This window comes from Mobula hypostoma, chromosome 20 (assembly GCF_963921235.1).
Source record: "Mobula hypostoma chromosome 20, sMobHyp1.1, whole genome shotgun sequence".
Classification (NCBI taxonomy): domain Eukaryota; kingdom Metazoa; phylum Chordata; class Chondrichthyes; order Myliobatiformes; family Myliobatidae; genus Mobula; species Mobula hypostoma.
In genome coordinates this window covers 51,258,500-51,380,395 of record NC_086116.1, presented here as the reverse complement: position 1 = coordinate 51,380,395, position 121,896 = coordinate 51,258,500, and the positions used below count along the sequence as shown (strand labels likewise).

Genomic DNA, 121,896 nt, shown 5'->3' with positions numbered 1-121,896 from the left:
CCTCCACAAAGAACTCTATCAGGCTTGTTAGACGTGATCTGATTGAACAAAAGGGTATAGCTACACTCATTTAAGGTCGCTGAAATATTTTTATTTCATACTTGTTATTTATTGCTATTTATTTATATCTGCAGTTTGTTTACAGTTAACAGTTCCTGATGTTTACAGTTTACAGTTACCGTTCTGTAGATTTGCTAAGTATGCCCGCAGAAAAAAGAATCTCAGGGTTGTATGTGGTGACATGTATGTACTCTGGTAATAAATTTTACTTTGAACTTTGAACTTTCAATTATTCAATCCAGACTTCTGGATACGTCTAAAGCAACTTCACACTTTTTTGCTGTTCATGGGGCTTCAGTGTAATGGATTCATGCTGAAAATCCCCTTTTGGAATTCTCTGTGTCACTTACGGCCCGTTACACTGCTGGCCCTCAATCTGGCCTCTACACTTTGACCTGTTTGGCATGGGTTATAGAGCCATGGGGTTATATGGTTCAAGAGCACAAGGCCCTGACTACAGCAAACATAGCTCTCTGGGTCATCGAGGCACGCAAGCCTCCAAACCCTACAACAAGGTTGTGGTCCTCTTGGAGAATTCATCGTGTCAAAGGTTGGTTTATTGGGTTTTTTGATTTGGGATCCACCATTGATCTCCCTGAATTGTTGTTCACCATTTTGGTCTCACTGTCAGAGTCTTGGTACATTGTTAGATCTCTGATTCACTGTATTGGTGTTCACAATCAGGAACCATGGATTGCGATTCCCTGTATTATGTTCTCTGTTAAGGATTCATAATTATGGTCTCTGAATTCCAAGTCACTACCTTAGGATATTTTTACCGGGATTCAATTATTGGGATTTATTAATGTAGTCTCTGAATTGTGATTCATTGTACTGGTTCTCTGCACTGGAGTTCATTATTGGCGTTTCTGAACTGTGGTTCACTTATATAGTAGTTCACTATCAGAATCTCTAAATTGATTCACTGCCGTAAGTTTGCTCTTTATTGGTAAACTTGTATGATCTCTGTGTACTTATGCATCACATCTTTTGTTTCAGTCTGTGAATGACCTCATCAACACTTACTGCTCGCTACACAGTGATCTGAGAAATAATCAACACTACAACAACCTGGCAGCCATGTTCCTGGGGCTAGTTACACCGGAGATGGATATTGATCAAATGGGTAATTCCATCTGTCTCACACTCTGGTAATCTCTCAATGTTATTCTCTTATCCTCTGAAAACAAATGCTAACATTGCTTTTGCCTTCTTTACTATCAACTCAACCGGCAACTTAACCTTAAAGGTGTCCTGAACCAGGACTCCCAAGTTCCTTTGCCACCTCCGATTTCTGAAAAAATAAGCCACAATTGGAGATGGTGATTCTGAAGTGGCTATTCTGAGGGTGAAAGGTTGTTTACTGTAGGAATGCCATTGAAAACTGTGTTGGGCTCCATCTGTTACAGTCTTTGTCAATGATTTGGATAAGAGGACCAAATGTAATAAATCCAATTTGCTGGGATGGCAGCATGTGTTGTGAGGTCTGGGCTGCTAAGTGAAAAGCAGGGAGCATGACTAATAGAATAAAATGTGGAATAAGTTCAGTAGTCCTCTAAAATATTTAAAGTGAATGAAAGGTATTAGTGAGAAGAGAATTTTTGTATAACGGTAGAAGTATCCTGTTGAATTTATAGATTTCCCATATTAAATTCCATGTGCAATATTGTATATTGGTCTCCCTGAGGATTCACCACATTGATCCTAAGGATGAGGCAATTATCCTAAGAGGAGGAGAGATTAGGCATCCTGGGGAAGACTGAGTTTAGAAGAATGAGTGACCTCATTGGAAAACAAAATTCTTGGGGCATGACAGGAAATGGTTCAGACGTGTACCTTAGCAACCTTTAAGACAGCCAGCAAATGTATGGATTGGAAAGGATCAGAAGGTTCTGAGCCAAATACTTACGAATGGGACAGGCTTGGATGGGGCTTCTTTTTCGGTAGGGACCAGATGGACTGAAGGCTGTATTTTCCATTACTCTGTGTGGTCTGCTTAAGGTGGCTAGGGTGTCTAGAACTAGGAATCATGATCCCGAGTATGGGACTGGCCATTAAGGACTGAGATGAGAAGAATTTTCTTCACTGATGGGCTAGTGAATCTTTGGAGTGTTCCATCCAATATGATTGTGCTTGCACAGACATCGGATATATTTAATATAGTAAGGTAAACAGAATACCTGGGTTTAATGGTGCTGAGGTAAAAGGACATCCATACTCCTATTGATGATTCAGGAATCACGAGGGGCCAAGTGGCCTAACCTTCTGTCTCTTTTGCTGTTCTTATTGGAGATAAGTTCCAAATGTTCAGAATCTGTAGTAGATTTGTCATGGAAAGGGGACTGGGATTATGGCAGGGAAAACTCGGAAATAGAGAATAGACTCTGGCGGTTGTCCGCACTGATGGGAGAAGCTGCTCACACATTGTCTAAACACGTGACTGTATCTGACAGGACAAGCTTGGGGATCTGCTGCTGTTGCAGTCCACGACAGGATGGATGATGGATTGGTGATGGACATGTCCTGCGAGGTTAGAGGAGATACAATCATTTCCGGTGAAATAACTGCAACTCGCGATAACTTACAATTGTCACAGGTGAGCCAGCTGAGCTTGGATTCTATGCAAATCTGAATCTTGCTCCCTCATCTGGGCCCAGTTTCTGGAAAGCACAGGCTCCCTCACACAAACCCACCGCAGTCTGTGCTTCATGAAGGGAGTCTTATCCAGTGCCTTCTCGCTAAATCTGATCTTGCCCTCTCACAGAGGGCAGATCATTTTCATACTCCTCCACTTTAAGTATTCTGGGTTCCATACCAGGGAACATTTCCAGTGGCTGCCTCCCAAAATTTCCAGGCTACAAGTTCCAACAGTGTGTGGATAATTCCCCAATCCCACATGCACACATGTTCCAAACAGAGCTTGCAAGTCCTGAGTTCGTGGACATACGTTCGGATGACTTTGAGTTCCTATTAAGATCCCCAGGAACCATACTGGGGAAAAAAAATGTTGTTTTACACAGTGAGTTACCAGGGATAATAGTGGGGGTGGATTTAGTTCTACCATTCAAAAGGCAGCTAGACAAGGATCTGAAAGAAAATTAGCTAGATAGTGGAGAGAGGCTTGGAAAACAGGATTAGCTGGATTTTCCTTACTTGATGGGCCAAATGGTCTCCTCCCATGTTCCTACGAGTAACCATCCTGTAAAGTTTGCTAAATCACCAGAGATTCTAGGTCATTCTCAGAGAGTTCATGGGACTGCTGACTGAATGTTATCTCATCCAAGCAAGGATTTTTTTTTCCCTTTTCTCCTTCTGCAAGTGATTATTCTCTGTTCCCTGAGGTGTTTTCTCTCTAATCCTTGCAGGATGAATTGACATCTGGGACTCCCCAGCAAGTCAGACGGATGGATGACATCCAGGAATTGCAAAATGAAGGGGGTGCTGCTTCAAGTGACACGATCAAAACAGCCAGAGTCACGGGAAGATCAAACAATGGCTTATCCGAGCTGCAGCCGAGAGGCACTCAGAGCCATGGTAACAGCAGCCAGGTTGAAATCTCACCAGACATGACGTCTAAGGTGAGTGTTCATGTATCACGCCAGGGAATGATTCTCATTCACCTGGAAATGAACGCAGCAACAGGGAACGGGTAGGAGGCAGTACCTTTGTCTTCAGAGGAGGGGATAGAGAGTCAGCGCCTTCAGGGGAGGGAGCAGAGCTGTTTCTGCTTGTTGTAGTCATTGCTGCCTGGCCATTTTTTCAGAATATTCCATTTAGTCAGACCACTTTGTTCCCTCCACATGAAATTGGACAATGTGTGTATCTGTGTGTGAGAAGTTCAGTGGAGACAGTCTGAACAGATGTGGAGGGAAAGGGTCTGATTGGTTGATTTTCTCAGGGAAAGACATTGTGAAATTTCAAAATACTAAGTGAATGACGACCAAGATAAGATTCGCGAGCTTTCCATATATGTATCTGTTTCTTAAAAGGAAGCAGTTTTAGAAGTCCAGAAAGTAGAGGAAGAAGAAAGCCAGGAAGAAATTGGTCTGGTAATTCCAAATGACGATGTTTCAACAAATGTCAAGTGTGAGGTATGTGATGCACAAGGAGGCTTGGTGAGAGATCAACCGCGCCTAGAGGAGGAGGCAGATCCAGAGCCTAGAGAACTGGTAGGAACAAATATCTGTATTGTGAGGCTTTTAACCCACAAAATGGAACTGTTACATGGTGACATCTGTTACATGAAGCATCCATCTGTTGAACCCTGCCTCCCACCCAGCTCTGCTGATTCATTGCTCAGTCCATATCATGTATTTCTCGACCATGTTCAGCTTCCTAAACTGGCACAGTGAAGAGAGGTAGAAGTAAGATTAACATAAAACAGATAAAGAGGTTGTGCCTCAGTATCTCTCCCTAAGATATTTGAAAACTGTCAACAGTTTAAACTAACAGCAGTGCTTTATGGAATAAAAGAAAGGCCTACAACTTAATGAAGCATTTCCTTACTGTGGGCCTCCATACAGCACAGGCCAAGTCCCTAACAAGTTCCATGCAAAACAGTGTAGCAACAATTCAGATACCAAAGCCATGTTTAATACCAGTTCGGCTTGAGTGCAGCGTTCAGTTCTGATCAATGCATTACAGGAAATGTGAATTTGCACTAGGGATGATGCAGGAACTTACAAGGATGTCCTCACTGACCAATCTTTGCATTGTGTGCAGACTTTTTTATTATCCCTCTAACACTTACTCTAAGCTTTTTACAAATAAGCAATAACAAATCAAAAAGCAAGGGACTGAGGAAAACTGTGACAACAGGCCAGAATTGCTCCCTGGCAAAGAGGTGGCTAAGAGGAGACTTGGTTGTTGTGCATTAAATGTTGAGGGAACCACAGCAGGTTAAAAAGGATGAACCTATTTCTCTTAGCAAGGGGTTCAGAAACCAAGGGTCATAGATGTCAAGTAATTGGTGGAAAATTAAAGAGAAGGTGTGGAAGAAAAATCACCAGAGGGTTATAGGGGCCTGATATTTACTGCTCAGAAGGTTGGTAGAGGTAGAAGCTCTCATCATATATAAACTTAATGTGGATATGCTGTTAAAGCGATGCGACCTGCACTGCTGGGTGATGGAGAGAGGCTGGAGAACTCTTTATTTCAAGCACCAGGTTATTTTATGTGATTCTGTGATCCTCCCCCATCATAACGTTGCACTATCCAGTAGGGATGAATTCAGCACTGCTGCCACGTCTGAGGTGAGCTTCACCCAGTCTGTCTGAAGCTCTTATTGTTGGCTGGTCTTTGGCACATTCATTGTTGCTGTGAGACACTTCTAGTTCTTGCAGTCTTTCTGGTGTCAGGACTAATGTTCAAGTTGGCTTATTTGGAATTACCCGTGCAGAGGTGTTCTTCATCCCTTGTGGAAGGTGAGGATTGCTCAAATAGGGGTTGGAAAGTGCTGATACAACCATCCTCAACTTTCCTCTGCCAACTTCACAGCGGAAAATGTGATGATGTTGTTTGGTAAATAAACATAGAAACATAGAAACATAGAAAATAGGTGCAGGAGTAGGCCATTCGGCCCTTCGAGCCTGCACCGCCATTCAGTATGATCATGGCTGATCATCCAACTCAGAACCCTGTACCAGCCTTCCCTCCATACCCCCCAATCCCTTTAGCCACAAGGGCCATATCTAACTCCCTCTTAAATATAGCCAATGAACTGGCCTCAACTGTTTCCTGTGGCAGAGAATTCCACAGATTCACCATTGCGAACACGAGAGACCTGGAGCAAAGAACAGGTTTCTGGAGGGACTCAGCAGGTTAGGTCACGTGGTCGGGCCTGATGCAGAGTCTCTACCCAAAATGGATGCCACTTCACCCACTAAGTCCTCCAACTGTTTGGTCTTTGCTCCAGTCCTCACTGGGGCATCCATAGACTCTGTTGCATTGCTACTTACCAAGACGAACAATGAGTATGATCTACTAAACAACATACTTTATTGGAAGCTGACAGCATTGAACTAGTAGCTGTGGCTGGTACAATACTTCAGAAGTTATACCAAATAGGCTATATAATTCTTAAAGATAAAGATAAACACACATTCAATATAATTTCCCTTCCAAAAATAAATTACAAACACATACTAACAATATAGTCATAGTCATACTTTATTGATCCCGAGGGAAATTGGGTTTCGTTACAGTTGCACCAACCAAGAATAGAGTATAAATATAGCAATATAAAACCATAAATAATTAAATAATAATATGTAAATTATGCCAGATGGAAATAAGTCCAGGACCAGCCTATTGGCTCAGGGTGTCTGACCCTCCAAGGGAGGAGTTGTAAAGTTTGATGGCCACAGGCAGGAATGACTTCCTGTGACGCTCTGTGTTGCATCTCGGTGGAATGAGTCTCTGGCTGAATGTACTCCTGTGCCCACCCAGTACATTATGTAGTGGATGGGAGACATTGTCCAAGATGGCATGCAACTTGGATAGCATCCTCTTTTCAGACACCACTGTCAGGGAGTCGGTGTATTAATAATATTAATTTATTTACTCAATTAACTATTTATAAACATATGAAATTGTATTCCCTATGTTGTACCCACCCTTTCATGCCGTCTTCTCCTACTGAAAACTAACTTGTTTCTCTCTCTCCCACCCCCAGTTCTAACAAAAGGATCCCAGACCTCGGTTAATTACTTCTCTTTCCATTGCCTGACCTGCCAAGTGTTTCCAGCATTTTTGTTTTTTTATCACCACTGTCCATCCATTTCATAGATACAAAGAAAGTATGGGGAGACCTTAAAGAGCTGTTCAAAATGATAATTCATTTTGTAACTCAAGAGAAATTATTTCCTCAGCAGTAACCAACAGCCACAAAACTTAAAATAAAAAGGATGATAAAAACACGGTTCCATTGACATTTTCAAAAGGCTATTTAGTATTTATTGAAAAGGATTCACTTATATGGTTATTCGGTAAAAAACTGGGATGTGTGACTACATAAGACAGTTATTTCAAAGAGCCAGTGGAGACACAAGGAAGCGAAGGGCTTTTTGTGCTTTATCAGTTTGTGGCAATGGTTTTATTCGCATAGGGTTGTTGGGAGAAATCCAGTCTGCTTCATAATGCATAATGATGATATTGTAAGAAAATAAGGAAATGGGATCAGTGATGAACTATCTTTGTACAAGTATTCAAAATGGCCAGATGTAATTGGTTGGGGTCGACAACTTTTGATTATAATGACCAATGATTGTGACAACTGGAAAATTAACAATTTATAATGAGAGGCTAATAACTGAACAGAAAATTTGTGGCAAAGGAATCATTCATTTAACTTTTCTAAATTATCCATGATTAAAACTGGTAAAAACACTGGACAACAAAGATTTTGCTTCCTGAATACCTTTAGGTGTATCTTATGAATTTTGGACTACTGATCATGAAAATCACCATGAAATTTCCCTGTCATGCACCATTTTTTGAAATCACTTTCAATTCATAATTCAAGTCAATTAAAATGTTGCCTACAATGTAAGCTGGAAAGTTTCCTATCTTGTCTAGGCATGCTTCAGCACGCTTAGGCGACGCGGCTGCTGCATGGCAGGACAGGTTTTAGTAATAGTTATTGGGTACAGGACCGTAAGGATGGAATTTGCTATTACCAGTCACAAGAATTTTTATGAAGGATTTTGATATTTGAGATGGATGCTTCCCAGAATAACTGATGCCAAGATTAAGGAAAGCACTTTTGTTGGTCCACAAATCAAACAGGTCATCAATGACAGGCAATTTGAAGAATTTCTAGTGGGACCAGAGAAAAATCACATGGAAAGCATTCAAGGAATTTGTTGGAATTTTTCTCGGCATCTACAGAGCACCAAACTACATGCAGCTGGTTGAAAGCATGCTTCAAGAATATAAAACCATGAAATGCAATATGTCACTAAAGATTCAATTTCTGCATTCCCATTTAGACTTCTTTCCTGCAAATCTTGGTGCTGTTAGTGACGAGCATGGTGAAAGGTTTCACCACGACATTGCGGTCATGGAGAAAAGATACCAGGGCAACTGGAATCCATCAATGCTGGTGAATTATTGTTGGACACTTAAGTGAGAAGCCTCAGACACTGAGTACAAATGAAAATCATTAACAAAATATTTTTAACAGTTGATCTATCGCAAAGCATCAGCACCATTATGCAATTGAACATATTATATTCAATAAAAGTTAATTTGTTGTTTCTCCAAATTCCTACATGATACAAGTAGTCTGAAATGATATTTGTGTTCATCTTCAAGCAATCTATCATAAACAAAAAAAATTCTGAGGAAGCAACACTTGAAAAAATTTGTTGTCCAGTGATATCTAAAGAGATTCAAGATTACATTTCTCATTATAATTTCACTGACAGGCTATTCGGTGCCATCTTTAAGCATGTGGGCACAAAAGTTACAAAACAGCCACATCTGTCATTCCCACATGACGAGCAGCCTCGAATACCAAACCCTGTGAAGACATTGGAGTTGGTGTAGTGCAAATTAAGCTTTCACTCAACCTCAGGGAATAGATTATAAAACAGGGGAGGAGAGGCATCACTGAGTGCTGATTGGTCGCCTCAGAGAACGTCTTGCAGTGTCTAAAGGCTGGGTATGGAGGCAGGAGTGGTTGGTATACATGCTTCTGTGATCGTTGAGCTTGTAGTGGTCTGCATTTCTTCTCTTGAAAGGATCCCATTTCTGTGGCCCAGAACGGAGAACAAATGTTACAGATTTCTTCTAACCAATCACAGCAGGAGGAAATTGGACTGAATTTTCTACTGGACCAAGTCTCAGTGAAAGCCAAGTATAAAGAGGAGCAAGATCTGATGCAAGAGCAGCAAAATATAGGAGAGGAGACTGATTCAAAGCCCAGAGACCTGGTGAGAGTTAATATCTTCACCATCTTAGTCCTATGTCATGGAGTACACAGATAATATTTTGTGTTGATATCTGTGTCTCTCCACAACATTATTCACAATAATCTCTTTTTATGGAGATCTAGGTTCCACCAAGCACATTTATGGATGCAGCTAATATCATACTATATGTCACCCAGTTACAAATCGACTAAACTGCATCCTATTATAGACTGTGCAGGGAAATGCACGACTAACCGGTCTCCTGTTCACTTCCACAGGAAATGGAAAACTTGTCTTTCCCACAATCCAGACACCCAAATAGTCTTTCCAGGTGAAACAGTGATTCGCTCGTATTTCTTCCAATTTAGTGCACTGCATTCAAGAGCACTAACAGGCACATTTGTTCATGTCAGCACAGTGCAGCCTTTTGCACTCCAACTCGCTTTTCTGCCTTCATCACAACTGATCGTGGTTGCTGAAAATTATTTACCTTTAAACTTGGCTCAGCTTTGCTCTCTCCAGGAGTACAGACTGTCCTATTGGGCATATCCTCAGTCACAGACAACACAGACAAAGAAGCATAGTCAACCTCAAATTGTCATATTAATCCATTTGAACTGGAGTCACCCTGTCACGTATTGTCTTTACTTAATCCTTCCTCCCTTTCTTTGAAACCTAAGCATTTATTTATTTTAAACAAGAGAAAGTCTGCAGATGCTAGAAATCCAAATCAACACAAACTGCTGAAGGAGCCCAACAGGTCAGGCAGCATCTTTGGAAATGAGTAAACAGTCAACGTTTCGGGCCAAGACCCTTCTTTAGGACTGGAAAGGAAGGGGGAAGACACCGGAATAAAAAAAATTGTTTTCCTTTCTTGGTTCTGACAAAGGGTCTCCAACCTGGAACTGTTTCTATTTCTCGCAGATTCTACATGATCTGCTTAATCCTTACAGCATTTTCTGTTCTGCTTTGCCCCCATTAATTCTTATTTAGTAGTGCCCAGATTATATTAGAGAAACACCAGTCCAAACCAAACACGAGGAAATCTGCAGATGCTGGAAATTCAAGCAACACACACAAAAAATGCTGGTGAATGCAGCAGGCCAGGCAGCATCTCTAGGAAGAGGTACAGTCGACATTTCGGGGCGAGACCCTTCGTCAGGACTAAATGAAAGAAGAGAGCATCTCACTCTTGAACTTTCACTCAATACCATTTTGAATGCTCAGTTTCGAATGGCCTACTCCTGCACCTATTTTCTATGTTTCTATGTTTCTGTTATTCAGATCTACTGGCCATTGCAAACTGTTTATTGGGGACACACTTTCACATCTGGGTTGAATGGTTTTTAGCAAAGTTGAGGCAAACGCAGTGCAGAAAGGTGATTCTGGGTGGGCTGACATGAACAACCTCTTCCAGCATAGGACTCGAAACCCAGTGTGAAATTCCTTAGCCATGTGATGTTTGCTGTGACTAAGGTCCGCAAATTTAGCATTAATATTTTGCTTTGAATTTCAACCCACTATTTCTCAAGGTGCTGATTCTCGTCCATTAACCCAGGTCTCACTTGGTAATCATTAATCTTATACCATATTATGGCCTTTAGTAGCACATTCACTTAACTTCTTGGAAATGTTGATCAGTGCTGGTGTTTCCATGGTCACGGCATTTTTAACCACAGCCATTAAATTTTTAAAAAATAAACCGCCCCCACACAGAATGCAGGGAATTGTGCAAAGCATATCCATCTACTGAACATCTCTCGCTAGTGATATTTTCTGGGAGTGTGACATTTTTACAAACTGTTTCTTTTGCTGGTTGTGACTCTATCCACCATAAATCTCAGTCCACTTTAGTGTTTAGTCCAGCGGTTGTGGGAGGAACATGAACAAAGCAGAGAATGTAACATAGAAATGCAAGCTGAGGATGTGAGAATAGGCAGAGACTGTTTATAATATGAGGCTCTTGCAGTGGAGAGGGAGCAGATTGCATACCCTCTGTGTTGACATTGGGCCTCATTATAAGAAGGATGTAGAAACTTTTGAGAAGGTGCAGAGGAGATCTACCAGGATGCTGCATGGATTTAAGAACAGGTTGAGCGAGCCAGTGCTTTTCTATTTGGAGCTACGGAGGATAAAAGGCGACTCGATAGAGCTGTACATGGTGATAAGGGGCATATATCAAGTGGATCGCCAGACATTTTCCCAAGGTGGAATGGCTAGTACCAGGGGATATAATTTTGAGGTGATTAAGGAAAAGTATAGGAGGTGTGGTGGTAGAAGAGTTAGAGGCATTTAAAATCTCTTGGATGAATGAAAGATGGAGGGTTAAGTAGGAGGGAAGGGTTAGATTGATCTTAGAGCAGGTTAAAAGGTCAGCACAACATTGTGGACCAAAAGGCCTACACTGTACTGGAGTATTCTATGTACCCTGCCATAACTTAGTCGTCCTCTGGTCGTTTGCGTTGAGGGTTTGAGGGATGACTGTTATCTCTGCAGCCTCGCATAGCTGGCCCTCGCAATGAGTTGAACATGATATTACTATCAGATGAGGAGAAGATGAACGTCCTGAGGAGCCTGGCGCATGTTCAGAGGAAAGCTGAAGAGAAGCGAAGGAGAGACAAGGAGAGGCAAGCACTGCGGGTAAGTGGCTCCGAACTGGGACACAGATTAAATAAGCAATCACCAGAACACAGCAGCCAGACTCGTGGACCATTCCCAGCATTGCTCCCTCAGAAGTATCTGAGATGAAGAATTTGTCACCCTTGCACACTTCCAAGGTATAAAAGTTAGGGCAGAAATTCTCTGCCTCAGGACCCAGAGTATTTCACACAAAGAAGCAGAATAGAGGGTATGGGCTAATTATCAAGAGCTAGGCCCTGGAGCATGCCAGTTGGAAGGGTCACAGGGTGCTGTTTGTGTTAAATTATTTTTGTTGCCTTGCTCCTTATACTATGAGCTTTGCGCCTTCTCAAAGGGTCCTGGACTCCTTCCATCCCAGCTTTACAAACTACAGCTGGCTTTAAAACTAGGGCATAAACCAATATCTCAGGCAACTCCATCTGACCTCATGACCTATGATCTCCAGGGCTGAGGTTAGGGTCAGGCACATCCTGGCATTTCTTCAACTCAGCCAGCGAAGGGAATCAATATTCACACCTGATGCGCAGATCTGAAGCACAGAAAAAAATTGGCTATTCATTTAAATCATTCATGTGTATCCCTCCACTATCAGTGGAGTCAGTATGCTCTCCAGTACATGATTCCAGAAACAGAAGTGTGTAGCCCAGCTCCCCAGTGTTCAGATTACATTGCTACTCAAGGCCCTTTGCCTCCTGTTCTCCCTTGTTTGGCTGAGAACCCATGCTCATTGTTCAATGTTCTTGTTATTTTACGCCCTGTAAATTTAGCTATTCAATATCAATCTCTGACTCACTGCCCCCTAATCATTATCTCTCGCCTTCTCCCATCCAGGTACAGGAGGGTCTTTCCATTGCCCAAAGCAGAGCATCTGCTCTTGACAGACCACTCCCTCAGACCTGTGGACAAGTCGTTCACAATACCTATTTGCACGAGGTGAGATATCATGAACTACAAAGAGAAAACAGTTCACGGTACCCAGCAATTGTGCGACTGCACAGCCCCTCCAATACATCTGGAATGCAGAGAGAGGTGCCCATAGGCTGTTAGGTGGCACAGAGGAAAGGGCGTGAATGGGACAAGAACAGGTCAGGCAGGATCATCTTTGATGACAATATTTGGGTTTTGTTGCTTGAAATAAGGGTTCTGAAGAGGTGGGATTTTGTTTGAGATTAGGAGGAGTATTGTATTGTATATGTTTTCTACCCTCCCAAAAATCCTTGATTTCCTCAATGCCCAGAAGTCACTGATCAGTGTTCTTATACGGTCAATGACTAAACATGCACAATCCCTTGAAGCAGACAATTCAACTTTGTAAGTAAGTGGGGAAATTCATCATCCCAACGACTACATCAAAGCCCACCCATCCAATTCTCTTAATCACCCATTAAAGTCCATCCATTTTTATTTCCCAATTCTCTCGTTGCAGTCTCAACCTCATTCACTAACCTCATTGTTTTAGGTCACTTGTCCCACATCCCATATCAAGTTGATGCCTCCTTTTAAGGCTCTCGACACTTACCCAGTCAAGTCCTCTTTAAAGATATAAATTTCAATTAGTATCTCTCATTCTTATAAACTGCAGGGAACATACGCCCAACATTCAGTCTTACTAACTGGAAAACCCACTCATCTTGAGAAGGGATCCAACAATTCTTAATTCCTTCCTTTCTTGGATTAAAAAAAAACAAAACTATGCACTCTAATTGTGGATTTTCACCAGACTTGCCTCTCTTATTCACCAATCTCTGTACTAAAGACAAAAACACTGTTCTTGTCTACATGTTCATTGATTGCAACCTCATGTACATAGACACTCTAGACTCTTTGAATAATAACACACAAAACTCTTGCATTTCATTAAAGCACCCTGGTTTCCTATGATTCCTATAAATAGACATTTTTTTTGCATTTTCCTATATTATACTTCATCTGCCAACTGGCCCAATCCTTCAAGGGAGGGAGAGTTAGCCTTAATCTTCAACCATAGCAGTCCATGAGCTGAACACACTCCATTGTGCTGGTTGGAATGGACAATTCAGAGGGGAGAAGATGGGACAGAGGAGTTCTAATGCCCTTCCAACTAACCCGGGTGCAAGAGTGGATTACTCTAAGCACTGGGCCAATTTGGAGAGGTTGAGAACGGCTTCTTCAGCAGTGAAACCCAGCTCCAAAATGAATCGCTGGGCACCATGTTCTAAATCATCACGGCGATACCTGGGTCCTAATGCAAAGTACAATATGTTGCTTGGACAATCTAAACACCGGCCCAGATAGACTGGAAAGTGTTGGATGAGGTTGTTTGCTCGGGTGCGAGGGTGGATCACTCTAAGCGCCGAGCCGATTTGAACAGGTCAAGAATGGCTTCTCCAGCAGTGAAATCTAAGCCCAGAGCGATTCGTCACAGTTGGGCCCTGTTCCTAGTACAAGGTTCAGATAATTTCAACGCTGGCCCAGATATCTTGGGGTTCCTCTCTCTACAACCATAAGGCTGTGAGACTGCCTTGGCTGCTGTGCTTCATGTCTGCAGACTTTGCAGTGATTTCCCTGCTAGTATGATGGACTGAATACTGAGGCTTTGGGCCTACTCTGAGCTGCTCCAGGGATTTGGATTTAAGGACTCAATTTTGGTTCGGAATGCTCTTGTTGTCGCTCACTTCTGTTGTTTGCATGATTTGTTTTGATTTCTTCTCCTCTTTCTCTGTGGGCACTGGGGGTTGGCCTTATTTTTATTTAACAGTTAATCTGATTCCTTGCTTTGCAACTGCCTGTTACGCAAACAAATCTTGAGGCTGTATAATTTATACATTCTTTGATAATAAGTGCACATTGACTTTGATTATGAACTACATTAGACTGTGAATTTGTAAGTTTTCAACCATTATGAAAAGGGACAAGTTAGGATGGTGAGTGACAGATGGTAGTCTTTTGCGATATCTGTCCTTCCAGGTTGTAGAGGTCACAGTTTTTGGAGATATAGTCAAAAAAAAGTCCTTGACAAATAATTCTATTACATTGAAACATTGCAGCCACCTGCAAATGGAATGGATATGGTGAATCTTTAGGATGATAGTCAATCAAGCAGGCTCACCTTTACTGGAAGACATTGAACTTTCAAGAGATGCATTCATCCAAACAAGAGAAAATATTCCATCACACTTTTTTTTCTTGTAGAAGGCTTTGGACATCTTATAACTATAATGCACGTGTGACTGGTTGATCTTATTAGGCTTTTGGTCAAGGTGTTGGTGGTCAATGATTTGGCCATTGTATGGCTGATGGTTAGACACTCTCGCTGCAGGTGGCTATTCACTGCCTGGCAATTTTATGGCACTATTGTAACTTGTCACTTATGAATGTAGCCCAAGTTGGACTGTACACAGGCCTTATTGACTAAGGAATTGCAAATGGATCTGAACATTGCATGATTCACAAATATCCTCACCTTTGCAGGAAGCATAATATTGAGTAAGCAGCTAATGATAGTTTGGTCTTGGACACTTCCCTGGAGAACTCCACATGGATTTCTTGGGGATGAAAAGGCTTCCAAAAGCCAGAACCATTTTGTTTCATTTTTCCCTGACACCAGTTCCCTTCAGTCTTGCATGGGCTCACTGTTGCCATTTTCAGTCAAATGTTGCCTTGATATTAGTCCCACCTTACCTTGGAAAGTGCAGACCAGGAGTTGGAGGAACAAAGGAATCTCCCAGTACAGATACATGAGCCAGTAAAAATTGTAAAACAGGCTTTAAAGATTTAAAGAAAACAAGCATTAGAATTCACTTCTAAAGGGACAGAACAGAAAAATAGGGAAGTTACACTATAATTTATGGTAACTTGACTAAGCCATACTTGTACTATATAGTTCTGGGCTATGTATTATAAAATAATATAGAGACAATGGAGGAATACAAAAGGATTCACTTCAGGAAAGGATGAACAGACTGGATCTCATTCTCAAGAAGAGAAGGTAAAAGGAATGACCTGATAGAGATTTCTAAAATTATTAAAGTTTTGATGGAGTGAATACTGAGATAATATTTCACACAGGAAAGGGCAGAATTGGAGTCAATCAACACAAGACGAATTTGAAATAACTTCCTAACAGAGCAGTGAGAATGTGGAACTCTATCGCAGGGTGTCGCTGAAGCAATTGGAAAAGATACATTTAAGAGCAGGCAGAACATGTACACAAGGGAAAAGATAAGAAAGGGTGCGTTGATAGATTTAGATGGGGAAAGACTTGATGAGGCTTTGGTGGAGCCTTACTGCTGAAGTTTCCGTACAATATGTCCTCTAACTCTTTGTATGATGGGAACTCAGCCTTTTTATCTATCTTTATACCAAAGACGTAATAAGTTCTGAAGCAAATTGAGCAAAAGTGAGCAGGTTGTTGGTAGGTGTTGTTGATAGCACTGCCATTACTTTGGAGAAGATTTAGATTGATGACTGGATTGGATTTGCCTGTGATTTTGTAGAGATTTTGTGTTGGGCACGTGGCCAAGTGGTTAAGGCATTCGTCTAGTGATCTGAAGGTTGCTAGTTTGAGCCTCAGCTGTAGCAGCGTGTTTGTGTCCTTGAGCAAGGTACTTAACCACACATTGCTCTAGTGTCTGTGCGAGGAGTGGCGTCCCACACAGACTTCCAATCTGCACCTTGTAAGGCATGAAAATGCCTGACGCAGGCCTCTCATGGTCTAAGTCGACGTTCCCTCCCTCCCCTTGTAGAGAAAACATACCGGATTACTCGGGTGCTCTTGTGCGCTCTCCACTCCATTTTTCAAAGCTATGTTCCTTGATCTTGTTGTTAACATTAGAGTGAGGATCTTTTGATCCAATTAGGTTACATTGTGATGGAATAAAATTCTGCTGCTGATGGCCATAGTTCTCATGCACGGTAACTATGTCTGTTTGATTGTATCCTACTGAGCAGAGTGTTGCAATGGTGTGTATGGTATGAAAAGCCATAACATACTTGAGGACTGAGTGATGTTCATTCCTACCTTTCATATATGGACAATTATATCCGTAACATAATAATTTTCAAGTAAATATTTTTCCATATAGATTCTCTCACAATCTCCCTCTGCCCTATTCTGACAAATATGTCCTTCAGTACTTGGCAAAATTTGTAAATGTTGGTACTCCAAGTGATCCATGTAGGTTCTCCAAGTGATCCATGTTAATGGACATCGAAGTCATTTTTTACCTCATAATACTTCTTCCATGTGTTGTTCAACAACAAAGAGCACCAAGGCATCAGCTAAGGGAAAACATTATATATCCACAGAGATGTCCTCTGTCATGTTTGGCATTGTTCTCCTCAATGGGTCACAGACCCAAACGTGGAATATTTCTGGGTCACAAGCTGCCAACTGCATACCCCTGGGAGCACAAGATGTGTCCAAGAATCATGATAGAGGTTGAATGCCAGGCGTGACAAGTCTCTGGGACAATTCTCAGTTCTGGGACATTCTAAGCGTTAGGGAGCTAGAGCTTACCTGATTACCTGATGCCTTTGAGCATCTTAAAGCAGATGCTTAGGTCAATGCCAGCTGGTCCACTTTGTATCTTTGCTGCAAGTAAGTTGTTTGTTCAGTGTTTAATATGACAGTTAAACGTCAACCAAATCGGCTAGTATGTAAGTTTGACAGAATTTCTTCTCTGAAGAACACTTGTGAACTGAATGGGTCTTTATAATAATGTGGTAGATTTATCTTCATTATCACTAATACTGGCAATTTATTTCAGATTTACTTAATTTAAATTCCTAGCTACTTGGATGAAATGTGAGCATATTGCTGGACTGTTAGTCCAATCACCACCCCCCCTCTACAAAAGTAGCCCTAGAGTCAAAAAACTAGAGGGTTGGACTGACTGACTGGTGTCTCTAAACAGTCATACCTGGGTCTCTCAGTCTCCTAAATCCCTCACATTTCTCTGGATCAATTACCGTATCTGACAACCTCACTTCTCCAGCCCCCACACTCTCCCAGTCCCCTTCTATTCCCTCATTCCTGATTCACCTAATCCAGGACATCTCTTCACTCCTTGACTCCCTTTACCGCTCCCAGTAGATCTCATTCAACCCTTCAGTATGACTCCATGTTCTGGGAATTACAGTGTCTTTTTGTGTCCCATGTTAGGAATCTGAACATTGGAGGACTAGAGTCAGAGAAACATTGGAGCAACTTCGACAAGAACGTACCTTCATTCTAAGATCAAAAGGTGAACGGTAAGAAATCATCCATTTAATTGGAAAGTGAGGAACTGGAGTTGAGTGGACATGAAGGGTGAAGCAAAGGATGGAGTTGAAACAGCAGTGATGTTGAGGGACATTGAGGAGTGAGGAGGGACTGATGGAGGTATAGGGGATGGAGTCTGGGAATGAGAAAGGGTGGAAATTTACAATGGTGGTAGTGGGGGCAATAATGGGATAAATTAGTGAGGGGTTTAGAGTGAGTTTAATGACAGATGAGGTATAAAAGTAACAGTGGGAGTTGTGTTGATGGGTAAGAATGAGTGGCTTATTTAGAGATACACCACGGTACAGGCTCTTCTGGGCCAATGAGCCGCACCACCCAGCAACCCACCTATTCAACACCAGCCTAATCATGGGACAACTTACAGTAACTGATGAGCTTACCAACTGGTATATCTTTGGACTGTGGAATGAAACTGGAACACTAGCAGAAACACACATGCTTCATGTGCGGAGAACGTATCAACTCCGTACAGATGGTGCCAGAGTTGAACTCCGAACTCCAGAATGGCCCGAGCTGTAACCTGTTGTTTTGAGGGATGAGAAATGGTTATGTGGGGACTGAAGATTTGAGCTGATGTTGGGAGATCAGAGGTAGAGCTTCGGAGTTGAGGCTGAGGGAGGGGCTGTGAGATATATTTGAATGGTTGAGTGTGAGGGCTTAGGGATGAAAAGCATGATGTGTGAGGTTGGAGAGCATGAGCTGAGTTTTAAAGGGTTTGTAGCTGTTACTCTTTCACCTCTTCACAGAAACAGGGCCAGTTTTAAGGAACTCTTGGACCCTGTGGAAACCAAGGACCTTACTGATGGGAAGAATCGGAGTGAACATTCACAGGAGGTCGGACCCACAGAAATTCACATGACACATTTCCACAACCCACTGTGCTGAATGGTCTGTTTCAAGTAGGATTTAGTTGGGGTCTGTGGTCAAAAGATAGCAAGGATGTTTCAGCATCACCAGGACACTAGATGACCCCAAATACTCAACTACAGACTGAGGAATGGAGTCGCAGGCCAAGCCACTTTCCACTGATAAGGAAATGTGTGCAGGTAGCCAGTCAGCAGAGCTTTTGACCCGCTATCATCCAAAACACCCAGCTCATTTTCTGCCTCCTCCTCTCTTCATGTCCTTCAATTTCCCTGTGCCCACAACCCTATCAATGTCAGCCTTGAGTTTACTCACTGACTGTGCATGTGGAACTCTCCTTGTTTAGATGATTCCAAGGAATATTTGAATGGAAAAAAAATTTCATTATCTCATTCCTAAGTGGCCAGTCAGTTATTTGCAATCCCTAGTTCTGCACTTCACCCAAGCATTTAACCAGTTATCCTTTCATCCAGTAAAACTGTAATGGGTTTCACTGTAATATCTCTCACTTTTAATTCCAGGGGCTCAAATCATTTTTCAGAGGGTGCACTCTTTTCTTCCAGGAATCAATCAAGTAAAGTTTAACTTCACCCTGTGTGGATAAAGTCCACACACTGATTCTGACATCAGCCACGAGACTCAGTGACCCCCGCAGTGAAGTGTGATGTGCTCCTCATTCTACTCAGGATCAGGCTGTGCTTTATTTCTGTGGACAAGTTGATAAAACAGACTCCAGTTGTTTCTGATGCATTTGTTACCAAAACCTCCTTTGCTGAAACCACAAACACAGTTCTTGTTTACCTCATTTTCCAGATCGCTGCAGGAGGAGGGAGAAGGTAGCTGTGGCCAGGGTACACCAGATCAAGCCAGTGAAACTCAAACACCTTTGATCCTCTGCACACATAAAGCCCCCCTCATAGAGAACAGTATCCATGAACTGAATGGAATCACCCTCCTTCTTACAGCCTCTACTTTGGGCCCAACAAAAGAAAGTTGCTCATCTCATTATCCAATAATACTCACCAATCACAGATTTAACTTTGGGCCTTGAATGAAGTTTACTGTTGGGGATCTTCACTCAGAGGGTTGTGCAAGTATGGACGAAAGTGCAGCAGAAATGGTAAATGCAGGCTCAGTTGTAACATTTAAGAGAAGTTTGGAGAGGTAGATGGATCAAAGAGGCTATGATCTGGGTGCAGGTCGATAGGAGTAGGTAGAGTAACAGCCTGGCTTGAATTAGATTTGCTGAAGGACCTGCTTTTGTGGTGTACTGCTCATTGAACATCTTGGAACAATTACAGTACTGTGCAAAACACTTATATATGTATGCACTAGGGTGCCTAAAACCTTTGCACAGTACTGTAGTAATTTTATACATTGCACTGTACTGCTGCCGCAAAATAAAAACAAATTTCATGACATGAGTGATGATAAACCTGATTCTTACAAAGGACTCTATTGTAGAATGAGTGTGGGAAGGGGGCAGGGAGAGGGGAATCATGTTGGGAAAAGCAGAAGGAAGAGGAGAGGGAGCGGCAAGCACCAGAGAGACATTCCGTAATGATCAGTAAACCAATTGTTTTGAATCAAATGACCCCTTGCCTGGTATCTCAGAGCTGGGTGTTACTGCATCTGGGCCACCACCCCCCCACCCCCACCACTGGCATTCCCTCTCTGCCATCTGTCCCACACCCCTTCGGTGGTGCTCCACTCTCGCCATTCCCAACATCCTTTGCTCCTGCTAGATTTACAAACTCAATCTCTGCTCTGTGTTGACAGATATAGTACTGTGCAAGAGTTTTAGATGCCCTAGCCATATATATGTGCCTAAGACTTTTGCACAGTGCTATAACTATGGAGCATCCACTGTCTCTGTCATGCAACAAATTTATTAAAGAATGCTGCTTGCTCTATAACCCTCTTACGAAATGTGACTTGCTGAGAATGTGAATCAAGAACAAATCTCCACCTCTCATATTTGACTTTTGCTCAGAATGTGTTCATGCCCTTTGGGGGTAATGACTCCCTTTCAAAGCTGAAGAATGGGGTTTCAGCAGTAGCGAATACAACTCTCTAACAAAGATTGCAATTTCCTTGGGTCTGCCAAAGAAAGTGAACGCTTCCTCTAAAAATACCATTCTTTGGAGTGGAATTTATCTCCAGAGAATGCAATTCTCTGTTGGACAGTGTGACTCCTCAGAATACCCGTGTCTAAAAAGTGATTCTCAGAGAATGTAACTATGGAATATGACTATCAGAGGCTTCCTTTCCTTGACAATGCACATCTACCTCAGAGACGATAACAGTCTCTCAGAGGAATTAACTTTCCTTCACATAATGTGACTCCTATGTTCAGATCTTAGAGAGTTCAACTATCCCGCCAAGAATGCAACTCTTTTTCCGTGAATGGAGAGCTGACATTCTTTGTACGACCCCAAAATAAAAACCATGCCCCTGTAATTTTTTTTGATGTTTTATTAGACTGTTTATCTCAGGATCTGTGAAGATTCAAGGTAATTTGAATTATTGATTGACTCACACATCTCTTGGACCAATGGAACAGCCCAAAGTTCTTGTCTTATATCATAACAGTAACCTGGAGCCGAATTCCATCTGACGATATGCCCTGTAAGCCATCTTGATTTCAGAACTTGCACAGTCCATCAATTCATGACATCACTTGCTTCTGGTTCACTGAAGATCCCATTTCTTCGGTAGAAAGTAGTTTCCACCAAGGCTGATCGCCCAAAGCCTGGTTTCTTGTACTCAGCGTTATCCTCTGTTAGGAAAGAAGCACAGCAATTGATTGAACCACTCATCCCATTGCTGCAGGTGCTCACTCCTTCCTGATACAGGTTGCACAATAATATACACTTGGATGAGCACTGGCCTCAGGGTTGAGATACACAGCACAGGTCAGAGCATGGCTCACTCTCCAAGTCCTGTGGTTCCCAATACAACACCAGTTGGCACAAGTATAATCACTTCAGCTCCAGGGCATGAGTTTTGTTGCTCTGAGATTGAAAACAAAAATCTAGTTAAAGCTGCACAAAAGCACGCCCTTCCACCAACATGTCCTAGGCAACAAACAAGTGAATTTCTATACTAATCCATTTAGCAGACTTGGTCTGTAGCCTTTTATTCTTTGGTAATTCAAGTAGTCAAAGTATTTCTTAACATTGTGTGGGTGTCTGAATCCACTAATCCCTAGGGCTGTGTGTGTTCCTGATTCCAACCACCCTCCGGTTGAAAAGATTCCTTCACTAATCCCCTATACACCGCAAACCCTTTAACCTAAGTCTATACCCCCCTGAACGTTGTTATAGCTGGGGTAGTGGTGATAAGCACAACTATCTATTAAATGCTCCTAACAGTGCACGCCTCAGAAAGCTTGTGACAACCAAGTCCAGCTCCTGGCCTTCACACGTGACTTAGCCTGGCAAAACTGCTTCTACTAACAGAAGCGGCAAAGGCAGATGGGGTCCCAGACAACTGTGGCTAGCAGCTCATCTATTATTTCATTCTCCTTTACAGGTGTGGGCAGAAAATGATATTGAATAATCCTGAATCTTGAATATAGGAGAAGGAAAACTCTGATCTCAAACTTCCGCAGCCTTGCAGCTATACCCACTCGTGGGGAAGGCTTCAGGAGTAAACCCCACAGAAAATTCTGGAGCTGATGTCCCTAAGGCAGTCCTCGTTTGAGTTCTATGATAACAGGCAACTCCTGTGACACCGTTGGTATGGGTCACTGCTGTTCCAGCATGGAGAGGGAGAGCCTGATGCAGGGGCAACAGCTTGCTCTCCATATCGCACTGCACTGGCCTGTGTGTCATGTAGACAGCTGGGACACAACATCTAAAATCAACCCCAACCAACAAGAGGCCCCAATACCCTCTAGTTTCAGACACCCGCTATGGGAAAAAAATTTCCATTGTCTCTCCTATGTAACCCTCATAGTTTTGTATACCTTTATGAAGTACCCCCTCTCCCCCCAAAACCCTTCACCACCTTTGCTCCAAGGAAATCAAACCCAGAAGATCAAGCTTCTGCCCATAAATGAAGCACTCAATATCTTGATGAACCACCTCTGCACCCTCCAGCAGTCATGATTCTCCTATAGTGTGATAACCAAAACTATACACAAGGTACTCCAGATATGACCTAGCCAATGTTTTATAAAGTTACAAAATAACCTCCATGCTCATATTCTATGCCCCACCATCAGAGATTATTGAACTTGTAAACCAAGATTCTTGTGTTTCCTAATACTCCCAGGACCCTACATGATTTATTGTGCTTGTCCCACTCTTATTAGTCCTCGAAAGTACATAAACCAGACACTGCTCCATCTTACCAATATATCAGTATTGTCGTATTGCCCAAGGCTATCCTCCTCAGCAGCACCACTAAGTTTTGTCTTGCCTGCGTATTTACAAATTATTCATCCTGCAATCATATCTAAATCATTATTACATCTATAGATGTGTAGTGGAGAGTGTGCTGACTGGCTCCCTCTCAGCCTAGCATGGGAACACCAATGCCTCTGAACGGAAAATCCTACAAAGGGTAGTGGATTCGGCCCAGTACATCACGGGTAAGGCCCTCACAACCACTGCGCACATCTACTTGAAACAGTGTCATAGGAAAGCAGCATCCATCATCAAAGATCCTCACCACCCAGGCCATGCTCTTTTCTCACTGCTGTCATCAGGTAGAAGGTACAAGAGCCTCAGGACTTGCACTGCCAGGTTCAAGAGCTGTTACTAACCCTCAACCATCAGACTGTTGAACAAAAGGGGGTAACCACACTCACTTGTCCATCTGTTAAGATGTTTCCACAACCAATGATCTCACTTTAAGGACTGGATCTCATTATCACATATTCTCATTATTTATTTATATTTGCATTTGCACAGTTTGTCTTTTGCACTCTGGTTAATCCTGTTATAGTTACTATTCTATGGATATGCTGAGTTTAATGTCTACAATAAATGTCAAGGGTTCAAACACTGATCACAGGCTTCCAATCACAAAAATAACCTTCTAACCTGACTCTTATTGTTAAACCTATTTTATGAGAACGTGTCAAATGCTTTTCTGAACTTTATGTATAGCGTGCCAACTGCACTGCCGATATCAATTCATTTTATTAAGTCTTCAAATTGGTCAAACATGCTCTTCCATTAATAAAATCATGATGATTTTATTGCCTCCCGTAACAACTTGGAATACATTTCTTCAGGCCTTGGGCGCTTATGCACCTTTAAGCCCTCTAACTCACCTAATACCTTTGGAATGATAACACATTCCAGAATTTCACTCTCTGCCTTCTTGTGAATATGGATGGGGATTATTTATGACTTCAGCTACTTCATCTGATTTAAAAACAAAGATTAACACTCCAGTCCCTCACATACTGTACTTCTGAAATGCTTTTGGATTTTCTTAATCTTGCTTACCTTCTTTGCCTTCCTGAACACTTTCTACACTCCTGAAAGGCCTCCACTGTTTTTGATTCTTAATACCACCTATTTTCCTTTATCCAAGCCTCGATATCATTTGATATCAAGGTGTTACCTTTCACTCTATGGGAATGTATTAAAACATAGAATGTTACAGCACAGTACAGGCCCTTCAGACCATGATGTTTTACCGCCCTTTTAACCTTCTCTAAGTATTGGTGCTGAACTGTCACTATTTCACTTGTAAATCATTCCCATGTATTGGATGTAAATTTACTTGCAAGTAGTGCTTCCAGTCTATTTTTGTCAGGTCCCCTCTTATATTGAAGTGAGCCTCCCCCCTAATTCAAAATTTTAATTTCTGGCTCATCATTATAATTTTCTGTAATTATCTTCAATCTCACAGAGGGTCAATACTGAAAGGACTTTACGTGGTTCTTAGTCCATGCAGTACCTGCTTTAGAAGTATTTGATGGAAGTGCTCCAATGTTTGAGAGTAACCAAATTAAAAATAAAATTTTATTAGGAGTGTGGAATTAAACTATAATGAAGGCAGACAGACCATATTCAACTCAAAATAGATGAAACTTTGTTCCTATCTCAAATGAAGAGAATAGCAATGCTCCAAAAAAGAATGTTGTGTACCTGGATTGGAATGAAGTCCAGGCCCGTGGTGCTTTGGACAATGCTAGATTGATGGCTTCACAGAGAAGTTCATCTGCTGTCTGTGATAAATCTTGTTACCAGTGGGATCAGCAGCCCTTCTGGTGTTTTAACACTGCCATTAACTTCTCCCTGTGTAAAAGATCTTGACCCCCATCTCCTCTCAAGCAGTTCTGACCAATGAGTATCAATTTGGAAACCTATTCCTGTCCTTCATCTAATCCTGTAAGGAAACAAATTACCTTTGCCCAGCAAAATAGATCTCATCTCTGCTAATTAGCCTGGCCAACAGACTCTCACCTATTTTCCAGCCATAGTTCCAGGAAGTAGTGAGAGGGTACTCATATTTCTCACTGGGCCCTTTCTTCTTTCGGGCTTTAAGGTATTGGTATCTGCCTTTATCCTCCTTTGAGAACCCGTCATACAGCAGGGCCCGAACCTCAGGGGTGACTGGCCTCATATCGCTCATGGACACAGTTGGAGCTTGTTCCTTAGCTCTTAACTTCTTCTGTTTTACCTCCTTGGATGGGCCCCCCTCTTTTCCCTGCACTGCTGCATCCTGTATCTGGAAGCCTCCATGCGGCAGTGTGGGTACCTTCTTGCGTTCAGTCACTCTTGCTGGTGGCTTGCTGAGGTCTCCTTTGAAATGTCTCAACCAACAAAATCTCAGCAGATCTTCTTTTGTCATACTTTCCTTCCAGAAGTTTTGCAGCTGGGTGTCCATGTTGAGTTTTCGCTCCATTCTCATGGATTTTCAGTAAGTCTTATTCACAAGTTTTGTAAAATGTAGACAAAAATATGAAGAGAACAAGAAAAGGGTATCAAAACCCCAGGCTCCCTGCATTCTGGTGAGGTGTCCATACTGGTATCTAAGCAATTAATGTTATGCTAATAACTGTAATGAACAACAGGAAATGACATGGACAATGACACAGGTATAGGAGAGAGTAAATTTTAAAAGGCAGGCTGAGGTTTAAACTTGTTTGGTAGAATGATGTTCCAGTATGTCTGATGTAAAAAAATTGAACAAACAAAATTAAAGAATTGTGGCCATATGGAATTCACTCCCTCAAAGAGTAGATGATTTATGGCTACATTGAATGAAAAGCTTGATAAACCACCAAGAGATTTTTTAAAAAACAGTGAAAGGATACATTGATGAGCTTGGTTAATGGGTGGGAAGAGCTTCCAGTTAAGATTGCACCACCAAACATGTGCGACAGCTTCTAGTAGTCAAAAAGGTAAGGAATCTAATTTTTTTTAAATTCACTAAAACTACCTTTTCTGGGGTAAATTGTGTTATATTATTGCCACAAACAGTGAAGTGGTGAGCAATGGTGAGGCGAGATGGTGTGTTACAGAATCATTGCAAATGCAGTTCTGATGCCCATACGGCTGGCCCAGGAGCGAGGTTGTTCACACTGAGAGCCAAAAGAAGTCGGGGTGCAGGCAGAGAAGATTCAGAGCTCGTTCCACTTGTTCAGGTGCGAGGTCAGATTGCTCTGGGCACCGAGCTGATTTGAAAAGCTTGAGTGGCTTTAGGCTGGGTGATGAAATCTGGGCCCGGAGTCCTTCGCTGCAGCTGCGTCCTAGGGCGAGGTAAATTTCGCTGTTTAGACAATTTAAACACTGAGCCAGATGGGAGGCAAGAGCCAATTTAGCTCGCTCTCCATGATCTTCATTCCTCACTCCAAGTCACCAAAGCCTTTCGCTGTTCCATTGTTGAGTCAATTTAAACGCTGGCCCAGAAAGTCTGAAAAGACAGGGTGCCAAGATTTGAAGTGAGAGCCAATTTCATTCATTCTCTGTGATGGTCATCACCATGGTGCTGAGGCCAAGCAGACTGCCCCGGCTGTTGTGCTCCGTGCTGCTGACATGATGAACTGTGATAAGCGAGGCTTTGGACCTACTCCAGGGTTCGGATCTGAGGACTCTGTTTTGGTTCGGAATATTGTTGTTCAAATATTGTTGTTCACTTCAATTGTTTGCTTGATTTGTTAAAATATTTTTTCTTCCTCTTGCGCATCAAGTGTTGCTCTTTTATTTTTATTCTTTTCTTCTTTAATTGGGTTCTTTGGGGTTTCTTGCTTTGTGGCTACCCATGAGCAAGCAAATCTCAAGGTTGTATAATTTACACACGCTTTGATAATAAAACTTGAATCTTGAGTTTAGAGTTGAAATGGTTCAATTTCACATCAGAGAATGTATGCAGTAAATAACCTGAAATTCTTACTCCTCAGAGACATCCACGAAACAAGAACCCCAAAGAATGAATGATAGTAATATCAGAACTCCAAAGCCTCCCTCCCCTTCCCACGCACAAGCATCGACCCTCCCCCTCCCCTCACTTGCACCAGAAGCACCGACCCCCAACCACCCCACCATGCAAGCAATAGCAAAAGCCCCCAGACACCTTGACCGACTATATCAAAATCTACAGTACATATCTCAGCACTTCGGTATCTCATACAGGCTCTCTGTCTCTCGCCAGCGAGGGAGAGAGATTGCTCCTGCAACAATGAGAGTGGGAGACCAGCAGCTCACTGTTCCCTTTTTACAATCCCCCCTCCCACTTTCAAATCTCTTACTAGCTCTTCTTTCAGTTAGTCCTGACGAAGGGTCTTGGCCCGAAACATCGACTGTACCTCTTCCTAGAGATGCTGCCTGGTCTGCTGCATTCACCAGCAACTTTGATATGTGTAGCTTACAATCTTCTGTGTCGCTTCTCCAAGACCCCCGACCTGGGGACCGACAGGCTCCCCCACTTCATCAAGAGAGAGAGAGACAGAAAGGGATTGCTCGAGTACAGGGGCCTTCTTCCATCAGCTGCACACACCGTCTGCTGTCCCGATGTTTCACGCCCCCATGAGTTGAGTATAAACAGTCAAATATAAATCTGTTGGGTAGAAATTGCCTGCTTTGCTATAGATTCCATTGCCTAGAAATTCATTCTCATTTGAGTAATGGAGTAGCAGCTAGGTATTCAGTTCCATTTTCAACTAGTGGCTGCTTTTCCCACAGGAAATAAATCTATCCCTGCCAGAAACACAGTTCAAGAGTTGATGCAGACAAGTAAGTTCCTGTGGCTTTCCTTTTGTGTTAAGGAAATAACACTTTTGGGAAGATGATGGAATTATTCTGGGGGTCTGGAAGGTGGTGCTTATCCTGAGGCTTCAGTATGAAGAAGGGAATGAATGAGGATCTGGTGCTGAGTGGAGATTGCCCTGGGTTTGGTGGTAGATAAATGCAAGAGCTTTCCAAAGCATCCTATCCTGAAAGTCAGGTAATGAAGGGATGAAGGGTGGCCTGCCCTGGTGCAGATTTGCTTTCAATAAGAAAGGCATGGAGGGAATGTTTCTACTTGTAGTGTTAACTAAATCAAACTCCATAAATTCCAGTAAGGAATTCATGAGAACCATCTTTACCCAAAGTTATAATATGGAACAACCTTCCACAAGCAACACTGATGAATAGTATTAATACATTCAATTGCCACATTTATGTACCTCCTGTACCTAATAAAGTAGCTACTGAATGTATGTTTGTGATCTTCTGCTGCTGTAGCCTATCCACTTCAAGGTTCAACATGTTGTGCATTCAGAGATACTCTTCTGCACACCACTGTTGTAACACATGGTTATTTGAGTTACTGTCACCTTCCTGTCAGCTTGAATCTGCCTTGACCATTCTCCTCTGACCTCTCTCATTAGAAGTCATTTTCACCCACAGACTGCCACTCACTGGATTTTTTGTTTTTTTTTGCACTATTCTCTGTAATCTCCAGAGACCGTTGTGTGTGAAAATCGGAGATACCCAAACCACCCCATCTGGCACCAACAATTATTCCAGACACAGTCACTAGATCACATTTCTTCCCCATTTTGATGTTTGGTTTGAACGATAACTGAAACTCTTGACCATGTCCCGCATGGGAGGTTAGTTAGGAAAATTCAGTCGCTAGGTATACATGGAGAGGTGGTAAATTGGATTAGACATTGGCTCGATGGAAGAAGCCAGAGAGTGGTGGTAGAGAATTGCTTCTCCGAGTGGAGGCCTGTGACTAGTGGTGTGCCACAGGGATCAGTGCTGGGTCCATTGTTATTTGTCATCTATATCAATGATCTGGATGGTAATGTGGTAAATTGGATCAGCAAATTTGCTGATGATACAAAGATTGGAGGTGTAGCAGACAGTGAGGAAGGTTTTCAGAGCCTGCAGAGGGACTTAGACCAGCTGGAAAAATGGGCTGAAAAATAGCAGATGGAGTTTAATACAGACAAGTGTGAGGTATTGCACGTTGGAAGGACAAACCAAGTTAGAACATACAGGGTTAATGGTAAGGCACTGAGGAGTGCAGTGGAACAGAGGGATCTGGGAATACAGATACAAAATTCCCTAAAAGTGGTGTCACAGGTAGATAGGGTGGTAAAGAGAGATTTCGGTACGTTGGCCTTTATTAATCAAGGTATTGAGTATAAGAGCTGGAATGTTATGATGAGGTTGTATAAGGCATCGGTGAGGCCGAATCTGGAGTATTGTGTTCAGTTTTGGTCACCAAATTACAGGAAGGATATTAATAAGGTTGAAAGAGTGCACAGAAGGTTTACAAGGATGTTGCTGGAACTTGAGAAACTCAGTTACAGAGAAAGGTTGAATAGGTTAGGACTTTATTCCCTGGAGCGTAGAAGAATGAGGGGAGATTTGATAGAGGTATATAAAATTATGATGGGTATAGATAGAGTGAATGCAAGCAGGCTTTTTCCACTGAGGCAAGGGGAGAAAAAAACCAGAGGACATGGGTTAAGGATGAGGAGGGAAAAGTTTAAAGGCAACATTAGGGGGGGCTTCTTCACGCAGAGAGTGGTGAGAGTATGGAATGAGCTGCCAGACGAGGTGGTAAATGCAGGTTCTTTTTTAACATTTAGGAATAAATTGGACAGATACATGGATGGGAGGTGTATGGAGGGATATGGTCCGTGTGCAGGTCAGTGGGACTGGGCAGAAAATGGTTCGGCACAGCCAAGAAGGGCCAAAGGGCCTGTTTCTGTGCTGGTTTCTATGGTTCTATGTATGTTTGTTTTTATGCATTGAGTTGCTGACTGGCTGATTAGATCTTTGCATTAACAATTTGCGTGAAGTTAATAAAGTGGCCACTGAGTGTATGTTTACAGAGAAGCAAGATAAATTAAGGATAGAAAAAAGAAGATAATTAGAGTAGGAGTGAGTTCTGAGGCCCCAATCGATTCTACATCAAATCATTTGGACATTGTAGCGGGCGACAGAGTAGTGGGAGAGAGAGTAGGAAGGCTTTGGCTCAAGAGGCTTCGGTGAGCAGAGGCTGAAGGATGAGCTTCACTCCAAGTGAGGTAAGGCCAGGTAAGTTCCTTTAATTAATTTAATTACCTTAGGAGTAGGTAATGGAGGCAGCAGTCAGGGCAGTTGAATGCTCCGTTTGCAGTATGTAGGAAGTCAGGGCAAGCACAATCATCCCTGACGACTACACCCGTAAAAGCTGCATCCAGCTGCAGCTCCTGACAAGCTGAGTTAGGGAACAGGAGCTGGAGCTGGATAAACTTCGGATCATTCGTGAGGCAGTGGCAGAAATAGAGAAGAGTTACAGAGAGATAGTCACCCCTAAGAGTCAGGAGACAGGTAGCTGGGTGACTGTCAGGAGGGGGAAGGGGAATAGACAGAATGAGCAGAGCACCCCTGTGGCCGTTCCCACCAATAATAAGTACATGGTTTTGGATACTGTTGATGGGGATGACCTACCAGAGACAAGTTGCAGTGGTTGCGTCTCTGGTCGGTCTCTGAGACGGGACCCTCAGCTCAGAAGGGAAGGAGGGAAAAGAGGAGAGCAGTAGTGATACGGGATTCAATAGCTAGGAGGACAGATAACAGGTTCTATGGAAGAGATCAGGAATTCCGGATGGTCTGTTGCCTCCCTGGTGCCAAGGTCCGCGATATCTCGGATCGAGTTCTCAGTATTCTCAAGAGGGAGAGTGAGCAGCCGGATGTGGTGGTCCATGTAGGGACCAATGACGTGGGTAGGAAGAGTGAGGAGGTCTGAAAGATGAGTTTAGGGAGTTAGGCGCCAAGTTAAAGGACAGGACCTCCATGATAGCAATCTCAGGATTGCTACCAGTGCCAAGTGCAGGCCGGTTTAGAAATAGTAAGATAGCACAAATCAACACGTAGCCGAAGGCATGGTGCAGGAGGGAGGGCTTCAGATTTATAGATAATTGGGCAGTTTTCCAGGGAAGGTGGGGCCTGTTCCGGCAGGATGGCTTACATCGGAACTGGACTTGCAGGTAGGTTTGCTAGAGAGGCTCCAGTGGATTTAAACTAGATACAAGGGGGGAGGGGAACCAGAGTGTAGGAACAGATGTAGGGGAGAAGGAAGTAAAAGGAAATAGTAAAGTTGTTTGCACCGTTAGTGATAAACAGAGAGTAAGAGGTGGGAAGTATCTTAAATGCATTTATTTTAATGCCAGGAGCATTATAAGAAAGATGGATGAGCTTAAAGCATGGATTGATACCTGGAAGTATGATGTGGTAGCTATTAGTGAAACATGGTTGCAGGAGGGGTGTGATTGGCAACTAAATATTCCTGGATTTTGTTGCTTCAGGTGTGACAGAATCGGAAGGACAGGAGGGAGAGGTGTTGCATTGCTTGTCAGAGAAAATATTACAGCGGTGCTCTGACAGGATAGATTAGAGGGCTCGTCTAGGGAGGCTATTTGGGTGGAATTGAGGAATGGGAAAGGTGTAATATCACTTATAGGGGTGTATTATAGACCACCTAATGGGGAGCGATAATTGGAGGAGCAAATTTGTAAGGAGATAGCAGGTATTTGTAGTAAGCACAAGGTTGTCATTGTGGGAGATTTTAATTTTCCACACATCGACTGGGAAGCCCATACTGTAAAAGGGCTGGATGGTTTGGAGTTTGTAAAATGTGTACAGGATAGTTTTTTGCAGCAATACATAGAGGTACCAACTAAAGAAGGGGCAGTGTTGGATCTCCTGTTAGGGAATGAGAGAGGTCAGGTGACAGAGGTGTGTGTTGGGGAGCACTTCGGGTCCAGTGATCACAATGCCATTAGTTTCAATATAATTATGGAGAAGGATAGGTCTGGGCCCAGGGTTAAGATTTTTGATTGGAGAAAGGCTAACTTTGAGGAGATGCGAAAGGATTCAGGAGGAGTGGATTGGGACAATTTGTTTCATGGGAAGGATGTAATAGAGAAATGGAGGTCACTTAAAGGTGAAATTTTGAGGGTACAGAATCTTTATGTTCCTGTTAGGTTGAAAGGAAAGATTAAAAGTTTGAGCGTGCCATGGTTTTCAAGGGATATTGGAAACTTGGTTGGGAAATAGATTAGATTAGATTATGAGGACATGCATGCATTAAGAAATGATACAATATTCCTCCGCTGTGATATCACAAAAACACAGGACAGACGAAGACAGAAAAACTAACAAAAACCACATAATTATAACATATAGTTACAACAGTGCAACAATACCATAACTTGATGAAGAACAGGCCATGGCACAGTAAAAAAGTTCAAAGTCTCTCAAATGTCCCACATCTCACGCAGACGGGAGAAGGAAGAAAACTCTCCCTGCCATGCCCGACCACAGTCCGACTCTGAGTCGTCCGAAAACTTCGAGCCTCCGATCAGCCCTCCAACACCAAGTACCGAGCACCATCTCTATCCGAACGATTCGGCCTCAGCTTCGGTCGCCAGCAGCAGGCAAAGCCGGGGATTTTGAGGCCTTCCCTCCGGAAGATTCTCAATCCTGCAGTAACAGCAGTAGCAAACCGGCGTTTCAGAAATTTCTCCAGATGTTCCTCTGTGCTTTCACATCTGTCTCCATCAAATCAGAATTGTCCACAGCCCCTTTTTAACAGAAACTATATCATTTCACCAGAGAGCTGCGTGCGCTGCGTCGCGCTGCCATCTGCTCCTCCTGCCTTATTGTAGAGATATCTACAATAAATGTAGGCAGCATGGAGTAAATGAGGTGCTCGAGGAATATAAAGAATGTAAAAAGAATCTTAAGAAACAAATTAGAAAGGCTAAAAGAAGATATGAGATTGCTTTGGCAAGTAAGGTGAAAATAAATCCAAAGCGTTTCTACAATTATATTAATAGCAAAAGGATAGTGAGGGATAAAATTAGTCCTTTAGAGAATCAGAGTGGACAGCTATGTGTGGAACCAAAAGAGATGCAGGAGATTTTGAACAATTTCTTTTCTTCGGTATTCACTAAGGAAAAGGATATTGAATTGTGTAAGGTGAGGGAAACAGATAGGGAAGTTATGGAAACTATGATGATTAAAGAAGAGGAAGTACTGGCGCTTTTAAGGAATATAAAAGTAGATAAGTCTCTGGGTCCTGACAGGATATTCCCTAGGACCTTGAGGGAAGTTAGTGTAGAAATAGCAGGGGCTCTGACAGAAATATTTCAAATGTCATTAGAAACGGGGATGGTGCCAAATGATTGGCGTATTGCTCATGTTGTTCCATTGTTTTAAAAGGGTTCTCAGAGTAAACCTAGCAATTATCGGCCTGTGAGTTTGACATCAGTGGTGGATAAATTGATGGAAAATATTCTTAGAGATGGTATATACAATTATCTGGATAGACAGGGTCTGATTAGGAACAGTCAACATGGATTTGTGCGTGGAAGGTCATGTATGACAAATCTTATTGAATTTTTTGAAGAGGTTACTAGGAAAGTTGACGAGGGTAAAGCGGTGGATGTTGTCTATATAGACTTCAGTAAGGCCTTTGACAAGGTTCCACACGGAAGGTTCGTTAGGAAGGTTCAATCATTAGGTATCAATATTGAAGTAGTAAAATGGATTCAGCAGCAGCTGGATGGGAGATGCCAGACAGTAGTGGTGGATAACTATTTGTCAGATTGGAGGCCGGTGACTAGTGGTGTGCCTCGGATCTGTACTGGGTCCAAGGTTGTTTGTCATATACATTAATGATCTGGATGATGGGGTGGTGGATCAGTAAGTATGCAGATGATACCAAGATAGATGGCCTTGTGGATAACGAAGTAAGTTTTCAAAGCTTGCAGAGAGATTTAGGCCAGTTAGAAGAGTGGGCGGAAAGATGGCAGATGGAGTTTAATGCTGAAAAATGTGAGGTGCTACATTTTGGTAGGACTAATCAAAATAGGACAGACATGGTAAATGGTAGGGCTTTGAAGAATGCTGTAGAACAGAGGGATCTAGGAATAATGGTGCATAGTTCCCTGAAGGTGGAATCTCATGTGGACAGGGTGGTGAAGAAAGCACAAAATAATCTGCAGATGCTGGGGTCAAAGCGACACTCACAACTCGCTGGAGGAACTCAGCAGGTCAGGCAGCATCCGTGGAAAAGATCGGTCGATGTTTCGGTCCTGACGAAGGGGTCTGGCCCGAAACGTCAACCGATCTTTTCCACGGATGCTGCCCGACCTGCTGAGTCCTTCCAGCGTGATGTGGGTGGTGAAGAAAGCTTTTGGTATGCTGGCCTTTATAAATCAGAGCATTGAGTATAGGAGTTGGGATATAATGTTAAAATTGTACAAGGCACTGGTAAGGCCAAATTTGAAGTATTGTGCACAGTTCTGGTCACTGAATTATAGGAAAGTTGTCAACAAAATAGAGAGAGTACAGAGAAGATTTACTAGAATGTTACCTGGGTTTCAGCTCCTAAGTTACAGAGAAAGGTTGAACAAGTTGGGTCTTTAATCTTTGGAGCATAGAAGGTTGAGGGGGGACTTGATAGAAGTATTTAAAATTATGAGGGGGATAAATAGAGTTGACATGGATAGGCTTTTTCCATTGAGAGTAGGGGAGATTCAAACAAGAGGACATGAGTTGAGAGTCAGGGGGCAAAAGTTTTGGGGTAACATGAAGGGGAACTTCTTTACTCAGAGAGTGGTAGCTGTGTGGAACGAGCTTCCAGCAGAAGTGGTAGAGGCAGGTTCAATATTGTCATTTAAAGTAAAATTGGATAGCTATATGGACAGGAAAGGAATGGAGGGTTATGGGCTGAGTGCAGATCGGCAGGACTAGGTGAGAGTATGTGTTCAGCGCGGACTAGAAGGGCTGAGATGGCCTGTTTCCGTGCAGTAATTGTTATACGGTTATGTGGTTATATTTCTCTCTCAAACATTTCAAAATTCATTTGGCCTTTCTATGTGATGATATGACAATAAAAAAGATAGTGGTAATTTTTACCAAGGATGCAAATTTACAAACAATTACAGAATGCTGACAGTGCCTGTAGTTTTAAGAATAAGTAGTTTTAAGACTCATTAATCTAGAACAGATGTGGACAAAATGCATGGGCATAATAGAAGCTAGTGAACCCGAACACATTAGTTTAATAAATTATAGCTTGGCAACCAGCATGTGCAGAGATGGGATTGGTGCTGTTTGCACGTTGGTGACGGGAGTTGGCCAGCACTCAGAATTCTTAAGAATGCTGCTTACAAAGCAAACATGATTCCTCTGCAGACATCTCTAGCAGTATGGAATTTCAATTCCGATTCATCCCAGTCAAATTCTGTCAGCACCGCGGACTGGGTTTTAGTTTACTTTTGATGAACTTTTTTGGAAAAAAGAAAGGGGGAACCTGAGCCAATGACTGTTCCATTCTTGCAATGCAAACACACATGCACAGAACGTGCAATACTGGGCAATGGCCAGAAGCTACATGTGGTGAGTCGCTTTCCTATTCAGAAGTTATTAGGAAAAATAAATACTTGTATTACAACAGCCGCAAGTGTTACAGGCAGCTTTTGGTGAACTTTCCCTCAAGTTTCAAATTTCCTGTTCCGTTTGTTTAGCAGACCCTTGTGTTCTCTACATTTATAAAGGAACACTAAAACATATGCAGCATGGGGGAGTGTGCAAGCCTTCAATAAAAACTTGCTGGATTATGATCAAAATTATCTCCCATTCCCATAGTCCATCTTAAGTTTGTGTAATTGGATGACAGATTAGTACTGGATCCGGAAATTTTTTCAACAAATTAACACTGTGAATATTACTTCAGTGTTACAGGAGGCACGTTCAAATAAGGGCTTCAAATATCCCATTAATGTACTTCAACTCTCATATCGTGGATAAGACAGGATATGATGTTGTTTTCTCTAGATCTATAACAGTTTCAAGGTTTGAAAATCTATTTTCTCACTAATTTTTTAATCACACAGGACTTAATCAAAATCCACAACCTTCAATAGCCAGCCGGTGGTATAGGGCAGTGGTTCCCAACCACCGGGCCGCGAGGAAACAATATGATTTGGCAATATGAAACAATACGAGTCAGTTGCACCTTTCCTTCATTCCCTGTCACGCACTGTTGAACTTGAACAAACCACCCCCCCACCCCCACAATCGGCCGGTCCGCAAGAACATCGTCAATATTAAATCAGTCTGCGGTGCGCAAAAGGTTGGGGACCCCTGGTATAGGGAACTTCAAGGTGAGTGGTCCCGGCTTCGAATTCTGCCGGCTCCTTGCACGGTTTCTATCCGTGCTGGGTTCAGCATCAAGCTAGCAACTTGGCTTCATAAAAACAAAAGACAAAAATGCTAAAGAAATGGCAAATGTTGCCACCCAATGCGTCTCAAGGCACGAAAATGATTTAAGACAACAACATTCAATAGTCTGTCACCTGGTGACACCCTCCAATATAGTAAAACATTAGATTTTCAATAGCAGCCCCTCTTTAATGAGTCTGGGCTCCTAGAGATTTTATAAAGGCAGTTCTTACTGATAGGTGGCATAGAAGTTACAATTAGTCCACCACAAAGATGAATGACAGAATGAGGAATGTAAAGCATCCCCAACCTGAAATTGAAACCAGATGTACAGACCACAACAAGAACATAATAGACAAACACAATATTGAGGAAAATAAAGGGGTGCTAGAGAAAGCAGGCAGAAAAACAGGTTTTAAAAATCTATGCAACAGGTTTACAGAGGGAATTCCACAGATGAGGTCTTTGACTATGAAAGACAAAGCCACCACCTGCCTTGCAGTTAAAACTTGGGCTGTGCATGATGACAGATTTGTACCATTAGAGATCTCAGATGCATGAGACTGTGGAAAGATTTGAAATCCAGCATTGCCGGACCATGGGCTGATAAACAAATGGATACACAGATTTTATTTTATTTTAAATCAAGATTTGTGATTTCTTGTCACTCTCTCTTAAGAAAATTTGTTAAGCTGTCTATCTGAACCACAGTTTAGTAAAGATATCAACTAAATAAACCAATTTTTAAAAATATCTAATTTAGATGAAAAATCTGTAAACTATTTCCAGGCTAAGTTAGTGTGTGACTTAGAGAGAAGCACAAGTGATCTCTCTGTACCTACAGCTCCTTCATCTAAAAGGGAAAGACTACAGGCATGGCGAGTTCACAGCTACAGTGAGGGAGAAGGGGAGGGTGAACATTTAAGGATGTTAGATTGCATATCAATTAAGTCTCCCATTTTGTCTTGGCTGATGTCAAACTTCATGGGTGTTCTGAGTTTTGTACTGAGCTTGTGTAAAGTATTTGATCAAAGATGGTGTAAACCACAAGATGAAGCACTTCCTATACGTCACCTAGTCTTTGCCCTGCTCTAATCATAGTGACATTTGTGTGACTAGGCTGGTTAAGATTATAGAAACATAGAAAATAGGTGCAGGAGTAGGCCATTCGGCCCTTCGAGCCTGCACCGCCATTTATTATGATCATGGCTGATCATCCAACTCAGAACCCAGCCTTCCCTCCATACTCCCTGACCCCTGTAGCCACAAGGGCCATATCTAACTCCCTCTTAAACATAGCCAATGAACTGGCCTCAACAGTTTGCTGTGGCAGAGAATTCCACAGATTCACCACTCTCTGTGTGAAGAAGTTTTTCCTAATCTCGGTCCTAAAAGGCTTCCCCTCTATCCTCAAACTGTGACCCCTTGTTCTGGACCTCCCCAACATCGGGAACAATCTTCCCGCATCTAGCCTGTCCAATCCCTTTAGGATCTTATACGTTTCAATCAGATCCCCCCTCAATCTTCTAAATTCCAACGAGTACAAGCCCAGTTCATCCAGTCTTTCTTCATATGAAAGACCTGCCATCCCAGGAATCAATCTGGTGAACCTTCTTTGTACTCCCTCTATGGCAAAGATGTCTTTCCTCAGATTAGGGGACCAAAACTGCACACAATACTCCAGGTGTGGTCTCACCAAGGCCTTGTACAACTGCAGTAGTACCTCCCTGCTCCTGTACTCGAATCCTCTCGCTATAAATGCCAGCATACCATTCGCCTTTTTCACCGCCTGCTGTACCTGCATGCCCACTTTCAATGACTGGTGTATAATGACACCCAGGTCTCGTTGCACCTCCCCTTTTCCTAATCGGCCACCATTCAGATAATAATCTGTTTTCCTATAATTAATAGTGACTGCCCTACAATACTCTACTGTTGATAGAGAAACTTAATGTCCATTGGCAGTTCCATTGTCAAAAGGGTAATATATAGATTCTCTCTTGCTGGAAACAGAATTCACCTGGAACTTGTGGCAGTAATGTAACTTGTCATTTTTTACCACATACATGAATGATATTCTGGCACTGTTTCCTGCAGAAATCAGCTTTGGATAAGCTGCTATTTACAAGGTGAAGACGAGCATGTCAATGTTGTTTAGGAGAGCACTGTAAGCATAATCTAGCTAGGTACAGTAAATGCAAAGGCAGGAGAAAGAGTAAGCTGAAAAGTTTAAAAAGGATGTTGTGTCCTGTATAAAATCAGAAACCAAAGATTTAAGTGAACCTGTGATGTTGGTTTATTTATTGACATAATGATCAGGGACAAGTAACATCATAAATATACAATCTGAAGACTTGATAGGACCAGATCAGAACCACATTCAGCTTCTGTCAACTAGCACAAATCAGTGCCTCACCGTACTAATTCAGACCAACCATCCTGTTTAGTGACGCATAATCCAAGTGAGAACTTGGAGCTTGTACCCACCCTTTCAGCTCGAGTCTCAGTCCTTTCCGCACAAATCCCTCACAGCAGCCAATTACTATCAGCTTCACTGTTGAAAATGTTTTCCTTCTTCTCCACTCACTCTGTTCAGCACAACTCAGAGCAATCTCAAATTTCAACAGTTAGCACAAGATTAATTTCTTCTAAGGGCAGGCACAGTACTTGTTATAGACTAGAGCTCCACTTTAAACAGTCCCATCAAATACTTCCAGGGCTGGCACAGAATTGAATGGAAATTAAATCACATTCAAAAGTGCTTCAGTTATGATTCCATTACTCAGGTTTGTAGTGGGTAAAAGGTCACTAAACGGTGGGTTGGGATCACCAATCCACAGTGGGAGTGGGGATTGCTTGCTGCAAAGTCTGGCTAGGATTTGACAGCAGAGGAATCAGCACTCTGCACGTTGGACCAGACAAATCAACGCCCTGTACAACACATAATACGACAACACAGCGCCAGGAGACAGCGGCGATGCACAGCTGGCATTGCAGAGTCCATCTACCGGAAGTCATCCGTACTGAACATTCCCTTGGCACGCCGGAGGATGGAGTCTTTGGAGGCATCGTACGGGTGCTCCTTTGATGGGATCTCCAGCACAGCAGGAATGGACAACGTATGTGCATCAATGACGTGCCGAATCATTTCCGCAATGTACTGATTGATCAGAATGATCCCAATGTCATCACGGCTCAAGAAACTTCTGCAGAGTAAACGGGAAACTGTAAGGTTAATTCTGAGCTGCTGGCAAAAATGTAGGGTCATGATCAATTCACAGGATCGAGATGCAACCCCAAACACCCAGAAGCTAGCTCCATTGCTCAAATAAATTTGACAGAACAGACAGTTCCTGCTGCTGGAGACACTCCCCCCTTAAGCAAGGCCATTATTGCAAAATTCAGGACCACTAATATGGGATTATTTCTGGGAACAGGAAGCGAGCTGGTAGAGAAGAGGAAGCAAATTAAGTGGAGACAAGGCTGGGGAAGATTGAAAAGACATGCACAGTAAAGGAGTAGATGAGCTAACCCAAGCCGAGGACCGGGCTGCTAATTTAGTGAAGTACAGGGAAGCACTGAATCACACTTCCCCAAAGTCAGGAGGAATCCACTTCCCCAAATAAATCAGCAGTCTCACTTTCAGATTTCCTCAGCTCCTGCTAAAAGATTTCACAATCTATCTCAAGCCTTTAGCACAGGCTGTGCCGAGACTGTGACCAGTTGTACAAAATCCAAGTTGGGGAAAAGGGGGAAGCAGAGAGAACACAGCAGAGGGTTACAGAAGTCTCCCTAGTTTGTCAACAGTAACTCACACCCTTGTCATTCCAGGACACTTATCTAAAATCCCCAGGAGGGAAATCAGGATCAGCCCAAAAGTTCCACCCAACATCATCTCTCCTTTCAGCACTACACCCATGGCTCTTCAACACATAGACAAGTACTTTTTTAAATATCATAAGGCTTTGTTTCCACCCTGCTTCTGGATGGTGAGTTTCAGACCCCTTCCAACCTCCAACTTTAAAAAAAATTCTTCATCATCTCTAACCCTTCTAGCATTTTGAATCAATACCCTCCACTATTTTTTAACTTCTCCACTAAAGGAAATCAGTCCTACTTACTCTATACATAGAGCCCTCAATTAAATCTTTCATCACTTCCAAAGCTCTGTAAATCTCTGAAACCACTCAATATGTTTTGGCCAGAACTGTATATAGTACCCAAGCTGCTGGCTAAAGTGTTTATATAATACTCTTACACTAATGTTCTATGTCTCAGCAAATAAGTTGTTTTTTTTCTGCACACTATTCAATTATGGCAAATTATCCCCCACCCAAAAAAAAATCCTCATTTCTCTGGATAAAATTCCTCTTGCCAACCTTCTACTCAACCAAGCTGCAGTATAGATGGTCTGAAGATATTCTTCTTCACTCTTAATTACATGCCCATTTTTACTGCCAGCTATTCTAGCAAGCACTAGGTGTGAACCATTAATGTATGTACCAGTGCACTGGGTGCCAGACAGTAAGGACCTTAACAGATCACAAAACACCCATCAATCCTCGGTTTCTGCCTATGAGCCAATTTTGGATATGGGAAATCACATGTCATCACTGCCTCTCCTCACCCAAAAATCCACAACTTCCTGATCAGGCTAAAGCCCTTCAGTTCCAGCCCACAGGCAAATGCCCAGCACTTGCGAACTCAAAAACTGGATTGTATGCACATAGTAAACTCCCACAAACTGAAATGTGATAATGACAATCAGAACGAAAGAAAACATAGATAATATGTGGAGTGGGGATAAGCAGAAAACTGGGATGAATGCTTCCAATTCTGATTTAACATAAACAATGCAAACAGCTCCTCCCATCAGGGGTGCAGTCTTCCCTCCCCAGCCTCCAACCAGACCACCCCCGGGTGCCGGGAACCGATCCCGACACTCCCTGTCGTTCGGAGGCGAGGAGTCGAGCCCCGGGCCGAGTCCCTCTCCCTGACTACCGCAGGCCGGGAGGCCGGGAGCTGAAACCCGCACCACCAGGCGCAACCACTCTCACTTGAAAGTCTCTTCGATTTCCGCCACGCTCGTCTCCTTCTCCACCACCAGAAAGTTGGGCCTCCGGTTCTTGTTGAGCTCGCCGATACCACCGAGCAGGAAACCGGTGCAGGTGTCCTCATCCCCCAACACCGCGATCAACTTGCCCCGAACCGCCATGTCTGTAGGTGTCGGCCACCACTGGACTGCACTCTCTGACTGCACACATGCGCAATTCTCCTCCACATGCCCCTTAATGACGTCACCCATAATGGCAACAAATACAATAATGAGCATGCGTGATGTGTGAGCAACTTATTACGGCAGGAGCTTTAGTATCGAACACCGCGTAGTGGAACATAGTGACCGAGCAAGCGCAAACCGAGGGATAATTCTCGACGTCCTCACTAAGAATATAAAAATATTGGAAGTTGGGTGGTTATCAAAGGATTCAACAGGTTATGGATTATTTGTAAATGTGGGCAGTGCAGATGGAGTTTAAACCGGGCAAGTGTGAAGTGACGCATTTTGACAGGTCAAATATAGAGCAGAACCAAAGGAGGTTTGATGTGCAGAGAAGAGCGTAGGGTGCAAGTCCATTGCTCCCTGAAAATGGCAAAACAAGTAGATAGGACGGCTTTTTTCATTAGCCAGCATCAAAGTCGGGAAAATCATGTTCAAAGTAAAATTTATTATCAGAGTACATACATGTCACCACATACAACCCTGTGATTCTTTTTCTGCAGGCATACTTAGCAAATCTATAGAATACTAACTATAAACATCAGGAACTGTTAACTATAAACAAACTGCAAATGCAGATTTTTTCAATAAAAAAACAATAAATAATGAGCATGAAATGACAATGTCCTTAAATGAGTGTAATCATCCCCTTTTGTTCAAGAGCCTGATGGTTGAGGGGTAGTAACTTCTCGAACCTGGTGGTGCAAGTCCTGAGGCTCCTATGCCTTCTACCTGAAGGCCGCAGCAAGGGAAGAGCGTGGCCTGGGTGGTGAGGATCTTTGATGATGGATGCTCCTTTCCTAAGAGAGCGTTTCATGTAGATGTGCTCATGGTTGGGTGGGCTTTACCTGTGATGTGCTGGGCCAAATCCAGTATCTTTTGTAGGATTTTCCGCTCAAAGACATTGGTGTTTCCATACCAGGCTGTAATGCAGCCAGTCAGCACACTTTCCACTACATATCTATGGAAGTTTGTCAAGATTTTTGATGTCATGCCAAATCTCCACGGACTCCTCGGAGGAAGTAGAGGCATTGGTGTGCTTTCATTGCAATTACATTTATATGATGCGTCCAGGACAGGTCCTCCGAGATAGTGACTCTCAGGAATTTAAAGTTACCAACCCTCTCCATCTCTGATCCTCCGATGAGTACTGGCTCATGACCTTCTGGTTTCCCTTTCCTGAAGTTTACAATCAGTTCCTTGGCAACTGTATAAAACTTTGATTAGGCCATAAAGGCAGTATTATGTGCCATTCTAGTTGCCCCTTTAGAGGAGGAATGTAGGGGCTTTGGAGAAGATGCTGCATGGGTTGGAGAGGGATGAGTACAAAGAGAGGTTGGACTTTCTTTTGAATGTCGAAGACCGACAGTATATAAAATGATGAGAGGTATAGAGAGTGTAAGTGGAGTGTTTTTCCCCAGGGCAGAAAAACTAGCTTTGTGGTGAGAGGGCAAATGTTTAAAAGAGATCTATGAGACAAGTTTTTTTTACACACAGAGAGCTGTACGTGTCTGGAATGTTCTGCTGGAGGAAAGGAGGAGGAGGAGAAGATGGTGGCGTGATGCAGCGCGCGCGGCCTCTCGGGTGATGAATATCTGTTATCTGTCAAGTAGGATGCCGTGCACAATTCTGATTTGATGAAGGCAGATGTGAGCGCACGGAAGATCATCTGGTGAAACTTCTGAAATCCCTGTTTCGCTGCCGCTGTTACTGTGTGATCCGAAATCTCCGGAGGGGAAGGCCCCAAATCCTCAGCTTTGCTTGTTGCTGGGTGGCTGGGGGCAGGGTCGAAACGCTGGGCAGAGATGGTGTTCGGTGCTCGGTGCCAGAGGGCTGGTCGGAGGCTCGAAGTTTTCAGGGACTCAGAGTCGGGCTGTGGTCGGGTGCTTCCAGGATGCTGCATCGGCAAGTTTGCGGCGCTGGAGGTTCATGGCAGGGAGAGTTTTTCTTCCTTCTACCATCTGTGTGAGATGATGGGGCTGTCGGGACTTTGAGACTTTTTTTTTACTGTGCCCATGGTCTACTCTTATCAAATTACGGTATTGCTTTGCTCTGTTGTAACTATATGTTATAATGATGTGGTTTTTGTCAGTTTTAGTCTTGGTCTGTCTTGCGTTTCTGTGATATCATACTGGAGGAACATTGTATCATTTTTTAATGCATGCATTTCTAAATGACAATAAACGAGGACTGAGTGTCCCCATAATCTAATGGAAGTAGATATGATGGTATTTAGACAAGCACATGAAGAGGCAGAGATTTCAGGGATATTGACCATGTGCAGGCAGATAGGATTAGTTTAAATTGCTGTCATGGTTGATGTGGACATGGTGAGCCAAAGGGCCTGTTTCTGTGTTCTAAATGCATTTTACTTGGGTCCATCTGTCTCGAGCCTTATTATAATTAGGCCCCACATGTGCTTGAGGAACTACACCTCATCTTCTATATGTGGACCCAGCAAAGTTTTAGATTCATTGACTTACAATGTTTCTAACAGAGCCAGCATCATCTGCTGTAAGTCATCTAATTGGCTCACTTTATTTCTACGACTGAAGTGTGGGGATTGAGGGTTATGGGGATCTGGCGCAAACGAGGGACTGGGCAAGTGTGAATCAGACACGATCATATTGAATAATGGGGCAGGCTTGAGGGGCCTGGTGGCCCTCTCCTGCTCTAACAGACCTACATTTCACAAATTTCACACTCCTTTTATTACACTCTCCAACTGTTGCCATTAACTACCTAGCATTATCTTATCACAGATATTCCCTCTCCATACTTCCCTTTGCTGTATTTGCAACTTAAAATGAACTTCTTCCTCATTTTTTTCCCACAATTCTGACAAAGGGTCTTTGACCTGAAACAGTAACTCCTCTTCTCTTTCCACAGGTGCTGCCTGATTTGTTGAGTATTACCAGCAATTTCTGTTTTGATTTCCATGTACAAGAGGAACATGTATCCTTGTCAGGTCAGTATGCATGACGCATTCTAAATGCCAAGATGGTACTGGTACACCTTCTTTGGTAAAACACTGTAAAGGTGAACTTACACTCAACGGAGATGATAGGAAGGAGATGCGTCCTTAGCCATGAAGAAACTTCAATGCACTTGCTGGTTAGTAGGCGGGTGATTTAGAGTGCAGCTGTCAGGTGTTGTCATGCAGTCACTACTCACGTCCTTCCGTTAGTGGAGGGGTTGAAGGAGCCCCCTCAAATGCATCAAGTTCGTACAGATGCATTTTTGTAGACGGTACACACAGTAACCAAGTACATTTTTAGGATGGATTGGGTGCCAAAAGATATAAAGTTAGAAATGCTAGGAAAATGGAGACACCTCCTTCTTCCTTATTAGGGAGAGAGAGAGCCTGTGGTATGTCGAATACTGGGTGAAACGCAAAGTCTTTGGGGTAACTGCAAGTCTGCGTCTTTGCTATCGCTTTGCTCACGCTTGAGTGCTTGGTGGCGGGTGCCGATGCTTTCTTTGCCAGTGGGGGGAGGGGGATCGTTGCCTGCTGTCACTTACGGACGGGAGGGAGGGGAGCTGGGGGGAACTTTGGGGTTCTAACATTTAACTGTCATTCATTCTTTGGGGACACTTCTGTTTCCATGGATGGTTGTGAAGAAAAAGCATTTCATGATGTATATTGTATACATTTCTCTGACATTAAATTGAACCTTTGAAATACCCAGGAAGCCTCTGTGCAGACAGAAACAAACTTAATGTTACTGGCCAATGACTTACTTCATCAAAATTAGTAAAAGGAAGAAATAAAACAAGTCTAAAGGTGTAGGGACTGAGAGAGCAAAAGGACAGGTGTGTACTATAATGAAGACCAGGACAAATTGACTTGTGCAAACAGTGGTGATGCTGCTGAATGCAAGTAATAAAGGAAGAGTGAACAGGAGGGAAGGAATGAAATTTTTTTTAAAAGGGGAGAAAAATATTGAATACTGAAAATGTGAGGTACAGGATTATTTGAGATATTAGTAATTTACTATAGATTCATCATTAATCCTGATGGATGTAATATACTTACTGAAAACAGAGGTGATATTCCTCAACCTTCTATTAACTACTAAGGAAAACAATCAGGCACGCTGAGCCTGCTCTGTCATTCATCTTGATTCTGGCCAATCTAAAGCCTTATCTCCCCTTTCCAGCACTATTCCTTTCTCTATTGATTCCCTAAATGTTCCAAAAGGTCGCCCCTCAGTTTTGAGGCTGTACCCTCTAGATCTGGATACTCCCACTGGAGGGAACATCCTCTCCACATCCACCTTTATCTAGTCCTTTCAACATTTGGTAGTTTTCAATGAGATCCCCACGCATTCTTCTAAATTCCAGTGAGAATGGTCCCAGAGCTGCCAAACGCTCCTCATATGTTAACCCCTTCATTCCCAGAATCATCCCCATGAACCTCATCTGGACTCTCTCCAATGACAATACATCCTTTCTGAGATAAAACTGTTGACAATCCTCCAAGTGTGGCCTGACTAGTACCTTATAAAGCCTCATTATTATCTCCTTGCTTTTATATTCTATACCCCTTGAAATAAATGCCAACATTGCTTTTGTCTTTTTAACCACATTATAGCATTAACCCTTTCATTCTCATGAAATTTCTCTGGATCCTCTCCATTGACAGCACATGTTTTTAGATAAGGGGCCCAAAGCTGCTCATAATACCCCAAGTGTGGTCCAACCAATGTTTTCTAAAGACTCAGCATTGCATCTTTGCTCTTGTGTTCTAGTCCTTACCACCAATTCAACCTGCAAGTTAACCTTTCAGGAATCCTGCACAGGGACTTCCAAGTCCCTTTGCAACTCTAATTTTTGAATTTTCTCTCCATTTGGAAAATAGTTTACACCTTTATGCCTTCTACCAAAGTGCATGATCATACACTTCCCTACACTATATTCCTTTCTTTCTTTTTAAATCTTTTTATTGAATTAGTACACAAAAGGTAAACCATATAGGCACTAATACACTGTTGCAATATAACATTACAAGAAATTTAATACACAAAAAAAATTAGTACAAACAGTGCAGTTTAGATATAAAATAACAAGGTAATATAATAGTATACTAATTTTCATACATATCACTAAGGAAAGGAAAAAAAACCCAAAAAAAAACCCATCATGCAACTAATCTTAAAAAAAGCAAAGCAAAGCAATGGGCTAACTAGGAATCAAGTAGAGTTAAACAACTTAAAACAATCACGTCCTCAAACCCGACCTCCATTAAAAACAGTTAAAAAGCAAGAAGGGAATGTAAATATGAACCGAGAGAGAGAAAAAAAAAGTCCAAAGATAAATTAGCTCGTTTTTATTCTCATATTAATCCTCTTTGTGACAGATGTCATGGGGAGATAGCCTCCTTAACTCATATGTTTTGGTCCTGTCCTACTCTGGAAACTTTTTGGAGAGACATTTTTAATATTATTTCAAAGGTATTGAATATAGATATCCCTCCCCATCCTATTACTGCTATCTTTGGATTACCTAAAATTTCCAGTAATCTTTCTCCTTCAGCCCGTAGAATGATTGCATTTCTTACTTTAATGGCGAAAAGATGTATTTTACAACATTGGAAGGAGACTAATGTTCCAACTACGTTCTTTTGGTTATCCCAGACGATACTATGTTTAAATTTGGAGAAAATTAGAAGTAATCTTTATGATTCTTCAGCTAAATTTGAGCAGACCTGGAGATCTTTTATTCAACATTTTCATTTAATGTAATTTTTTTTCCCTACACTATATTCCATCTGCCACTTCTTCGCCCACTCTCCCAATCTGTCCGATTCCTTCTGCAGACTCCCTGCCTCTGCTTCCTCAATTCTACCTTCCCCTCAATCTTTCATATCGTCTACATACTCGGCCACAAAACCATCAACTCTGTCATCCAAGTCATTCACATATAATGTGAAAATAAGTGGTCCAAGCACTTGCCCCTGCAGAATACCACTAGTCACTGGCAACCAACCAGAAAAGCGCCCCCCCTTATTCCCACTCTATGCCTCCACCAGTCTTCTGTCTATGCTGGTATCTTTCCTGCAATACAATGGGCTCATATCTTGTTAAGCAGTTTCATGTGCAGCACCTTGTCAAAAGCCTTCTGAAAATCCAAGTGAACAACATCCACCAACTCTCCTTTGTCTATTCTGCTTGCTACTTCCTCAAAGAATTCCAACAGATTTGTCAGGCAAGATTTCCCACTGAGAAAACCATGCTGACTTTGGCCTATTGTGCACTCTTCTGCCTCCCAGTACCGCAAAAGCTCATCCTTAATAATTGGACTCCAACATTTTCCCATCACTGAAGTCAGGAAAACCGGCCTATAATTTCCTTTCTTCTGCCTCCCTCTTTTAAAGAGTAGAGTGATATTTGCAATTTTCCAATCCTCCAGAACCATTCCAGGATCTATTGATTCTTGAAAAATTATTACTAATGTCTCCATAATCTCTTCAGTTACCTCTTACAGAACCCTGCAGTGCAGTCCATTTGGTCCAGGTGACTCATCTACCTTCAGACTTTTCATATTCTCAGGCACCCTCTCCTTAGTAACAGCAACAACACTTACTTCTACCCCCAATGCACTCAAATTTCTGGCATATTGCTGGTGTCTTCCAGAGTGAAGACTGATGCAAAATACTTGATTTCTCTCCATTTCTTTGTCCCCTATTACTACCTCTCCAGCATTATTTTCCAAGGGTCCAATATCCACTCTCACCTCTCTTTTATATATTTTGACTAGTTTCCCTTTCATTTTTCATCTTTACACTTTATATCTTTTTAGTTGCCTTCTGTTGATTTTTTTTTTAAAGCTTCCCAATCCTCTAACTTCCCACTAATATATGCTGTATTGTATGCACTGCCTTTTGCTTTTATGCTGTCTTTGGTATCTCTTGTCACCCATGGTTGCCTTATCCTCCCTTTAGAATACTTCTTCATTCTTGAGATGCAGGAAGGCTACCGAACTGCTCTCAGAATCTCCAGCCATTTCTGTTCTGCCAGAGTCCCCTTCCAATCAATTTTGGCAGCTCCTCTCTCATGCCTGTGTAATTCCCGTTACTGTGATACTGACAAATCCGACTTTAGCTTCTCTGTCTCAAGCTGCAGGGTGAACTCTATCATATTATAATCTCTGCTTCCAAAGGGTTCCTTTACCTTAAGCTTTCTAATCAAATTTGGTTCATTACACAACACCCAATCCAGAATTGCCTTTCCCAAAATGGGATCAACCACAAGCTGCTCTGAAAAGCCATCTCATAGGCATTCTACAAATTCCCCCTCCTGAGATCCAGCACCAACCTGATTTTCCCCCAATCTACTTGCACATTGAAATTCACCATTTCTATCATAGCATTGCTCTTTTCAAGGCATGTAAGAAGAGATAAACCGTGGAATACAATTGGTAAGTTTGAAGATAAAATTGATAGTGGATAGCAAGGATATAGATCAGAGGGAAAGGTGGACAAAATATTGGGGATGGAATCTAATCCCAGCATGCAGTTTGATTCATTTTAGAGGAGCTTTGATGAATGAGATTTGGGATTTGAAACCATAATCCTTTAAAGGCAGCCGGGGTGCTGAAAGTGGCATGACGTGCTTGTCTTCAATAAGAGAGTGAATAAAATGACAGCTGAGAGAAAATGCACAAGATTGAGAGGTTTATTTTATTTATAGATACAGCATGGTATCAGGCCCTTCAAGCCCGAGCCCATTGCCCAATTACACCCATGTTACCACGAGAGGTGTAAGTGCTTAGAACCTCTCCCCCTTGGGACGGGTATCAAAAAACAAGTGTGCAACAGTTTAAAGAGAGAGGACAATTTTAAGGAGGAACCTGAAGAGAAAAGGTGCCATTTACACACGGTAGTCAAGAACTTGGGGCACTCTACCTGCAGTAGCAATGGACTCAGATGCATTTACTCTATTTGAAACATTTGATGAAGGACACCATGCAGATAGTACAGCAGGCAACAGAAGTCATGGCTGAAAGGATTCCTTCAAACTGAGATGGTTGAAGTCAAACTATAAGAATCAAATCAGCGTTTGGACTAATAATCTTCCTGGATACCCCATTGAATTTAAGATTCAGATTAGTTTGTCTTCTCCACCAGGGTGCGGTGCAATGAAATAGTTTGCTTCTGTGAAGCTCAGAGTAAACAGTATACGGGAATAATAAATAACATGAGAAGAAGGTGACAATAGCATTTTAGCAGGTGTATTTTATTATTCTTGCCAGACATGGGTAAATGTACCAAACACAAAGCCCGTCATTTTCATACAAACAGTTCTCTTAAAACAGACTGGGTAACAACTCCAGACACTGTAACCCACAAGTCCAAGGGCATATCATGTGCTGTTGAGCTCAGTTCCACGAGTACAGCAGAAATCACCACTTGCTCCAAACTGTCAGTGCAATATCTGGTCAAGGCAACAAGTGAATGGAGAAATTGGAGAGCTGATAGATAGTGAAAGGGAGCAGGAGGGACACGGGACAGGTGGGAGAAGATGAGCAAGCAGAAAGTGAATTATTACTGAACCAACTCAAGTATATTGGGACAATTTAATAACCCATTTCCACCCCACTGTCAACCTTTCCCAATCACAGCACTGGGTCAAATCAGCCAAGGAGGGTGGCAATATACTTCTTGAAATCAGAAGTTTGTGGGTGTCTTGCTTTGGGAAGAGCAGAAGGTTGATGTGAAAGTGAAGCAGTCAGGCATGCAGCCAATATTGGTTCATTTCAACACTCTCCAAAACAGTTTCTTTCAGTGTTATTTGAGAAACGCTTGACCAAGGAGGAATGGCGGATTGTCTTGGTAAATTCAGGCAGCTTCTAAAAATCAGTTGTCTAGAGTGTTTGCCCAGAGAAACCCTCCCCACCACCCACCTCCCCAAATAACCCACCCGAATGGGCAACTTTGGTTTTTAAGTTAGTTTTTTTTTTGTTTTTTCTACAAAACATTGACAGTTCAGATCCTCTGAGATGCAACGAAGGTTCCTCTAGACGACCAATCAGTCATTCAGGGGACAGTAGCATGAAACGGGCTGCCGGGCACACACTCATCTCCCCACTTCACGATCAGAATGTAGTCACCCTTCTCCTTCACAGTGTATGTGACGTTGTAAACCCGGTTGCCCATGTGCTTCACGTAAACCTCCTCACAGGGAGCCTTCGGGCCATGCACTCCCACCATCAACATGTTGGTTCCTGCAATGAACAAGAGTGGGTTACGTCACCACAGAGCAAGTGGTTCATGGCAAGATCACAGAAAGTGCATAAACTTATAGGTTCACTGTGTCACTGTACAGGCCAGTGACTGGGATTTCTCTCACCCAGCACAACTTAACCCAGGTTGTGCTTATGGCTTCATTTCTTCCAACATCCCCGTCCCTGTGCCATACCCATGTTCCTCCCCAAATCCCAGACACCCACCTGCTTTGCTGCAATCCACAGTGAAGTTGTTCTTCTGCCCAATAAAAGCCTTGGTCAGGCCAGGCCCTCGAGCTACCACTTTGCTGGCATCAGATGCAAACTTGGGCATTGGTCCATACCCAGCAACTGTGGACGACTTGGTAACAGTTTCAACTAGGACAGTGGACGTCTCATGTAAACTATGGCCCCCAGACAGACGGACACCTGCGGTTGAACAAAGGTGAACATTATGGTTGCCCTGCAGTGTAGGCCTCAGACCTGAACTCCCAGCTCCACCATCCTCCTATCTGTACTGCTCTAGCTCTTCAAGTCCACAGGCTCATCCATATTCCCAGTCTCTAATGCAGAGTCAGAATTAGATGTTGGTCATTAACCCGGAGAAATGACAGCACCACACTTCTGTGAAGTACAGTACCAGTGGAGATTAATATGTATCAAATAAGCTGAGAACAGAGGTCCAGGAATACAATTGCCTCAGATCTTAAAGGCAAAGATTTAAAGCAATTAGTAGAAAAATTAGAGTTCGGAGTCAGAGCAAAAGTGTCTTCACCCAAATGGTGGATGGCAAGAAACCATTGCTGATTGGATGGTGAAGAAACACACATGAAGAGAGGGTAGTTAGGTGTCAACAATTTTGATTAGACCATAAGACCTCGGAGCAAAATTAGGCAATTCAGCCCATCGCGTCTGTTCCACCATTCCATCATGGCTGATTCATTATCCCTCTCAACCCCATTCTCCTGCCCTCTCCCCGTAACATTTAACACCCTGATCAATCAAGAACCTCTCTACCTCTACCTTAAATATACCAATGACTTGCCCGGAACAGCCATCTGTGGCAAAGAATTCCGCAGATTCACCACCTTCCGGCCAAAGAAAACTTTCCTCATTTGTTCTGAATGGACATCCCTCAATCCTACATAATCTGGTTTGTCTCCCCCACCATAGGAAACATCCTCCCCCACATCCACTCTATACAGATCCTTCAATATTCGATAGGTCTCAATGAGATTCCCCCACCTCCCCAACTCTTCCAAACTCCAGCGAGAATGGACTATGGATTGAGAGCTGAGGAGTGAGGTTAACCTGGTTAGCTCTATCATTTGTATTCCTTTTTAAAGATTTTATACTTACAGATTGGATTCCAGTCATTTGGGCCATCAGTTAAAATGATGCAGCTGCTTATTTGGGACAGGACGCTTCTTAACTGGGACAGGAGACTCTGCGGAACAGTTTCTAACTAGCGCCAGTCACTTTAACTTGTGTGGCTGTTAGACACTACACCATGCTTCGGATGAACAGTTTTTAAATAGCATCAGTTGCGTGCGTTTGTGTTCAAAAAGCAGTGATTTTGTCAATGATGTGGTTCTTGACAAGAAATAGCAGCAAGACAATTAAGAACTGTTTTGCTGACTGTGATTTCAAGCATTCAGGCTTGAAGACACCAGAAGTGGCTGGGAATGAAAAATGAAACAATTTCACTACTTCTAATTAGGAGCCAAGAAGAATTTGAAGGTGTCAACAATTATGCTGAATGTTACAATAAAAATGAAGATATGAAGAATGCAATTGTCAAAAGCATTGCATGAAGGCAGTCCATTATCTGCACTGGATGCCTGCATGCATTCTGTTCATTTACAGTCAATCAAAAGAACATGGCAGCATGTGGTTGTCGGTCGTATCTGACTGACAGTGAAGCCAATGCGGCAGAGTTTTTAAAGTGGAAAACCCACTGCACTGGGACAGTTCCACTCTCTCAACCTCGAAAGTCCAGGACCAGTGGTATGAGTAGTTGTCGCAAACTGGGCTCTTCATTGGTAGTGAATAAGCACAACTACATCTGTGCCTTATCATGCCCTTCGCTCTCCACGAAGTGTTACAGAGCTGCCTTCCCGGCCGTTGTAAATCACTGTTCATCTCATCCACCCAGTGCGCTGGAGCTGATGTCACATGCTAGGACGGACACGTCTCTGTTTCACTGGGATATGAAGTCCGCCAGCTACTCTCAGTGTTTAACCTGCCTGTCGAAGCAGCCACACCCCAGTACGCCGTTGTCACATGCCATGGTACCACAAGTGAGAGCAGAGTGTCCAGTGGGGATCAAAAGGTGAGTGAGTTGGCTCAGAATGGACAGGACAAACTCCTTCACCAGAGGTGCTAACCCTCCATGGACACCCCCTACACAGCATGAATTCCTCCATCGATAACCATTAGGAACAAATACAACAGTTTTATAGTTCTGTAGTAGTGCTGGTGTGTAATAATTCGTTCTGAAATTCATTTAAGTTCATAGTTTGTTACTCAGTTAAATGGTAGTTTGTCCTTTTCAACTATTTTCACAAAACTTCAGCTAATTAGGGCAGCTATTTAATTGAGCAAAAAGATTGTATATTTTAAATATCTATGATCCAATGAACCTGCACTCACCTGTGACCTTGGCCTTGAATGGACTGCCAACAATATGTTGAGGTCCACCGTATTTGATGGAGATCAGATAGTTCCCGGGGGCCATTGGGGTGTAGATTACCTTATAACCTTCAGGACCCTCTTGGCAGTCCATCTTCACTTTGGACGGGCCATCGATGGTTACAGAAAGAGCACCAGCCCCAGCATTACATGTATTGACAATAAACTCTGAGGGCACTCCTGCACAAAAAAACAAAATACAAAGGCCATCACTGAACAATCTCCTGTAACATAGATGAATCCAGTAACATAGCCCCCAAACCAAGATATGTTATACACACAATTCCCCTAAGATTACTTCCAACCTGCAAGTCACATCCATTGATCTGAATACATATCTCCAGGGAGGCATTTCTGAATTCAAGCTTGCAACATTCCCATTTTCTCATTGCCTGACCTATATATTTCCCACATTTTCTGTTGTTATCCCAGATATTACATCGTAAAACACATCCCATGCCCTTCCTGCAGATTCCAGCCTGTGTTTTGCACCAATAAGTTGTTTTATATAAACAAATCACATCCGCTCAATTACATTCGGGGTCTATCTTCTGTCAGCTATCCAGTTAATGTGAAACACACAAAATGTACTGAGGCATTATACCTGTGACACCTCCCTCCAGTCCTGGGCCGTAGGCAGATACCAAGCCAGGGTCCCCAGTCTGCCCCGGCTCTCCCACTCGGATCCTGAAGGGGCTGCCTGGGATATGGCAGGAGTTGAACTTGACATCGATTGAGTGGACGCCGTTTTCACGTGGTATGAAGCGGATTGCCAAATTATCTGAGAACAGAAATAGTCTGGCGTTATCCCCAGGAACTGTATTGTCTTGTAAAGACCCGTCTCGTGCTCCAAGGCATAGTGATGGCAAAACAGTGTGGTATAGCCTGGATTATACAATCAGCAGCCATTTGCACCTTGTTATTGTTGCTTTAATTCACATCCCGGCAAGGGTGACTGTCACCAAGGACTTTGGAGGGAGAGGGAAGGTGTCCACTGCAAGGCTCTTGCCAGCAGGAGCAACACCAAGCCCTCAGCGTGTCCCCCCCCCCCGCTTGCTTCCCTCCCCCCAGTGAAAAAAAATACAGCACCTATTGGAGTGATAGCCAAATCAGGAAAAAAGGCAAGAGTTTAGTAACAACAATAAAGTCCAACCACTCCCCACCTACCAACAAGGCTGGGTGACAAGTGGAGAGACAACACTTCACTCTCCCATCCCGTTAATACTCCTGTCATTCCGATGCCAAGCTCCTGCTCAAAGCCTTCAATATTCCATTTCACTCTGCCTGCTCCCTGGACTAACATCCAACAGTACTGAAGTAGTTCTGATCTGGGAAGATCAGGAGATTGCAATTGGTAGAATACATGTTGAAAAGATTAGTGGTGGAAATTAGAGTTGGGGAGGGGCCAAGCTATAGGGGGTTGTAAAATGAGGTCAGTTTCTAAAGGCAGAGCTGTTAAGCCAGGAAGTGATGTGGGTTAACAAGGCTAGAGGTGACCCATATAAGAGGACAATGGTAGTATTTTGGAAGGTAGAATGAGGAAGGTGGCCAGTTCAGTAGAACTGAGTTATCAGGTCTGTCTGTTGCACTACATTGTAGCTATTATAAAAACTCATGAGCCAATAAACCATTCATTCAGAACCTGCTGGATAATCTGTAAAAAAATGTTTTAAAAATATCATACTACAAAAGGCATGGATAGGGGAATCAGATGCAGCTGTGTAGTTCACCTGTAGAGCAGAATTGGGTAATGTTTAAAGAGGTGTTGTTGACAAATAAGATTGAAAGTTTTTCCTCTGGGGGGCAGATACAGTTTCAGTTTCTAGTGTCGTTGTCATGGTCACTGAAGGATTGGGGAGCAGATTGCCAGTACACTGCAGCTGATCCCTCACTCAATCTTCCTGCTACCAGTAGGTGGCAGCGAGAGAGTGAAGCACCAGAACAGCAGGAGGAGAAGACAGCTCTGCACAAGTTAAATGACCTTGCATTGTCCTTCCAGAAGTTTGAGTTACTGAAGGCTACAGGGGCCTGGATCTCATGTTACAACTTTAAGCCTCAGGCAGCTGCTGTGCGAGAGGCCATGGCACATGGTGTGGGAATAATTGCTTATTCTGGGTCAGATCGATATCACCCACAGCCACATACACCACATCCAGCTGTGCTGGCTCCCACCTCCCCCGTCAGATCCACACCCTCCTGCCCTGCCTCTCCCGCATACCTTGTTCTTGTTAAAGTCTGGGACACAGACAACCCTCCATTTCCTCCTCCCTTTTGGAGATGGGCAAGAACAAAATCGCAGTCTTCGAATGCCCCACCAGAACATTACCATGAAATCAGTTAACAAAATTCACTACTGTTCATCATTGCTACTGTGTTAACTGTTGTGTGGTCGGATAGAGGGCAAGAGAAAGAACTAGCGGGGGGGGGTAGGGTGCAAGAGGACCTCCACCCCCTCCAAACCCCACACCAGCATTCTGTACATCCCAGTCACTTACCGCTGTCCAGCTCTGACATGTAACACTCCTCGACAGCCCCAGAGGGGGTCCGAACTTTTGCGTCGATCACTCCTCTTGCTCCGTTCAGCTGGACTGCAAATGAGGCTTGTTGGTTGACCTTTAACCCCGATTCCTGGACACATTAAATAGATGACAAACTCTGAAAAACTGTTCCAAGGCTCAGCGGTCAGTACTTCACAGATTAGAGTGTGAAGGGCTTCTATACCGTTCCATCAAAACAAATGTGCCACAAGACGAAATCACAAGATATAGGAGCAGGATTAGGCCATTAAGCTCCGCCATTTCATCATGACTGATCCATTTTCCCCCTCAGCCCCAGTCTCCTGCCTTCTCCCCATATCCCTTCAAGCCCTGACCAATCAAGAATCCATCAACCTCTGCCTTAAATATGCATAAAGACTTGGCCTCCACAGCCGCCTGCGGCAACAAATTCCACAGATTCACCACTCTCTGGCTAAAGGAATTCCTCCTCATCGTTTAGACAGAAGGAAGCTGCATCTGCAGGCGTCTCAACCATCTCGCCATGGCTGGGTATTCAACTTGTGAACATAGAAAAGGTCATTTAAAATTGAGGCGTATAGGAATTTCATCTCACATGGGTGGTGATGTCGAGAGGCAGCGGCTCTGCTAGCTACACAATACTGAATAGCAGGGCAAGCTTTGACTGGACACGTGGCCCACAACTGTTCCCATTTTCTTTATTTTTACACATCAGCCATCCACGTCGTTGGATTAGGGTGTATATTTGCTCTTTGTTGTATTTTCCTTGTAGTTTAACTTTACTGTACTAGTTTGTATAATCACCTATATACATGTAACTGTTCCGTGAATTTTTTAGCAATTATGGTACAGCTGCGTCTATACCTTTCTAGAAGCTTCTTAGTTTTCTGTAGGTGTCTTGGCACTTGACTCTGGCTATTTTAAAGGTTAAATGTATCACTGGGATTTTGCTATCTCTGGTCTGAGTACCTTTGTCTTTTCCTTTTTCTTTCTTTGCTCATTCTTTATTCTTCTAACACATATTTAAACAGCCATAAGCAACATGTTTTATGCCTCATTCCTAACTGCTGAAGAACCTTTGGATTGCAAGATCATCGGAATCGATCAGTGTCCTCTCAGAGCTCAACAATTCTGTCTCTAGCATAATACAGGCTCCTTTGTGCCAACAGAATCGGCTGCTATTCAACTTCTGTAAAACTCATTCTTTATGAAGCCATTTCAGGAGATTCAAACCACCCCTTTCAGTGCTGTTCACTTCCCTGCAGCTTCTCAACCCCCAACGTTCCGAACCTCTGCCACACCCCTCTGTGAAACACAGCCACGTTCAGTACCCGCCCCCTACACACCTGGAGACTGGTAACGGTGAGTCTGCGGGCAGCGTCCGAGGGTGAAGCAATCGGAACGATAAATGGGGAGTCTGGGATATGCTCATCATTGAACTTGATGGATACCTCATAGTCACCTGGGAAAAGAAGGGAAGTTCAACTCAAGTATTGATACACAAGGGTAAAAAGGGGAAGACAAACTATCCCATCCAGTTTACTAACCAGGTTCCTGTACAATGTAGGAAACACCACATGAGCCGTCCTTGCGATCTTCAAATGAGATCTCTGCTTTGCTTGGACCTTCCACAGCAATGGAAAGACCACCAGCTCCAGCCTCACGGGTCCAGATACTGAATTCAGCTGAAGATGGGAGAAAGAGCTATGAGTGACTATGGGAGGAGTAGGCACATAATACTCTCTACATTCCTTAGCAAATCTACAACCCATTTTGTTCTTGCCATGACCAGTCTCTCTCCATACCCCATCCCTGGACTAAACTAATATTCCTCTCTTCCCCCACCAAGATTAGCCCCGTTCCTGCCCTTCCCAAAATTGCAGCTATTCTGTACACATTTGCCTTTTCGTTAATTAGCAGAGACTCACCAGGCACTGCAGCAATACCACGTTCCAAACCAGAACCCCCGGCTCGAACCTTGTGCGATCCTCCCTCACCCAGCGGCCCCACTGTGAACTGGAAGGGACTGCCAGGAACATGTTGGCCTCGGTACTTAACGTTGACGGTATGAGAGCCCATCTCTTGTGGTATGAACCGCACACTGTAAGTGCTGTCCTCCCCCTCAATAATTTCTGCATCAGCCATCTTCCCAGAGGGGCTGGTGACCTGTGCTGTCATCTCCTTAGCTCCAACTTCCACTGCAAAGAACAACAAAAGTTAGAATTACTTTTAATCACATAGCAGTACCACCCCATAAATATTGGTCCATCACTTCCTCGTCTTGTTTAAATGCAGTCAGATGCACACCTTCACCTCTTGGGATACTGGCAAAGGTGCCCAGGCTTTCACGGCCCATGAACTCTCCAAAGACGTTGTGGAAAGGGTCCCCTCCAACTTGTGTAGATTCCTCCACTCTAACTTCTCTCTTAGTTTCCCCACCACGCGTTTTACTGATCTCAGTCCGTTCCGTACGTGTGTAGGTGTGGCTGCTGCGTGTGAAGGTCCTGGTCAGACGCTCCTGTGCAGACACCATCTGGAACCAGTTTCCTAAAAGAAAAAAGGGAGAGGAAGAAAGACAGACCCAATGAGAAAAATTTTAGGTGACGTGGGGGGGAATGCAATGTTGTCTATTTCAGCAAAATACGAAATAACAGCCTATCTAAATGGAGTGAGGCAACGGAGCTGTGATGGCGATATGCTTTCAAGGCAATATACCCATCCCTGCTCACATTTCTTTAACTCAAGTGTAGATACATATCCTTCTCCCTTACAGCCATCCTCTCCATTCAAATCAATGTGCAGATACCCTTCTCCCTTACAGCTATTCCTCTCCCTTCAAATCAATGTGCTTCACTTTATCTGTGCCAGGTATAGTTTAGCTCAGGAACAGTATGTAGACTTTGATACAACACTGAGAAATGCACAAGTTAATACCATTCTTGAGAAGTCCAACATGGATATTTAATCAGGAAATTCCCAGCCAGTTGTGTAGAAACGTTGGATTTCTGCACACTTAGATGCAAATACCATTCTCCACAAGATTCAAGCCTTTATTCTGAAACAGATTTGGCTCACAATTTTAGAAATAGTTGTCATTGTCTCAAAGGACTTAGCCATTTAGGACTGAACTAGGAAGACATCTCTTCATTTAAAAGGATGGCGAATGTATGGAATTGTCCACCCTAAAGAGTTGCAGAGGCTCAATCCTTGATTTTATTCAAAACAGAACTTATTGATTTTGGAAGAAGCAAGGGACGGAGCAAAAAAAAAGGCAGAAGATCGAATTGAACGACAGAGTAGTTGCAAGAGAGCACATAACCTATCCCCGCCCCTTTTCTGAATAGTCAAAAGTGAACACAGATAGATGGTGATACTCATGAACACCAAGGACAGATGAGCAGATCACTGTTACAAATAAGTACTTCACACTCACTGGGCACAAAATAAATAATCCACTTCTAAATGCCCAGGTCTTGTTGAACAAAGACATGGGTAAATTGCATTATCTGATTCATCCACCCAATGGCATCAAAAGAAAAATCTAAAAGCCAGAAGAATGATTTTTGAAAGTTCTTTTTCCTACAGGCCCCAAGGTCTTCCAGACCCAGCTACTTCAGTTCTTGACCCACAGATTTCTATAAAAGAAGAACATATCTAAAGGTAGAAGCCATATGCAATTGCTTGACAAACCCTTCAGCTATTTCCATAAATGGTACTTAAGTCAAAATGTCTAAATTCTGGAGTTGCCTCAAATGAGTCAGACCCAGCAAGGTTTTCCCACTGTCATCCATGACCGGGCACATTTGCAAGGATCCCATTTTAAAAACAGTGTCCATTTGCAAAAGACAATGAATGATGTGCATAGATGATTGTAAAGAAAACCGATCAGAAAAATAAATTTCTGATCAGAAAGTTACTCTTCTCTACAATAAGTGAAACTTTTCCTAGACCCAGGGGTTGAAAGTACCTGGAATCTTCAGATTCAGGTCACAGGTGCTACCCACAGTTGCTATGGAGGGTGCCTGTCGTCTTCTTGTGATACTCTCTTTAATTCTTCCTTCACCAGTCATCTTCACAGTGAAAGGACTTCCTGCAACAGAAATCACATGGTAATTAGTCGCAAGCTAAATGCAACCCACTATGTCATTCAGTCACTGAGCAACTTGCCGGGTAGGAGAAAACAAAATAAATAGGGTCACAGCATCAGCCCCTTCTGCAATCTACTTTTGTTCAATTTCATTGCCATGGCCTGCCGTTGCAAATGAGCCCTCATTTTCCGGTTACTTACCTGGCACATGCCGGTCAGCAAATTTAATGTTGATAATGTAGTTGCCTGGCTCAGTTGGGCAGTACGTGACTTTGCAAGTTCCGTCCTCCTGATCCTCACAGTTGATGTCAACTTTGCTGGGACCTTCAATGGACAGACCGAGCCCTCCGTAACCTGTGAATAGGTGCAAACAGTGTAACAAGAACAAAAGGATGCCATACTCCAAAGTTAAATACAATACCTCGTTCAGACTTACTAATGTAATAATATTCATCACATGCTAAAGTCATTCAGTTAATCATTCTGAACACCAGCTACAACATCTCGAAAGGACAATTCTTCTACTCAAGTCACCTCAGGATTGCAGATTTCTTACAATTTGCACTCAAGGTCTGAGTGAACTGCCGAAAGACAGTTCGCAAACAAAATAAATTTTCCTGCAGCAAATACAGTTCCTGAATGAAAAAAGGAGCCTCAAGTAACTGGGTCATTATTGAAACAGTCTTCAATGGAACCAGCTCTTACCTGCACCTCTTGTATCCACGATGAATTCTGACACCTCAAATGTTCGACCCTCCACCAGGCCTTTCCCAGAAACCTTCACTTTGGAGGCATCCCCAATCTCAGAGGCCCCCACCATGATCTTGAAGGGGCTGTTTGTGACATGACGGTTATTTTTCTTCACACTCACCACGTGCTCTCCCACCTCCTTCGGGGTGAACGAAATACCTGTTAAACAGGAGAAAATTGGGAATGAAGTCACTGGATGGCAAGAGCACCCAATTATAGAGGCTCCTCAACAACCAAACACTTGGAAGGCTGCTTTCAACCAACCTCCCCATCCCCACTTCTGAGAGGGGAAAAAAACCACCCACCACCATGGAGGTGATAATCCTCCCGAATTGTACGCCTTCCAATTGTCAGACTAATATTCTATACAAAGTGAGAGAGGCAGGACCTTTGTCCACAGTCACTGTTGGTGTTTACCTTTACCAGAAATGCTATCCTAATCCCAGACATCCAAAAGGTTCCCATCTTAAAAATTACTAACTTAAGGAATTTCAAATCCTCAGTTATTTCTCACATACAATCTGAAATCTAATGTTTGATCTTGAGCTGTAATTGATCCTTTTGTCTATCTTGCTTGTACCTTAATAAATAAAACTCTTCAAATTGCATTGTTGGATTTCGGGGGACCGAGAAGCACACGCAGTATCTCTGTGCTATTTGTAATGAAAAGGTATCGTAGGAGATCGTTCATTTTGAAACTTACTACTGCATTCATTTGGATAAGGGCAGACCTCATGCTCTATTTCATTCCCTTAAAGCCACTATTCAAAAAAGAAAATCCAGGGATCTCAGACTTGGAAAGTTTTAATTGAATCCCAGCTTTTATTTATTTATTTTTGGAAGACTCTGGAATGTCAGAAAATGAAAAATGCTCCCTGATCTCACTCCTAGTGGACCAACTCCAAGTTTAAGTTTACATTACATTTGTTCTGCAAAGATCAAGTAACTGGAGCCTGTAAAACTATTTTAACTAATAGAGCATGGTTTATACAGTTCTTCTACTCTTTACACTGATATGACACAGACTTGTCCAGTTAATTTCAAGTTTCATATTGGTGTCACTGTGCCAAATCTCCAAACTATTATTCTAGATATGTAGCACCCAAAACTGAACCCATATTTTCTCAGATAGATTCTTCTTCAATAAAAACAAAGAAACATGTCCTCCCTTTGGTAGATGTCTAACCACTGCCTAGTGTCTATTAAAGATGCCCAATCATCTTCTAGCTGTGCCCTCCGTTCATGTCCAGGTCTTACCAATGTGCCTGTTTGGCAGCCTCTTTAGCAAGCAGGGCTCCTCATTCCCCGATGGGGCTTTGATGCTGGCATTCAGCAGACTGAGGTCTGTCTCTGTAATCTTCAGTGAGACTTCGGTTGATGTGCCAACATTGAGTTGAGAAGTCCTCATCGAGTCATCACCTGCACAAAACAGTTTCATCAATACATTTGCTTCTCAAAAGACAAATATTCCCAGAACCCTTGCAATTACTTCTCCCATCTTCAATCAAGGTGGCCATTGGACTGGTCGGAGGACAGCTATTAAAGTGGTTTATGCGAGTGCAACCTTCATGGCTGCCCTATGGCATCTGCACACACAGTGCATTGTTAACCCTTCCCTTTTGCTAATAGACCATTCCAAAGTTGATAACTGCAGCACAGAGTAGATACAGATCTCTCAGCCTGGACTGCACGTGCTGCAGAAGGCTCTCGGTGCTGCTCTTCCTGCCAGTGGGTGCTCTGCTCATTTTATTTTCACCAAGTAACTTGAGAACCAACCCCATCTTTCTGGATCTGGTTGAGTGGCTGTGCTTTCTGATTAATGACCAAGCTCTGAACAGAATGAAACTAGCACCAGCCCAAGTTACAATGCTAGTTTCTGCTAAATCCTACAATATTTGTAAAGGCATCTTACCAAGAGCACGGAGATTCTTTAGGGATGTTAGTTGAAAAAGAAAATAGTAATGGACTACAAGAGAGCAAAGTTACCTGTGATCTTGGCTGTGAAGGGACTCCCAGCAATGTGCTTATCATCAAATCGAACAATAATATTGTAATCTCCGGGGGCAGTGGGCAGGTATGACACCGTGCAAGTCCCATCCTTGTTGTCTTTACATGTGATTTCAGCTTTAGAGGGACCTTCCACAGCAAGGGACAGGCCACCTATGGAATGAAATAAGACTGTCTTGGCTACCTGCTGTACCAATGAACTGTAAACTTTCCCCACCACTTATCTCACCACCCCCTCCATTTTCATTCCATTACTGTCCAACCCTTCCCACTTATCAAGGAAGGTCACTTCCAGTCCCTCCATGTCTTCATTAGTTTTGTTCCCCTCCCCTCACCCACCTCAAATCCAGAACATTATATTGTTTTCCCAATTAAAAAATTATTTTCACACCAACACTTCTAGATATGTAGATCCCACACTTTCCTGATGAAGGGTCTCACACCTGAAACATTAATCGTCCTTCTTTCCACAGGTGCCACCGGTTTTTCCAGCACTTTGATTTTAATCCCGCACTAACTGGCTCACGAGCAATGCTTTAGACTTCTCTTTCCCTCACCTAACACACACACACACCTCACATTGTATAGGAACAGTCCCATTAATACCTGCTACTACCTGCAGAAATTCAGTGTTGGCCCACACGTACCTTCTCCTGCATCCTTGGTGACAATGGTGAACGTTGCAGGCTTGTTCACCATCCCATGGCTCAGACCAGGTCCAAATGCAGTCACATGACCACTGTTAATGGCATCCACATAGAACTGCAATGGGCTACCTATAGCGTTAGAGAAGTAGAGGTCAGAAAGGGTGATAACCCCCCCCCCCCAGGATGCTGCAATTAGGAAGAGACAATCAATTTGGTGTTTGGTTCAGTATCTCCTTCATGGTATTAAGTTTAGAAATGGGACTCCCTCTAAGTATGCTGGAATGCTATGGGTTAGTCCCCATCCTGGATGTTGGTAGCAGGGCCAACATGATGTTACATAATCAGATGGAGTACTGCAATGGGGGACATACATGGTGCTGTAGCACCACCAAGATCATTCGGGTAACTTGTGGCTGCTCTTTCACATAATTATAGTCCCATCAGAACAAGATGGCAAGGCGAGTACTGGTAGAGTAATCACTGGCCACCCAGGAACAAACAGCTTCAGTTAGAGTCAGTAGCCAGTTCACAGTGTCAATATGCCGACAGGTCACACACCGAAGTTTGGCCACATACCTGGGATATGATTCCCATCATACTTGATGTCCATCTCATGCAGACCCTTCTCGATGGGAGCGTATTTTACTGTGACAGTCCCATCCTTGTTGTCAGTTATGTGTGGGCGGCCAGTTTTACCAGATGGCATCCGGACTTCACCTGAGACACAAGGAATATTTCAGAACAAGGAGGAGGAGATTGCTAGCTTACAGAAGCAGTAAAAACTTGAGAAATTCGCTGACATAGTAGGAACAAAAGTCTAGTTAATTTAACAGCTGTCATGGGGAAAATGCTAATAGTTATTATTAAGAAATGTTATTAAAAAGGTGGCAATTATAAAAACAAGGTCATTCAATAAAGTCAACATGGTTGTGAAAGAGAATCCCGTTTGACTCAAATCATCTTCTCAATTTTGGTGAGGCATCAGAAGTTCACGTCTCATTCAGGAAACCTGGGCCACAAGCCAATAAATCTCTGCACCACCCTAGTTTTCAGGTGATATTTTAAAGTTCTCACTCTATCTTCTTGAGTGAACACAAGTCCCCAATGTATCTGAATGGCGGAGCTCTCCACACAAGGTTGTTTAAAAAAAAAAGACTTACAAACAGAAATGTGTTCACCCTTCCAAAGCTCTCCCTGGCAATGAAGGACATGGTCCCTTCTCTCAAAACAGAGATGAGGGAAAGGTTGGGGTGACTGTTCACCCTCCTTAACTCATATCACTAGAGTCCAGGAATTCAGCCTTTTCACTCCTAAGTGAACAACAACATACAGCCTTGGGGCGCTACTGGCCACAACACGCATTATCACTCTGACTGCGTGAAACATCCTTGACAAGGATTGCAAGATTTTCTAGCTTACCTGTGATTTCTCCCTTCTGGACAGTGAAGGGAATGACCAGGTTGAATGGGCGAAGACCATGTTCCATTACATCGGTAGGGACAACAGACTCTTCAGTGGCCTGTGGAGTAAAACCATAACTAGAGCTTATAGACCAGAAAGTAAGAACACAATAACAAGACAGAGAAAGTGAAAAGGAAAGACAGAGTAAGCAGAAAGTTTAACAGGCTACTATCAGGAAGTATGGAACGCTGTGATCTGGGTTAATGCCTGGACTATTTCAGAGCGACGGTCTATAAAAGAATGATTGGGTTCAGCTTCAAAATGGGGCTAGATCAGGAACACGAGGAAAGGGAGATGAAAGCAGCAAACTGCACTGGGATCCAGTAGTTTGGAGATTACAGTTCTGGGATTGGCTAAACTCTTACACAGGAGAACATGGACAACACCGATTAGGATCCTCTGAAACAAGGCATGGGACTGGCTGAATTTCCAGCTCCATATGCCCACCGACTGATCTCACCCACTCTCTCCAACCAACACAGCTGGTAGGAGTCACTCATGTCTTACAGCCACAGAGTCATGTGACTGAGATCCAACTTCTGGAACAAGGACATTCTCCTTGGCTGGAGCTTGAAGCAAAGAAGAAAGTAGCCCTGGGGCAGATGGGACATCACGGCATATCAACAAATGGTCCTCCATTTCAGTCCCACCCCTTCTCATCCTGGTTTCTGGAGACCAAGTCTAAAGACTCTGGTGCTGACTGGCCACCTCAGTGTAGGCAGTGTGTTTCTCTGGGGAATTCAAACCGATCCTTGTAATTACACTATGGATTTACTCGATACTTAAGGTGGTCAAACAGAGCATACTCTGTCCCATTGATAAATCTGTACAATACCTTCCCCTGGAGTTGTTTAAAAGCCAATAAAGCAACTCAGATTTGAGCCAGGTATAAAAGATAGAAGCTGATGGAGGTGCACAGACCTCTCTGGATCAAATTAAGTTGCAGGTGCAGAAAAGCATCTCTCCCTTTCATATGAATGGTACATTTTTGTGTTTTTAATCAAATGATCTCTGATGAGTATCCTGATCATATACAGCTTGCCAAATAGGGAAACTCACCAACAACGTGACCGAACTTCATTCAGATAATTGTCCCAAATGTTCACAGCAGAGAGGAAATATGTAGAGATTTACTTGATTTAATAAGCTTCATAATAAAGAGGAAGAGAACCAGCCACAGAAAAAAAAATAAACATCAGACATGACCATTACTGGAGTGAAGAGATAAGACGTACTCCAGTCTGCAGCTAGAAACTAGAAGATTCAAGAGAAAGGAAGTGACGGGCAGATCAAGAGCGTGAAAACAAGCCAGACTATATTAAAAAAAAACAATGAACTGACTAATAAGAGGAAAGAGTAAAATATTAGAAATAAGATGGTGGGGACAGAGAGGAAGGATAGAATGGAAGTCCTGCTTGAAGAGAATAGTTGGTGGTTGAATCTTATACCCAGTGTAGTGGATAGCCAGCACGGCAAGGCACGTAGGGCTGGTGTAGCTGCAGGGTATCACAGGGCTCCTCAATGATAGGGATGGCATCGCAAGCCTATGATTGGAGCAAGCTAGAAGTTAAACAAGTCCAACACATTTCCCAAAACTTGTATCTGAAAAAAAAAATCATCTAAAGAGCACCAGTGTTGGGGTTAGGGGGAAACATAGCAGCAATGAAACAAACCAAGAGCTATGACTTAGGGAAATCAATTGTGGCTCCGTAAGCCAGCATTCTTCAAAATTATTCCTTCCATTTTGATGTTCAGGTGACATGTCCATTTTGTAATGGTCTGGGGTGTTCTCAGCAGAGGATGGTGTGAGAGAAACACCCATTCAGCTGGACCTAAATAAACACTGAGGCACAGAGATCCATACAAGGACAGAGGCCACACGCTACAGATAACTTGTTCTCCACTCATTCCAGCTTTTCTTCACCCGCCATGCATCTAGGGTTTTCTACTTTCAGTTTTAAACTCTGCATTCCACACATGGAATCTAGGTGTTGAGATTGCTGCTTCATAGCCTGTAACACCGATTGAATTTAAAGGATCTGGTATTGAATGGGTCCCAAATCACTGAGCTACGGCCGATGGAACGTACGCCCATCATCTTGGAAGGACCAGAACACACAACAGTATGCTACTTTACAGCTAAACAGAGACTGGTCAGACCCGAGCAGCAATACCGAATTCAGTTCTGGATGCACCGCCCAAGAAAAGAAAAGCTTATATATTGGTTTGGAGCAGAAGTCCAAAGAAAAGTTGAATTCACTGAAATATAGGCGATTAAGGGGTTATTATTAGAGGTGTTCAAGTTAGTTAAAGAATTTGATTTGGTGGATGACGAGAAACTATTTCACCTGATGGCAAAGTTCAGGACAAAGGGACACTAAATTGAGAAAAGAATCCTCCTCCTACCCCTCTTCTCATACATAGCCAATCTTTGAGTTCAAACTCCTTTTCACACCTACAGCAGAGCTCTACTCATCTGGGCCTCTGCTCAAGCGATATCCCCATTTTAGACCCTTAAGCCAAAGAATTCAAAGGCTTTACACAACAAACTCCTCCCTTGGATCAGACGTTAGTCACAATGTCTTTTCACTGAACTGCTGTTGCAATATAAAACAGTGACAATAAACCTGATACTTATTACAATGGTGATCTTAAAAGGTACATCACATTGTAGAAAGATGACAGAAGTTAGTTAGAATATGGTTGCAGGATCCACTAAAGAGCTGTTGAAAACGTTCCCCATCACAGATAGTTCCAATTGCCCTTTAATTCCCCTTCAAATTTATATTCAATTCTACAATGCTAGTATAATTTGCTTTTTAAATAGTTGAAGCAGATTCATAACACCACACTGCAATAAAACTTTCATTTTTCCTTGGAATCTTTGCCTCATGCCTTGGTATCTGACTGTTCTGATTCTCAACTATCCAGCCAGTGGGAAGTTTTCCCTCATTTCTCATATATCCAAGATATTCAGAACTTCTACCAAACTATCTTTTAACTTTTTCTGCCCAGAAAATACAATTGAGTTTTTCTAATATTTCCATATATCTGAAGTCCCTCAACCTTGGTACCATTCTCTTGTAAATCCTGTGCAAGGTTTTTAAACCAACGTTCCTAAAAGGTTTGAAATTAGCTACCACAATCATTAGGTCCCAATTTCTTTTTCTAAAATGAAAAGGTTTAGTGTAATATCTTTTCTTTAATACTTGCTGCCTGTACCTATAAATAGAGCTCTCTGAAATTCAATTGGTCCCCAAATTTATTCTGCTTCCAAATAGCATTTGCAGACACAGCCACGTGCACTTCTGGACCAATTTTCAATTTCTACGATGGATAATATCACGTCACTTCATGCTTACATTTAATCATGAGGTTAATGGATGCTAATATAATTGATGCTATTTGGTTGGCTTTACTTACCACCACATGGAATGGGCTGTTCGGGACGAGTTCTCCGCCAAAGCGGATGGTAATGACATATTTGCCTGGTTCTGGTGCCGTGTAATAAATGTCAAATGTTCCATCTTGATTTTCGACCACATCAACATCCAGCTCAGCTCCATCAGGGGTCGACACCTTGCACGTGACCTTCCCTTTGCCAGCTGCCTTGGCATCCACGGTTATGACCGTCTCCTGGCCAATCTGGATAGTTGGACCAAGTCCGGCCCCTGGAAATGGATTGGGTGCGACAGTTAATGGAGGGTGCCACTCAGCCCAAGTTCTACACGCGGTGACAAGTTACCGACATGTTGCTTTTGTGGGGCGGGACTCCATCACCGGTTAGGACCCACAGAGTTGGCAGTGAGCATTAGAACAGCCTGCAGACCAGGTTGAGATAGACAGCGGCACCAGGAGCAGTCCATCTCCCAACACAACACATTCAGTAAAACTAGAAGGTACTCAGTGAAGGGCAGTGGAGCAGGATTAGAGAGGTGGCGTTGAGTAGTCGTGGTATGGACAGGACTGGCCTGGTAGATAGTCAAACTGAAACAAATCTTTGAGGCTTGGTCATATTTGTCTTGTCACCTCAACCAAAACAACAGCAGGGCCACAGTGATCCCTGGTTCTGGGGACAAAAGAAAAAATGTGAGCTGGGGTTCAGAGTCCAGCTACGATGTTCCATTAACTCTGATTAGATAGGGGGAAAAAAGTAAATCAGCCAGGGCTCTTGCTGCAGATGACTGACTGGTGAGGTGAGTGCTGGGGTTTGGAAGTTCCTGGTTTACAGTGGCTGAAGAACTGAGTTTGAGTTTGGAGGATGTTCACTCACCTAGTCCATGGCCGCCGATGGACACTGTGGGGGGAGAGCAGCCGGTTAGAAACTGTCACCCAGAAACTCAGAACACAGATTAATCGACGTTAGCAAGAAACACAAAGACACGCAGGAGAGGTTGAAATAAATCCCTGGATTCTTGTGGCATCAGTTCATGCAGCTGCTGGGGCACGGGCTGGCACCCACATCTCGCAGGGTCCCCCCCCCAAAAAAAAAACTGCTCACACAAATGAGCAAAGTTACTCCATGGTTGGGACCCTCAATCCTTAGCCATCCCCAATCAAATTCCAAAATTTCAATTGGTCAGAAAATAGTAGACAAACATGTGAGATCCAGCAGGTGATATCCCCAGGGATCTGTATCCCAAACCATTGACAGGAGCTTGGTTAGGCCTTGATAATGGTGGCAACCTCATGCCTTTACAGTCCCAGAGTGATTACAGTCCTTATTGGCAATGAAATCCCTGGGGCGTAATGAGAACAGGAGCATCTGGTGAACCCATACCACGCCACCCCACCAAATTCAGTCCCAGGACTTCCTGCCTCTGCACCAACCCCTAGCCCACATCTCTAAAGGCCAAGTCTGAGGTCTCCAGGGATCCACCTTCACCTCCTCTCTCAAATTTCCACACAGTCGCTGTAGCCAGTTGCAGGATCAGAGTCTCGTTCCCAGCCTGCAGCCGCTTGGGGGAAGCTGGCCATTTATTTACTTCAACTTCTCCCTGCTCAAACAATTAGATGGACAGAACCGCTGACTGTACCTGTTACCAGACACTTGCTGGCATCTCCAGATGGAATGGCGTGGATTCGATATGGCGAATAGGGGATTTCATCTCCTCCATATTTGATAGTAATGGTGTAGTGCCCAGTCATATCAGGGACATAAGACACTGTGTATGTTCCATCTCCATTATCACGGATGTTAGCTTTCTTTGGTTTGCCTTCTGGGTCCTAAAAGGACAATCAATATTACCGATATCAAACTGTAGAGGACTGGGGCCTCAGCCCTCTCCCACCAAGGCTTTACATACACTGCCCACACTCACACCCACACACACCCCACCAGCAAGAGCAAACTTCATCTCTACATATGAGCAACAGATTTCAGGGGATAAATATTCGATCTGAGTGCTTATTATTCTATAGTTCTTTTGGTTGGCGCACAGACAGAAGATCACAAGCTGAAGCTTCCACTAAACACTCTCTCATAAACACAAGAGATTCTGCAGATGCTGAAAATCCAGAGGAACAAACAAAATGCTGGAGGAAGTTCACAGGTCCGGCAGCATCTATAAAGAGGAATGAACGGTCAAAGTTTTAGGTCGAGACCCTTCATCAGGATTGAATATTCCCTCAAGTATTTGTTCAGAAAGTGCAGGTTGTACCAAAGTTCAGGAATGCAGCCACATTCCATTTCACTTCAGATTTGTCAAGGATCAGGAACAACAGAGCCATACAAACAGCCTGGAAGAGGGGGAAGGTCACTGGAGATTTGTGCTGGTCCAAGCCACAAGCTGCTTTCAGAAATGATCAAAGCCTGGAACAAAGCAATGTCATCTGTACATCAATTAACGGAAGTTCATATCAGTCAATGCCTCGTTGGAAACAATTGTGCACAGAATGCAAGCTTCCTGGCCCTTGGTCATACCGCATGTTCACCTAGACGTTACAAGATATTCCCCAGACTTACAATGATCTGGACGGTGAGCAGTCCTTCACCAGCATCCCTGGCATCGATAGTGAACTCGACAGGGAGGCTAGCTGGCACTCCAGAGGCGTTCAGCCCTGGCCCGCTTGCTCGCACCTTGCTGGCATCGTGAGTTGGCAGAACCTTGATCTTGAAAGGACTGGGAGGGGAACAAAAATGAACACAAATTAATTGCCTCCTGGGAAAGTGGCTTTTAATATCGAAAGCCAGCATGGCTCCCTTTCATTACAGGGGAAAATAGCAGAGAGATGAAAAGAATTGTGCAGATGATATGGTATACTTAGGCTTCAGGAAAACATCTTTGATTAAGTACTATTTAAACTTTTTGGAATATTAACTCTTGTGGGCTAATGCAGTAGCAGCCCTAATGTAAGCAGTTCGAAAGTACATATACATTTACTGAGATTTGTTTTCTCGTAGGCATACTCAATAAGTTCAAGAACCAATGAAAGACCACACCCAAAAGGATGACAAACATGCAAACAATCAAAAAGACAACACACTGTGCAAATACAAAAGAAGAAATAAATAATAAATAATAGAGAACATGAGATGAAGCAGTCCTTGAAAGCGAGTCCATAGGTTGTGGGAACATCTTAATGATGGGTCAACTGAAATTATCCCCACTAGTTCAAAAGCCTGACGGTTAAGGGGTAATCACTGTTCCTGAACCTGGCGGTGAGAGTCCTGAGGCTCCTGTACCTTCTTCCTGATGGCAGCAGCAAGAAGACAGCATGTCCTGGGTGGTGGAAGTCCTTGATGATGGATGCGGCTTTCCTGCGACAGCGCTCCATGGTGGGGAGGATGTTACTCGTGACAGGCTGGGCCGTATCCACTTCTTTTTGTAGGATTTTCCATTCAAGGCTATTGGTGTTACCATGATACAACCTCTAATCCCCCTTGGAGGCCTGGATCATGAACTTCCAACTTCCTCCTCTTGAATTCAATAGTCAGCTCCTTGGTCTTGCTGACACTGAGTAACAGGATATTGTTGTGTCACTCAGCTAGATTTTTAATCTCCCTCCTATATGCTGATTTGTTCGTCACCACCTTTGATTCGGTCTATGACAGTGATGTCATCTGAAAAGTTAAATATGGCATTGGAGCTGTGCTTAGCCACACAGTCATAAGTATAAAGTGAGTAGAGCAGGGAGACAAGCACACAAACTTGTACTGAAGTTGTGGAGATGTTGTTGCCAATCTGAATGGACCGGGGTCTGCAAGTGAGGAAGTCAAGGATCCAATTGCACAAGGAGGTATTGAGGCCAAGGTCTGGAAGCTTATTGATTAGTTTTGAGGGGATGATAGTATTGAATGCCAAGCTGTAGTCAAATAAAGAGCATTCTGATGTATCCATCTTTGCCATCCAGATGCTCCGGGGTTGAGTGAAGAGTCAATGAAATTGACCTGCTATGCCGGTAGACAAATTGGAGCAGATCCAAGTTGCTTCTCAGGCAGGAGTTGATATGTTTTATCACCAACCTCTCTAAACACTTCACAGTGGATGTAAGTGTTACTAGGTGATAGTCACTGAGGCAGGTTACCACATTCTCCTTAGGCACTGGTATAATTGAAGCCTGCCTGCATGGGTACCTCAGACTGCCGAACCAGGAGTTCCTTTGCCCTTTTTGATATATTAATGTAGGAAATGCAAAGTTGTGATGGTACATCGACAGGAGCAATAATAAACAAAAAGTTACTTCATGAAAATACAGAAGCAAGCATCTGGGTCCAAATTCACATATCACAGTACCAACCCCAATTGAGACCATGAAAATAATTGAAGCACAGGAGTACCGTAAATTCCTAGAGATGGAGAGAATTGAAAACGGTTACTAAATTTGTGTAGGGCCGATCTTGAGAATTGCCCTTCTGTTCTGCATGGAGAAGGAGCAAACAAAAAAAAAGTTACAAGCCAATAATAAATTGCAAGGTCATATCTTGTAGGAAAGATTCAAGGGCTGGAATTCAAAATAAAAAACAGTCTAGATTAAGGTTAAGGAGAAGAAGAAAAAATCTTATTAGATTACACAACCAAATTTCAGAACTGCAACTCAATGTGCATTCAAAGTTCAAAGTAAATTTATTACCAAAGTACATATACATCACCATACCCAACCCTGAGATTCACTACATTTAGTTCATGGAGAAGAAATCTCTACCATGGATGTATTAATGTTTATGGAAAGGACTTCACAGGGGAAGTTGAATACAGGACCTGAAGTACAAAAAACACCAATGAATCCAAATGAAAGTTTTTTCCCCAGACAAGATTTAGTGTGGAACCTAGTACAAGCAGAACATATACACACAAGTAATTGTGACAAAGAATAGGAAGGATATGTCACTAGGGTTTAATGGGGGGGAAGGAGGATGGATTGTAGTTTGTCTGGAGCACAAGATGGTTTCAATAACTTTTCTTTGATCTAAATACAACACCATTCCAAAGTTTTCAGATGACACAGGTTAAGAAATAAAATATTACAAAATAGCCAAGTGAAATGGTCAAAGATATGGCATATCAAATATAATGCCAACATATCAAGTGCTTTGAATTTCAGAATGATTCAACGCAAATGGATGACATCTGGTCAATTGAGCCATTGGTAGCAACGGCATGGCTACAATTAATCCCACTTCCTTGCTCTTTCCCCAATACCCTACACATTCCCCACCTTCAAATACCTATTCAGCCCCCTTTTTAAAAAAGGCATTATTGAATCTACTTCAGAGCAGTCCTGATCACAAATTCCTGCAAATAAATTTTATTTCCTCTGGCTCTACATTCATTATCTAAATCTGCATTGTGCACTCTATTAAAACCCTTCAAAATCTGGACACCCCTTAAACTTTTCCAGATTCTCCAGTAATGTGGAGAGAAACAATAGCTGATGCTTACCTGCGTGGAACCTCCTGGTCTGCATATTTAACAGAGACAGTGAAGGGGCCGTCTGTGGTTGGGGTGTAATGAACAGTGTGCGTTCCATCTCCCTTATCAATGACTTTCGTTGGCTCCGATACACCTGGACAGTACAAAGAGGGTCATAACGACAGCCATTTCCACTTCCTTCAATTGTCCCTCTCAGAACCAGTTCTCTATTCCTACCCATCCCCCACCACCACCCAAACACTGAGCAATACTGTCTCCATAGCAAACACCTATTCCTTCCCAGAAAAAAAATACCCCTCCCAGAACAGATATCCTAGCCCCTTCTATTCAGAAACTTGCTCCACATCCACCCAAACTGCACAGCCTCCCTCAAAATACATCCCCAAATCTTTAGGTTTTCCAGTACAAGCTGGAAAGCACGAAGCCAAGACTTACCTGTGGGCCGGAGGACCAGCACTTCGAGTGGTGCGAGCCCAGCTTTGCTGCAGTCGACCGTAAACGTCTGAGGTACAAGTGCCCGCACGCCGGTGCCCAACCCAGGGCCCATGCACTTCACTTTGCTTGGATCGACCAACTCCTTCACGGGCACACGGAAAGGACTTCCTATCGACATAAAACATAAAAGGTGTCACCCAGCGTCCTGGACTTCCCCGGCAATTCACGTGCCATTGAACCCCCAAGCCTGGCAGCGAAAGGAGGAGGGATAGATATGGGGCTCGCAACCCCATCCCATAAAAACCCAGAGCTACAGAAACACCAACAGAAGCTCCAATGACCACACCCTGGAAAAAGAAGGAACATCGAATATGGGCTACACTAGGATCAGTTTGCAAGATTGGGCCGGGAGGGAGGACTCTGGCAAGCTGCTGTCCGCAGGCCTTGTCCCCGTACGGGTGATGGACTAAGAAGAAGAAACAGCCTAATGGACACATGGTTCTATGGAATTCAGATACACAACCCTAGGATATTGTTTTATACCAACAACTTCAATTACACTGTAAACCAGCAGTTTAAGCTTGCCGTGCCTGTCAATTGATTCAAGACAAGTCTGTCCTAAATGGAGAAAACAGGTTGGGTACAAGTTATAGTCTCCAGAACTTAGAATAATTAACTTTGAAGATATCAGGCACAAAAGGAAGGGACAAGGCACTCTTCCGCCTGATTGGAGAGCCAATTATTGGCGTCAACTCGATATATCGAGGCAATTGCTCTGCGCGAGACCACAAGACATGGGTCAGTATTTCACAGGAACCAACCTTCCCTCTATTGCCTGTCTAACTACTCACTGCCTCAGCAAAGCAGCCAGCATAATCAAAAACCCCACCCACCCTGGACAATTTTCTTTCACTCCTCTCTATCGGGCAGAAAATATAAAAGCCTGAAGGCAGGCTTCACCATGCCCAAGGACTGCTTCTATCCCACTGTTATCAAACTCCTGTACAGACAGACCGCTTGTATGAAAAGGTGTCATACAAGCATTATGATCCTGCACTTTAACATTCACCTGCACTGCATGCTTTTGGTAGCTCTCACACTTTATTTTACATGGTTTTCTTTTACCTTATTCTAGATCAATGCACTGTGTAATGATCTGATCTTTATAAACCGTATGGAAGCCTTTCACTGTATCTTTGTACATGTGACAACAATAAACTAATACAAGATGGCAGCCATTTGGAATGGCGACAGGGAGGTTTTCATTCCCTCCCCAGAAGAAATGCAGAACTTTGAAATCTTCTGCTTGCAAAAGGCTGTGGATACAAATCCAGATAGATTTGTAGCAGACCTTAATGGGTCTTTGGACACCAATAGGAATCTGGCATTTGGGAATAAAGCAGGAAAATGGAATAGAGTAGATTATGGACAATCAGCAATTAACTCATTATACATTGGAAAAGTTGGGAAGGGCCACACGGCCAAACTCTCTCTGGTTAGCAGCATCCTTGTAAATAGGAGAAATGATTTTGCTGCAGGGAGAGAGACAGAGACTACGAGGGGATCATCTCAAAGCCTCGTCCCTCACCGCTCTGAGACTCTGCTCACAAGACATCAGCCGAACCGGTTCTGTGTCAGTAAGACGAGGAAAGTTAGTGGTTAGCTGGGCTGAGCTCACCTGGAATGGGGTGCCCCCCAAAGGTTATGTTGACATCGTAGTCTCCAGGAGTGAAGGGGATATACTCAACGCTGCAGCTGCCGTCCTTGTTGTCCTTACAGGACATTTTCGCCTCAGATGGGCCCTCAATAGCTAGTCCCAGGCCTCCAGTGCCTGCACCCCTGGGGGAGGAAAGAGGGAGAGAGAGACACAGAATGTGTCAGGCCAGAATCAGTATTTGCTGCAGTTTACACAAGACGTCACGTCTAAAGCCAATCAACTGTGTTTTGTTTCCATCTACCCGCTCACCCGCCACCCATCCACACTGCTGGAGACCTCCGATCAAAGCCAGGGCTCAGTGACTGGAGGCAAGGGAAAGGCATAAAGGAACATTCACCAGATTTATCCTTCTGGTAACTCAGTGGTTAGAGAAGAGTCTGCATGGACTGAGGAAGAGGTCAAAACGAGTGATCCAGTGTACACCTAATCATCACTCACTGTTCAAGGCTGCAGCTCACCTGGTTTCCACTGTGAACCGGTTAGGTTTGTTGACTAGACCTCCTTCCAGGCCTGGCCCATATGCCCGGACACGGCTGGGGTCACAGCCCTCAGTGACTCCAACCCTGAACGGACTCTTGGGGATTGGGACATCATCGTACAGCACTTCAATCATGTGCATTCCTGAAAGAGTCAGCAACATGGAAAGTTAAACTATAAAAGCACGGATCAGCAACAGCAGGCTGACAGCAAAATACATCCTATCTCAAAACTGCCATAAACAGATACTTTTCCTTGTAACAAGCAACATTTATTTTAAGTTTCATTTTTGTTTCTTTGATGATTCAGCAGCAAGAGGTATTCGCAAACAAAGGTGGCACTTTATACATATTAAAATTATATCATAAGAGACAAGATAATACTTATCCACGCCACACAATATACTGCCAGAGGGAACCACTTGACCAACAGCCTTTCCAATCTTTATCTCTCCCGATGTCCTTATCTTTATCTCTAGCTCTTAGCACTTGTTGTGACCCAGCCTAAGAGAAGATTCCCACTTGCACAAAGAGATTGCTGCTTTTTATACTCTTCACGACCCCTTTTTATCTCTCGCAAACTTTAGCCTAGACACGCACAACTTAAAAATAGAGACAGCAGGTGTGTAAGGGGGAAAACATTCTTCCCCGGTATCTAATCTTTACGTTGTGTGTTCAAAATGGAGACAAAACACTGGTCAGTAAGAGAGAAAGCAGGCCAATACCAAATTGCAAGCTGACATCCTTTTATCTTACACATTTTAGCATGAGCAAAGGAGGAAAGCAAGTTAATTTTGATTCCTCCTTTGTTCATGCTTTACAGTTTAAAATCAATCAGAGAGTGGCTTCTTGCTTCACAGCCCAAAGGCACACATTGTATGGGGAACCTTCAGAAACTATCACTGCTCCAACAGAAGCCAAGAGCGCATCAAGGTCAGAGAGAAACGTGAACAAAATAGTGGAAAGAGGACCCACTGCAAGGCATGATTAATCACGTCCGAGGAAAATTGTCTCCAAGTAATTTGTTTAAATATACAGTGTGGAATAGGCTCTTTGAGCGCACTGTGCCAGCAACCCCCAATCACCCCTATTTAACCCTAACCTGATCACCAATTAACCTCCCCGGTTCATCTTCAGACTGGGAGAAGAAACTGAAGCACCCGGAGAAAATACATGCGTTCCACACGAATTGAACTCCAAAACTTATGATGTTCCAAGCTGTAACAGCGTTGTGCTAATCACAATGAGCAGAATCAAATCAGTCAAGCCCATCAAATCTGCGCCACCATTCGATCATGGCTGATTTATTTTCCTTCTCAACTCTATTCTCCTACCTTCTCCCTGTAACCTTTGATGTCCTTACTAATTAAGAACATATCAACCTCCGCTTTAACACGTCCAATGACTTAGCCTCCATAGCTGTCAATTGCAGTGAATTCCACAGATTCAGCTCCTCTGGCTAAGAAATTCCTCCTCATCTCTGTTCAAAAGGGGCATTCTTTTATTCTGAGGGTGTCCCCTACTATATTCTCATTAGCAGAAAAATACTCTCCACATCCACTCTGGATAGGCCTTTAAATATTCAGTAGGTTTCAATGAGATTCCCCTTTCAATCTTCTGAGCTCAAGCGAGTACAAGCCCAGAGTCATCAAACACTTTAAAACCTTAAGGACTTCAAGTTAACAACTTTAAATAGAGGAGACTTATTACTCACCATCTTCATAGGCTGTATATTCCACATGGTAGGTTCCATCACCTTTATCCTTGATAAAACTGTCAGTCATGGCCCCAGAAGGATTAACTATACGAATCTTGACATGGTTCCCACCAGTTTTATTAATAGCTCGACAGTCCACAGTGAACTCCGTAGTGACCTCTCTGAGCACCCCTGAACACAAGTTGGAATGGGATTAGATGTTGATTTACCCGTCACAACAGTGATCCTGTTGCTCTGAATATGTGCACCAAAAGAAGTCCCACAATCAACCCCAGTAGAGATTGTTTTGTTTGATTAATTAGAGGCTCTCTTCTCATTTTTTCAGATATTTACAAATTAGAAACTTTTTAAATACTAAGCTACCCACATTTCCATATCCTTTTGATATCACGGAAAATTTTTAGGTTTAAATCCTTATCAGAAGGATTTTTTTAAAGTAGCAATCATTTATGATTTGATTATGAAAATAAATTCAGGTATTATCTGATAAAAGAGGAAAGGGAACTTCAACTTCATTTACCTACAGAAAAATGGGGAAAAAATTTTCAGTTAGTTAACATGTCCTCTTTATGTGCTAAACATACATTGATACAATTTAAGTGGTACAAGGGGCTCATATGTCTAAAGATAAATTAGCTCGTTTTTATTCTCATATAAGCCCTATTTGTGATAGATGTCATTCTGAAGTTGCTTCCTTGACTCGTATGTTCCGGTCTTGCCCTTTTTTTAGATAATTATTGGAAAGATATCTTTGATATTATTTCTACAGCTTTGTGTATTGATATACAACCTCACCCCATTACTGCAATTTTTGGGTTACCAATGATGGAAGGTGGTTAGTTATCCCCTTCAGCCTGCCGGATGATTGCAGTCCTCACATTAATGACGAGCAGATCTATCTTATTGAATTGGTCAATCCTCCTACTACATTTCAATGGTTTTCTCAAACTATATCTTGCTTAAATTTAGAGATAATCAGAAGTGGCACCTCTGATCCTTCGGTTAAATTTGAAGAAACTTGGAGACCATTTATTCAATATTTTCATATGATGTAATTTGACCTTTTTCAAATCCTTTTTTTTAAAAACCTAAACATATACAGATAGAGGAGTGGAGTTAACGACATCAATGATTATACCCAATGTAATATGTTAGCCCGACTTTGTTTTAGTTTAGTTTAGTTTAGTCTTGCTTAGCTTAATTTAGTTGTGTTGTTTTTCCTTTTCCAGTTTGGGTTTTTTTTTTTAGTTTTTTTTCCAATTATCTTTTACCATGTTCAATTATATTTAGAGTTGGGGTGATCTAATATACTTGTATTATCAGCAATTTATATTTGCAAATGTTAGCTACTAATAATGTAATCCCATTCTCTGTTTATCATTGTATCATTGTTATGTTTATAATTTCAAAAATTAATAAAAAGACTTGAGAAGTTAGAGGCTCTCCCACAGACAGGTCAGCGCCCCACCAGAAGATTGTCATTTCCCAGGCAGCTCCCCACCCCGACTCTCCCTGCAGAGATACCACCTCCTCAACAAGTTCACTAACGTTCCTCCTGCCTTGTTGACACCGCCCCCGGCCCCCGCCACCTCCACCACCCACCAGAGCTGGAGTTTTGGAAATTACACTAAAAGCAGCTCTGAAAATGATTTAATTGCATGGTTGTTCCATCATGGTGGATGCGAGATCCGGCTCTCCCAATGGGAGCTGTGACAATGGGTGCTCATATAGACGGTTCCCTTACCACGAGGTTCTATTCCTGGTCCGAACACCTTCACCGCCGCTGTATCAATCGCTGGATCGACCCTGACGCGAGCTGGGAATTTGGGCACTGCATGCCCGCCATATTTGATGGTGATGGTGTACATGCCGTGGAACGCCGGGATGTAGGTGATGGTATAGGTCCCGTCGCTGTTGTTCTGAATGTGGACCTCGGCCTTGACGCCAGTCTCCGAGATGATCTCAATAGTCAGATCAGCCTCCCCGGCCTTGGAGCAATCCACAGTGAACGTTCCAGCCTCGCCAACCTTGCCGCGCTCCAGCCCCGGCCCACTGGCCGTGACCTTGCTTGGGTCAAAGACCGGTTTGATGTCCGCCTTGAAGGGGGACCCTGGGATATGGGCCTCGGCAAACAGGATGTTGACTGTATATTCACCTGGCTCCGTTGGCAGGTAGGAGACAGAGCAGGAGCCGTCCCCATTGTCCTGGCACTCAATTTTAGCTTCACACGGACCTTCCACAGTCAACCCAAGACCACCAGTGCCAGCACCCTTGGTGTCAATGGCAAAGGGAGCTGGTTTCCCAACCACACCTCCCTTCAGACCTGGCCCATAGGCACGAACCTGAAATGCAACCAAAGTTCCTCATTATTGCCTACAAAGTCACATAACCATGTGGCTCAGAGCAAACGTCAAACTGCAATTGCAGCTGAATGCCCAGGCTGTGTAGATGGAAGTCATAACACAAGAAAACTATTTCATAGCACAACAAGTTCCTACAAAATTATTATTATGTTTTTGTGACGTGGGCAGGGAATGAATAACGGATAGATCCACTCTCCGGGGAGGGAAGGCAGAGTAGCTGTACCTACAGAAAAAGAGTGTTATTATTTCCACATTACAATGAATAGAAAATACTAGTGTCAACCAAACTGATAATCTGGAGTTTGGTGGGACAGAGACAAGGGCAGAAGGCATCCCCTGTTCCATGACTATACAAGATAACCATCTATCTCTTGGCCGTCAGCAAGCCACTGTGAAAAGGGGATCTACCATCATCTGCATCAGTGGACTCACCTTGGTGGGGTCAGGAGGCATGACTCCTTCCACGGTGAAGGGGCTTCCAGGAACTGGATGTCCATCGTAGCCGACGTCCACCTTGTATGGTCCCTCCTCAGGCGGCATATACTTAACTGAGTAAATGTCACTGGTGGGTCCTGTCTCCACTTTGCACGGGATGGGGCGACGGGATGGAGACGTGATCTTAACATCAACCTTCCCCTGTCCCCCTGCGCCTCGTGTGTTGACACTGAATTCCTGATCCTTCCCCACGTCAACCTCTGCAGCAACAAGAACACCAGGTTGTGTTTAGGTAAGTAACCTAACCAATGCAAGGCAGTTTCTAGGCATAGCCATCAAGATATTTACAAAAGGGTTAACATCCTTACTGTTGTTCAGTCCCTGAACTTTGACCTTATTCATATCAAGAGGTGGAGCCACATTAACCGTGAACGGACTCTTCGGAACCTGGTCGCCACCGTAGGTTACCGTCACCAACATGTTACCCTGCAATCAATGGATTGTTGAAAGAGCACATCAGTAAACTTCAGATCAGTGCACACAAGACTTCAAAAAAATTCCAAGCGATGGTCCACCAAGTTTAACTCACCAAACCCAGGTACTCATCAAAGAACACAAGCACCCAACACAATCTGACACAGTACACAACCCCAGCCCGCAGGATACAAATACCCACTTTTTTCAAATACCAACCTCCTGGCTCCACACCCATACCACTCCCCCCCCACCCCCCACTCATTGTTCATGCACTGCTTCCCCCCACCTGCTGCACAGCGGTGTATTTCACAGTGTAGGAGTAGTCGTGGTTATCGATGATCTCAAAGTCACGAACAGCCTCCCCCTTGGCTGCTCCGGAGAATTGTACGTCCAGACTGGCTTTGCCTGCCCCTTTGGTGTAGACGGTGAAGTGAGTGGGCTTCCCGACCTCGACACCTGCAAACAATACACATCACCTGCTATGAGTACAGCATTGGAGCGTAACATCCCACCTCTCACCCGTCACTCAGCCCGAAGCGTCGACTGTACTCTCTTCCATAGGTGCTGCCTGGCCTGCGGAGCTCCCCCAGCATTGTGTGTGCTCCTCCTGCATATATCCATTTACCCGCACAAACCTGCATCTTCCACACTAGTCAGACTCCCACCTACGCTCCATGTGAGGGTTAACATGCCTTCAAAGCCCTCATCGCCAGGTTCAGTCTGAGCAAGCCGGTCAGACCTAGAGCTGGACTTGAGGGCTCTCACCACTCTGAAGCTCCTGATCCACTGGCCTTGAAAGATTGTGGATTATCAGAACCCGACTTGTTATAATTAACAGCCCTCAGTAACCAACAATAAATAGAGGGAAAGAAAAATAGTATTGCCAAGTTTGGTTGAACAAATTCTCCAGAGGCTGCATCAGAATTTCCCACCTCAGCTATCAAGCAACCTTCTATCTTCACACTTACAAGGAGTGGGAAGGCAAGGCTGACTTTTGAAGACCCTGTCGATTTATTTTCTTCCCCACACCCCCCAGTCAGTTGCTCCCATGGCTGGGAGATCATTATTCAGCTCGCTCAGTTCAGGATTGTCTGGGAGGGTGACCGACAGTGTGGCCACATCTCTCACAGTCAGTCAGCTTCGCTCACCAGTCCGGCTCAGTCCGGGGCCTTCAGCCTTGACTTTTCCAGCATCATGTGACGGCTCCACTTTAATGTGGAATGGGCTGATGGGAATCTCCTGCAAATAAATTGGACAGGATGTGATTAGGGAGGGTGCAAAAGGCATGGTTGGGAGATGAGAAAATACATCAGAGAGAATTACAGAAAGACCAAGATATTTCAGTATTCTACGCAAAAGGTCCTAAGCAACTGCACTGCACAGGATAGATTCTCAGACAGGGTGTGACAGTGACCCAACCAGGCACAGCCACACACCATCCTTGCCCCTGACATGAAAGTCCCATGAGGTGCAGTAGACTGCATCCATTACTCACCTCCACCATTCACTGAGATCGTGGCCAATCTAACTGCATTCTTGAGAAGTTCTCCCTACCCCCTTTAATCCCCTCACCACTTTTCAAAAGTATTCAAATACTTCACTTGCCCAGAGTTCCGAAGATTCACAAACCTCAGAGACAATACATTGCCTCAGCTCCATCTTACATGGGCCATCCACTTTATTTTTAAAGCAACAACTGCCTAGTTCCAGGTTCTGCCACAAAAGGGAGCAGCTACATCTCCCATCTTCCCCAAACTGCTGGATTGCACCCCACATTTCACCATCTGGAGTCACCAACCCCTCTCCAGACAGAATTGCTTTCTGTTTACCCTCCATGCTATGAAATGCACAATTCAGGAATTACAGCTTTATGTGGATCATGTTGAAGGTTGCAGAGCCTCTTTGTCTTTCCCCTGTGGCTGGAAGAACACTCTTCACAAGACAATCACCAACCCTTTCAGCAGCAGGCAGGCAAGAGAACGGAACTGAGCACACAATTGCGTAACAAGGCCCGAGCAGCATCTCGTACCTGGTCAGCGAACAGCACCATGATGGTGTAACGCCCAGCGCCTGGGGGCGTGTACTTCACTGTGAAGGTATCGTTGTCATTCTTAATTATGTCGAAGTCGATGTCAGCCTCGGCTGGTCCCACAACCCCTGGCGCACACTTAATGCCAATGCTTACATCACCTGTCAGAGGAAAGGGCAGCATGAGACCAACAGAAGACAGCCCAGCACCCAACCAGACAGTCACGCCCATGGCTTACAACACTGCGTGCCAAGCCAATCATCTGTAACATGTTGCAGCAGTTAAATGTCTTTGTCCAAGTCCATAACCTTCATGATTTGCCTTCAACAAATCCAGTCAATCAGCTCGCTGTCAGCCCACGTTTTCCAAGTACAAATCAACTTTACCCTAGTTATTGAGTAGATTCCCCACTATCAGCTTTTGACTGGCTGGCTTCGTTATTCCCTTCCTCTTTAAATATCAAGGAGGAAACTGGGTGGATATTTTCCCAGAAACTCACCCTGTCCAGCCTCACTGCAGTCCACCGTAAAGTAAGTGGGCTCATTAGCCTTAAGTCCAGTTTTCTCCACTCCTGGTCCATAAACCTTCACCTTGTCTGGGTGACAGCCTTCACCCACAGATACCTGGGGATGTGCGAAACGGAGGTTACCACAGTCAATTCACAACACAAGCCAGTGAACAGCAAAGCAGCAACACAGAACCAGAAGTACAATGTTCACGTAGAACAGTGAAGGCCCTTCATGGAACCAACCTTTTAACCCACTCCAAGAGCAATCTAACCCTTCCTTCCCACATTTTTCTTTCATCGATGTGTTTAAGCACATTCAGTTGTAATAAAAGTCTTATAACACAGGTAAACATTATTGTGCAACACCAAATTCACCGTCTCTTCAGCACATTACCTCATCAGCTCCCTCTCCCGATTAACAATTCATCACACTCATCTCTTATTGCACTGACCCATTCCAAACAATTGCCAACCCCTCCGATCCCAATCCCACCGATACCACCAACCACCTGCACCTCCCATTCTTCGTCGGAAAGAGTCTCCGCGTTTCTAGTTCCAGCCCCCCACGCTCCCTTCCCAAGAACTTCTAACTGGGTTCAATAGGCCATTCATACTACCACCTTTCCCCTGTACTCCCCACTTACTCTGAAAGGACTGTTTGGGACATTGACAGAGCCCCAGCTGATGATGATGGTGTGTTTGATGGGCTTCTGTGGCACGTACACACAGAAGAACGTGTTGTCCCGGTTATCTTTGATTTGAATGTCAATGGGAATACCTTCCGCATCCTAGGAGGACAGAAACAAACTGAAAGCCTGGCCAGCTCAGTTGGGAAAGATCAAAATCCATCTCTTAAACAGACCCTCAAATCTAATTAAATAGAATATTCCCACCCCGTGCCAACCGGCTCTGAACTTTTAAGATTTAAAAATCAGCAAGCCTACTCTCGTCGAGGTTGCCTCCCACCTCCCCCGATCCTCGCTGGTATCGACCAAGAGTGCAAGGCATTACCTGTGCATAGATCTTGAGCTCTCCCTTGCCAGCAGCTCGAGCATCAATTGTAAACTCAGCTGGCTTGTTGACAATACAGCCTGTTGGTTCCAGGCCCGGGCCGAAAGCCTTCACCTGGAGAGTAGGATCAAAACGAGAGTATTACCTCACCCACAACAAGCTATGGGGATAAACAGGAACTAAACGAGAAGGCAGAGCAACCATGAATTTGGAGACAGGAGACTATAGATGAAGGAGGTCTGCAAAAAAAAAAAAAGCAGCAGCAAGCAAGCAGCTACAGAGAGATGCCCAAATCTGGGGTCCACAGACACCTCGGTTAATGGTAGGGGTCCATAGCTTAAAGAAAGGTTGTGAACACCTGTGCTACAGGAAGGTAGCAGATCAAGCAGCATCTGTGCAGGCAAAGGACTGGACAACAGTGGTCAAAGCCAAACGTGACCCCTCTGGAGACACAAGCCAAGATAATGCAATCCCTCTTCAGGATTTTAACCCTTAGTCCTCTGGTCATATTCTTGCACTGTGCGCACTCTTCTAAAGCCAAAAGGTTGATACTAAAAGTCAGAGCCCTGACCTACAGTACTCAGGATATTGTTTGATCTGGGGGACAGCAGAACTACTGTATGTGCACAGTTCCATTCTGGTCACCATCCAGCTCTCTACACTCACCTTCTCTGGGAAGCTGTCATTGTTTGCTGGCAGGATGTGAGCCATGAAGGGACTATCCTTAATATCTTCATCATCACAAATCACGTGCACTGCATAGTCACCGGGCTCAGTAGGCCAGTATCGCACGTCACATGAGCCGTCCCCTTTATCATCGCACTCGATCTTCGCCTGCGATGGACCTTCAATGGAGAAGCCTGGGGGAGAAAGATTACAATGCAGCTCTCAGACTGAAGATTATATGCCTTCAGATGCCTATTCCCAAAGCAGGTACACCAAGACATGTTAGACGCAGAAACACTTCACCTGATATTTTGTTAAGAGTCTCATCTTTGCATCATTCAGATACAGACTAAACCGAAAGAAGCAGCACAAGTAAAATCGGGTCTGGTGCTTAGATCCAAACCTGTGTTGACCTTCACAACTATCCCAAGGAGATACAACACTTACCTAGTGTCCCAACTTCAGTGCCAATTGCCTCCACGACAAAATCTGCTGACTTTCCCACCACACCGGTCTCCAGTCCTGGTCCCCAGGCTCGCACCTTCTGAGCTCCAGCCTCAGGTCCAACTTGCACTTCAAACGGGCTGAGGGGGCAACACACAGGTCAGTATGCACACACCCAACAATGCAGCTTACATTCAATTAACATTGGGAAAGATTCAATGGCTCTAAACTGGAAAAAAAAAGCACGGAATTTTAACGTAGGCCCAGAGCTCCACACATGTTAACCGTTTCATTCCCAGAATCATTCTTGTGAACCTTGTTTGGACCTTGCCCAATGCCAGCACATCTTTTCTTAGACAAAGGGCCCAAAACTGTTCACAATACTCCAAGTGTGGTCTGACCAGCGTCTTATAAAGCCTCAGCTTTACATCCTTCCATTTATATTCTAGTCCTCTTGTAATGAATGCTGACATTGCATTTACAGAGTTGAAGAGGAATTTCTTCAGCCAGAGGGTGGTGAATCTGTGGAATTCATTGCCACAGACAGCTGTGAAGGCCAAGTCATCTGGGAATATTTAAAGCAGAGGTTGTCAGGTTGTTGATTATTCAGGGCATCAAAGGTGACAGGGAGAAGACAAGAGAATGGGGTTGAGTAGGATAATAAATTAGACATGATGGACTGGTGGTGCAGACTTATGAAATTTGAGTGTCCTGCCCAACATGTTGTTAAATTCCTTAAAACCAAAAGTTTGATTTAAAGTCCTAGATCAGGGGTTCACAACCTGAGGTCCAGGGACCCCTCAGTCAATGGTAGGGGTCCAAGGCATAACAAAGGTTGGGAACTTCTGTCCTAGAGGACATTAGACAAGTAGAACTGGAACCAGGGAAAGGAGGAAAGGAGAACCTCTGTTGTAGTTGACCAAGTTAATTCTGTCTCCATATTGAATCAACCAGAAATGTTTTGCTAACTCCGACTCACCTTCTTGGAATAGCATAACCACCCCAGGTGATGGTCACCACATATTTGCCTCCAACCATCGGATGATATTCACATTCGTAGACACCGTCACCAACATCGCGGACCTTCACAGGCTCCTCTGTGCCCTCTGGAAGAGAGAAGACGGAGGCCAGTGAGTGATGGTTGCTGAATGGACGTCCTCGATCGGGCGTTTCGACAGCTACACCTCCTCAGGCGTTTGGTTGGTCAGCCAATCCAGAGCTTCTGCTCAGCGGTAATGAGGATCAGATGTAGAGATGTAGCCGGGGCAGAGGTGCATCCAATATCAAAAAATTTTTAGCACAACTCTGCCGAAAGTTACTGGGGAAAACCCTGGCTTCCGGAATCCACAAGCCATAACGCAGAGATCCCCAGGACAGTGTGAGTCATGTTGGAAAAGGACAATAACTTCCAGCCCTATCCCTGGAAATCAGGGACCACTCAATCACAAGGAGACTGATTGACCACACAGTCCCTGGATAGGTGTGGGATGCATAGTGGAGAGCAGTGCAGAGAGAGAATGATCCACGCAAGTCCAGAACCGACCCACAGACACAGGAAATGTGTTCCACCACTTAACCCAGGGTCACCTCCTCCCATCCCTTCCCCAAATGATATTGTGTCCCCAGCCAAGCTGGGATGCACAATCCCTACCAGCCAACTTACTGGGTCCTTTGATGACAACCTTCAGCTCTCCAGTGCCAGCTCCTTTGGTGAAGACTTTGAAGTCGGTCACCTCCTTCACTCGTACTCCTTTGGGCTGCAGACCTCTCCCCGAGGCTCGACATGCGTTGGGATTGCACGCTGCAGAAAGCACACGCGATTCAGATTAATGTCAGGACATCCAATGCACAGAAAGCTCCAGCACAGTCTACAGTCACATCACATAACCACATCTACAGGACTCCTGTTACAAGAGGAATCAGAAAACCTGCCGGCTTAGCAAGCAAATAAACCAGCAGCCACTTCTGCCACAAACGCTACCTCAGACTAGAGGCCCCACTGGGATAGAGGGAGTTTCTGGACATTGCCCACAACACTGGGATAGAAATACGAGAAGTCAGCAAGGGATCCTGCTCCTAACCACTAGCCCAGGGCAGACAGGGAGGGACTACCTCTCCACATACAGATGACAGACCATCTTCCTGTTCAGGAGAGGAAATGTGAAGAAAGCCCTCAACTCCGAGTGGAGTCATCGGGACACCATCATGATGGCGTTTTTTTTAAGCAGACTTTCTTATTTTTACGAGGCCAAGTTGCTAGCTCGATGCTCAACCCAGCACAGATGGAAAGCGTGCAAGGGAGCCAGCTGGATTCGAACTCGGGAGCCTTCGCTCCGAAGTCCGGCGCTGATGCCACTGCGCCACCAGCCGGCTGAGAGGAAATGTACGAAGCCCAAATTGCATGTTATCAAAAATTACAGGGGCGGGGTTCTTAATCAGCAAAGTGCTAGGAGAAATGGATTTTTGCCATTGGCGAGGTGCTGGATTTTAGGAAATTCATATCAAGATAGGAACTGAGAACAGAGGAACCTTGTGTTCCAACAAGTACATGGCTCACTGAAATGGGAGTCACAGGTACACAGAGTGTTGAGGGCTTTTGACATGCTGGCCCTCATCAGCCAGGCACTGAATATAAAAGTTGGCAGGTTGTGGTGCAGGGGTACAGAATGCTGGTCAGACTACTCTTTGATTATTATGTCCAGTGTAGGTTGCCCCGCTACAGGAAAGATGCTATTAAACTGGAAATTGTGCAGAAAGGACGTGGCCAGAATGAGGGGGACTGAATTATAGGGAGGAGGTTGGACAGCCTAGGAGCATAAAAGACAGAAGTGATCTCCGAAGAATACAAATACTCTTTCATTCCAGAGATGGGGAATTGCAGAAGTTAAAGTGGATAGGTTTAAGGTGAATGGGGAAATATTAATTGAAACCCCAGGGCCACTCTTATATTGCTGATAGAAAGGATGGCACGTCTGTGGAATGAGCTGCCAGAGAACGTGGTTCAGGCAGGTTACAATAACAGCTGGACAGGCATACGGACACAAATGGTTGAGAAGGCCATGGGCTAAACACTGGCAAATATGAGTAGCTCGGATGGGACATCATGATTGGCGAGGGCCAGTTGGGCCGAACGGCCGGCTTCCCTGTTGCACACTGACTAACTGATCGTGATTTTAATCACATGTCCCAGTCTCCGTCAAGTTGGAGAAACAGTTCTAGGAAAAGGAATGCATAGAATTATCCGGTGATTAACAAACCATTCCACTCAAGAACTGCAGAAGTGCAGAGCCATTCCAGCAAAACATGGCAGCCAACTTGCCCACCCCAGAACAGTCGCAGTACATCTCAACACCAAGTTAGTAAAGACCAGGAATACGAAGCCACTAACCACCCTCCAGCCCACGTAAGACTTACATTGACTCATGGGGTCGATGACCATCCCAGGGATGGCAGTGGCCTGTGAGCCAGTACCCCATGCACAGAGGGCACGACCAGCAGCTTCTTGTACAGACAGGGGCACACTGTTCACAGATATAGTCAGACACACAGCTCACATCCCCTCAGACACGTGACTAGCACCCGTCAGACAAGCATGACCAGTAACTCTTCATACAGACAGAAGCACAGGCAGCCGCTCAACTCAGGCCAATACTAACGTGGTCGTTTGGGTTTGGGAGGAGGGGGTGGCGCTTTCTTCGCCTTCTCTGCCGGCGGGGTGCGGATGGACTGAGGAACAATCATAATTGGAGCTGGTGTAGTAGCCGGGGCCAGTGAGGGGGATCCTGAGGTCGGTCCGGGCACAAGTCATAGAGAAGAAAAGATGAAAGAGATATAATATTCGGTGTTGAGTGGCAGAGCTCAGTGCCGTTTCCTGCAGTTCAGCAGAAGTGGGGTTGGGGGAATATCGTGGCGTTCCGAGCTCTCCAGGCACATTCTTAGAGTGGAGAGAAGATCCTGCAGTGCCCAGTGCCACTTAGTCTCTGCTTTACCACAGCACAGCCCCAGCTTCCAAACCACTTTCACAGTCTCAGCCTCCAAATGCCCGCCAGGGCAGACCCAACCCCAACAGACCGTGGTCAGAACCATCTTGCACCTTCATTACTGCCCTACTATAATCAGCCTCATCTTCAAGGAGAACACAGCTAGTCCCGCTTCGTCTTGACTTTCTGTACTAACTAGCCATCCACACTGGCCCCAATGTTACCAATTCAGTAACTGTGCATTGGGCACTTTCAAACCACCAATTTCCCCCCCCCCCCCACTGAAAGCAGGGATCCCCAACCCTTTTTTAAATGCCATGGAGCACCACCGTTAAGCAAGGGATCTGTGAACCCCAGGTTGGGAACCCTGCCTTAAACCCAAGCTCGTGCCCTCTCCAACCAAGGGAGCGCCCTCCCCACCCATTGTGACCCTGAGAAACTAAATCTGCTCTGAAGATGCTGTCCAGTCATTTTATCTTTTTGGAAACCCGTGAGCAAGATAGACACCCCACAGAACAAAAGCTCATTTTTCTCAACAAGCATGAGGAAGTTGATAAAACCCGCACGAGATCCATTTGCTCACTACTAATTTATTGGCTGTTCATAGCAGGCTTTATTTAAAAAGGTCAGAAGGAAAGAAGAACATCATGAGCTCTCTCACTCTCATGTTGCCCAATGGCTAGAAGTACAGCTGGCCTATTGACATGGGATCTGTCAGCATCTTCATCTCTGTTCAGCTGGATCTCCAACCAGGCACAATGAATGAACATTCCTCACCCATAAAAATGTAGCCATTTAATGAATATCCAAATGGTTTGTTTATGGTAGGAAACTAAATACCTTACACACTGAATCTGTACTGATAGCAAAGCAAGATTGCTCCCCAGAGTATGATAATCATTTGTTCCAATAACAATGCTAAAGAATCATGCAATTAGGATCAAACGATAACCCAGAATAGAGAATAACTAATGGAACAGGTTCAGATCAGCAATGAGGCAATTCAATTCAATCATCAGCCACAAGGTCAACACTGCCTATTCTTGGTCAATTAACAACTTCAAGTTCCATGCTGAAACCCACTCTACAATGTAAATATGTTTGACAGCACTGCTTGAAGACAAAAAGTTCCTCCTCTCTTGTTTGATTAACTGGATCAAAATCATATGCAAAAAACAAAAAGACATTAAACACACTCTTGTAGGCTGTGCACAATTGGTTACTGTGACTTGTGCCCCCCCACCCGCCCGACCCCGTTAAAACAGTGACTTCACTTGTTGCAAACCATTTTGAATCACTCCAGGGTTTACGAAAGGACACTTTAGAAATGAAGGTTCTTTTACGTACATACATACTCAGACAGCCCGTGGGAGCTTTACTGCAGTGACCCACAGGCTCCATTCAGAAGATTTCTTTTCTTCCCCCCTCCCCCCCCAAAAAAAGTTGAAATCACAATTGACTGCGTTTGTGGCATTAACGCAAGGACTGAATCCAGTGTCACTACTTGTAAAGTGTCAGCCTTCAATTCGCTGCCCGGTCCCCTCACCCAGCCCACTCTCTCTAACTTTACAAGCCACTGATTTTACAATCTCTATCATGACACTGGCCCACAAATATTCAATTACCCCCCCCATTATACTTCTGAGTTCCCCACCCCAAAACATCCATACTCCTTGCCCATCCCATACCCTTATATTCACATTCCTTCCACTTCACCAAAGGCACCATCACTTCCCCACCTCTTAACTTCCCCTCTGGTCTCTTTTCCCATAACCTTTTGCTTGCTTCCCTCTCAAGATAAAAAAGCTAAGCAATGGAGTGTAGGACAAAGGTTCCTTGCCCAGAAGAGCCCAGGAGCAGTGTGTGTGGACCTTACCTTCTGAGATGTTCACAGTGAAGGGGCTCTTGGGTATTGGGGCTCCAGCAAAAGTCACATGGACGGTGTGAGGACCTTCGAGTAGAGGTCTGTAAGTGCAGCGGTAAACATTGTCTCCTTTATTCTCCAGAATCACTTCCACCGTATCCCGCCGGCCTTGGGGATCAACAATGACAACGCCAACATCTCCTGATCCAGCACCTGTAGGGAAAAGGGGCTGTTGTCAGTACACTCTCAACAACAGTACACTAACAGCAACAGGCAGTGGGCAGAAGTTACCATTCTTCATCAACATTGAAATGCAATGGAATCAGAGGAGGGTCTCTAGATACATCTGGTCACCCAACACAACTCCTTCCCAGTCCCAAGCTTCAGACTGCAAACAGGATAGCAAATGCAAAAACATGAATGTCTGATGAAAGCTTACAAATCTCTGCTGAATAGGTCCTAGAGAACAAGGACATCAAAAGCAGAGGTGGTTTACTCGGAAGACTCAATGGGTCAAGAGACTTCAGCAAGCGGAGGGAATACAGGAGCTGGATTTGTTCTACACCAAGAAAAGCAGGTTACAGGGGCACCTAAAGAGATGCTCAAGAGGCTTTGTTCAAGAGAGTAGAAAGGGACTCCTCAGGAAAGTGGGTCAGTAAACCAAGCTTACCAATTCACAAAGGACTAGAGGGGGTAAAAGTCTTGGGGAGCTGGAGCACACCACACTGAAACATTCAAGGATCATTTGAAAGGCAACTGGATGTAAACATGGAGAACCAATTATTACATTTACATGGAAAAGTGGCATACAAACTAAAACTGAGAAGGTTTAAGAACTGAGCCAGAGATGCAGCAAGGTAGGCTATTGGTTTCTTTCCCTGCAGAGTCACCCTTCAATTGAATGAGGATATTTATTCCCAAAAAAATTAGTTTTAAAATTAAAACATCTCATTAACACACACAAAATGCTGGAGGAACTCTGCAGGTCAGGCAGCATCTATGGAAATGAATAAACAGTCAGCATGTCGGGCCGAGACCCTTCATTTGGACTGGAAAGGAAGGGGAAGGATGCCAGAATAAAGGGGTGGAGAGAGAGGAAGGGAGAACCAAGCTGGTGACAGGTGAAGCCAGGTAGATGGAGTAGGGAGGCCCTTTGCCTTTTCCTCTTATCACCTTCACCCTGGAACTCACCTGCAGTGTAAATGTCGAAGTAGGTTGGCTTGTTGGCCACATTCCCATTCAGCTCCAGACCAGGACCTTGAGCGGTCACCTTGTTCGCATCACCCAGAGCCATGCCAATCTGGACTTTGAAAGGGCTTTTGTCAATTTGCTGCCCAGCAAATAAAACTGTTACCTGGAAGTGAGCACAAAAAGGCAGAGTTAACGCAAGTCTGACTGCTGTATACCACAGTACAGTAAGCCCACCTTCCTATCAGCCATTCATATGGAGTACAGGGATCTACAGCTGCAATCTGACCTGGAGTGGCTGCACTTTCAGAACATTAAGAGGTGATCTGAGCAAGTTTGAAGATAACTCAAGAAGCTAATGACCTATTTGCAAGCGACATCCCCTGATTTGGTGAAAACAAGACACAGAAACCAGAATGAGCTTTCTAAGATGGGATGCTTCTTTCGGGCACAAAGGGTGGTAGAAAATGTAGAAACACAATCACCTCTTCTAAAAAAAATAGTAAACTAGGGTCAAAATGGATCTATCAAGGTCAAGGTGGTCTTCAATCCCCAATTAAAACCCAAGGACAGGCAGCAGAGTTGAGGTGCAGATTATTGAGAAGCAGCACAGTTTTGTGATGTACCAAGGGCAAAGTGCCATCAGTGGGCTAGCTTCACCCAAGAGCTTCTGGCATGTAGTTCCCAAACATTACTGATGGGGGAAAAAACCAGCAGGAATTCCAAATATCCGAGTGGAGCAATTTACATCCCGTGCTCAAGGACAGGGCACCCCAGTGGGAGGTATGAAGTCTGAGACGAAGCTCGTCCTGGCTGACTTGATCAAAGAGTTACCTTATGAAGTCCAGCAACTTTGGGTATGTAGGAGACAGAGTAAGTGCGGTTCTTGTCGTTGTTTGCAACCACTCGTGCCTGTACAAAGAAAATAAAATGGTCATTCTGCTCTGCATGGATTATTCCCTGGCCAGACACTTCAGGATACACAATCCCAACACAAAAATAGTTTCTTTTCTTTTTAAATCTTTTTATTAAATTTTCAAAATTATAAACACAGTAACAATGTTGATATAAAGAGATTGGAATAATCTTAATAAACATATACAAAAAAGATTTTAAGTAACATAGGTATAATAGACTTCCAAACTCATAATGAAATTAGTCATATAAAAAAATAAAAAGAAAAAATATATATATAAACAAAGAAAAAAAACCCAAAAAGAAAAAAACTGAATACTAAACCCAAAAAAACAGAACAAAACAGGGCTAGACCAGTATCTTGAATCAGACACGTTCAGTAATGTCGTCAACTCCGCTCCTCTATCCATAAAACATAGTTTCAATAAACCCCTTGGAGCAAGTAGCAATGAGCATTAAAAAACAGTCTTCAACAATATCCATTGCTGAAAACAACTACCAAAAAGCACGTTTATTACCTCTTCAGTGTGGCCTTCAGGATCTTCCACAAACACCAGGACCTCTCCAAGACCAGCATTGATTGTCTCCACTGTGAATTCTGCAGGCTTTAGGACTACGTTACCTTGTGGCTCAATACCTAGAATCAGATACAAGAGGCACTATCACAATAACATTCCTACCAGGTCAAAGGACACCACTATCCCCACACCTGATTTAAGAACATGGTCACGCTGACACACCGTTCCCCAAGTCCAAGGGTTTGCCCTAACTCACCTTCTGCTGTCCCTTAACCTAGCTGGAAGGACATACAACAGGCAGAAAACTACCCTTTAGTACAGGTCAGTTGGACAGAACACCAGTTATCCTGGGAAACAGTTGGGAAAGGTACTGGATAGTCACTGGGCCAAGAATTATGGTATCACTTGGAGAGGAATGTCCTTACCTGGCCCATAAGCTCGCGCTTTCTTGGGGTTGAGTTTTGTCCTGAGTGGAGCGCCAGGCTTGAGCTTTGCCTTTGGGAACTGCGAGAGATAGGTCATCACCGAGTGCTCATCTACATTGGGGTCCACAATCTCCTCAGGGGCAATTACCTTCAGAGAGAGCAAAGAAGATTAAATGTGAGAGGTGTGCCTGAAGGAGAAGAGGGGTGGGGGGGGGGCGGGAGAAGACAAGTTTGAAGATCTGATTGAGTATGAGCGATGTCTGTATCCAAAAAAAAAAATGCACAGGAGACAGATTCCACTGAACTTGCTCCACAGATTCTGTGGCATCTTCACAGATACAAAGAATGAAGACACTCACCTGAGGAACCCCCAGCCAATCGTCAGCTTGCTGCATGGCCTCCCGGGCATTGCCCACGGGCTGATTTGGGTCCCAATCCTGCCAGTCGGGGCACAGACCTGCGGGCACAACAAACACCATTCAAATGAAGAAACAAAGCAGCGTGGAATCCCTGAGAAAACCCACACACCAAAAACCTCAACCTCCATAACCACTGGGTGTCAAACATTTCCAACATCACCAGTTCACTCTAACGGCCTAGTTCTGGGTAGCTTTATTCTGCTCAAACACAATGGAACATAAAAGATCTCACACACACACACATCTATAGTGCAATAACCGTGGACCAGGACCCAGAAAACTCCCATTAACACCGTGCTGTCAGTGAAGCTGGTGCCATGATTGATCGCCAATCATCCCGACTGCAGGCTGCAGACGCAACCAGCATCACTACCCCTGTTCCTGACCAGTAACGTAGCAGGAGCTGGGACTGTGCCAGACCAGCTCACATCTGGTTCTCTTTATCTTTAATTGTATTTTGCTCTGCTAAACATTTCCAACATTGCCAGTTCAGCACTTTCAAACCCATCCCCTTGCTTCGTGGGCTCTCGGGAAGGTCCCAGTTCTCCATCACGTCCACAGTATTGCTACTTCATAGCCTTCGATGGTCGCCTTCACCAACTGAGTCATTCTGGGAAATTGTGTCAAGTGAAGAATGAGGCACTGCTGTGCACAACAAGAAGTGGGAGTAACCCACTTGACCCTTTTGCCTCTTCTGTCAATTAAGACCACATTTGACCTTTCACTTTCCAACACTAACTCCCATACATCTCGATTCCTTTAATATCTAAAAACTATCAACTTTTCTTGAATAGACTTAACTGCCAAACCTCCACAGGCCACCCAGAGTGCAGCATTCCAATGACTCACTAACAAGGTGAAGAAATCTCATATTCTGAAATGCCAACAAAATATTTTGAGACTGTGACCCCTGGTTCTGGATAACTCTGTGGGAGAAACTTGTCATCTCCATATCCATTGTCAGGCCCTGCATGAAATTTTTACATTTCGGTGAGATCATTTCTTATTTTTCAAGCCTCCAGAGAGCAAACGGCCCAATCTGCTCAATCATTGCTGAAGAAGGGTCTCAGCCTAAAACATTGAATGTTTGCTCTTTTCCATGGATGTTGCCTGGCCTGCTGAGTTCCTCCAGCATTTTGTGCATGCTGCTTTAGATTTCCAACATCTGCAGATTTTCCTCATGTCTGTAATGTCATCTTGTTTAACAAATCTACCAAACCAGGAGCCTATCCGGAGAACGATCACTGCACTCCCTGTACCATGACATATAATCACCTTCAAAGTGAGAGCAGACTAGAGCACACTATTACGAACAGTCAGACCAGGTTTTTGCAAAATGGCAACAAGACATCGCTACCCTAATACACAAATCATCTCGCAATAAAGGCCAACATACTGTCTGGATTCATGTTGTTGTATGTAACACAACTTGCAGCAGTTTGTGCAGGTCCCCAACACAAACATATCAAAATTCTCAACACGTAACCACGCTGCCACCAATCCCAACGTTAACCCACACCTTACTGTGCAGCTACGCATCTGTAAAATCCTATGACCCTACTGATACTGTCAGTTTCTTCCATGACCTTGAGCACATAATGCAGCTACCTTCCAGTGAAAGCAAATCTTCCATTAATTCACCAGAATACACTCAGGTTTAAAAGCCAAGCTTGTTTGAAATAACTGCACTAACCCCACCACCCTCTGCCCCACCTACCTGGTGCACAGTTGTCAACCAGGGCACCCAGCGCCTTGCCATCCTGCCAGTCCCGGTTAAAGTTGGTGATGGGCAGCTGTGGGATCTTATTCTGGATCCATCCCAACAACCTCTGCTTGGGAGTCTGCTTCTTGATATCTTCCTCATCCTCATCCTCCCACATGGGCATAGAGATAGAATAATGGAGGATCAGAGTCCAGATCAGACCCAAGATAAGCTTCAGGTTCCCATCCACAATAGCCTTGCTGTCTGCAAAATACAAATCAGGACTTTGGTTAGCACTCAACACTAAAACTTCAGACAGTAATAAAGCTGACAAAGCACCCTATCTGGTTGCATCAGCGTCTGGTATGGAGGGGCCACGGCACAGGATGAGAAAAAGCTGCAATAATGTTGTAAACTCAGCCAGCTCCACCATAAGCACCAGCCACCCCAGCATACAGGTCACCTTCAAAAAGGCAGCTCCCATCATTAAGGACCCTCGCCACCCAGAACATGCCTTTGCTCTTGTTGCTACCATCGAGGAGGAGGTACGGGTGACGGACAGACACTCAGCCTTTCAGAAGCAGCTTCTTCCCCTCCACCATCAGATTTCTGAATGGACAGTGAACCCACGAACACTTCCTCAGTATTTCACACCCCCCCTCTCTTTCTGCACTACTTATTCAATTTAATTTTCTTTCTTTATATACCCTGGTCCCCAGTCAGACCCCACTTGGAGTTCTGTGCTCAGTTCTGGTCGCCTCACTACAGGAAGGATGCGGAAGTCATAGAAAGGGTGCAGAGGAGACTTACAAGGATGTTGCCTGGATTGGGGAGCATGCCTTATGAGAATAGGTTGAGTGAACTCGGCCTTTTCTCCTTGGAGCAATAGAGGATGAGAAGTGACCTGACAGAGGTGTACAAGATAATGAGAGGCATTGATTGTGTGGATAGTCAGAGGTTTTCTCCCCCAGGGCTGAAATGGTTGTCACAAGAGGACACAGGTTTAAGGTGCTGGGGAGTAGGTACAGAGGAGATGTCAGGGTTAAGTTTTTTTAACTCAGAGAGTGGTGAGTGCGTGGAATGGGCTGCCGGCAACGGTGGTGGAGGCGAATACGATAGGGTCTTTTAAGAGACTTTTGGATAGGGACACGGAGCTTAGAAACATAGAGGGCTATAGGTAAGCCTAGTAATTTCTAAGGTAGGGACATGTTCAGCACAACTTTGTGGGCCGAAGGGCCTGTATTGTGCTGTAGGTTTTCTAGTTTCTATACACTTTGTATTGTAATTTTTATTATGTACTGCTGCTGCAAAATAACAAATTTCATGACATGCATTATGCCAGTGATATTGTCTTCTTCAGATACAGAAAGGCACATGAATGGGTTGACACAGTAAACTTAAAAAGATCCAAGGAAATTATTCGGAAAGACTACAACTTAAATCTCTTCCCTTACTTTATGCGCAATTCATCTGTAGATTTCATCCTTACTTTCCTAAATTATTGGTGTGTGATATGTGTGTTATACACCTTGGTCAGGAGAAACGTCGTTCCGTTTGATGGTACACATTTATATAGCTAAATGACAAGAAACTTGACAAAACCGGTGTAGTCTGCATTGGGAGCATTTGATTAGGTAGTGGAGAGGACGTTTTGCTCTGTAACTAACCAATACTGTGCCAGAAAAATATCATCCAAGATTAATTCCTAACTTCACCGTCAGCAACAGTAACAGATACAGCCTTTTCCTACTAAGGAAGTGAAAGGATATCTAACTGGTAGAAGAGAAAGGAGAAACCAGTGGTTGTGTATTAAGACTTTGTGAAAGGTTCTCCTGATTGAGTAATGAGAATGGACAGAAAATAGAATAAATTTGGCTGTGAGCTTTCAAGTTGCTGCAGGAATCAGTAATGAGCTTCAGTTGTTCACATTGATGATTTGGAGGAAGGACATCATTTATTAATGAAAGCAAGTTTGATAGCAGTGTGGTCAATGAGACTTCTGCAGGCTAAAGAAAACGCAAGGTTGTGGGTTGGTGAGAGTCTGTACCCAAATTGGCAATATCCCTCTGTAAAACACGCGTCATGGTAATTTTGAGCAGAGATTATCACACATTAATAAATTAGTAAAAATAATTATGGCCTTTTTTTAAAAAAATTATTTATATGTATTCATTATTTCACTACTAATAAAAGTACAGACAGGCTGAAGTATTTAGAAACTGTCCCAAAATTATTAATATTAACCTTCTCAAAAAGAATTAAAACCACATTTCTAAATTGTTTTGTTATTGTAACCATTTAAGATATGCAAGGATTGCAAAATATACCATCCAACATCACATGTTCTGACAACCGTCCACCTGGCTCCAAGCTGGTGTGGGACATTTCCTGTGAAAACATCTCACTGCTCTTGGATTGTAAAAGAAAAACCATTTGCTGATTCACTTGACGGTAAAGATAATCATTATGCATCTTTTTTTTAAATGGGTGGGGTTTTTAAAGAATCGAGGGTCAGCACTGCACGTGGAGAGCTGAAAAAAATTTTGCGGGTGCCCTCTCACTTGTTCAGAGGTACAGACGGTAACAGGCCCTTCTGGCCCAGTGGGTTACTACCACCCAATTACACCAATGCAGCCGACTAACCTACCAACCCGTACGTCTTTGGACTGTGGGAGGAAGCCAGAGCACCCGGAGGAAACCCACAGAGTCACAGAGAGAATGTACAAGCTCCTTACAGACAGCGCAGGAATTGAACTCAGCCTGCTGGTGCTATAGAGTGCTATGAAAATCCACTACACTACCATACCTCCTCATCTGCCATAGATTTCCCATCCCTGTTAACGACGTGGCACATGGAACGAAATGTGGAAACGATGTGATCATTTTGGTTGTAAAAAAGAATTAGGATTGACTTTTAATAAATGGTTTAAAAAAAACAAAAGGAAGGGCCGGTCGGTGGCACAACGACATTGGCGCCGGACCCGGGAGCGGAGGTTCCCAGGTTCGAAACTAGTCGGGTCCGCTGCCCAGCCGTGCCGGGTTGAGTGTCGAGATTGCAACTCTACCCTGGAAAATAAAGGGAAAATACTGCGAAAATGTCTGTGAGGAATGGCACGCCACACAGTCTCTCTCTCGCTCCGCACCTTGTAAAATCCATGAAAAAGACATCATCACGGACGCACACAGGCACGCGCCAAAAAAAAATGTTAGTCCCCTTGTACAGTTGAAATGTCAGTAGTTCATGGGGATACAATCAGCAATGGCATGGGATGGCAGGTTTGTCACATGAAGCAGGATGAAGTAGACTGGCCCCATGCTCAGGTTTGGAAGAACGAGATGTGGCTCCATTGAAACATTCAAATTCCTCACGAAAACAACAAACAACAACAAACAACATTCAAATTCCTCACGAGGTTTGATAACAATGAGGTTTCCCCTGCTGGAGTGTTTGGAGCCAGGAATCAGCCTCTTCACATCAGACAAGAAACATTGTCACCCAAGTGGTTCGTGAAACTTTGGTACATTTCTCCACAAGACAGCTGTGGAGACTCAGCATATTTAAGGCAGGAATCAGTATTTGTAGAACTTAACTTAAGGCCTAGGTTATTGCAGGAAAGTGCAACTAAGGGAACGATTCCGCTTTATCTTATCAAATGGCAGGAGCAACTCACTCACACTTCTCTCTCTCAAGTTCATGTGGCTCTCCCAATAAATCAGGTACTATTCACAGTAAAATTACAACATTGAATAAAAATTAAAAGTGAATTGTGGCCAGTGACCGTTCAAAGCTTGATCAAAACAAGTGCTGGAACCACCCGCCCCACCATGAGTAATTTTCTCCTTGCGAGCCACAACTTCCCAGCTGTTGCAGAGATCACTCTCACTCATCTGGGAGTTGCAGGCTGGGGCCACGGCCAGCAATGATATTTTCACTAATGTTCCAGTGCAGTCAGGCAGCAGATCCCAAGGATTTGAGAGCTAGTGCTTCCCTCCCCCTCCCGACACAGAATACAGGAGGATTTCCTCCAACACTATACCCGGCTTGGCAGAGCTCCCAGTGACCCTTACTGCAGTCACAGAAAGGAATACTGCTGTCAGATATTCCACAGGCAAGAAATTTCAAAAAAAAAAAAAAAATTTTTTTTCAAATTTCCACCAGTTTGCAGCCCTTGTCCAGATCATATCAGCCATCTGCCTCCAGCTCCCTGCATTCCTATCCAATTCCCTGTCCCACTCTGCTATCTAAGAGTGCAAGACATGGGGTAGCAAGCATTAACTAGCAAAAGCAAGTGCGAGTGAGGTGCAGCAAGTGTACTAGTCCGCACACATATTCCGCACAGATAGAAGGTGATGTAAAGTCCAAACTATTTGTTGAGACACAAGCTGACACAGAGGCTCATAAGGCTTCACTGAAGATTCATTCATACTTTACCATGAAAGGATACAGGCACACACAGGAACTACCTTTCCAAACAACCAACTCACTAGCAGTGAATAACCCATTCCCTAAGTTAACGACAACTCCATCCTTTATTCACGGAAAGCATTATTTGTTTAAACCATGTCCCCATATATTTAAACAATGGACAGCCCTTGCTCTTAAAATGTACAATTGCACTAAATAGTTGTTATCCTGAATAAACTGATCCAGAGTTGTACCAAATAACCTTTACCCCAAATAAATAGCAACTCTGTATGTAGGGAGTTTACCCTAACAAGGAATAATTATATACAGTTAGATTATCGGTGACCTTCAACCTGAACAACAATAAGACTATATATGGTTCAAAACCAAATCTCCATAGAAGTTGTATACCACAGGCTGCCTAGCCCTTCCTGCTGTAGCAATTCTTTAACAGAGCTCGCCAATTTGTCCCTGCTCTTTTCCCCTCACAGCTTTTCTCTTTCCCCTTTCAATTGTTTATTCAGTTCCCATCCACAAGTTGCAACTGGATCCGTTTCCAGACCCTTTCAGGCAATGCAGTTCAAATCACTTTCCATAAGCTGCCTAGTGCTCGTCACTTACCTCAAATCTTTGTCCCCTGGTCACAAGACCTGCCCCCCAAAAAATAAAAGTCCATCAAGTACCCTTTCGTCTTCAATAGAGAAGAATTCTCTGCTTCTCTGACCTTTCCGTGACCAGAAAGGTACCTCATCACTGGAAACAATAGTGAGCCTCTCCTGCACCCCTCATTATCATCTTGCTATTGTATAATTATGCTGTGCTTGGAACCTATCCCACTAATGCAGAAGCTATACATGCTTTGTAAACTTTAGAATGCAATATTATGAAACTTAGCAAATTCCAAAATATCCTAAAAGCAAATACCAGGCTCTACTCTCAGTGGCTACTTTATTAGATACACCTGATCATTAATGCAAATATCTAATCAGCTAATCTTGAGACAGCAGCTCACTGCGTAAAAGTCTGCGGGCATGGCCAGAGGTTCAATTGTTGTTCAGGCCAAACATCAGAATGGGGAAAAGAAACATGATCCAAGTGACTTTGATCGTTGTACGATTGTTGGTGCCAGGCGGGGTGGTTTGAGCTTGTCAGAAACTGCTGATCGCCTAGGATTTCCACGCAGTTTCTAGAGTTTACAGAGAACGGTGCAAAAAACAAACCAAAAAAAAAAAAAATTCCAGTGAGTAACAACTCTGAGTGAAAACACCTTGTTAATGAGAGAGGTCCGAAGAGAATGGCCAGACTGGTTCAAGCTAGCAGGAAGGTGACTGTAACTCAAATAACCCCATGTTACAATGGCGGTGTGCAGAAAAGCATCTCCAAATGCTCAACATGTCAAGCCTTAAAGAGATGAGCTGCAGCAGCAGAAGACCACACTGAGTTCCGCTCCTGTACCTAGTAAAGTGGCCACTGAGTGTATGTTGACTACAAAGGTTACATATGCATTAAGACTAGTCAGCCAGTAAAACATAAAATGACAATTAAGCTCACACTGGCTTTGGTTTTCCATCCAAAATGTATCACTTCCCTCTTCAATGCATGAACGATTACTTGCCCCACGACTCAGTTTCTGTGGTTAATCCACAACATTGGTTTTCAGTTTTGCGTGACCTGTAAACTTTGAACTGATCAACTATAGGGATGCCAGAGTCATTAAAACAACTCTTGTGCTAACCCTAGATCACCATTCGGTACGTCTCCTTGGTTTAGTTTATCACTCTCTACAGCTTTACGTTCCCCAGCCAAACCACTTCAACTTTGCTATGCAATGCTTACTTTAGCAAATGTCTTGTGTAAAAAAAACTTACAAACCAGACAACTCTCAATACCTCAAGCTAGCCACAAAACTTGACTAACATATTTGCCTTCTATTTATTCACTCAAGTGGTTATGTCTCTGATTTTCTACAAACACGTCCATACTGCAGACATTAAACTCACTGGGCTGAACAAACAGCTGCATAGCACGTGCCCCTTCAACCCGAAAAAAAATCCGAAGAAACACAGGCATCCATTGCAATGAATTGCATCCCTGCCAGTCTAAAATGTTCTACGCAGCCTAATCTGCATTGGTGCCCACGGGCTGGCATGGACATAGTGGGCTGAACGGCCTATTTCCCACCACTATTAGTACCACTAATCCCACCCATCAGCCCAAGTCCATCAAGCTGTAACTCACAGCCCAGTACTTTCCCCATGCAATGGGGTACCACTTTCAGCTGAAAAAAGTCCTAGGAGCAGAATTAGGCCATTCAGCCCATTTTATCATGGCTGATCCTTTATTCCACTCAGCCCCCTACACCTGCCCTTTCACCATATCTCTTGATGCCCCGATCAGGAATCTAACAACTTCTGTTTTAAATATACCCATGGACTTAGCCTCCACTGCAGTCTGTGGCAAAGCATTCCACAGATTCACCATTCCTCGGCTAAAAAAAAATCATCCTTACTTCTGTTCTAAAATGTCACCCCTCAATTTTGAGGCTGTGCCCTCTAGTTCTGGATACCCCCATACCCTACCCAGAGGAAACATCCTCTCCACATCCACCCCATCTAGTCCTTTTAACATTCGGTAGTTTTCAATGAGATGCCCCCCACATTCTTCTAAATTCCAGTGAGTACAGGCCCAAAGCTGTCAAACGCTCCTGATATGTTAACTCCTTCATTCTCATATTCATCCTTGTGAACCTCCTCTGGACTCTCTCCAATGACAATACATCCTTTCTGAGATAAGGAGCCCAAAACTGTTGGCAATACTCCATGTGCGGCCTGAGTAGTGTCCTTTAAAGCCTCAGCATTAAATCCTTGCTTCTATATTCTATTCCCTTTGAAATGAATTCCAACATTGCATTTGCCTTCTTTACCACAAATTCAACCTGTAAATTAACCTTCTGGAAGTCTTGCATGAGGATTCCCAAGTCCCTCTGCACGTCTGATTTTTGAACTTACTCCCCATTTAGATAATAGTCCGCACTATTGTTCCTTTTACCAAAATATATTATCATATATTTCCCAACACTATACCCCATCTGCCACTTTTTTGCCCATTCTTCCAATTTGTCCAAGTCCTGCTGCAATCGCATTGCTTCCTCAGCACTACCTAACCCTCCACCCATTTTCATATCATCTGCAAACTTTGCCACAAAGCCATCAATTCCATTATCTAAATCACTGACAATGTGAAAAGTAGCGGTCCCAACACTGACCCAAGGAACACCACTAGCCATTGGCAGTCAACCAGAAAAGGCCTCCTTTATTCCCACTCGCTGCCTCCTGCCTGTCAGCCATTCCTCTATCCATGCCTGCATCTTTCCCGGAATGCCATTGGATTTTATCTTGTTAAGTAGCCTCATGTGAGGCACCTAATCAAATACCTTCTGAAAATCCAAGTAAATGACATCCACTGCCTCTCCTTTGTCCACCTTGCTGATTACTCCCTCATAGAATTCCAACAGATTTGTCAGGCAAGTTTTCCCTCTACAGAAACCATGCTGACTTTCACTTATTTTATCATTAGTCTCCAAGTACCTCGAAACCTCATCCTTAATAATAGACTCCACCACTAACCTGACCACTGAGGTTAGGCTAACTGGTGTATAATTTCCTCTTTCGTCTTCCTCACTTCTTAAAGAGATCATAAAGATCTTTCTATCAATTGAATTTACTCCTTGTTTGCAACCTCTCCACCAAAGGGGAACACACTCTTCCTACCCAGTATTTTATTCAGCACAATCGGATTTCCCCTTCAGCTTCGTCTGCTCCCAAGAAACAACCCCAGTATATTCAATCTTTCCTCGCAGCAAAAATTTTCCAGTGCTGGCAACTTTTTCCAAATCTCCTCTGCACCTTCTTCAGTGGAAGAATATCTTTCCTGTAAATGTAGTGACCAGAAGCCATACACAGAAACTCCAGTTGTGGTCTAGCTAGCATTGTATATAGTTTTGGCATCACCTCCCTATTCTTAGATTCTTCTAAGCTAATAAAAGAAAGAATCCCATATGGCTTTTTAACCAGTACCTTTAAAGATCTATGGCCATACTTCTGCCATGGAGTATTCTCTTTCCCAATGCACGGCTCCAAATACATTACCTCATTTCTCTGGATTAAATTCCATTTGGCATTTTTCTGTCCAATTGTCTCTAAACCCTCTATATCATCCCTTGCTTTTCTACCTTCTCAGTCTAGGTTCAGTTTCTTATCTCCATGCCAAACTGGTTCATAAAAGCTTCCCTAAACAAGGCAAACCTACAGTGTGGCACCAGAAGCATAACATTACTCTTTAAAATCTGTTTGCAGGGCATCTTTACTTCTGTAGTGTGGGCACGTGGCCAAGTGGTTACCGTACTGGACTAGCGACCTGAAGGTGATGAGTTCGAGCCCCAGCCGAGGGAACGTGTTGTGTCCTTGAGCAGGGCACTTAATCACACATTGCTCTGCGACGACACTGGTGCCAAGCTGTATGGGTCCTAATGCCCTTCCCTTGGACAACATCGGTGTCGTGGAGAGGGGAGACTTGCAGCATGGGCAACTGCTGGTCTTCCATATAACCCTTGCCCAGGCCTGCGCCCTGCAGAGTGAAGACTTTCCAGGCGCAGGTCCATAGTCTCGGAAGACTAACGGATGCCTTTACTTTACTTCTATATTTAATACATTACGTTGTTAGTATTATTGTGGACCAGGTCCCTTGGTATTTCAGCCTTCCCCTGCACAGTTTGCTGCAGCCACTCTATGGTATTCTTACCTTGGCACCAGGGTGGTAGTGTACCATCCCAGAATTACACCTGCAACACAGAAGCACTGTCCGAGAGATACTTCCACTATCATTGCTCTCCTCCCTGCCTGGAGAGTTGATTCACCCATTGGCACTGAATACATTGCACATGGGAAAAACCTCTCCCCTCAGTACTGAGGACCAAATACTGATTTAGCCAGCTCATCCCTCAAGGATGTAGAAGCCCACAAGAACTCAAAGTCTACGTTCCTTTTTTCAAGCCTGTCCTCTGGGTGCTCCTGTTTCTTCCCACTGCCCAGAGATTTGCTGGTTTGTGGGTTAATTGGTCATAGTAAATTGCCCTGTGACAAGGCTAGGGTTAAAATGGGGGTTGCTGGGTGGTGCAGCTGGAAAGGCCTATTTTGTACTTACTCTCTAAACAAACAATCAGCCAGTCCATTGAGCCAAGGGACAGTCATCTCCAGAAACATGTTATCCACTCAATACCATGACCACATCATCAGCCGCCAGCCAAGCTCCAAAACCCAGAGCCCAGACTCCCCGAGCCGACATGTCCTGCACTCACGTCTGTCCAAAATACAGGAATTGCCCCAAAATTTCCGTGCGACACAGGATGTGTATTCCGTCAGTCAGAGGTGCCCTGCCCCTCTAATAAATTAAACCACCAAACAAAAATAAACAGCTTAAAAAAAAGAGCAACCCACCTATCAGCACTTTTACTTGTAGTGACATCAGTCAGCCCAAGCATCTTACTGCCCTTAGGTCACTCCTTACTTCTGACAGCAGCTCATGGATAACACTCCTTCCTCCACTTCACCAAAACGTACAGAAGCAATACTCCGAAACTCTGCTAATGACAGAGGTGACAGGGGTGAGGCAGCTAGGAGAGCGAAGTCTGGGAGGATATCCAGACAAGCACTTGAATTGCCACGACATTGAGAGCGATAGACCAAGAGTGACACAGTGGTGTAGCAGATCACGCAATCGCTTTATACTGCCAGCGATAACCGATCGGGGTTCAACTCCCACTGCTGTCTGTACGTGCTCTTTTTCCCCATGACTGTGTGGGCTTTTTCCAGCTGCTCCGCTTTCCTCCCACATGCCAGAGATGTGGAGTTAAGGATACGAGTTATGGGCATGTTATGTTGGTGCCAGAAGCGAGGCAAGACTCGTGAAATGCGTCGTTTCCATCAAACAAATCAGCGAGGAACGTACCCTAGCACAATGGTCATTGACTTGATTTGATGCCAACAATACATTTCACCGCGTGCTTCAATAAATGTGTGAGAAATTAGGTTAATCCTGATCTTTCAACTGCTTGCAGATTGCGGTAGTGTAGATGCATACCGATGATTGAGAGACATGGTCGTCCCAAGGACCCGTTTGCGCACTGCGGAACATCTTCACTACATCCACTCTACTAACTCAATGCTAAAAGCCTCTATTAGATCAGTCTTTCCCTTTCAAGACAGAGAGCCAAGGCCAGCCTGGTCTTTTTTGATTGGCTTCCAATATAATGAATTTTCCCGTTTTCTTCAGTGTCTTACATTATTTAACAGTCTGAGAGCCTGGTATGTGTCACTAACCACTAACTTCAAAAACATGCTCATGAACAACTATTGCATCCAGTTCACGTCCAAGTTTAGACTATCCACTGGTCTGCAGGCTGCCACAGCTGGTTTGCAGCCAGTGAGTCCGTCTCGGGTGAAGGGGGAGCCCCGGCTGGTGTGGGATAGGAACCCCACTGTACAATGGAGCATGTGTATGGGGTGTGTTAAATGAAGATCAGCAAAAATAAAAACAAAGCAGGAATTTAGATAATATTATCATATTATCCTGGCTGACCATTCCCGGCTACCAGACCCACAACACCACCAAATCTCTTACAAATAAGATCAACTTTAGTTCATTCACGTGTGCCATATATCAAAACATACAGCGAAAGGCGTAACCTTGCATCAATGACCGACACAGTCAGAGGATTGTGCCTGCAAGCTTCACCATGCTTCCAGCATTAATATGGCACGTCCCCAACTCGCGATCCCTGCCTGAACATCTTTGCCGTGTGGAAGGAAACGAGAACATCCAGAGGAAACTCTCCCAGTTGCAGGGAGAATGAACAAACCCTTGTGGGCCAAAGTGCCTGTATTGTGCCTTAGGTTTCTTTTTCCCCTATAAACCCCTTACAGACTACGGCAGGAATAGAAACCCCATCAGTGATCTCTGATACTGCAAAGCAACCGCACTAACCACTAAGTCACTGTGCCCACCCAAATGCTCTTCAGCATCATGAAATAAATTTACTTCCTCCAAGGCTTGAATCAAATATTTGTTCTCCATTGCCTTCTGTGGTAGAGAATTTGCAGATTCACCACCTCTAGGTGAGAATTTATCCTAAACTGTTTTAAATAAATAATCCAAATCCTGAGACTTTGACCCTAGCTCTATTATCTAGCCATCAGAAGCATCTCCCTGCATATAGTCTGTGTGGTTCCATTAGGATTTTAGAGGTCTGTTTGTCATCTCCATTCATTTTCCTAAACTCTAGTGTACGCAGACCTAATCTTTCTTCAGATGTCAGTGCTACCTTCCCAGGAATCAGTTGGCTTGAACTTGGCTACACTCCCTCCATGGCAGGAACATCTTTTCTCACTCCAGAGATCGGATCACCAAAGCCCTGTGTAGCTGCAGCAAGACATCCTTGTTTGTGTGTCCTAATCCTAATGTGCAACTTGGCTTCTTGAATGCTTGCTGCATCCCAACACTCATTTTCGGTAACCTGGGCGCAAGGACACACAGCTCTTTTCACACCTTCCCTTTCTCCCCACCACCAGCCAGATAACACTCTTTCCATCTTTAAATACCAAAGCAGATGATCTCCTTTGTCCATATTAAACCGCTTCTGCCAAGCACTTGCACACTCACCCAACTTTGAAAGTCACACTGGAGCCTTTCTACATCCTCTTCACAGCTCATCAACAGCTATCCCACCCGCTATCCTCAAAACATTGGCTCACGTGGACATGAGGGAAAGCGGCATGTAGATCTTGCATCTGAAATCAGGGAGATGCGTAAAGGACAGCTAGGCTCCAAACACCAATTCCTGTGGTATCCAGATAGTTACTGCCTGCCTCCCCGAAAAGGTTTATCCCAAATGTTTTCTATTAGCCTACTGATCCGCCTTTATCTGATCTACGCATTACATTTCCAAACAAAAAGCCAGCAGATTTGTTAAGCACTAATTCCCTTTCACAAGCCCATGCAGACTTTGTTAAATCTTGTCAACACTTCAAGTATCAATAAAAAGACGTCATAATTTTCTCCACTGCCAACATTAGACTTACTTTATCTTAAATATATACAATTCCATGCTCCGCCCTTCCTCTTTGCATTAAAAATAAGTGGAGTTACATTTGCTAACCTCCAGTTCGCAGAAACTGCTCCAGAGTACAAAGAGTTTCTGGAGATGACCACTTTCTTTCCAGGGCCACTTCCTTTAGCACTCTGAGATAGAGATTGATCAGGGCTTGATAACCTGACAACTTTACAGCAAGGGAGATTAAGGGCAGCTCAGAAGCATAGCAGTGGGGCATAACGTTTTACAGTGCCAACAACCTAGGTTCAATTCCCACCGCTGTCTGTGAAAAGTTTGTGTGTTCTCCCGTGACTACCTGGGTTTCCTCCGGGTGCTCCGGTTTCCTCCCACATTCCAAAGACATACAGGTTAGCGTTAGTAAGCTGTATGCACGCTATGTTGGTGCCAGAAGTGTGGCAACACTTGCAGGCTGCCTCCAGCACATCCTTGGATTGTGCTGGCTGTTGGCACAAACAACGCACTTCAGCGTCTAGATGCACACATGACAAATAAAGCTAATCCTTAAACCATTTCCTCATGACTACGGATTTTCTTCTGTTTCTGCCTGTCACTTTAACTTATCTGGGAGGTTCCTGTGTCCCCCTTTGTGAGGACACAACCAACGTACGAGTTGAATTGCTCTGCTACTTCCTGTTACAAGTTGCACCATCTCTGATGGCAGAGCACCTCCAGATATCCTGTTACCATTTCAGATATTCAGGAGGTTTTTAATGATCCTTGCAAGCTTACTCTTGTACTCCAGCTTCTCTCTCAAATATTTCTTTGTCGTCCTTTGCTCAGAACAAAGGGTGCTCGGCCTGGAACTTTATGACCAATTTTTCATTCATTCCCTGGACCCTGCCTGGTGTGCTGACCCTCAAGGCCAATTTATACCTCTGCGTCAAATCGACACCATAGGTATGGCGTAGCTGCGTACCCTACGCCGTAGCCCGACACGCACCTCCCCAAAAATGTAACTATGCGTCGCGGCGATGCAGACCACAACAACTACGTTGCAATAGCTTCCCATTGGGCAAATGAAGGGCAGGGAAGGAACTCTGGTTGCAATACTTTCCATAAAGCTTTACACACCTCCAAAATTATGGAGGACCCTGTGCTTGACGCCAGCTTGTAGCTAGCTGCTACAGCCTGTTGACTTCCACCTGAAGCTAAAACTCGAATGGTGATTGCCAGTCTCTGAGTATACTGTGTGTACACTGATGCGAAATAAATGGTTGGAGACGATGAACCAAATCGTCAAATCTACCTGCCGTCATCCGAAAATATTTGAGGTGCATTTCCTCGTCCATGTCTCTCAGTGGCCGGACAAGCACAGAAAATTCACCCTCCTTCAGTTTCAGTCGCCATTGTTTGAAGTTCGAGTTTCTTTGTGTTGAGTTTCAACACGAAGAAACTCAACACAGTGGCATAGAAACCTCACCGCCAACTAGCGTTTTGGTGGTGAATTGCAGAGCGATGCAGACACACCAACGCACGAGTATAAATGCTCACAACGGCGTAGCCCACTTGCGTAGGCTACGGTGTAGGTTACTACGCAGAAGTATAAATGAGTCTTTAGTTCACTGCTAAGAATCCAGCACCTGCAGTGGTTCAGAATAAGCAAGTCAATTCCATGCAACAGGCAGTCAACCAGCTCAAACGCTGTGATGAACAGCGCGCTAGGGGCATCAGCCTGCTCACGAGCGCCAGGAGCAGAGAATTCGCAAAATCCTTCAGAAGTGACTTAAACAACCACAGGGATTCTTGAAGGAAGGCAAATGTCAGACAGCAAATCAAAGACAGAGCAGGCCATTGTTTTCGGCAGCATGAATTTTGTTGAATGTGTTCTCAATATTATTTGCCCAATTGTTTATTTAGAGATACAACACAGAACAGGCCCTTTTGGCCCTTCGAGCTACACCAACTCAGCAACCCAACAACATAACCCTAGCCTCATTGCAGGACAACTTACGACCAATTAACCCACCAATCGGTACATCTTGGTACAGTGGGAGGGAACAGGAGTACCCGGAGGAAACCCACGCGGTCACAGGGAGAATGTACAAACTCCTTATTTGTTTACTTATCATTATGAGTTTTTGTTTGTAAGTGCATAGTTTGTCTTCTTCTGCACATTGGTTTGCTTGTGCAGAGTTTTCCAGTGACTTGATTTTTTTTTGTATCTAGTCTGAATGCCCACAAGAAAAATGAGTCTTGGGGTAGTATAAGGTAACACATATGTACTTTGAACTGTAAGAATATTTTGGCAAAGTGCTAAAAAGTGCTGGGTGGTGATAGGGGTGGGGTGTTTAGTACAGACAGATCAAAACATTCTCAGAAGAAAGAGAAAAGACCTTTCAGACAGGACGTCACTCAGATTCTGAAAAAAAAGATGCAACAGGCAGGGACGACAGGAAACCACCAAACACTCGTAGAGTTGGGAAAGGATCAAAAGTGGCTGCCAGCCATTCACCACAGGGCCCAGACCACAACTCGCAGCACTTAAAAATCCAGGCCACAAGATCCATCTCTGCCAGGCAGTGGCCCAGAGGATAAATCTGCAGGCAGGATTTTGTCTCGGCCTTCTTCAGCCAGTCAACGTGCCACTTTCTGAAGATATACAACTTAGGCAGCGGGGCATTGACTATCTCACACACGCAGTCAGAGATGGCAGGGCATGGGCACAAGTATCCCCGTCTGCACCGAAGCTGCTGTAAGATGAGCGCGTCGGCCCCCGGGGAGCCTCAAGCATTGGACAGTGTCGTGCGAACGCAGCGGGCGGGCTCTCGGAAGGAGCGGCTCTGGGAGAGAGCTGAGTGACATGGTGAGCTGTCAGCCTCCAAGGTTATCACTGACACATTCCTGCCAGCTGCCCAAGCAGCTGTATATAGCTCCTGAGCTCAGCCCAGGCTGGGGGCAGGGAGGCAGGAGAGCAGCTTGGGACAGGCGTGACTTTGCAAATGTGTCAGGAATATTCTGGAAGGGCAACCCACAAGACCACATGTGATGCGAGGACAGCTGGAGCCTGGGAGCTACCGATGGGGCTGACTTCCTGACTGGATATTTTATGGGTGGGGGTGAAGTGGAGACAAGACTGTGGAAGGGTAAAATGCAAAGGAAAAGCAGGAACAAGAACAAAGTACTGTCAACTGAGCCTTGTGACAATGGATCAATTGACTGATTTTTTTGTTTGAATGACCCAAACACGCTCAAGTGATCAAATAGTTCATGGCTAGGCTTCCATTGCCAATCTCAAGAGATCCCAAGACAGTTTGTAACTCTGCTCCAAGATTAAATGAGCTGTACAGTTGATATAAGGTTGAAGATTGGGAGCCTCTCTGCCTAGAATTCAAAGTCTGAGATTGAAATTGTGATCCAAAGATTGTGAACAAATGCAAGGGTCACTTTCAACCATGGGCAGCAGGATTTACAGATTTTTCTCCACACCAGACACCTAGAGAAGGTCACTGCAATGTGATATTTTGGATTCCCATTTGGTAATTTCCAATTTGTATAGAAGCGATTTATTTTGATTTGGAGATACAGCACAGTAACAGGTATTTCCAGCCCAACAAGCCCATGCTACCCCGCACATCCATGCGACTATTAACTTACTAACCTGCAAGTCTTTTGGAATGTGGGAGGGAACCGAGGCACTCAGAGGAAACCCTTGCAATTATGGGGCAAACGTGCAAACACTTTACAGACTGCAGCAGAACTGAACCCAGGCCGCTGACACTGTAAATGCATTACGCTAGCCGTTATTGACAGACAGCACCCGAGTGATAGTCAGGTGGATTTTACATGTACTTTAATCCCGTTAGATTCAAGAGCTGCTATTAATGAGCATGAACCAGGAAAGTGGAACGAGGTGGAAGTCACTTCCCCACCAACCCTGCTACTACAACAGCAGCATGTATTTAACAGAGTCTTCAACGTAGCTAAGCTGGCCAAGGAACTTCACAGGATTAGCGAACAGAACAAAAATTGACATCAAGCAACAGGTGACAGAAAGTTTGGTCAAAGATAGTTTTTGAGAAGAAAGGAGGTAAAAAGGCTTAGGGGAGGAATACTAGGGCATAGGTCAACAGCTGAAGGCACAGTACAAGGGGAGGTGATTAAAATGAGGATGGACAAGAGGCTAGAACTGGAGGAATTAGTATCCAAGAGAGAGCTGCGGAGCTGGACTAATCACAGATGGGCCAGTGGGTACTGGGATGACACTGAAGTAGGGCAGTGAGCGCTGAACAGCAGTTTGTGGCAAGCAAAAGTTTACAAAGAGTGGCAGAAGGAAGGCTATCCAAAATCATTTAAATATTCAATTTTAAAAACTGGTACTGTTAATGGTTTCAACAGCAGATGGACAGAGGCAGGGGTAAGCAGGTGATGATACAGAAAGAGATAGACAGTGATCAAGAGAATGGGGAGTTCAGCCTTTTTCCAGTTGGAATATTGAAGATGCAAGCAGACTGGGACCCTGATTAAAAGAAAGATTACATTTCTAGTATATTGTTTTTAGCCTCAGGTTACCCTAAGGCTTTTTTATAGCCCAAGTAAATACAAAGAGTACTCAGTTTTGGAAAGATGACATGGTCCTATAGCAAACAGCCAAAAAAAAAGGCTATTTTAGGGCTGTTCATTGAAGAATTTTTTTTTTCTTTTACAAAGCCCCACAGGAGGTTTAAGTCAGTGTGGGTAGAATCTCTGTTCAATGCTTCACCAGGGAGAAAGCAGCTATGATAGAATTGGACTGGACTGACACAGTCTAGATTTTTGTGAAGTTTAAATATGAATCCACAACTTTGGAGATTCAGTCATCCATCCGCCCCAAATGAACCACAAGGCACCAAGATCTATGTCAGCCTCACTAAGTCTTGAGGATCCAGAGGTGAAGTTAGTTCTCAATGTCATTAACAAGGTTCCTTTTTCAGCAAGATCAGTCTATCCAAAAAAAAATCAAGGACTGGCCCTGCCATATCATTACAAGGTCTCAGCCAATCTACTGTGACCACAGTTCAAAACTGATTGACTGTAAAGCATGAATGAAAGCAAGTAATTTGCCTAAAAGAAAGATTCCAACAACAAAAATCGTGACTGTAGCCACTAATGCAGATGATTGAGGTAAAAATATAGCCCAGTACAATGAAGAGAACTCCACTACTCTTGCTGCAGAGATCCCAGCCTCAGGTGCTACCTGTGTGGGGATTTTCACAATCACCCCGTGACCTCCTGGTGCTCCAAATGCCAACCTTCCTCCAACATCCCAAAGACATACTGGTCAGTTAACCAGCCACTATGTATTGCCCCTTAGTGCTGGCAAGTAGTAGAAGGGTTTATAGGGATACCAGAGTACGTTTTATATGGCTACAAGAAGAAAGGGGAGGGATTTCTCCTTTGAGAGCTAGCACAGAACCCATGGGCTGAATATCTTCCTACTGTATCAGAACAAGCTACCAAAAGAGACAAGGGATCCAGCAACACTCACAGCTTCACAAAATCCCCCTATGCCAATAACCTTCTGACTCACCCAAAGGGTAAAGTTGGTTGGTCTCTTCACTCTCATGCTAAGTCATTTCTTTTGCCTCAAGCAGTGCTGGCTATTGCTGAGACACAAGATTCTGTACAAACAGAAATCCGTCCCAAGTTAATATTACATAATTTGTATAATGATCCAGTGCAAAGGTAGCCAATCTGCCCTCCTATTTGATAGAACCAATTTCTTTCATTTCCCTTCTCTTGTCTATTGATCAGGTCACACTCTCCTTAAGATATACAGTATATACCCAATTCTCCGCCAAGGTCTTAACCAATTTCCCTCCACCTCCCCCCATCTTTCTAGACTCCATCCCATCACAATAACTTGCTATAATTATAATCACTCTGTTTCTCTCTCATTCATCACTTCCAATGCCTGCTGCTAAGGACCACAATGCCTCTGGGGGAGCTGCCCACCGTAAAAGTTAAACGCGAAGTTTGATGAAGGGTGCCTGCACCTTGTCGAGCGGGGTGGTCTTGGATTTGACACCTGGATTGGCCAGCGCGCCATTAGAGGAGATGAGGGTGGGAGGGGGATTGGGAAGCCACGCGCCAGAGCAGACGTGTTCCTACCGATAGAGACTAGTTTAATCCTCTCTCTGTCCAGGAACTCCAGGGCCACCGACACGTTCTCCAGCTTCATCTGACGGAAGTTGGGCCGCGAGTGGTACTTTCTGTACATCTTCTTCTGGCTCAGGACCTCAAGGAGGGCGATCAGCCTCAGACCGTCGCTGAGGTCCTTCTGCAAGTCACCGATCCGCTTGTTCACGCATTTGAGGTGCTCATTACACCAACGGGTGAACGTGTTCTGCTGGATCTTCTTCCAAGGCGCGTCCTCCGCCAGGTCCTTCTCGGTTGCTGGCATCTCGGAGTCGTCCTGACCGTTGGTGGTTAGTCCGTGATGATCCATCGCAGTGGTGGGAACCGGTCTCTAAAACTTTGCCCAAACTTTGCGAAGAGTACTCGAATCCGCTGCCGTCAGTGGAGGCGTCCGCGTTTACCTCTTCTCGGCGCTGCCCACACCGCCCGAAGGCTACTCTCCTCGGCTCTCTCTCGCCGAATGATAGCGCTCCCAGCCCAGCCGCACTTTTTAATAAAGCGACGGCTGCTCCGAGTTCACGTCAGAGCCCAGGATCGCCAGGAATCCCGAGGCTATGCCCATATATAAACCCCGCACCGAATTAACTGCTCCCGGCCCGCGGCGACCCGCCCCTCCCGCCAGTGGGGCTAATCATAGCCGCCCCGCTCATTGGGCAGAGCTGCTCACTCCGGCCTTATTTTTAGCACAATAAGCGTTCGAGGGAGGAATGGGTTAATCAGACTCCTCCCAGTGTGTGCAGTGGATGAGTTTACCAGGGAAGGGGTCTATCCTAGTACATCCCACTTTATTCTATGAGTTAATCAACTCTCCAGAGGCAGAAGTCGCCACTCAGAGTATTCAATGGGTTAACTTTCAAGGAGAGGAAGGTTAGTTAATCTGCACTTATACGGTATTCAATGGGTTAACCCTAGTTTTGAGTTAACTTGCCACCTTACCCCAACTCCACTCTTTCAACTGCTAACTCTCCACCGAACTATTAACCTAACCCTCTCATTCAATAGGCTCACTCCCCGAAGGAAAGGATTAATCAGTGTATTTAGTGGATAAACTCGCCATGGGATGGAGTTGGTTATTCCCTCCTTTGAATACAGTGGATTAGCTCTCTCCAGGGAAAGGGCAAATCTACCCCTCGTCCCCTTTGTACTCAGTATTGCCTCTCCAGATTCAGGTAAATCTGCCCCCAAATCCACTTCCATTCATTCTTAGAGAGATTGAGAGATTAACCTGGGCTTCTATCCCATTGAAATTTCTCCAAAATGTATTTTACATCATCCAACCCCTCCCCCACACCCCTTTTCTTTTCCCCATTCCCCAGATGTGGTTGGATTCCTGCAACAGGAAGTAAGGGCAGGGGAGGCCAAAGAGGAGCCACAATCTACTGAGCTCAGTTGCTATTTCTGAGCATCTTGGGGTTAATTTTTACTCATTTATTTCTGCCCCCCTTACAAGAATAGCTGTACGCATATCCTCATTGATCGCATTTAGCACAAGGCATCACTGCCAGGGGCTAGGCATCATCACTCAGCAATGTAACAACCCACTATCGAAAGCTCTAGCAACACTGCCTTCCACTTTATTAAAGTAATTAAATCTGTTTTCCTCCATAACTTAAAGGTGCCTCACAAGCTATCAACTTCTGAATTAGTTAGATGAGCCGTATGAGACATTCCTCATAGACTAATGCTGGGATCTCCGATCATCTCTGTTGCCCCTCTGATCCCCATTCGGGATCTGACTCATATTTCCTGTGTCAGACCCAACCAACCCTCCATTTCTAAGCCAGTAAATCTTTCTCTTTGGACTAAGATCCCAGTGCAGATACTGATTTCACATTCTCACCTGTTCTAACTTCTCTCTATCACCTAATACCCTATCTAACCTGTTCTGTTCTTTCAGCGTGAAACTACTTTTAATATTGGGATCACTATTCTGTTATTATCAGTGTGATTTTTTTCTTCATTATCAGATACATCCTCAATGCTCTTCACAACACAGAAAATTTGAACAACTTTATTAATTCCAAATATATTTAATATTAAAACATTGATAAGCAAAATACATTCCACTCAGCTCCAGCAACAAATGAACAGTGCCATATTATCTGATAACAAAATGCAACAGGCAGTGAGACATTGCTAAGGGGCCAGAATATTTGTACCCCCACCTCTGGTAGATAAATGCAAACTGTCCAATACCATCCCTGAAAATTAGGGTGTCCTGGTATCCCATGGCTGTGGGTGGTTCGGGACAGGGGGCACAAGCTAAGAATCACTCTTTGGGAAGCAAAAACCAACCTTTTGAGATAGGAGTATCTTTGCAATCTAATCTCAGGGGGAGTGAGCAGCACAACTTGATCAGCTCCATCCCAGGGGAATACCAGGTCTGCTGATTCTGATCTTTGGGTGTGGACAAGTTTCTCATGGACCCTGTGATCTCTTGAACAGATGCGCAGGACTCAATGAGAGTCCATCTCCGGTTCGGGCAGGAGTTCAAAGATCACATCTCTCCTGTAACTCATCTCATCTCAGGAATGGTTCAGATTCTATGAGTCAAAAAGAGATTTTTCAGGGGCAGTTTTCTGCTGGACCCATTACTGAGGCCCTTTGACGTAATGGGACCCACATCTTCTAAACGGCTAGACTATCAAGAAATCTGAGTGAATGCTTCAATGTCCAGGGGATGGGGCAGTGGAATCTGCTGGGTCCCCATTTCTGGCTAATGTGGTGTAAGTATTCCCTGGGCCTAAGGGAGGAGTAATTACTGCTCAGGACTCCATCTCTGGACAGAAGTGGGGACTGGCACCCTAGATTTCCAAGGAACCTATCTCTTTTGCAAAAGTGTAAGACACCCTAGAGCTGCAACTCTGTTTGGGAGAGATCCTAAAACTAGGTTTCAAGTGCGGCTCGTGCTGTTGCCTTCTAACCAATGCAACCTGTTGCTTAACAGCAGTTCACTGTGATCTTCATAGCAAGCATGGCAACTGAGAGCTAATGAAGGGAAATTTGTGCAACTTAAAGCGTTTTTCTGGCCCAAAGCATCTGGAACTTGGTGCTCAGATTAAAGTAAAAAAAAAGGAAGTGAAAACAAAGGTGATAGGAAAGCAAACTGGTCCTTGCCATTCCTCCCTTAGTTTGATTTACTCCCAGAGCAGTTAACCAGGCGTGTGTCAATAAATGAGTAAACAGGTCAATGATAATGTCACAAAGTTGTGCAATATTAAGAGAAAGAAGGCTCCTCAAAAACAGGGTCCTTCTTTCCAATAACTCACTTTACATTATTTTACAAGGAATATTATTTCTTACTTAAATTTAATACCAATCAAATTATCTGTAGAAATAGCTCTACAACATTTATAACCCACGAGACAAATGGCAGCTGGGTAAGTCAGTGATCAGAAGGCATAGAATGAAGATCAATTGTCTAGAAATTGTCCAAACCCGATTCCCCCTCCTAAATCTGTACATTCCTCCAATTCTAATCATGCAGTTCCATCTTTCTTTGCTATATTATTAATACTGATCCCTATTGCTCACTTACCTTTTTCCCTAAGATGATAGAAACATAGAAAACCTACAGCACTATACAGGCCCTTCAGCCCCCAATACTGTACTGAACATGTACTTACTTTAGAAATTACCTCAGGTTACCCATAGCCCTCTATTTTTCCAAGCTCCATGTACCTATCCAGGAGTCTCTTAAAAGACCCTATTGTATCCGCCTCCAACACCATCCCATTCCACGCACTCACCACTCTCTGCATAAAAAACTTGACCCTGACATCTCCTCTGTACCTATTTCCAAGCACCTTAAAACTGTGTCTTCTCGTGTTAGCCATTTCAGCCCTGAGAAAAAGCCTCTATCCACACGATCAATGCCTCTCATCATCTTATATGCCTCTATCAAGTCACCTCTCATCTTTCGTCGTTCCAAGGAGAAAAGGCCAAGTTCACTGAAACTATTCTCATGAGGCATGCTTCCTCATCCAGGCAACATCCTTGTAAATAGAGTGTGAATAGTTCTACAAAATTAGTGAATTAGGGTGGGAGAAAATTAGGACAGTTCTGGTGGATATTTACTTTCCAGGGCCCAAGAGACTGATTGCTAAACTCAATCTTTAAAAACAGTTTATTTAACCAGCCTTCTGCACATTTTCGTCCTCATGCAGCTTGTAATCAAATATTTATTCAGAAACGTTCCAGAAGCATAAATAGTTTGGGATATTCTACCACACTAAAGACACTACATCAAATCAAACATATGTAAATATCTGAACTCACACACTGGGTGAAATATTAAATAAACTTTAAGAACTATACTTATAAATTTCCAAAAATTTAATACTTCCAAAATGTAGGTAGCTAGTAGACACTAACTGAGTGCCTCCACTCTGTTTCTGTGGGGTAACTGCACTGTAGCATTCTAGAACCAAAAACATGGTACAAACAAAACACACACCCAAAAATCCTGAAATTCACAGCAGAATGGACCAATCATCTTCCTAGAAATTTAACCTGATCATTCTCTTCTGTCATTTCCCTATCATCCTTTATCAATCTAAAATTAATCCAGTCTCACACTCTCACCAGTCCTTTTATCAATCCCAAACTATCTGACCTGCCCTTTCCCAATGTCTTGCGTTAATCTCCAATTAATCCCATTATCCTGCTCATTCCCCAAATTCCTTTATTAATACAAGTTTCCTGCTTATCCATCCCAAACTGATCCAGCTACTTCATTCTCTCACTAAAGTCCCAAATGAATTCCAAGCTCATCCCATTGTTTCATCCTCTCATAGAATATACAGGCCCTTTCCAGGCACAATACAGGCCCTTCAGCCATCAATGTTATGCTGACTTTTTAATCTACTCCAAGATCAATCTAACCCTTCCCTCCTACATAGACCTCCATTTTTCTTTCATCCATGTGCCTATCTAAGTCTTAAATCTCCCTACTGTATCTGCCTCTACCATGCACTTACACTCACTGTGTAAAAAATTCTACTTCAGACATTCCCTCGAAACATTTCTCCAATCGCCTTAAAATTATGGCCTCTCCTATTAGCCATTTCCACCCTATGACAAAGGTGCTGGCTGTTCACTGTATCTATGCCTTTTATCATCTTATAGACCTCTTTCAAGTCACTTGTCATCCTCCTTCACTCTAAAAAGAAAACTCTTAACTTGCTCAACCTTTCCTCATAAACCAAGCTCTCTAATCCAGACAGCATCCTGATAAATCTCCTCTGCAACCTTTCTAAAGCTTCCACATCCTTCCTATAATGACATGACCATAACTCAACTCAGTACTCCAAGCTCTCCCTCCATCATTCTTTATCCTGAATTATTCCAACTTTCCTCATAATTCCATATCAATCCAAACTAATTGCCATATTCCACTCTTTCATTTATCCTGTATTGATCCCAAACTATTCCCATTATTTTACTTTCCCTCAGTCTCACCCCTCTCTCCATAAACCTCAACCAAACTGAGCAGAGAGTAGACCTTGCTAGGGAAATAGTCACACAGCTGGACCATGAGGATACTTCTGATGTTTGGGCTCATGGATTCTACTCACCTGACAAACTCTTGAAAGATGAATAATTCCAGAACACAAGTGACCACTGAATCATTGGGCAATTTAAGGTGCTTCTTGCATTTTGAAATAGATGAGGTGCTTGGGAAAGTAACAATTAGCAGTGAAGAGTTATTTCAATTACCATCGCCTACGAATTGGTAAAGATGCTGACCAAAATGCAAAGATGGAAGTGAACTTCATAATATTGCTGGTTTGGGATCAGATCACCCAAAATGGGTACTAGCAAAAGGAGTAGAGTGCTGTCCATCTGTATATTAACAAATCTAACCGTCCCCAAAGAACCACCTTCTACAGCAACTGCAAGCCCCAAGTCTGTACGAAGACAGCCTGGCCAACTGAGCAGCTGCACAGAAAGTTAACTGTTCAC

The 121,896-nt window shown here is 43.8% G+C and overlaps 4 protein-coding genes across 10 annotated transcripts; 1 reads left to right on the top strand and 3 right to left on the bottom strand.

The window, feature by feature from the left end:
• The first annotated feature begins 11,526 nt into the window (after window positions 1–11,526).
• LOC134359215 (uncharacterized) lies at window positions 11,527–19,247 on the top strand. The gene is made up of 4 exons (XM_063072171.1): window positions 11,527–11,612; window positions 12,444–12,545; window positions 17,755–17,843; window positions 18,621–19,247. Exons 1-4 carry the CDS (start codon window positions 11,529–11,531, stop codon window positions 18,757–18,759), a joined length of 414 nt encoding a protein of 137 aa, XP_062928241.1. The 5' UTR covers window positions 11,527–11,528; the 3' UTR covers window positions 18,760–19,247.
• Window positions 19,248–21,215: 1,968 nt separating this feature from the next.
• LOC134359244 (protein SPMIP1-like) lies at window positions 21,216–27,030 on the bottom strand. The gene is made up of 3 exons (XM_063072206.1): window positions 25,109–27,030; window positions 24,319–24,326; window positions 21,216–21,628 (listed from the first exon to the last, which is right to left on the bottom strand). Exons 1-3 carry the CDS (start codon window positions 25,612–25,614, stop codon window positions 21,402–21,404), a joined length of 741 nt encoding a protein of 246 aa, XP_062928276.1. The 5' UTR covers window positions 25,615–27,030; the 3' UTR covers window positions 21,216–21,401.
• Window positions 27,031–38,682: 11,652 nt separating this feature from the next.
• Window positions 38,683–41,685, bottom strand: atp6v1f (ATPase H+ transporting V1 subunit F). The gene is made up of 2 exons (XM_063072170.1): window positions 41,480–41,685; window positions 38,683–39,628 (listed from the first exon to the last, which is right to left on the bottom strand). Exons 1-2 carry the CDS (start codon window positions 41,635–41,637, stop codon window positions 39,427–39,429), a joined length of 360 nt encoding a protein of 119 aa, XP_062928240.1. The 5' UTR covers window positions 41,638–41,685; the 3' UTR covers window positions 38,683–39,426.
• Window positions 41,686–49,466: 7,781 nt separating this feature from the next.
• flncb (filamin C, gamma b (actin binding protein 280)) lies at window positions 49,467–116,531 on the bottom strand. Of its 7 annotated transcripts, XM_063072917.1 has the most exons (49): window positions 115,906–116,531; window positions 97,262–97,510; window positions 95,485–95,582; window positions 95,126–95,273; window positions 94,701–94,819; window positions 94,102–94,179; window positions 93,271–93,433; window positions 92,092–92,292; window positions 89,892–90,017; window positions 87,899–88,036; window positions 87,215–87,341; window positions 86,239–86,375; window positions 85,792–85,985; window positions 85,126–85,239; window positions 84,759–84,902; window positions 84,106–84,229; window positions 83,607–83,767; window positions 82,726–82,816; window positions 81,864–82,033; window positions 81,469–81,586; window positions 81,098–81,360; window positions 80,047–80,644; window positions 78,300–78,473; window positions 76,568–76,730; window positions 76,071–76,231; window positions 74,393–74,560; window positions 73,967–74,090; window positions 71,050–71,206; window positions 70,121–70,310; window positions 69,358–69,381; window positions 68,508–68,755; window positions 66,533–66,628; window positions 65,043–65,142; window positions 64,200–64,340; window positions 63,624–63,752; window positions 62,956–63,129; window positions 62,227–62,388; window positions 60,925–61,128; window positions 60,421–60,573; window positions 60,100–60,222; window positions 58,440–58,679; window positions 58,061–58,330; window positions 57,680–57,817; window positions 57,479–57,594; window positions 56,112–56,244; window positions 54,221–54,397; window positions 53,578–53,796; window positions 51,151–51,354; window positions 49,469–50,925 (listed from the first exon to the last, which is right to left on the bottom strand). In XM_063072917.1, the coding sequence occupies exons 1-49, from the start codon at window positions 116,240–116,242 to the stop codon at window positions 50,738–50,740; spliced, it is 8,274 nt and encodes a 2,757-aa protein (XP_062928987.1). In that variant the 5' UTR covers window positions 116,243–116,531; the 3' UTR covers window positions 49,469–50,737. The 7 variants fall into 7 exon arrangements, with proteins under 7 accessions (XP_062928988.1, XP_062928992.1, XP_062928987.1 ...); XM_063072918.1 differs by lacking the exon at window positions 69,358–69,381 and having other exon boundaries at window positions 49,467–50,925; XM_063072920.1 differs by lacking the exon at window positions 89,892–90,017 and having other exon boundaries at window positions 49,470–50,925.
• Between the last annotated feature and the right edge of the window lie 5,365 nt (window positions 116,532–121,896).

Excerpts from the sequence above, each read along its gene's own strand:
- flncb (XM_063072917.1), bottom strand. The coding sequence starts at position 116,242 with ATGGATCATCACGGACTAACCACCAACGGTCAGGACGACTCCGAGATG. Across the intron at positions 95,583-97,261 it reads GGTTGACAACTGTGCACCAG|GTCTGTGCCCCGACTGGCAG; the intron begins GTAGGTGGGGCA and ends TTGTGCCCGCAG. Across the intron at positions 63,130-63,623 it reads CACCAAGGATGCAGGAGAAG|GTGGCCTGTCCCTTGCTGTG; the intron begins GTACGTGTGGGC and ends TTCATTCCATAG.
- LOC134359215 (XM_063072171.1), top strand. The coding sequence starts at position 11,529 with ATGAACGTCCTGAGGAGCCTGGCGCATGTTCAGAGGAAAGCTGAAGAG. Across the intron at positions 11,613-12,443 it reads AGGAGAGGCAAGCACTGCGG|GTACAGGAGGGTCTTTCCAT; the intron begins GTAAGTGGCTCC and ends TCTCCCATCCAG. Across the intron at positions 17,844-18,620 it reads CTAAGATCAAAAGGTGAACG|AAACAGGGCCAGTTTTAAGG; the intron begins GTAAGAAATCAT and ends ACCTCTTCACAG.
- atp6v1f (XM_063072170.1), bottom strand. The coding sequence starts at position 41,637 with ATGGCGGTTCGGGGCAAGTTGATCGCGGTGTTGGGGGATGAGGACACC. Across the intron at positions 39,629-41,479 it reads GAAATCGAAGAGACTTTCAA|AAGTTTCTTGAGCCGTGATG; the intron begins GTGAGAGTGGTT and ends TTTACTCTGCAG.
- LOC134359244 (XM_063072206.1), bottom strand. The coding sequence starts at position 25,614 with ATGAGAATGGAGCGAAAACTCAACATGGACACCCAGCTGCAAAACTTC.